Raw genomic sequence first — 144,179 nt, 5'->3', positions numbered from 1 at the left:
ATATATCCTGCTACACTGTTAGATGGGTGCTCTTTTCTCTATGTATGTTACACTTCAATAAAAACTTTTCTTAAAGCTAAAGAATGATACATAATACTTCAAACCTGTTTAATTTTAACTTAAAGCATATAAATGCACATTCATTCACCACTCTTTTGATGTGGAGCCAAGGTTTTTCTTTGAGAACGGGTCTGCTGACTGGAACTTCTTGTCATCTTTCTTACATAAACCACACCCATCATGCATCATCTACAGTTTCCAGCGTCAGCTGCTTTGAAGCAGAGAGAGACCTTAAAGACCCTTGTAAAGCAATCGGAGTGCAGAATCTTGCTAGAATTTTATGATTTCCCCAATTCTTTCATTGTTTCAACCACACCCAACTCCACGGCAATTTTTTTTTCAATTCTCCTAAGTCTTTTCAAACCTTTCGATTCAGCATTCATAGAAACATTTCTCCTTTTGTTTTTCACACTTATTTCATTTTTGTGGCTAATATTGCATTAAGTGACTAACGGGAAAGGCTGCAGGAAAGATTTGGAACCAAGCACAAATGATCCTTGATAAACATACAATTCTAAACGACAGGAGGCATATGTCGGTGTCCTGCAGAGATGCCCACATTTACAGGCACTTTCCATGATGTGGGCATACCTTCACCAATGTGTTTTATAGAGGAAATCCAGAGCTTCAGTTAAATCCCTATGTCTGTCAAGTGGGCAGGTCCCTCATGCCATTACATATGCCCCTAATCTCCCAGCTGCTACCACTGGTCATTTTTGGATCATCTTTCACATGGGCCATTTGGAGACCCCTTAATTTCCACACAGGTACCTTTTTTCCCCCTAAGGTACAAAGCATGCACCTGTCTCCTGCTTAAAACTCTTTAATGTAGAGTCCTTGGTGTATATTGGGTGCTCAGTAAATACATGTTGAGTGAGCAAATGACTAAACACATGGATACATGAGTTTTCAGCTCCTCCAGGACAAAGGTCCAGCCGATTCTGCAAGCCCTGCCTGGTCAGATCCTGCTCCCCTTCCCATCCTTATCTTCCATCTCCTCCAGTGCACCCTGTGCCACAACACCAGCGAGCATCTCATGATTGCCAACCATGGGCTACCGCACACGCTGGTCCTTTGCTGGACGTGCTCTTTTCTGTTGCCTTCCATGAAGGTGCCTGTGTAAGTCTCAGCCATTCCCACCTCCTCAAAACTGTCCCTGATACATCCTGGCAGAGTGCAATACCTCTGAACTCCTGCTTTATAGATCCTGCTACTATCATTCCTTGCACTATGCCTGTCTCTCCCAGAGACAGTGCAACAGAGAGACTTGAGGGCTGTAATTTAGCCTCTTTATTTTGTTTCCTAGTCCCAACGTCTAGCTCAGCCTTGGCACAGAGTTGGTGCCCAACACGGGCAGGAAAGCAGGAGTCTACTGGCCTGAGTTCAAATGCTGGCTCTGCCACTTGATAGCTCTGGAGCCTCGGGCAGATTCCTTCTCTACCACTCAGCTTCCTATAAAATAGGAGCAGTGATGTCTACCTCTCAGTGTTCCTATGAAGACCGAACAAGATCTCCTATGTAAAGAGCCTGGATCACAAAAAATACTCAATAAACAGAACCTAAAAACCCATGGCCATCTCCACTCTCAAGGTCTAGCCACCTGCCCGTCTATGTTCACCCAGATCAAATGGAAGTCTGGATGTGATGAGAACCCCCATATCTGCACAGGCAGGGTGGGGGGCACTCAATAAATACTTGCTGAGCAAATGAATGATGCTCTTCTGCCCCTCATCCCTTCCCTTTGTCCTGCTCTACTCTTTGCCCTTACCATCACTTTACACATCTAGGCTCTAGCTCTGTGAGTAATTTGAAATTAAAATCCCAAAGTTATTTTTCATAAGCAAGAACAGTCACTCTTGGGTCTGCTGGCACAGTATCCTGACAGGGGGCTGGCAACAGCCAGTTCACAGTGAGCCCTGCCAGGGGGCTGTGCACATGCTTCTAAGAATAACTCAGTGTCCAAGAATTCCGCCTGTTCTATCACAAGCTGGGGCCGGCAGGCAGCTGGTTTGCATTAGCGCTGAGAGCGATGCTATTCCACTTTGCTATAGTGAGACTGAGGCACCTCCTTCCCCTCTTCTGCTCCCACTCCAGGCTGCCATTGAGCAGGCCGAGTCTTCATTCAGCAGGCTTGAAAGCACCCGGAAGGGGTCTGCTTAGAGGTAAACTGCAGAGTAGATGAAGTTTGCCTTCTGGGTCCTTTCATCTCACATCTGGGTCATACATCACATTTCCATGTGGGTGTCATCCTGAGTCCTCCAAATCTCCATTCAAATCTCCCCTCACAAGAGCAGCTGATGCCTGGGACCATTCCTGACCCTCTCTTCATTCATTCATTCATTCATTCATTCAATTCATTCATTCATTCATTCATTCATTCATTCGTTCGTTCATTCATCTCTACACTGATGACTGAATAGTAAAGCTAAAGGGGACCTAGGAGCTCACTTAGGGAGGCAGATTGGTCTATAGTGGTTCTCAGGGTAGAAGGGCAGTACCTTCTCCTAGTGGCACTAGGAAATGTCTAAGAGCACTTATTTTGGGGGTGTCACAAAGAGAAAGGGCCCTATTGACATATAGTGGGCAAGCACTAAGGACACAAAATACCCTGAAATTCACAAAACATTCCCACATGCTGAAGAATTGTCCCTCCAAGAACGTCAATAGTGTCCCCCTGGAGAAACACTGCTGGAATGAGCTGTGTCCGCCGACACCCATCCTTTCCACTCCTGCTCCAGAGCATGTCAGTGATGAGCACAGGCTTCCTCATCCTTGGCCTCTCCATGTCTTGTCTTCAAACAATTGAAATAGATTTGTTTTATGGAAAATGACAGAAGACGACAAGGGCCATAGAGTCAAAAAGACCAGGACAAACGTTCTGTTTCTGTCACTCCAGCTGTGGAACCCCGAGCAGAGTGAATGATTCTCAGAGCCCCAAACTCATCTATGTAATGCTTCCCACAGTATCTATGGTGATAAGGTGATTGTGAGAATGGCCATCATTTTGCACAATTCCTAGAGGTGAGAAACACGGCTCAGCATTAAGAACTAATTAAGAGGACTCACACAGAGGACTGGGTGCACCGCAAGCATTTAACATATGTACATATTACATGTCAGGTGGCTTGTACTGTAATAAAAACTCCACGAATGCCTATCCCGTTCTCTCCCACCCTCCTCCCGTAGAAGGCATATGACTCGCTGAAGTCATCTGTGGTTCACTGGATAGGGCTCATAAAAAAGACATAGTTCCTACTTTCATAGAATTTAAAAATTAGAGGTTCTGGTAAGACCTCCAGGTATGTATGTATATATACATACACACATTTATGCATATGACAGTGAGACAGATATAAAATATATTAAACCATAAAGATTTTCAACCTACCCCTTCCGCACCCTACCTCCCACTATCCTAAAAGAAATAATCCTTTGATCATTTGGCCCATTACCAGGTCTTTGTCATGCTGACAGAGGGGGTAGACAGAGGATAGTAGTAGAAGCCATATTGTTCTAAATAAGGCCGGATAAAGCAGGAGAGGCAGGGTGGGGAAGAAGACATGACAGAAGTGAACAAGAAGGGGAGAAAATGAGAAACAGCTTGCTGGAGGAGTGGACTCTGGGGCAAGAGATCCTGTCCTGGTGGTTTGGGGATTATCAAGGTGTTGGGGTTCTTCACTATACGGAGACTATAATCGGAGTAGCCCTAGTGAGAGCCCCTGAGATATGGTTATGATGGGCCAGAACTCTCATAAACTCTTCCAGAAAATTTCTACAGAGGCTTTGCATAGTCACCACGTCCACATTCTTGCTTCCCTTCATCCATGCTTTCAGCTTCACACCATGTCAGCCCAGATCTAAAACCCAGCTCTCTCTTCAATTCCCTCCAAACCCTTCTTGCTCAAAGTTCCAAGAGAGGGGTGACTTCCCTACAGGTGTGGAGGAAGCAGGTTGGTGGAGGAAGCACCAACAATGTCAGGGCGAGCATCAGACACTCCTCTTTTTTAAAGTCCCTTGCTGCCCACCAGAGAGAGGTGCTTCTCACTGCTCAGGGGCCCTGCCGTGACGGAGCTCATGGATTCCTCCCTCTCTTCCCATTCCTTCCCATTACCTCTCTTGTCTTCCCTGCCCCTCCCTCTCAGAAGCAGGAAACAAATGCCTCTCTTTTCTTCTCAGGGCAACCTGAGCCGTCCCTTTGCGTGCCCAAGAGCCCACCAACTCCCCTGCCTTTTGGGATGCCTGTCTCCTTAATGGACAAATCAAGGTGTTTTACTCAAAGTTGTTCCCTTCCTACAAGAATGAAGTCAGATCATAGACATTTCACCTCATTTTTCCTCTCTGCAACTTAAATAACAAATCCAAATTGTTGAGAGACATGAAGTCTTATGGAAATCCAGGGGGCTGGGCTGAGAGGATTTCCTGAATAAGACTGACTTTAAGTAGACATTTGAAGGATAGATGGGATTTGGAGAGAACTGGAGAGAGAATCTAGTGGTATCACAACATAAGTAAAAATGTGGAGGCTGAATTGGCACAGAATATACAAAGGCAGGGGCGGGAGGCGGGGGGGGGGGTGGGGGGGGAGGAACTTGTTCAAGCTGAAGCCAACAATGCATTGGCTGGTAATGAAGGATAAAAATATGAGCACTAAGGTGAAATCATGATTGGAGGACTCTGAGTGTGTCGGGTTAAGAATATGACCAAAATCTGATCTCTCCTTTGGGACAGGCTAATCCATTTTGGGGGATTTTTTTCTTTAGAAAACCATATCAATGACCCTTTTAGATATGCAAAAGTAAAGCAAGAACATCTTGGAGGAAGACAGAATTCAACAGAGTAAATACATCTAATTCAGACAAACGAGCTGAATAGCCTGTTTTGTTAAGCCCAGAGCCTCCCAGAGCTATGTCTCTGTGAACGCTATTGCTTTTGGGGGATGGAAAAGTTTCTTTTCCGTATGGATTTTTATCTACCACACAGCTGAACATTTTTTTATTCTTTCAGAGTTGATGTTTTCTCCTTCATACAGTTGTTTGCAGAAGGATCAGAATTCAAATGGACAAGTTCTGAGAAGGAACTGGCCAGTGGGCCTTCTGTCCCCTTCACAGAGGACAAGCAACAGGGGAAAGATATTGGATTGTCTTTGGTGCAGCTCAACAAAAATCTCACATGAGGTCCATCAAAACAGCCTGATTTTACAGTGCTTACTATAATAACATTGAACTTATAAAACAATTCATCCTAAGAAGAGACTGCGGTATTCATTCATTTTAATATTTGAAGTCTCTTCATAAAAATTACTTTATTAATCTTTTGATAAAAGGATTCCTGTAGTCTACAACTATGATTTTTCCTTAACCATCACCCATGCCCTTTGATTCTGGGAATAGCACTCTAGGTTTCCCTTAAGCCAGCCCTCTTTCCCTCTCAGGCACTTGGTTTAGGTGCAAATGTGGCCCTGCCTCCAAGATACAGGGGGGCAACAGCAGCATTACCACTCAGGGAATGTCATTTATGGACTTGGCAGTCTGTCCTCACCACCCGATCTGAAGTAGAAACTTAATCACTTATATTTGTTTCTCTCTGTTTTAATTTTCTGCACAGCATTTTCTCATTATGTGATGTCTTCTTGTTTACTCATTTTTCTGTGGTGTGTGTGTATTTCCCACTTCTGGAATGAATGCAGGGATACTGTATGTCCTCTCCATACTATTTCCCCAGCAACATAAAATGCTACTAGAACACAGAAAATAATCCATGTTTTTGGTTAAATGGTTTAACAAACAATGAACCAATGAAATGTCTCAGCAATGGAAATGTAACATAAATGGGTCTAAAAGTTAATTCTGGAAATGTTGTTGGCATGACCAAGGAAGAGTCATTCAATTTTGAGGCTATATACCTAGAGCTACCAGAGGCCACTTCAAGGGTTAAGCCTCCCACCCTAAGAATGAAGTCAATACCAAAGAAGATAGAATCAGAGATGTAGAGAAGCAGCTTCCCGATGAAACACGTGAGCACCTGGATCTAGCTTTGCCTGACCTCAGTTAATTCTGGATGTTTCACTACTGGGACTCTCAGCTCTCAGACTACAGGTATGCTTGCTGAGCTCTGCAACAGAGCCAGAATCAGTTCTACAGAGAACCACAGGCCTGCGCTCAGGGTTGTAGTCTCCTTCTAGGAAGGATAGTGTCTGCACTGTATTCTTCCCAAATATTTTTCCTTAAAAGTGGAGAAACATTAGCAGGAAACATTAGCATATCCATTGTTTCCTGGGGGACTGAGGGAACAGCTCAAACCTCATGGAACAAGTACAGACACAACAGACACCATGGCCCTGTGCCCACAACCTATTTCACTTCCCTCCACAGGAAAACTGCCTGAGGAAGGAAACCAGACGTCCCCTTTTATAAAGGGTGCACAGCACTTCTTTAGTATTTCTCTCCTGTGGCCCAGCATGGTATAGAAAGAAAGCACTGAACACGTTGCCCAAGCATCTGGGTCCCAGTTCCTGCTGTGTCTTGCCCTCTAGACCAAGGTCACAGAAACTTTCAATTGTTCCATCAATATTTACCATGCACAGTCCTATGAGACCTATGTTTCTATGATTCTTCTTGTTGAAGACAAGTGACCAAAATTCAGATGAACTAGTTTAAGCCAAAGGATACAAAGAATATTTATGGACTCTGGGAATATTAAGAAAGGTTTCCAGGAAGGCCAAGTTGTATTAAATCCAAGACTAGATTAGTGGAGGGAATGCCCCAGTCATTCCCTAAAACTCTGGAGCATTTCAGAGAATGATGGTTCTCCAGCTTTGGCTTTAAGCATTGAGAGATGAATGAATTCTTCATATGATAGCATGTCTCATTTCCATACACCCTCTCATCTACTTTTTTCTTCTGTGTCCTGGCTCCTTTGTCTCTGGACTGGGAAGGAAGAGGACAGAGGCCTGTTTGGTGTAACATGGCCTAGCAGATATGGTCCTACCTACTCTGGGAAATACAATATTGGAGTCAGATTATTGAGAAAGTTTGTATTCATTCTATTGAAAATGGGTAATTATCTAAGACATAATACTCACTTATTCTACAACATTTATTAAGCACACAGTGTATATAAGATCCTATACTAAGGAAATAAGAATAAATAAGGCACAGTCCCTGATACCAAGAGAATTGCCATCTAATATGGCCCTTGAAAGATGAAGCTAGAAATATCTAGAACAGAACTGTCCAATAGAAATATAATGTGATTCATAAATTTAAATTTAAATTTTCTAGTAGCCACATTACAAAAATAAAAAAAAAACAGGTGGATTTCATTTTAGTAATATACTTTATTTAACACAATACATTCAAAATTATTAGATTTTTTTTATTTTTTTTTAACGTTTATTTATTTTTGAGACAGAGAGAGACAGAGCATGAATGGGGGAGGGTCAGAGAGAGGGAGACACAGAATCTGAAACAGGCTCCAGACTCTGAGCTATCAGCACAGAGCCCGACGCGGGGCTTGAACTCACTGACCGCGAGATCATGACCCGAGCCGAAGTCGGCCGCTTAACTGACTGAGCCACCCAGGCGCCCCTATTAATGAGATATTTTACATTCTTTTTTCTCTTACCAAGGCTTCAAAACCCAATGTGTCTTTTATAGCTCAATTTGGCCTAGCCCCATCTCAAGTGTTCAAAGCCATCTGTGATTAATGGCTGTCATAGTAGACAACACAAATCTCAAAGATATTAATGCGAAAATCATCACAGTTCTTATACTTCCATGGAAGAGAAGTATAGTGAACATCTGTCTTTCTTCTCCATTGCAACTCTTTCCTTGAATGGTACCCTGATATTCCTCTCCAGAGCCACCTGTCTCATACTTAGTCCATTTGCATTATGGATGGCGTTGATGCCATCCCAAATCCAGAGGTGGTGGCTCTTCAGGTCATTGTATGGCTTTAGACATAGAGATTGGTTCAGGGGATGGACACATGACCCAATCAGGGTCATATGAAATGCAGTGATTCTTTGGTTGAGACTTCTGAAAAAGAAACATTCTCTTTTCTACAGGACTTGAATCTGGGAGCATGTGACCTTGGGGTGCCAAAAACCACCATAACGAGCCAAGAATGAAGCCACCATGTTAAAGGTAGAAGATGAAAAGAAATTCAGTTGTCATGGCCTAGAGAATTCCTGAGCTTTTCAGCTACGTGGATCAATAAACTCTTTACACAAGCCAGTTTGAATCTGGAGACTCTAAAAAGAGTCCAGATATAAAAGGGAATTTGTGCTCCCTTCTTCTGGAGGAGGTAGTATAGACTGATTGCATCTAGTTTTTCTCTCCATTCTTGTATCCTCTGAGAACAGAAGTAACTTGACTGGGATACCAGTGAGCCCTTACATCCATTGGGCTACATGTATCAGGAGAGAACATCACTACACTAAAATAGCAAAGCGCTTGTCTCTCATTCTTACTTCTCTCTTGCTGTCTTGTATGACAGAACCAACAAGGGATCTACCCTCTCTATCTTAGCTTCCCCCCCTGAAGCTGAGTGGGTAAGTCAGGTCAGCCTTGGGGGACTGACTGACTGCATTTGACTCTTGCCACTACGGTGGTGCTTGATTCACACCAACGACACATTCACAACTGCATTATACTGCCCCAGTTTCCCCAAGATGATCAGGTGTTAATGGTAAACAATGCCTTTTTATAAAAAGGAGATGAAATACCTTAACAGAAAAACTCCCTATTCTTCTCTGAATCATGCCTCTATGGAAAATTCTCAACAAGTTTAATTAAATTTTTCAATCCCTAAACTTCACCACTTATTCATCAAACATTAAGAGAGCACCTAATATATACAGGAAGGACATGGTAATAGCCACTGGGGATACAAAGATGAATGTGTCACTGAAATCAAGGAGACAATGTCTAATTTATGGAAATGTTTTTAAAATGAAATAATGAATAAGAGAGACAATAATAGGGAAGAAAAATTGATAAATGACACTTTAAAAGGTCAGGAGTAGCAGTTACATTAAATGTAAGTGGACAATACAATCCAATAAAAAGGCAGAATGGATGGGGAGTATTATCTAAATACATGCTATGTAAAAGAGATACGTTTTGAGATTCAAAGACACAAATAGGCTGAAGCAAAATGATGGAAAAAGAAATATACAAACAGTATCCAAAAGAGAGCTGCTGTATTTATACTAATATCAGACAAAATAGATTCAAAAACAAAAATTATTACTAGAGACAAAGAGGAACATTTTATAATAATTAAAGGGACAATCCATCAAGAAGATATAACAATTATAAACAAATGTATACAACAAGAGAGCCCCAAAATACATGAAGTAAAAACAGATAGAATTAAAGGGAGAAATAGACAATCCAATAATAATTGGAGGCTTTAACATCCCCTTATTTCTCTAGTTGATAAGATGCCCACTTCTGATGGATCTATTTCAAGCAGAATATTAACAAAGAAATGGAAGACTTGAACAATACTAAAAACCAACTACACCTAACAAACATCTATTGAACACTTTAACCAATGCAAAATACGTATTTCTCTAAAGTACACATGGAATATTCTCTAGGATAAGCTATAGGCTAACCCATAAAACAAGTCTCAATAGATTTTAAAGTAATGAAATTATGTGAAGTATGATATCTAGTCAGAAGGGATAGAACTTGGAATTCAATAACAGAAATAAATTTAGGAAATTGAAAACAACACATTCCTAGTTAAAAATTGGTTCAAAAAAGAAATTGAAGCGAAGTATAAAGTATAAAAGTATAAAGTTTAAAGTATAAAATACTTTAAGATAAATAAAAACAAAACAAACCCAATGAACCAAAACTTATGGGAAACCGTCAAAACAGTGTCAAGAGGGAAATTTATAGTTGTAAATGACTATGTTAAAAAAAATGAAGGTCACCTGGGTGTCTCAGTGGTTAAGCATCTGACTCTTGATCTTGGTTCAGGTCATGATCTCACAGTTGGTGAGATGGAACCCTGTGTCGGGCCCTGCATTGACAGCGTGGAGCCTATTTGGGATTCTCTATGTCCCTCTCTCTCTACCCCTCCTACACTCTCTCTCTCTCTCTCAAAGAAGATAATTTTTTTAAAAAGGAAAATGAAAGACTTTAAGTCAATAACCTAAACTTACACCTTAAGAAACTAGAAAAGGAATAGCAAACTAAACCCAAAACAAGCAGAAGTAAGGAAATAATAGACTAGAGTGGAAATAAATGTAAAAGAGAATAGAAAACAGTAGAGAGAAAGTGAGGCCAAAAGTTGTTTCTTAGAAAAGATAACAAAAATAACAGACCTTTAACTAGACAAAAACAGGATACTCAAATTATTAAAATCAGAAATGAAAGAGGGGACATCATTATCTACCCTACAGAAATAAAAGGGATTCTCCAGTAATAATATGAACAATTGTTTGCCAACAAATAAGATAATATAAATGAAATTTTAAAAATTCCAAGGAAGACACAACTACGAAATTGATTGGATAACAAATAGAAATTTGAATATACCTATAATGAGAAATTAAATTAATAATCAAAAGTCCCATAGTGAAAAGCCCAGGCCCAGATAGTGTCACAGGTGAATTCTACTAAATACATAGAGAATTAATATCCATCCTTCACAAACTCTTTCAAAGATGAGAAAATACTTCTCAACTCATTTTAGGAGGCCAGTATTACCCTGATACCAAAACCAAATGTTTCACAAGACAGATAACTACAGACATTTCCCATATGAATATAGACACAAAATTCTGAAAAAAATGTTAGTAAATAGAATTTAGCCACATATAAAAAGGATTATGCATCATAACCAAGTTGTTTATCCCAGTTATTCAAGAATAGTTCAATATATGAAATCAGCATATGAAAATCAGTGAAATGCACAATAGTAATTAAGTAAAAGAAAAACACATGAACATCTTAATAAATACAGAAAAAAAAAGCATTTCATAAACTCCAATACCCTTTCATGATAAAATCACTTAACAGACTAGAAATTGAAAGTAACTTTCTCAATCTGATAAAGGGCATATACGAATAGCCCACCGTTAACATCATACTTACTAGTGAAAAAACAATGCTTTCTCCCTAAGATCAGAAGAAAGACAAGGATGTGAACTCACCATTTTTATTCAACACTATGTTTAAGTCTCTTAGTGCAGTTAGGTAAGAAAAAAAAAGCACCTGTCTAGGAAAGAAAGAAGTTATTTCTATTCATAGATTACATGATCTTACATATAAAAAATCCCAAGGAATACACTAAAAAGCTATTAGAACTAATAAATGAGTTTAGCAAGGTTACATGATACACCAGTATACAAAAATAAGTTGTATTTCTATAAATTTGCAAAAAACAGTCCAAAATGAAATTGAGAAAACAATTCCATGTATAACATCCTTAAATACATACATACATACATACATACATACATACATACATACACACACACACACACACACACTTAGGAATAAAATTAACAAAATAAGCACAAACTTGAACATTGGAAACTATAAAACATTATTGGAAGAAATGAAAGAAACTAAATAAGTGGAAGACAAACCATGTTCATAGATTGGAAGACTTACTATTACTAAGATGGTAATACTCTCCAAGTTGATCTACAGGGTCTGTGCAATCCCTATCAAAGTCTCAAATGCCCTTTTTGCAGAAATTAAGAAGCTGATAATAAAATTCATACAAAAATTTAATGGACCAAGAATGGCAAAAACAATCTTGAAAAAAAAAGGACAAAGTTGAAGTATTCACACTTCCTGATCTTAAAACTTCAGATGTACAGTAATCAAGACAGTCTGCTACTGGCATAAAAATCAATATATAGATCAATGGTGTATAATTGAGAGACTAGAGATAAATCCTTAGATTTATAGTCGACTGATTTTCAAGGATGTCAAGAGAATTAAATGGAGAAATAGTCTTTTCAACAAATGGTCTGAGACAACTGCACATCATATGTAAAATAATGATATTAGATGTCTACCTCATGCTATATACATAAGTCAACTGAAAATGGGTGGTAGACCTAAATGTAATGGCTAAAACTATTTTTTAATTTATGAAACTCCTATAAGAAAACATAGCAGTAAATCTTCATGACCTTTAATTAGGCAATGTTTTCTTAAAGATGATACAAAAAGCACAACTGAAAAAAGAAAACATTAAAATTAAAATTAAATATTTTGTGCTTTAAAGGCTACTATCAAGCAAGCAAAAAGACAAGCCATACAATAGGAGAAAAAAATTGCAAACCATATGTCTGAAAAAGGACTTGTATCCAGAATATATTTGTAAAATCACAAATCAATAATAAAAAGACTATTAAATTTAAAAATGAGTAAAGAATTTAAAGAAGCATTTCTTCAACCAAGCTATACAAATGGCCAATAAGCATGTGAAAAGACGCTCAAAATCATTAGTCATCAGGGAAATTCGATCAAAACCATAATGAAATACCACTTCACACCCACTAGGATGGATATAATTTTAAAAAATAGACAATACCCAATAGACAATACTGGCAAAGATGTGGAGACATTGGAACTCTTATATATTGCTTACAGGAATATACAATAGTGCAGCCACTTTAGAAAACAGCTTGGCAGTTCCTCAAAAGTTAAATATTGAGTTATCATATTCCCTAGCAATTCCACTCCTAGATGTATGCCCAAAAGAATTGAAAACATGGCCACATAAAATCTTGTAAATGAATGTTCTTAGAAAATTATCCATAATAGCCAAGAATGGAAACGACCCAAATGTTCATCAACTGATGAATGAATAATCAAAATGTGGTCTATCCATACAATGGAATATTATTTGGTCATTAAAAGGAATGAACTACTGATACATGTTACATCATGCATAAACCTTGAAAACATCATGGCAAGTGAAAGAAGCCAATCACAAAAGACCACATATTGTATGATTCCATTTATATAAAATGTCTGCAATAGGCAAATATATGGAGATAGAAAATACAGTAGTGTTTGCCTGGACCTGCAAGGGGAGGTAGAGGGGATGGAGAATGGGTACAGGGTTTCTATTTTGGTGGATGAAATGTTCCGGAATTAGATAGTGATGATGGATGCACAAGTCTGAATATACAAAAACCACTGAAATTTACACTTTAAAAAGGTGAACATTATGGCATTATATTTTAAACTGTTATTTGGGAAAAAAAAAGACTTTAGGAGGTTAGGGAGGACATACCCCTCCAAAAAAAAAAGACATCAAAAATGTTATCTTAAAGGGGGAAAAAGTTTATTATAATCAAGCAAGGCACACTTAGTAGGAAATTTTTGATGGAAGTTTACAAAGCACTAAAGTTAAATACAGAAATCCCAAAAATTTGTGTATACACGCTCCAGAAGCTTAGAATATAGTTGAGGACACATTTGTAGGAAATAAGAAAATATAGATTATTTAGCACCAGTTCCTATTATATCACACTTTTTTAAACCTATATATTATATGTTCATTCATATCTCACAACATCTTATTTTTGAAAACAAAGAATAAGACACTCAGAAAGTTTGATTGAGTTTCCAAAAGCCATTCAGCTCTGAGATAAAACACCTGGGTGTGAACCAAGGTCTGCTTCAACACATAACCACACGGGTAGGGTCAGGTCTTAGAAGTCTCGGGTGATAAATTCGTAATTTTTCTCTTCCGACCTGCTACACCTATCCTTTTTCTGGGACACCTGGTAGACCACAGCAGAGACCCAGCTGCACTAGTGGGCTGTGTGGTGACCCTCAATAAAGCAGGCCAACCTCTTCCGGAACGTAACATCCCAAACTCTTCCTGACACAGGAATATACTTGGCCCCATCCTTGTACAAATGACTTGTTTCTTCTTAAATACAATCATTTGCTGTTGTATAAGCTACAATCTTTGTGTTTTCAGCAGAGATGTCATGCCTTTGGATACTGATCCCATTTCAGTTGTGAGTCAAGGGATCCTGGTTGGTGTTCAGTACACTAAACAGTAACCAAAATAAATACCCTGGAAGCCAGAATCCTAAGGCTGTCTCCCACTCGGGAGGTTGTGAGGTTTCTGTTGTCAGTGTATGTTTCCCTTTCAAGACAAGGCAAGCTATGTATGTGCTAAGTAGGAATGTTACACGATCCACCACCCCCCCCCACCGACCGGTGCTAAAAGGAAAATACGGGTGGAATATAAGAGAGAAAAATGGCGCCAGAAAGAAAGAAGAGCCAAACTAAATTTGGCATTTCACCTTTCATTTCCCCCCAAATGCTGCCTACCCACAACCCCAACTCAGTGTCAGATGTTTCAAATGTTTTCATTGTTCCTTCCCCAGCCCAGCTCCAAATCCCAGAAAGAAAGGCGGGGGGGGGGGGGGTGGCTTGGGGGGGAGAGGAATCAATGCCGTACAGATGTGTTTATCCCCTCTTGCCTGGATAAAAGACTTCTTTCAAGTACTGTGCATATCTTCCAGGCCGAATCTCTGCACGCTTAGGAACGCCACATGGCAGTCAGGTCAGGGCTGCTCTTTTGCTGTCCTTCTCATGTCAGACCCAAGCTTTTGTTCTCTGATGTGAAGGTTGACAGATGTGTGTTCTCAGGCAGCCAGCACGCTGAAAACACATGGCAGACTGAAGCCCCTGGTCCCCACGGCCAAGGCACGGCCAATGACATGGGTGAAACAACTCTGCAATTGCCCGAGAGGCTCCAGGATTTCACGAGGGTGAAGATAGGGTGAGATGGGGGTCATGCAGGATCAGGACCCACAGTGCCCAGGAGAGCAGAAAGGGAGGAAACTCCAGTGAGTCCCCACTGCTACCTGGGACCTGGGGTGCTATCGTTAGATCTGGTATGTGTTGGAGAAGCTGGATTTTGATATTAAGTTAGAGCAGAGGCTTGTGATACCTTGTTACTCAGCTATTTCCTGCACACACAGGTAAACACACCTCTCCCTTCCTTCCTTCTCTCCCTCCATCCATTCTACTTCTTCTCCATTCCTCCCTTACCTTATCTTCCTCCCTTTCTCCCTTCCTTCCCTCCCTTTCTCCTTTCCTCCCTCCCTCCCTTTCTCCCTTAGCTCGCTCCTTCCTTCCTTCCTTCCTTCCTTCCTTCCTTCCTTCCTTCCTTTTCTATCATCTCTCAAATGCCTTCTTTCCTTTCCTCCCTGTACTCTCCTCCCTCTTACTCTGTTTTCCATTTTTATCTCTGCTTTCCTTCCTCATATGTGTTTTCTGTCTCTACTCCCCCCACCACATCTCTCTCTCTCTCTCTCTCTCTCTCTCTCTCTCTCTCTCTCTCTTTCACACACACACACACACACACACCCCTCACACACAGAGACTGAAACACACTGAAGGCTCCACAGTACTGCCCTTTTGTTAATTCTGGGTCCAGACCCTCTTCCTTTGGCATTTCCCAACATTCTGACTACCGTTTTAGGTGACTGGGGCTGCTCTGGCTGCCTGCTGGAGTTCGGGCCACTTACCTATCTTAGCAACAAATCATTTTACATTTACAGATTAGACAGTTTTTACACATGTATGCTTTCCTCCAGAAGTGTTCATCCTTTTCTCTCAGTGCTGTGGAACCTCATTTCCCCTTGTCACCTCAGCAGGGGGCAGTACAGCTCCTCTGTCCTGCTCTAAGGCCCTCCACCTGAGGGTCTCGGTCAGACAGAAGGCATTTGTGTCACCACTGGCCCTGGTTCTCTCCCCCACTTCATTCTCCCCCACTCTCTGTCCATACTCTGACCCATGCATCCGAATACAGAGGTTGTCAGATGCTACCCCTTGTGCTTAGAATTTTTCATGAAATTGTATTAAGAACCTAAGAGAAATGTAATCCAAATCTGTGATGGCACAGAGAAGGTGTGGTTTGAGGAGGAAATGCATCTGTACTTGAACTCTACAGTAAAGTAGGTGTGTTACTTTAGTGTGACAAAGCCTGCTGGTTGTCCCCTGAGATGCATTCTCTTGTTATTTCTCCACAACAGAACGTCCAAATATTGGCTGCGTATGTAACTACCACAACAAATAGTATAGTCCCCAAGCTCCCTTGCAGCTAGATATGCACATGTGAGGAAGTTTAACCAATGGGATGTAAGTTAATATGGCTTATGTGACCCTCATGTATGGAAATCCTTATGTATGTATGATATGGCTCGCATAGCATCCATGGTGTATACTTAAGTGGAATGTTTGTGCCATTCTATGTCCTTCTCTTCCTTTCTGGAGGCTAAAGTTGTGATAGCTAGAGCTGGAGCAGCCATCTCTGGACTGCAAAGTGGAAGTCTTATTGAGGATGAGAGAGCAACATGCAAAAGGAGCCTTTTTCACTGATGATCAAGGAGCTACTATTTGAGCCCTGGGCTGCTGAGGTTTATAGGAAAACAAACCAAAAAAACAAACAAAACAAACAAACAGTCTCATATCTTATTTAAACTACTGGTTTTTGTTGGTTGTTTGGTTTTTTGTCATTGATTCTTTGGTCTGTCACTCATTTCCCCCAACTCCAAAAGGAGGATAGAGTACATGATCACTAAGTCCATCCCAGGTCCGAAATGCCAATGGTTAGAAGTCATGGGTGCACTTACAGCGCTCAGCATTTGTTAGTTTAACTGCAAATTCAACTCCAGGTGAGAGTGGCTGGCACAGCTTAAAAGCAAGCCAGAGCCCTCATTCCTTTTCCTGCCATCACTCTGTCTACTTAGTGATGATGAGTGCCCACGGTGGCAGGCAAAGGGGACCCGAAACAAAAGTATTTATCACTCTTGAGCCCTCGCCATGTACTGGGCTCCATTTGATCTTCATAATAGACCTGGGAGGCAGGTACTCTTATCACCCCCTTTTGTGGTGGAGGAAACTGAGGCTCATAAAGTTGGTAACAGGCAGGACCCAACCAAGGTGTGTATGACTCCAGAGCAGGTGTCTCCCAAGATGACATCTCAATATGGGGAACCCAGAGAAGAAAACCTACCCAAGTAAGCCAGTGCCCAGGAGTGTGTGGAAGGCAGTCTAGTAAGCACAACATGGCCACTTGATGTAAAGTCAAAGAAAGAACAGTCCATCTCAAATCCTTCTTCCATGATCAAAGCCAGAGACACTGTACGCTATGTCTGTTTATGTGAGCATGATTCAGTTGGTATAGCAGGAGATAACATAGTCCTCTGCACTGAGGGAGTGATCTTTTGAGGACAGGTCAAACCCTGGCCAAGAGGAGATATTGGAGCCAGGAAACATACCCTATCCACCTCCAACAAAGGAGAAACACACCCTGATTGGTTTTTTTGTTTGTTCATTTGTTTTGTTTCTTTGTTTTGTTTTGTTTTGCTTTTTCAGAGAAAGGCACACTTGCCTTTTTCTCCTCTTGAAATCAACTGAACCCCAACCCCAAGCCTGGCAGAAAGACATAAAGCATAGTCTCGCCCTCAAGGAGGACACAATACTATGTGCTCGCCATTGTAGTTGAGGCATTCATGGATCCTCTCTAGAAAAGGTTTGTTATCCTCATTCTACAGATCAGGAAGCTGAGGCCTAGAGAGATAGAATGAATTTCAGAAACCTCATGATGGAGCCAGGATTTGGATCCTGGTCCAAAGACTCTAAAGCCCTAAACTCCATGCTGAACATCAACCTCCTAAATGAGATCACGGTCCTAATCTCAAAGCCAATGCTTCCTTCTAAGAAGCCAGGCCCATTTTTAAAAAGGCAATAATTTATTCTAGCTCTTGATCATAGATATCATTCCAGAATCACCAATGGCTGAAAGGTACCTTAGAGAATATCTAGAACGAGAGTGTCCCTCTAAGGGTGAAGGATTTGAGTCCTATAGGATGGCATCCTTACCAAGGGTCTCACAACTATCTATGGCACAACCACCATCAAATAAGGTCCTGAACCCTGTACTACACCAACCTCCTATTTCTCTTTTGAGAGAAGTTTACAAACACTAGTGGTTCAGCCTGTGAGCTCTGGAATCAGATAGTCTCGGGTTCGAATCTTAGCCATGCAACATCTAAGCCACGTGACATTACACAGTTTCTATAACCTCCTGATGTCTTACTTTCTTCACGTACACTTGGAGATAATAGTTCCTGTCAGGATGAGCAAAGAAGGTGATGCAGTGCAGCATCACTGTGGTGTCTGTGGCACCCAGTGACTCTCTGGCAAACACCACTGTCTAATTATCATCCAAGCACACTCACCCCTCAATAGACATGTCGTAAAGGTGGGGGACCAGAGCGTCAGGGAAGAGGGATAAAATTAAAGCTGCATGGAGAACACAAGCATTTCCCTCATCTCGAGCTGACAGTGATAAATAGAACCTGGAGATCGTATCGTGTCTCCGAGAAAGAATTCTAAACAAGAAGACACAAAGCACAGAGCGTTGGCATCTCCCACCTCTGGGATCACTTTCTTATCTGCTCACGCATCATTTAGCATGTGCCTTCACACACCAGCCAGAAGGTTTCAGTCTTCTCCCATAAGTGAGAAATTCCTCATTCCACAAGTGTTAGGATTTCCAGGGATTAGTGGGAAAGGCAGTTAAACATCTGTATCCCTCAGAATGGAGAGGCGCCCAGGCGCCCTCTCTCTTCTCACTGGCCTCACCCTCTGCACACTCCCCCTTCCCTGAGCCTTCTCTAGCAGTTGGTTGCTATACTAGGACACTGTTTAAACCCCAGGGTTTAACAACAACAACAAACCCCAAGGCAGCAGGGATGGGTGGTCGTGGGTGTCTTACCCAAACTTGAGGACAAATCCTAAGCATCCAACCTTTTATAGATTTCACATTGCTTGCCATACATATATAAGCCAGCCAGGGGCTTCTCTTTGGAAAGACAAGTTAGAACCAGCCCCATTTGGCCTCACTCTGTAACATCGGCTGCCCCCCTTTACAGAGTGGAGGAATGGGAACACAAGGCAGTGAGACGAACACAAGTGTCACAGGCAGAGAGGCCCTTGCTCCCACCTTGAGAAGGTGGCCTGCAGGTCACCAACAGGACTTCTGATCTACCAAGCAGCCAGGAAGCTTTTCTCTGAAGGAAGCTGAGTTGTATCACTAACGAACTTTTCCTTTTCAAAATAGCTGCTAGAAAGATGTGTCCAATTTGTGGCCCTGGAAACACACAGGAGGAGGAAATTACAAGGAGGTCATTGTGCAAGCCTTTCAGCCTTTCCGCTGGCTCCACTTTGGGCTACATTCTTGTTTTGTTTTGGTTTGCGTTTACTAATTCTTAAATCAATGCCATTTTATGTCATTTAAATATACTCATAAACCTATAAAATCAAAGTGAAAATAAATAAATAGGACAACACAATTCTGCAGGATGGTTTTACAATTATCAATAAATGGGGTGCCTGGGTGGCTCAGTCAGTTAAGCAGCTGGCTTTTGATTTCAGCTCAGGTCATGACTTCACCGTAGTGAGATGGAGACTTGTATCAGACTCCATGCTGAGCATGCTTAAGATTCTCTCTCTCCCTCGCCCTCTAACCTCCCCTTTCTCAAAAAATAAAAAGTAAATAAAAATACATAAATATATAGAATTATAAATAATATATGTGAGTTTCCAATACTATCACTGAATAGATGCTAACCAAATAGTCATTGTTATTATTCCTGTGACCTTTCACACACATTGTCAGGTTTGTTCCACGCATTCACAGGCTTGAGGCCAGATTGAACATAAAGAAATAGAGACCCAAAGATGTTCAACAAGGAAGCTGTTTCCCCAAGCACATTCTCTCAAACTTGCAGCTTTCCAATAATCTTTCAAATAATTTATGGACATAACTGACTGTAATTAAAGGCATAGCTAGTAACAACAAATGATTATTGAGAGTATGATTCTTTTTTAAGTGATACAGTGTGAAAACAAGACCATGAAATCCACACCAAAAGTAGAGAAAGGTTGCAGTTTCGCACTAATCAGCGTTGCCACTGCACCACCAACCACCAACCCCAATCATTACCAACATCACCACTGGTCCCACCATCACCCCCTCAAGTATCACCATCCCCACAATCACCTCCACAATCACCCCCATCAACTCCCACTGTCACCATGATGACTTCCACCATCATCACCATCACCACCATCGCTTCCCACCATCACCATCATCACCTCCACCATCACCTCCATCACTGTACCACTACCATCACCACCATCAGTTCCCACCATCACCACCACCGCCATCACCTCATCACCAGTATCACCACCACCTCCATCACCACTCTGGCCTGGCTCCACACCCACACTTACACACATGATATTAAAGCCTAGCTATGCCTTTAAATACAGCCAAAATAAAAAGAGGACTTTTGGTAAAGCAGAGGCAGATCCAGGAGCTATTTTAGCCTAACATCAGCATAAGTGATATAAATGCCTGGCAAATGTTCTATCCACAAGTCTAAGGGCAGAAGAGAGAGGTTTAAGAAAAAGAAGTTTTTATCTTCTAGACCTCATGAGAAGGAAAGTCACCTCAGCAGGTGAGATAAAGGGGTCTATGCCCATAGAGGGGAAAGTCAGAGGCTGAGTTTAAAAAAGGCAGAGTCCCTTCTATAGCTTCCGGTGCCACGTGTGCTCTGTAAGTGCTGGAAGATGGGACTTGAACATAAAATAAAGGACCCTTTTGTGCATTATCCTGGGCTCTCTGAGTGTGCTTGGCTGACTAACAGTAAGAGAATTTAATAATAAACTCTGCCAGATCCAGCCTCCATCAGTAGGGTTGTGGAACTGGGGTTATACTGGGGGTCTGCCTGGGGAAGGCGTTCTTTTGATCTTGTAAGTGGAACATTTTCCAGAAAGGCAGACCTTCACACTGCCAAGACGGACATCCTCTAACTGCATTGCCTGACATTTAATATCCAAGGGCTTCAACTCTGAGTCCCTGTTTGTATGCTAATTCATGAAAGGACAGTGAAGAGAGATAAAAACCACATCCCATCACACTAATGATTAATCTCAACTAGCTTCAGCTCATGGGTTCACAACACACCAGGCGAACCCAGAAGAGCACAGAGTACAGGTCATTTTCATTGTACAGCAAGCTCTGTCACGATGGGCTGCAAGATCTTGAGTGAGCAATTTCATCTCTCAGATTCCTGAGAATGAGGGAATCATCTGGAGAATGAGGGACTTGGCCTAAACCATTGGGAAAACCTTTCCCAGCTTTATGCTTCTTACTGAATCCTTCCTATCATACAGTTTCTGTCTCCCTGTCCTGATCATGGTCAACTTATTTGGGCAAGTTACTTAATCATTCTTGACTTAGTTTTCTCATTTCAGGCCAGCATCACGTACTGAATACATACATACATACATACATACATACATACATACATCAAGCACTGGAGATACAAAAGTTGATGTGGCAGATTGCCACATCCCAATTTGTCCCCTCTCCATGTCATCATGCCTTTTACCATGTGACTTCGTGCTTCTTTCTGCTTGTGAGGTAGAGTGGATTTATCTGCCTCTCCAATTTGGGTTTGACCATGTGATTTTCTCTGGCCAGTAGAATACAGCAGACATGATGGGGTGTTAGCTCCAAACATGGGCCCTACAGGGCCTTATGTTTTTCTGTTTAGCCTCTAGCAACTCTGCCTTTGCTGTGAGAAGAGCATCCCAAGGCTAGTCTAGTCTACTGGTCCAAAGACACATGGAACAGAGCAAAGCTATCTCACCAAGCCTAGCCTCTATGAGCAGCCTGTAGACAACACTCAGCTGTGTGCACTAAGTAAGCACTTATTATAGGTCATTGAGGCTTGTTTAAAAAAAATGAAGACAATTTAGGTGATAAAACAAACTTTAACATTTCATGAAGTTGTCACTCTCCATTCTCAAGGGTCCACAGAAATGCAAGACAGGGGGGAAATGGCAACTTTTTATAGAAAATGAACAAGGGGATAGAAAATTTAAAATGAGGGGTACCTGGGTGGCTCAATCAGTTGAGCATCCGAGTTTGGCTCAGGTCATGATCCTGCAGTTCCAGAGTTCGAGCCCCGCATCAGGCTCTGCGCTGACAGCTCAGAGCCTGGAGCCTGCTTCAGATTCTGTGTCTCCCTCTCTCTCTACCCCTCCCCCACTTGTGTTCTCTCTCTCTCTCTCTCTCTCTCTCTCTCTCTCTCTCTAAAATAAACATTAAAAATTTTTAAAAAAAAAATAAAAATGAACAAATAGTTGAGTCATGTGGCAATCAGGAATTGGTCACCTGGATGATGTGACATCTGGGCAAATGGAACCCTTACAGGAACGTGAAATTTTAACATTAGGTTTGGCTTTGCTGACATTTTTCAGAATCAGTGATGACTAAGGAAAAGTCATAGTTAGGTTAATCAAACCAGCTGTATGGTTGTTTGTTATGCAGCATGATTGTGGCAGTAACTAACTGATCCAGTGAATAAAGTCTAGCCACTTGAGTTCACTGAGCTCACGCTGGAGAAAATGACATTAGTAGACACATAGATGCAATCCAGTATAAAACATGTAAGGCAAAATTTGCTGATAGGGATTCTTCTGAGTTCTCTAAGCACATAGAAGGATCTGTATCTAAATAAGGCTTTCCCATAGGCAAGAGAGAGAAGAAATTGTATCCTACTCTGTTCTGTATCCCTAGTGCTAAGCAGAGGGCCTGGAACACATTGGGCACTTGATGATTATTCTATACTCACCACCATGCCTCACATCTGTTCTGGGTCTTCCTCTTTATTTCAGAAGACCAGCTCCTGCGGACTGCTTCCCTGGGGTTTTATAGCTGGCTGGGTTAGAGCCATAGTGATCAGGGAGTGAGAAGAGAGAGACCCCGGGGTGTTTCTTCTCCACTTCTACCTTATTTTGTTTATTTTGGCTGGTTGGTTGGTTTCGTTTTTATTTTAGAGGAGGTGCAGAGGGGGAGAGAGACAGAGAGACAGAGAGACAGAGAAACTCAAGCAGGCTCTATGCTCAGTGCAGAACCCAACATGGGACTCAATCCCACAACCCTGGGATCATAACCTGAGCCAAAATCAAGACATGGACACTCAACTGACTGAGCCACTCAGGTGCCAACCCCCACCCTATTTTGAAACCACAGACCTCCCAAAGGTGCTTCATTTGAGCCATCAGAGTACAATGTAATTCTGTTTCCTTCCCCCTCCCTACCTGGTGGAGTGCTCAAATACATTTGTTGAATGGCTCATCAGCTAACGTTTAACAAGCACCTACTATAATCCAGACATTTTTCTCAGCACTGTCGACACAATAGTGAGCTAGGCAGATGAAATCCTGCTCTTCTGGGAGGACAGACTATAACACAGTAACATAACACAGATATGAATATGTGATGTGAAGGAAACAAACAAGTGAGAGTTGAGGGATTAGAGAATTGCAGGGGCTCCGGGTTAGGTGGGAAACCAGGGAAGGCTGCTCCGAAGTGGTGGTATTTGACGAGGGGCCAGAATAAAGCAAGGGTGAGAGTAGGAAAAGAGCTGGAGAAGCTTATTCCTGGAAGAAGGAAGAACAGGCACAAAAGTGGAAAGCTGAGGATCCAAAGAAGAGCAGAGCCCGGCGTGGCCAACACGAGTGACTGGTGGAGCGTGTACAGATGACATCAGAGGCCTCGTGGGGGACTAGCCCTGCTCAGGGGATCGTGGTAAGGACTTTGGGTTTTATCGTAAGACTGACTTCACATCTCAACAGAATACTATTAGAGAAAAGTTATTCTGACACTTATTAAGATGATAAGGAAGACTTTATTCACGACTGTTGCTGGAGGGGGAAAAAGAGTGCAACTCCGAACACAACAGAGCTGAGTGGGGATTTATAGCCTATGAGCATTGTGAGGGGATCAGTGGATGGAAATCCCTAAGAGAAGGCATCAAGGGCATGGATTCTTGCTCAGGTGGCCTACCAGGATTCTCACTGAAGGCAGGCTGAGAGGGGCCTGGCTAGAGCTTGGTCAAGGAGAGAGGCTTTATCCATCCCATGGGCTGCCATGTAGAGAGTCCAATGTAGGTGCAGGAGAGGAAGTGGGGAGCCAGCTAGGAGACTCACAGGCAATGAGGAGCCCCCACCAGGAGATGACAGTGGCACATGAAGGCCGTGCATGAAGAAACCAATGGGTATTTGAACTGGGTCTTGAAGGACAAGTCGGAATGAGCCAGACTGGGAAAGAAGACATTCCAGGTAGAAGGAACAGAACGAGCAAAGGCATGAGCAAAGGTACAAGAGGGGGCCTGAAGGAATAACACGGTGGCCCTGTGGTCGGATGGGAGACTGCCTGTGTGGATGCACAGAACTCAAATAACCTAGATACTTGAGGGAAACTTGACCGGCCCTTCCAGCCATATAGTCTTACTGTCCACAGTTGTGCTGGCTTCGCTCAGCATTTCCAGACTGGGCACAGGGCTTCCTGCACTTTCACCTTCAAAAGTCTTTGATTCTATTTAGCTTGTCAGAGGGAGGGGCCCTGCTTCTCCAAGAGGTCTTGCTGATGGTGCCAAGTCCTGTCCAGGACACCGTGCGACTCCCTCTCTCCTGCAGTACCTCCACAGTGTCCAGGTAGGCCCCTCAACTGGGACAGGAGGAAGGCGTGGCAGAGAGGTAATGCAGAATATCCCACAGAAACACTAGCTCTTGTCTGGGCAAACAGCCAGCCGCCCGGTGAGTTTCTTTCATCAGGGGAAGGACAGACCCTACAGCCAGACAACGTGAGCTCAACTCCCAGGTCAGCTATTTACTAGCTGTGTGACCCTGAGCAAGTGACTTAACCTCTCTATGCCTTGGTTTCTCATCAATCATCAGAGACAAAAACTGTACCTACTTCACAGGACTATACAGATTTACTGACTTACCGTTGGCTAAGTGCTCAGGCCCATGCCTGGTACTCTTCCCTGAGCTGTGTGCTCTTCTCATTTTAAATCACTCAGGAAACGTACTGAGCTCCTACTTCATGCAGACACTCTGTTGGGGCCAGCGGGTTTAGGGGTGAGCAGACCCAGTCCCTGCCCTTGGGAGGCATACAAAGTGGGAAAGAGGCAGCTGCCAGCCTGTGGATAAGAGCACAAGGGCCTTTAGGGGCTCATGGAAGAACCTGCTTGTAAGCTGAGCTCAAGAAGGCAAGGTCTGGGTAAAATATAAACCGGATAATGTTACTCTGCTCCTTTATGCTCTTTAGTGGCTCCCAATTGCCCTCAGATTTATCCAAACTTCCTAAACTGGTTTATAATCCTCTCAGACGGGGCCTGCCCTCTCCTGGGCCTTCTCTTCTGTCATAGCCCTCCCTCCCCAAGCCCTGCACCTCCTCATGGCACTTCTCTTACCTTCTAGAAAAAGTCCTGCTTGGTGTCACTTCCAGGTTTGTGCACCTGTGTTCCCCTCCCCCCCCCCCCCAGTCTGAGGTCACATCTAGAATATCACTACCTCTGGGAAACTAGCCCCCTGCCTTTCAGGTCTCAGCAGTTATCTTTAGGACCTATGCTTCCCTCCTTGTGGTATTTCTCATACTATTCTGTTTAATTCCTTATTTCCTCCCACTAACCTTGACCATAGGGCCCAGGTGTGGCTCATTCACTCCTGTAACTTGCTGTGTGCGTGTCCTGGAGAGACGCACAGTACATACTGGTTGAAATGAATTCTGTGGGTCTGAACTCCCACTGGGAATAGTCACTGCTGTAGACCCTGGTTCTCAGCATGATCTAGCCTGCTCCTTAAATAGACCAACTCTTTGTTTTCCTTCTTAAATATTTTCCAAATAGTATAACTCAAAATAAAGCTTGATGGGGGTGGCTTTCTACATGGAAAGAGACAATATCTTCTTAGTGGAATCCACAGAGCATCCATAGCACGAGCCAGAGGCCCGTGTCCTCTGCATAAGCTCCCTCTAAGATGTGGCTGCCCTTTTTAACGATAGAAAAAAAAAAAAAAAACAGAATCTCGAGGGGGCTAGTAACTGCCCAGTCTCGGTGCAAGTGAGCAGGATGCAAGCTCTGCTCGGTGCAGAGCAGGATGCAAACCCAAGCCCAAACAGTAAGTAAGCTTCCCACTTTCACACCTCCGTCTTAGGGCAAACGGCCATGCCCACAAGATACGCGTGTGCCTGAGGGAAAAAAAGCCTCAGTGAGGTTATATGCTTTTTGTCTGACCCTTTAAAACAATTTTGAGACAGGGGCACCTGGGTGGCTCAGCATCCAGCTGAGCATCCAGCTTCGGCTCAGGTCATGATCTTGTGGTTTCATGGGCTCAAGCCCTGCGTTGGGCTCTGTGCTGACAGCTCAGAGTCTGGAGCCTGCTTGGGATTCTGTGTCTCCCTCTCTCTCTGCCCCTCCCCCCACCCTCGCACTCTGTCGCATGCTCTCTCTCAAAAATGAATGAATATTAAAAAGAATTTTTTTAAAAAACAATGTTGAGACTACTTCCCTGGATAGTTTCTTTAGAGAAGGGGGAAAAGGCACAAGAGCAAAGAGGCTCTGAAAGTCAAATTTCTGCCATTCCTGCTTTGGGCTTTGTGTAAATCCCTGGAGACCCGCAGCAGATCCCATGCATTCCAGTGAGTGTGTAATGAAAACAGCCTGGGCTAGATGTGGGTCTGCAAGAGTGCGGGACTCTCTCGAAAGTCAAGAGTTATGTTATTTCTCTGCCCCTCACAGAAAGTCAAATCAGGCCGCCTCCGAAAAAAGTGAGGGGCCACCGTGGGGGGCGCCTTTCCTTTGGGCCAGATTCCCATCCCACCAAACTCCAAGTGAGATGCCCCTGGGAATCGTTCATTGTTTGGAATTTAAACATCTCATACTTTTCCTAGACGTGGAGAAAGTGTTTTTTAGGTATGCCAAGAATTAACCAGCAAGGGCATCCATTTAATTGTATTTGAAACAGAAGCTAATGTTGTTAGCACACCGACCACGTTCACGGATAGCAGGAGGGGAAGAAGGCAGCGGTGGGGGGTGGGGAGGTGGTAATAAAAATATGGGAGAAGAGAACCGGCTTTGAACAGACCTGGGACAAAAGTGCTAAAATGGCCATTGTTACGCTGTGTTAGTCTTTTCATTTGCAGGCAAAGAAACCTAACTTTGTCGACATTCGTTGTGTTGTTGGGACATCTTTGATCTCCCAAATCAGCAAGAATCCCAAAGGGAAGCTAGCAGTGTTTTTGATTATCTTTAAAGTCTAAAATTCCTTAGGTGAAATTCAGTATGAAACGCATCCATGCAACGGGAAGGTGAGTGACTGTGTCAACATCTGGAGCTTATTAAGTCACAGCTATTTTCACTAGGCAGTGAACTGGAGAAACCAAATTCCTTGATAAAGCTCGAAATTTCCAGGAACTGCTTGTAAAAGGCATTTCTTCTGTCTGGTTATTTTGCATAACACACAGCACTGCGAGTTCCTGCGCAGCCAGGCCGTGGGGATAAAAGGCATTATCTGTTTGTCGAATTGTCTCTAAAGCTTTAATGCTCTGGTTCACTGTTTGGCTTTGACCTCTGTAGAACATTGTGCAATTTACAACGCCTTTCCACATACCTCCTGCCTTTTGATCTGCACAGCAGCCCCGAGAGGGAGCCAATGCACATGCCGTCTTCTTTTTACAGTGGGAGAAATTGAGGCCGAGAGAGATCCTGTAGGATCTTTCTCGGGCCAAGTTGATAAGACAGTGCTTCAGTGTCAGGCAATGAGCAGGTGAATCATCTGGAGATTTGGGCCAAATGAAGATACTGATCCCATAGGTCTGAGATGGAGCTCAGATCCTGCATTTCCAGCAGCTCCTGGATGATGCTAACACAATTGGTCCACAGACCCTACTTTACGTAGCAAGGAGATCAGAGATAGATTTGGGACTCAAGATGGAGTCTTGGGGCTCCAGGTCCAAGATTATTGTATAGAATTATGTTGCTTCCTTAGGGTTTCAATGTGTAAGTCCCAGAGTCTGACTCTGTGGGCTCAAATCCTACTGCTGGCCCTTGGTTAGCCTTGCTAGCCTTTTTAAATCACTCTTTACATCAATTTTATCACCTGCAAATTGGGAATTAAATGTTACCAACACTTGCAGAGTCATTTTTGAGAATTAAAGGCTGTAATGCATTAAAGCAATTAGAATAGCACCTACAACTAAGCAGGAACATAGTAAACGCTAGATATTTTTATTACCTTATTGATCGGGTTGCAGGCAAGCTGCAAGTGGAAAGAGTCCCTCTCTGAGCCTCAGCTTGCTAATCTACAACACGGATCAATAAACATTAACTCTGAGAGCAGTTGTGAGGAACAAAAGAAATAATGAATATAAATGAGCTATGGCACAAATAAGAAAAGAAGTTGTTGAGCTCGCTCCAGTCCTTACAGCCAGGGGAGCTCCGATGCTACCCACAGGGCAGCATGAGACTCACCAAAATTGCTAGTAACTGTACGTGGCCTGTTGCCGGCAAAGACGTGCAGTTCTTTGAAGTGCCTTGTACACCTTTGCAACCACCATGCTTAGCATAACGCCTTGTGTAGAACAGGTGCCCAATAGAAGAGTTTTGTTTAACTGATTTAAAATAGTTACCCACTCCCCCAAATCTACAGTTGGGTCTGAGGGAGGAGCTTTCTTTCAGTCAGTCCTTTTGGCAACAAATACTGCTTTAAGGCTTTCCTCTTAAAGCTAAATCAAGTCCTTTGGATTCTTTCATAGCAAACTCCCAGCCTAATCTCAGATTCTCCAGACACAAATGGGAAGGGGGCCTTCCTGCTGCCCGTTAGAAAAGCCACTCTCTCTCTTTTCCTTCATCAGCACTTTGATATTACCTCACGGGAAGGAAAGAACCTGCTGACTGTGTGTTTTCTCCAAGGCAAAAAGTCTCAAAAAGCAAAAAGGATAGGAAGAATGATTACCAACCAAGTGGAAACAGAGTCACCATCAAAATTCTATAACCAGCAGGATTCCTCAGCAGATTAGTCCTTTATAAAATGAGGAGAATCACTAAATCAAGATGTGGATATTTGCAACCTAGCCTCTGATGCATTGCAGATCTGACATTCTGACATATATTTAGGACTTGGCATAAAACGAGAGAGCCTGGTTCTCTATCAGTATTAATCATTTGCCATATTGGTAGGGTTGAGTTCAGTTCATTCTTGCATCCAATCACTTGACAATTATTAATTGACCACTGTGCTGGATGAATAAGACAGATTTGTTGCCTGAATTCGCAGCACTTACAGTCTGTGTGTGATAGAAACACATAATTAGGCAATTATATAGTATAAATACAATGTAGGGAAGGGCAGACTGCTGCACAGTCTGATGAACCAGTGTAGTATAATAGTAGTAAACTAGCACATATTTAATGAAATAATATCAAATTATATAGACCAAAAATTGATGGAACTACTGGGAAAAATTGACAAACGCACCATAACAATGAAAATTGATCAAGCAAACAAAAAGGTAAAAAATGCAGATCTTGAAAAACTCAATGATAAACTTGATGTAAGCACATATTTAGGGACCTGTTTCCCATAATTAGAAAATGTGTGTCTCAAACACAGAACATTTATATTTAAACTGCCATGCATACTTGTATGTATGTTAAAGAATAAGTCTCAGCAAATTTCAAAGTGTTGTATAGAATATATAAATGACAGAAAAAAAATTCTCTAATTGCAGTGCAGTTAAGTTAGCCATCAATAACAAAGAGATAATTTTTGAAACTGGGAATTTTTAAATAAACTTATAAATTACTCATGGGAAGAAGAGGAAGCAAACTGAAGTTTAAAAATACATAGAATGCAATCATAAAGATAATACTACATATCAAAACCTATGGGGTGCAGTGAAAGCAATACTTCAAAGGAAACTTACACTCATAAACATTTGTATTAGGAAATAATAAAGGTTTAAAATTAATGAGGTGGGCAACCAATTGAAAAAGTGATAAAGAGAACAGAAGAATAACGCTAACATAGTGTAAGACAAAAACGCAATGGAAAGGATATAGAAAGTTGAAAGTTTGGGGTTTTTTGTTTTTGAAAAGACTACACATATAAACCAGTAGTGAGAGTAATCAAAGAAAAAAGAACATACAAATTAGATTACAAATAGAAGGAAATGCATAGCATTACCACAGATATTAAAAATGATAAGATACAACATTAATAAATTGAACTTTAAATTTGATTTAAATTTAATGTTAATAAATTTGAAAGTGTATATTAAAACATATCAATTCCTAGGAAAGAGTAAGTGACCAAAACTGACTTGAAGAGAAATAGAAACCCTATATAATCTTACAACCACTTAAGAAATTTAATCAGCAATATAAATCCTTCTGAAAACAAACACCAGGCCCAGACAATTTTACAGGTGCATTTTACAAACTTTCAAGGAACAGACCATTTCTTATCTTCAAATGTTTTTTCCAGGGAACAGAAAAAGAAATAACATTCTACAACTCATTTTATAAGGTTAATATAACACTGACACCAAAACCAGACAAGGAGAGTTTAAGAAAGAAAAAATATACCCCAATCTCACTCATGAACACAGATGTGAAATTTCCAAACCAAATGGTAACAAATGGATTCCAGAAATGTATTTTTATTAAAGTACCACTTTGTGACCAGGCTGGTCAACCCAAAGAAATGCAAGGGTAGTTTACCATGAGAAACTTTATAAGTGTAAGTCAACACATTAATAGACTAAAAGAGAAAAACCAGGTCCTTAACCTGATTTCCCCTAGAAACAAAGGCTAAGGTGTAAGCACTTTCTGAGGACTGAGATCCAAGGAGCAGGAGTGAAGAAGAGTCAGAAGAGAAGGAAAACTAACAACAAAAAGATGAGCTATCAGGCCACCGCATGGGTGACTTAATCCCCCTGGACTGTCTGAATTGTCATGTAAAATGCATTCCAGTATTGTCCACACAGCAGCAGGACAATTCTTTTGTCTCAGCGAATACATTTTGGTGAGTGCCAAGTGGTTTCCATACTGGCTCCCACCATGGCATCAACAAAAAGGGTAGAAACATGCAGTAAGGAAGATGGGGGAACAGGATGGAAGTTTTTTGTGTGTCTCATGTCCATGAAATACAGCCAGACCAACACTAAACCATCCTGCACACCTAGAAAACTGATCTGAGGATTAACACAACAGTCTGTACAACCTGAACCACAGATTTCAGCAGGTACACGGCATGGAGAGGTGAACTTGGGAGAGAGAAGCCGTGGGAAGGGAGTGCTTTTGCAGGTGGAGAGAGGACAGAGACGGGGGTGGGGGGGGAGAAAACGGGAAAAGCACCCCTCCCAAAAAGCAGCAGGAGAGAAAGTGGAAAATCGGAAACAGCCACAGGGACTAAACTAAAAAGGGAGAAAGGAGAGGGTTCAAATTCCATTAAGACTGTGAACAAGGGGAGCGCGAAGGCTGCAACTCCGCAGCTCCATACCTGGCGGTGCTCTGCTGGGAAGGGCGAATCCCCAGGAGCAGAGTGGGGTCCGGGAGGTTCTCGGGCCACGTGGGGAAAAGCGGTTCCACTGCTGGAAGGACATTTGGTAGAGATTGTTGAAGCCACCTGGTGCCAGCAGACCCCGGAGAATGGCCACATTCGCTGGTGCTGGAACAAGGTCGTTAAGGGTGAAGCCTGGTGTTGTGATTTAACATAATCCCTGAAAAGCTGCTGCGACATTATCTTGCGAAATTTTTCTGGGGTGGGCTGGCACCTGGCTGCAGTCTCGGGGCACCGGCAGCAGCAGGGTCCAGCAAGCATTCCTGGGTGCAGCTGAAATTCGGCCATTGCCCATTCAGCCATTGCTTGGTGAGACCCTCTCGCAGAGGGGCGGACCGGTCAAAGCCGCAGTCCTTCGGAAGTAAGGGGCCGGGGGAAACAGCCGCATCTGAGACAAAACTCGGGAGAGAGGTACTGCCTGGGGCTTGGTCACAGACAGTGAAGAAGTGGGAAGTGGATGAAAGCTGAAGACAGAGAACGGTTGCGCCATTGCCAATCCCGGAAAACAGACTGGGTAACTGAGTGGCGCATGCGCATACGCACCTATGAGCCCCTCAACAATCCACCCCGGTAGGCTAGCAGCGCCATCTAGTGGAGAGCGGAGCCGTTACACTGAGCCCCGCCCAACCGGGCCAACTTCGCTCTTCAAGAACACAAGTCTCACCACGCACTTAATTTATGGACTATAAAGAGCTACATAGACTGACTTCTAGGGGAAAATGAAATAATTTCAGTCCTACTTCAATCTGTTAGCAGGTTCATCTATTCAATCTTCTTTCTTTTCCTTTTTTTCCTTTTTCTCTTTTACACTTCTTTTTCTTGAATACAGAAAGAGAAAAAATTCATTTTTATTTTCAATTTTTATTAAAAATATTTTTTGATAGTTTTTATTATTATATTTTTTACTTTTGTGTAAATTTTTTCAAATTCTCTTTTACTTCATTATATTTTAGTCTAATTCAGGGTACTTGCTTTTTCAAATCTTCAAACAATTTCCTTTTTCTTTTTCTTTTTTCTTTTTTTCAATTTCTTTTCTTTATCTTCAATGCAAAAAGAGAAAAACCTTCATTTTTACTTTCAATTTCTATTAAAAATGTTTTTCTTTATTTTTTACTATTTTTTTTGCTTTTAGGTAACTTTTTACAAATTCTATTTTACTTCCATCATTTTATTTTAGTCTACTACAGTGTATTCACTTTGTCAAATTTTCAAACGATTTCCTCTTTTTCTCTTTTTTCTTTTTTTCGTTTTTTTCTTTTTCTTGAATACAGACAGAGAAAAAAATTCATTTTTATTTTTAATTTTTATTACAAATATTGTCTTTAATTTTTTTCTACTCTATTTGTTACTGTTGTGTAAATTTTTTCAAGTTCTATTTTACTCCCATCATCTCATTTTAGGCTACTTCAGTGTATTCATTTTTTCAGATTCTCAAACAATTTCACTTTTTCCCCCCTTTTTTTCCTCTAATCTGTCAAACCACTTTCAACACCCAGACCAAAACACACCTAGGATCTAGCATCATTTATTCGATTTGTGTGTGTGTGTGTGTGTGTGTGTGTGTGTCTATGTGTTTAATTTTTTAATTTTAATATTTTGTTTAATTTTAATATTTTTTAATTTCAATTGTTCTACTTCATTAATTCTTTTACTCCCTTCAAAATGACGAAACGAAGGAATTCACCCCAAAAGAAAGAGCACGAAGAAACGACAGCCAGGGATTTAAACAACACAGATACAATCAAGATGTCTGAACCAGAATTTAGAATCACGATAATAAGAATACTAGCTGCAGTCAAAAATAGATTAGAATCCCTTTCTGCAGAGATAAAAGAAGGAAAAAATAGAATGAAATTAAAAATGGTATAACTGAGCTGAAATCATGGGTGGATACCCTGCTGGCAAGGACGGATGAGGCAGAACAGAGAATCAGCGATATAGAGGACAAACTTATAGAGAATAATGAAGCAGAAAAGAAGAGGGAGATTAAGGCAAAAGAGCACAATTTAAGAATTAGAGAAATCAGTGACTCATTAAAAAGGAACAAAATCAGAATCATAGGGCTCCCAGAAGACAAAGAGAGAGAAATAGGGGTAGAAGGGTTATGTGAGCAAAATCATAGCAGAAAACTTTCCTAACCTGGGGAAAGACACAGACATCAAAATCCAGGAAGCACAGAGGACCCCCATTAGATTCAACAGAAACCAACCATCAACAAGGCATAACATAGTCAAATTCACAAAATACTCAGGCAGAGAGAGAATCATGAAAGCAGAAAGGGAGAAAAAGTCCCTAACCTACCAGGGAAGACACATCAGGTTTGCAGCAGACCTGTCCACAGAAACTTGGCAGGCCAGAACGGAGTGGCGGGATTTATTCAGGGTGCTGAATCAGAAAAATAGGCAGCCAAGAATTCTTTATCCAGCAAGGCTGTCATTCAAAATAGGAGACATAAAAAGTTTCCCAGACAAACACAAATTAAAGGAGTTTGTGACCACTAAACCAGCCCTGCAAGAAATTTTAAGGGGGCTCTCTGAGGGGAGAACCTATGAAAAGAAAAAAAAAGCATATATACATGAATCCCAAAAGCAACAAAGATTAGAAAGGACCAGAGAACACCACCAGAAACTCTAACTCTACAAGCATCATAATGACAATAAATTCATATCTCTCAGTACTCATTGTAAACGTCAATAGACTCAATGCTCCAATCAAAAGACATAGGGTAACAGAATGGATAAGAAAACAAGATCCATCTAGATGCTGTTTACAAGAAACCCACTTTAGATCTGAAGACACCTTCAGATTGAAAATAAGGGGATGGAGAACCATCTATCATGCGAATCCTCAACAAAAGAAAGCCACAGTAGCCGTACTTACATCAGACAATCTACACTTCAAAATGAAGACTGTATCAAGAGATGCAGAAGGGCATTATATCATAATCAAGGGATCAAGGGATCTATCCACCAAGAAGACCTAACAATTGTAAACATTTATGTGCCAAATGTGGCAGCACCCAAATATATAAATCCATTATTCACAAACATAAAGAAACCCATCGATAGTAATACCATAAGAGTAGGAGACTTCAACGCCCCACTCACAGCAATGGACAGATCATCTAAGCAAAAAATCAACAGGGAAACAATGGCTTTGAATGACACACTGGACCACATGGACTTAACAGATATATTCAGAACATTTCATCTTAAAGCAGCAGAATATACATTCTTCTCCAGTGCACATGGAACGTTCTCCAGAATAGACCATATACTGGGACACAAATCAGCCCTCAACAAGCACAAAAAGATCGAGATCATACCGTGCATATTTTCAGACCACAATGCTATGAAACTCGAAATCAACCACGAGAAAATTATTTGGAAAGGTAACAAATACTTGGAGACTGAAGAACATCCTACTAAGGAATGAATGGGCTCACCAAGCAGTTAAAGAGGCAATTCAAAAGTATGTGGAAGTCAATGAAAATGATAACACCGCAACCCAAAACCTCTGGGATGCAGCAAAGGCAGTCATAAGAGGAAAGTATATGGCAATCCAGGCCTTCCCAAAAAGGAAGAAAGATCTCAGATACACAATCTAACCTTACGCCTTAAGGAGCTGGAAAAAGAACAGCAAATAAAACCCAAAACCAGAAGAAGACAAGGAATAATAAAGATTAGAGCACAAATTAATGCTATCAAAACAAACAGCAAACAAGCAAACAAAAACAGTAGAACAGATCAATGAAACCAGAAGCTGGTTTGATCAAAAAGAAAAAGGAAAGGACCCAAATGAATAAAATCAGGAATGAAAGAGGAGAGATCACAACCAACACAGCAGAAGTAAAAACAATAATAAGAGAATATTATGAGCAATTATATGCCAATAAAACGGGAAATCTGGAAGAAATGGAAAAATTCCTAGAAACATATACACCACCAAAACTGAAACAGGAAGAAATAGAAAACTTGAACAGACCCATAAACAGTAAGGAAATCAAATTAGTAATCAAAAATCTCCCAAAAAACAAGAGTCCAGGGCCAGATGGCTTTCCACGGGAATTCTACCAAACATTTAAGGAAGAGTTAACACCTGTTCTCTTGAAGGTGATCCAAAAACAGAAATGGAAGGGAAACTTCCAAGCTCCTTCTATGAAGGCAGCATTACCTTGATTTCAAAACCAGACAGAGACCCCACTAAAAAGCAGAACTATAGACCGATTCTCCTGATGAACACGGATGCAAAAATCCTCAACAACATATTAGCCAACCAGATCCAACAATACATTAAAAAAATATATTCACCAAGACCAAGTGGGATTTATACCTGAGATGCAGGGCTGGTTCAATATCTGCAAAACAATTGACATGATTCATCACATCAATAAAAGAAAGGACAAGAACCATATGATCCTCTCAATAGATGCACAGAGAGCATTTGACAAAATACAGCATCCTTTCTTCATAAAAACCCTCAAGAAAGTAGGGATAGAAGGAGCATACCTCGAGATCCTAAAAGCCATATATGAGCGACCCAATGCTAATATCATCCTCAATGGGGAAAAACTGAGAGCTTTCCCCCTAAGGTCAGGAACAAGACAGGGATGTCCACTCTCACCACTGTAATCAACATAGTATTGGAAGTCTTAGCGTCAGCCATCGGAAAACACAAAGAAATAAAAGGCATCCAAATCAGCCAGGAGGAGGTCAAACTTTCACTCTCCACAGATGACATGATACTCTATATGGAAAACCCAAAAGATTCCACCAAAAAACTGCTAGAATTGATTCATGAATTCAGTAAAGTTGCAGTATATAAAATCAATGCACAGAAATCGGTTGCATTCCTATACCCTAACAATGAAGCGACAGAAAGAGAAATCAAGGAATCAATCCCATTTACAGTTGTACAAAAAACCATAAAATACCTAGGAATAAATACCTAGGAGGTAAAAGAATCTATACACTGAAAACTATAGAAAGCTTATGAAAGAAATTGAAGACACAAAAAAATGGAAAAAGATTCCATGCTCATGGATTAGAAGAACAAATATAGTTAAAATGTCAATACTACCCAAAGCAATCTACATATTCAATGCAATCCCTATCAAAATAACACCAGCATTCTTCACAGAGCTAGAACAAATAATCCTAAAATTTGTAAGGAACCAGAAAAGACCCCGAATAGCCAAAGCAATCTTGAAAAAGAAAGCCAAAGCAGGAGGCATCACAATCCCAGACTTCAAGCTATACTACAAAGCTGTAATCATCAAGACAGTATGGTACTGGCACAAAAACAGACACTCAGATCAATGGAACAGAATAGAGAACCCAGAAATGGACCCACAAACGTATGGCCAACTAATCTTTGACAAAGCAGGAAAGAATACCCAATGGAATAAAGACAGTCTCTTCCGCAAGTGGTGCTGGGAAAACTGGACAGCGACATGCAGAAGAATGAACCTGGACCACTTTCTTACACCAGACACAAAAATAAACTCAAAATGGATGAAAGACCTCAATGTAAGGCAGGAAACCATCAGAATTCTTGAGGAGAAAGCAGGCAGAAATTTCTTTGATCTTGGCCGCAGCAACTTCTTACTCAACACATCTCCAGAGGCAAGGGAAACAAAAGTAAAAATGAACAACTGGGACCTCATCAAAAAAAAAAAGTTTCTGCACAACGAGGGAAACAATACGCAAAAGTAAAAGGCAACCAACAGAATGGGAGAAGATATTTGCAAATGACATATCAGATAAAGGGTTAGTACCCAAAATCTATAATGAATTTATGAAACTCAATATCCAAAAAACAAATAATCCAGTGAAGAAATGGGCAAAAGACACGAATAGACACTTCTCCAAAGAACACATCCAGGTAGCCAAGCAACACATAAAAAAATGCTCAACATCACTCATCATCAGGGAAATACAAATCAAAACCACATTGAGATACCACCTCACACCTGTCAGAATGGCTAACGTTAACAACTCAGGCAACAAGAGATGTTGGCGAGGATGCAGAGAAAGAGGATCTCTTTTGCATTGTTGGTGGCAATGCAAGCTGGTGCAGCCACTCTGGAAAACAGTATGGAGGTTCCTCAAAAAACTAAGAATAGAACTACCCTACGACCCAGCAATTGCACTACTAGGCATTTATCCAAGGAATACAGGTGTGCTGTTTTGAAGGGACACATGCACCCCCATGTTATAGCAGCACTATCAACAAGAGTCAAAGTATGGAAAGAGCCCAAATGTCCATCAATGGATGAATGGATAAAGAAGAAGTGGTATATATATACAATGGAGTATTACTCGGCAATCAAAAGAATGAAATCTTGCCATTTGCAACTATGTGGATGGAACTAGAGGGTATTATGCTAAGCCAAATTAGTCAGAGAAAGACAAAAATCATATGACTTCACACATATGAGGACTTTAAGAGACAAAACAGATGAACATAAGGGAAGGGAAACAAAAATAATATAAAAACAGGGTGGAGGGGACAAAACATAAGAGACTCTTAAATATGGAGAACAAACTGAGTATTGCTGGAGGGGTTGTGGGAGGGGAGATGGGCTAAATGGGAAAGGGGCATTAAGGAATCTACTCCTTAAATCATTTTTTCACTATACGCTAACTAACTTGGATATAAATTTTAAAAAGTAAAAAATAAAATTACAAAAAAAGAAAGAAACATGCAGTAGGACCTGAAGTTAGGTGCTGCCAGGGTGCACCTGCAAAAGGCTGGTCAGAGCTCACACAAATGAGTCACTGCAGCAGTGGCTAGAATAAGAGAAAGTTAAGGCTGAGAGAATCTGGCACAAGAAGTGTCCAAAGCACCATATAATCTTTTCGGTACAAACAGAAAAAGGCTTGGTGTGCCTGGGTGGCTCAGTCGGTTAAGCATCTGACTTCAGCTCAGGTCATGATCTCGCGGTTCGTGAGTTCAATCTGCACGTTGGGCTCAGTGCTGACAGCTCGGAGCCTGGAGCCTGCTTCGGATTCTGTGACTCCCTCTCTCTCTCTGCCCCTCCCCCACTCACACTCCATGTCTCTTTCAAAATAAATAAAACATTTAAAAAAAATTTTTTTAAGGCTTGATAAAATTTAGTAACTGTTCATAATTTTTAAAAAAAAATTTAATCCTCTTAGGAAACCAGGATAAACTTTCATAATCTCATCTACTAACTCATTAAACCTGCAAAAGCATCATTTTTAGTATGAAATATTAGAATCATTCCCTTTAGAACAGGAAAAAGACAAAGGTATCACCATCGCTCTTCCACACTGAACTAGAAAACATGGTGTAGTAAGACAAGAAAAATAAACAAAAGGCACAAATATTCAAAAGAAAAAACAAGGGGCGCCTGGGTGGCTCAGTCGGTTGGGTGTCCCACTTTGGCTCAAGTCATGATCTCGAGGTTTGTGGGTTCCAGCCCCGCGTCGGGCTCTGTGGTGACAGGTCAGAGCCTGGAGCCTGCTTCGGATTCTGTGTCTCCCTCTCTCTCTGCCCCTCCCCCACTCATGTCCTGTCTGTCTCTCTAAAACAAATAAATGTTTAAAACAATTTTAAAAACAAAAAAAACAAAACTATATTAGTAGATGTCTGTGATTGTCTATGCAGAAGATTCAAGTGAATCTTCAGACAGATCATTATAAATAATAAGAATGCAAAGTTATTAATCTTATATTTCAATTTGTAAAAGCTGTTTGCATTTCTGCACACCAGCCACAGTTTATTTCAGTTTTTTAAATTTTTTTAATGTTTATTTATTTTTGAGAGAGAGAGAGAGAGAGAGAGAGAGAGGAGAGAGCACGAGTGGGGGTGGGGCAGAGAGAAAGGGAGACACAGAATCCAAAACAGGCTCCAGGCTCTGAGCTGTCAGCACAGAGCCCTATGCGGGGCTTGAACTCACAAACCGTGAGATCATGCCTTGAGCCAAAGTCAGATGCTTAATCGACTGAGCCACCAAATAGTTTAAATGTAACAGCAACAAATAGTTTAAAATGTAAATGTAAAGGTATGATTTACATTTGCAGATGAAATTATATAATATTGGGGATTTTCTTAGAAATAATCCTGAGGTGGGAAAAGTAGGTAAGGTTGTAGATGAAACAAGACTGATCATGTATTCATAATTGCTGAAGCTGAGAGATGAGTACATCGCTTTTATTTTACTGTTTTATCTAGCAAGCAGTACAAATGAACTGTAAAACAAATTATAGCTGCCCACATCATCTTGTATGACTCTTAGGAACATTGCTGAGTAGAAAAATCAAATACTACGTATAGTCTGACACCACTCGGAGTAGAGACAGCAATATGCCTCGCCTGTTAACCTACTGAAATTTTGAAACTTGTATATTACTGTGGCATAGATTAGTCTAACTTAATTAATACTGTACTTAAAAATAAGTTACTTATTCATATAACCATGTGCATATATGTAATAGTACACATGCAAACATTTTTATGAATGAATGAGACATAAGGAAGTAAAGATAGCAAGCACAGACCTCTTTAGAGAAGTGTTATAGAAATAACAGGGACCAGAGAAACAAATCACCAGAGCCCATCAGGTCTTGAAATGGAATGTTGACAGACATAGGGTGAGGACAGAGACAAAGGGTGAAGGAGAACTCGGGAAAGAACAGAAGTGAAGGAGGAAGATCCCTGAAAGGGGGTGGGGCATCGCAGAGGGGAAGCCATCTTTCACAGGAACTGGGACACCTTTCAGCACACCTACTATATACTGGGCACTGTGCTAGGAAATTTACATTCGAATCGTTCCTCTGGCCTCAGACTACCCTGGCCGGGGAAGATGGAGCTGCTGTAGGGAGCGAGCTGTCTGTGCCCCTGGATAGCACAATGGTGTGTCTGCACCCAGTGTGGTGACCCCCACGCTGGACCTTTTTTCTTTTTCTCTTTCTTTTTTTTTTTTTTTTAAGTAGACTTCATGTCCAGCATGGAGCCCACTGCAGGGCTTGAACTCACAACGCTGAGATCATGACCTGAGCTGAGATCAAGAGTTAGACGCTTAACTCACTGAGCCACCCAGGTGCCCCTAGACTTTTATGTTTCCTACTTTCAGGCTCAAGCTCTGTGCAATTATTTCTTTGCCTACAGGACACCTTTGAGGATGAACTGGCACAGGCCCAGCCAGGAGGCAGCCCACTGATGACGGCAGTTTCTCCTCCGTGCCTCCCCACTTACCCATCCAGGAATCTGGCTACCTCCTGGCTGGGTTCCGAGCACACAGGTCCCATTAATCCTCTTGGCATTAGCCAATAACTGAGGCATTAGCTGCTGACTAGGGTGTTAGCAGATAACCACGGTGTTCTCAGATAAGAATTAAGGTATCACGTAGGAGGAAGCATGGAGAGAGGCAGTACTGGGGAGACAGGGAAAGGGGAGAAGGCAGTGGTAGCTGGAAGCAACTTTGGTTGAAGTTCTGATTCTTTCCCCGAATAATGTAATGAAGAATAAGCCACTTGTTTCTTCTTTGGTAATGAAGCTCCTACCTGGTGATATAAGAAAAGGATGTAACATACCAAATATCCCTTCCCTTTTTCTATGCCTCCCCCTAACAGAGCTACTTGGAAAAGACTCAAGAAGAAGTCATAAAAAACAACAAAGAAGCCACCCTGTGGGCCCTGAGCAGGCCATTTAAGAACCACTGTCTACCCGCACCTGCAAAGTCTCCCTTTTCTGCCTCCACCCGGCTCCCCCTGACAGAGAGGAAGGCCAGGAGGGAGACACTGACATGAAAACATCTTCTCAAAGTTCTCTGAGTTCTCTGTACACAAGGTGCCCAGACCCAGACAGGCCCAGAGCCTCAATTTCTCTAGAGTGAATTGTGGTCCTAACCATCTGGCTACCGTTTCTCAGCCATTGGTTAGATGGCAGGCATTGGGCCGTCCTTGATGAGCACTTTTTCACTCTGCTCCCCCAGCAGCCTCTAGAAGCTAAGTGTCATTGCTAACCCCATAAAAATAAATAACAAAAATAAGAAAGCTGAGGCTCGGACAGCTTGGATGAAGTGATGAAGCCACCGGCTGAGCCTCAATGACGCAGGAGACTGAGACCCCCCCCACAGTCTCCGTAGGCTCCCGGGGCCCTCCCAGGAGGGGCTGGCCAGCACCTAGGAGAGCTGAAAGGGCCTCTTTTTTGAGGGGATGTGGTGGCTCCACTTACTGCTCCCATCCTCTTTCTCCCGTGCAAACCATGAAAACCAAGGACATCAGCCGATCTGGGTGCAGGAGATGGTGGAGGAGACAGGGCCACGGAGGGTCATCGAGGCAGCATGCTGCACACAGCTCACACACACACATTGCCCCAGCTTCTCCTCTCCTGTGAAATGGGGTCACAGAGGGAAAGCATTCACCTCAGAGAACCTCATATCCGTGGAACGTGGAGAGTTGTGTTATCATCAGCCCAGCACCGCCTGGGACCCGACCTGGCTGCTTAGCTGCTCTGAGTAGGGCTGTGTCTCTGAACATGACCCCCCCCTTAAGGCGTATCCCCAGTTCTCAGGGGACACTTTAAATCCCAGGTTCAAGGGTGGTTGTTCAGGCTTGTTTCTAATGAGCTTCCTATCTGAGAAAGGGAAAACAAAGGCTATCTAATAAACACAGCTGATTCTCAAGGCCTGAACTATCCCAAACTCTTAAGAGAGGAAAGCCAATTGTGTGTGAGGGTGGACAGCCTCACCCAGGGCAGGATAATTGCAGGAAGCCCTCAGAAGGAATGTGGCATCTGCTGCCACAAAGCTGGGCTCCTGGCACCCCGACCCCCTCCCTCGCCCTGACACTGGCGTTGGTTTGGCCTCTGGAAACATGCTGCCCCAGAACGGGATGGAACAGTTAGTGGTGACACAATCCACACATCCTCCCTGCATTCCAGACACTGCTCAAGAGGGTGTGCGTGTGGCACATGTCTACAAGAAACACCTGACTTATTGAGAAATCTCTACTGCTCAAGCCAAGAAATGTCACCAAGGATCTGGACCACCAGCCCAGCTTTGCCTTCTGCGTGGGTCTCCGGGAAGACCATGTCCCCACTCAGAGAGTCGGCTCCTGCTCAGCAGGCTCCATAAAGCCATGGCCAACAGCATCATTTTTATGTGTTAGCATTTACTGAGTGTTTATTGTGTGCCACGCATGGTACGAAGCATTTCCCTGCATCGTCCTAACTGATACTCATGCCGACCCAATCCACCAGGAAGCGTCTGCACCCCTGTTTTACAGACAAGGCAACCACGACTAGAGAACTGAAAACTTCACCACAACTGAGTCTTAACCACTGGGTTTACTCGCCTCCCCAAAGACTCTTTGAGGGCCCTTCAAGAGAGAGCTCTAGATGCATGGGAAAGACGAAGTTTTGGAGGCTCCTGTCTTTCTGAACTGAGCAGAAAGCATGCACATATTAAATGGAAGTGCAAACTTTACAAGCAGCTCGTATGCCTTTCGTTAAAGATTGCTGCGTGTGTGCCCTTCCTCCTCGGTGGGCCGCAAGCTCCTTAAGGGCAGGAACTGTGTGTGATATATTTGTGCATCTCCCACACCCGGCAGAGTGCCCGGCATCTAGCAGGTGATCTGGGAATGGGTTTCTGGAAGGGCTGTGGGGTTGAGGATAATGACAATTCTGTCTCCGGCGCCCACTCCATCCTTCCAGCCTGACTCCTGCTGTTCTCCTTCAAGCACCCCTACTCCAGCCAAGCTGACTTTACCTCCCAGCCCCTAAGACATGTCAGTGTTCCACCCTTCTGTGCCTTTGCTCATGATGTGGTCTCCCCCCTGGGATGCTGTCGTCTGTGAGCCTGTCTCAAATGCCACTTCCGCAGCAAAGCCCCTCTCTCAGCTGGAAATAATCTCCCCTCTCAACGAACTGCCTCCGTTCCTGCCAGCTCCTTCCCTGCCTCCTCCTCCTTCATCTCTGAGGCTTAATGTGATGCTGAAGTAAGATAATGTTCTAGAAAGCTCTTTGCAAACCAGGAGGCACTAACCAAACATGAGGGCTTATGAAGGTTCGTATCTCATCAGCTGAGGAACAAGATTATCGACATGAGGTTCAACATTGCCCAGGATAGGACTCCATGCAGGCAAGTCACAGGGAGCCTTTGCTGAAAGCCAGGCCACTGACTTCTCTCCCTCTTCCTTGGAGCCATGTCTATGGCCTTCCAAATCAGGCTGAGCTAGCTTTCAGCAAGCCAAAGTAAATCTTACTAGGAAGAGAAAACCACAGGAAAGGAAAAATTGGAAGTATCTACTGAACACCTCTGAAGATGGATTTTCATATACCAGGATGATTCTCAGATCTAGCACATCCAGTGTCCCCTTTTTGTGACAAGTATTTTGTGACTTCCCCTTTTGTGTCCTACAGTGAAATTCATAGGTAATGGACATGGCAGTGACTGGCTAACTGCCCGCCAAACCTGCCCCCTCCTCCATCTGGGTGTACTAAGCTGATTTCCCAGCCTGCCTTGGCGAGGTCTTGCCATATGAGTGAGGTTTAGCCAATGGACTGGGAGTGCCACTTCCAGGGGGTGCCTCTTAGCAAAACCCAGGTCTTCCAGATGACCTGAGAAGCCATGGTTTCAAGATGACAGAATCTGATGGTGCAGAGGCCAGCTGCCAAAGGATGCAGCACAAGGACTCAGCACAAGGGAGAAATCAGCTTCTATTGTTTAGGTCATTTATTTCTTACAGCCACCAGCATTGTCCTAACTAATACAATATGGCACAGTTCCATATATCCATGGCTCCCCATCCTGAATAGGTGTAACATTTTAGTGCCAATAAAGAGGAGTTGGGTAGAAATCCGGCCCAGGATGAAGAGATGTGGGTTCTCGTCTGGGTTCTGCCGCCAACTAGCCGAGTGATATGAGTCAAGTTCACTGCCCTCTCTGGGCTTCAGTTTCTAGGACTATAAAATAAAGCGTTGAAGAGATTATCTTTAAGATCCCATCCGGCTCTCGTATTCTAGCTCTGCCTGCCTCCACTGTCTGCCCAGCATGGAACACAGTGCCCGAGACACACAGATGCTCAAAAACCACTTCTTGAATGAGAGAAAAAATTCTTTACTCGATGCAACTCATGACGATACACTTTATCCACTAACAATTGGATAAAGCCATAGCAACAAGCCAGATGAACTATCAGACTCTCCCTTTTTCTGAAACAGGGAGCATCGATAGTATCCTTCCAGAACCTTACACCACTCCTCCTCTCTGCCTCTCCCTACACAGCACTTTCCCCTCCCACCAGTACCTACCTCTCCCACCACCGAGACCCAGGTCCCTGGACCACCTGAAAATTTCTGTTTCTCTACCCTTTCCCATTCTGTCCCCACACCCTCCAGCCGGTCTCTTGAGCCACCAATTGCTATGAGTCCCCAGCAACACTGTGTCATGCCTCACTCCAAGTACTAAAATGCTAAGTATTTATTTTAAGATGGAAGAAAATTAGAGCTCGCAATTAGCACATTTTTCCAATCCATTGCCTAAACCACTGCTGTGTAGTGGAGCCAAGAACAAGTGCTAGTAAAGTTAACACAGTTTATTAAACAGGAAAAGCCATCCAGAGCTGAGCTCATACAGCAGCCACATGTAAGGTCCACCTCCTTCCTGGGACAGCTCCACCCATCAGCCTTTAATGAGGAATAGCACTCGCCTCCAAAAGCCAAACTACATATATCACAAACAGACAGGAGGAAAGAGAGCTGGATTTCTAATCCGACTCTAAGATCTATGAGCTGTGTCACCTCGAGTTGGTCAGACAACCTCTCTCTCAGTGTCCCAACCATAAAATAAAGGAAACCTATCCGATAAGCCTCACAGGACTGTTATAATCACACACACACACACACACACACACACACCAAGATCAAATGTGCTAACATGTGTAAAAGTATTTTCTAAGTCAGAAAAGCTCTATTCTTTTAGAAATAAACGCCTGCTGTACTAGTCTGTTTCAAGGAACAGAAGAGACATATATGTTAAAATACATGGAAACCATAACAGGTATATAACTTAAGATGTTATTGTTATCGTACTATATTTTAAGTTCATATCTTCCTACAAGTGGTATGGATTTTAGCCCAATCTTGTATACCCCTGAATCTCAAACTGTGAGTCAGTTGCTATTTCAGGAATTCTGCCAACAATGGAACCATATTTCAATTATTTAATAAATGCAAATATTTCAAAAGTTTTTTCAAAGGACAAATAGGACATAGTCACTTCCTCGGGAGCTCAGCGTCCAGCTGCAGATGTTGGCATTAAACAGAGCTGAAGTGCTGTGCGCCACCAACAGCATCTATATAGATGGTGCCGCACAAGGTGCTCAGTGGAGGGGAGGTGTCTGATGATTCTCATGAATTTCTCTCATCAAGCCCTTGGTGCAGGACAGTTTTGGCCAAGGAGAAGGGGCCCTTTCTCTAGTTGGAACAAAAGTGATGCTGGTTTGTACATCAGCCTTCTACGCACAGCTAATGTGAGTCAGCCCTCGAAAGTCACTCCTGCTGAGCTAATAAATCAAGTCTCTGAATCCACAAAACTGAAGGCCAGACAGTAGAATGTGGCACATTGACAAAGGTAAATGCCTCTCCGTGAAGCCTGTGAGTGAAGATACAGCTGCCTTTCCTGGCAAGAGCCTTCCACTGCCAAGCTCCTTGTATTTAAACTAGTACAGGGATACCTAGGCTGTCTTACAGGTTGACTACCAGCAGAATAGAATTATCAATGTTCTTTGCTGAAATACATCTAAATTACAAAAAGTAAGTAGCTTGCAAGTCCCAACATTTATCCTTTAAGAGGACATTTTGTGTTCTTCAAATATATTGGTGTTTCTTATAAATTATTTAAGAAAAAAAAATGGTCCCACTATCAAAATGAAAAACTTTGGAAACCTTTGCTCTAGAGTAAGTCATCTCATTTCATTTCAGATCATCTCCCACCAGCACCATGATGGCAGCAGCTCAGGGAGAACTGTATTTTTATTTGTCTGAACACTGTGGGGGTCCAAGCAACCTGACCATGGGGCCTCTTTCTTCCTTTCTAACCAAGCATAACACAGAAAGAGCATTTCCTCACATGGTGAAAGAGGCACTGCTGGGCCTCGGATTGTACAAGTTAATAACTTATCATGTTACTATTTCATGGATGTTGGCAGAAGATGTGAGACTCCTGGGTCAGAGATGAAGAACATTATTGCTCACAGCACAGCAAGCAGCATGGGTAGCAGCACGTTTGCATCAGATGCCGGCCCCCCAAAGTCCACGTGGCAATGGAATCAGGCCCAGAGGGATGCTTGGCACAGAGTGGGTCTGTACTGCAGCTGAGGGGCACAGAGTTTAGGGAATCTACTACTTTTATAGCAAGCAGTAAGCTTGCCTACTCTTTGTCCTAGAGTGAGTTATTACTTCATCCATCAAGGATACTCACTACAAACACAAGTCTGAGATTTGGCTAGGTAAGGAGAAGTCAGGGGCTTGCATTCTTGGTACACCCACCAAGACATGTAGGAGTGTCATGATTTCTAGACTTTGTTTGTTTGTTTGTGTTGCCTCAAGAAACAGCACAGCATTTAGAAAATATCTTAAGGGCAGCTCTTAAAATTAAAAAGTCAGTTTCTCCTGGATGTCACCCCTGATCCTCCCAATTTGATTTGGATCTGCTTTCTCAGAGAATAGAACACTTTATCTCCTGACTGAGCTATACTAGTCAATTTATTTACCCCTCCATGGCACCCTCTACCCACTACACAGTCAGCAGCATGAATGTAAGGGCCATGCCTTCAAATCTATTGTGATTCAGAACACCTAACATGGTATCTGGTACCAGCACGATACTCTGTGCCTAATAATTGTCTGTTGAAAGAATTAGTGGTTTAGAGTATCTTATTTGAACAGGGGCTCCTGAGCCTTGGCAAACCCTACTCCTTCAGTTATATCAGAGTTTAGCAAACCACCATCACAGGTACCCCTATACAGTTCTGTAATGCAGAGTTGGAAAAGACTCATATATATGTGGAAAGCACTTGAAGGCTTTTTAATTCTTCCTCAAAAATCACCCCACTAACTGAATGCACACCACTGGCCAGTGCACACCATCTGCTCTGCTGGTCTCTGCTGATTGTGCCAGATTAAAAAGGTGACTGGAAACAGGGAGGCATGTTGGGTAGACAGGAAAATCAGCTACTCAATCCTTATCTCCAACAATGGTCATTTCCAACAGACCTGGGAGTTTTAGGAAAGCGTATTTAGAGAATATTTTAAATGCATGATTTAAGAGATCATCTGGTAAATTTTCCAAGAAAAAAAAGATTGTGGGCTGAAGTAAAGGACCTCATTTCCAGGAGAGTTCCTTTCCATACAACTTTGTCATTTCAATCTTGAGATCCTATGTTATCAAACACCCCCAACATCATGTTCCAGAGAAAGAGGATTGTTTGAAGCTGGCTTTCTCGGCCTTCCACAGTCATTCATTGGCCCAAGACTTTACCCATGGCCCTTTTCCCTCCCAGCAATATCTGTCCCCCTAATCTCACCAGGAAATCCAGGCCAGCTGCTGATTTCAAGCTTCTTGATCTCCCTGCAATAATGAGTATCCCAGCATGCCCTACAGACCCACTTTGCCAGCTCCCAGACTGCAATGCCAAGTGGAGTAATAAATAGTTGCCATGTGTTGCTGCCCCAACACCCTCAAAAAGGAAGAGCAAACACAATGGCTTATCAACAATACTCACGTGCCCTCACTTGAGATTTCTCATTCCCAGGCCAGGCTCCCAGGTACACACAATACCCACTCCTGTCAATGGAGGTGACGTTAGATGAATGGTTTCTCAGGCCAAGCCCTTAATTGTTTTTTCATATCAGTATTATATTTTTATAATTCTGATGAATCTAGGGTCAACTTATTACGATAGGAGGGGATTTACTAGCTAGAGTAAAAAGCATGGATTTATAATAAAAAGTCTATTGGTTTAAATCTCTTTTTACATTCCTACTAGTTGGGAGACATTGGCCAAGATGCCTTCCTGTTTCTGAGATTCAGCTTTATCACTGTACAGGGGAACCAACAAATATATACCATTGGCCTATGTGGACATTAAAATGAATAACTCATGAAGCATGCTTAATAAATGTTTGTTCCTTTCTCTAATGCTCTGTGTCTGTATGAGGGTCAGAAGTACCAGGGCCCAGACAGTTTTCCAAAACCTAAAAAAAATAACAAAGCTGAATTAAGAATATGAAGAGGTGGGGTGCCTGGGTGGCTTGGTCAGTTAAGTGTCCGACTTCGGCTCAGGTCATGATCTCACAGTTCATGGGTTCATGCTCTGCTTCAAGATCTTTGCTGACAGCTCAGAGCCTGGAGCCTGCTTCAGATTCTATGTCTCCCTCACTCATGCTCTGTCCTTCTCTTTCTCTCTGTCAAAAACAAACATTAAAAAATTAAAAAAAAAAAAAAGAATGTGAAGAGGTAACCCATAGAATGGGAGAAAATATTTGCAAATCATGATAAAGGACTAGTTCCAGAATACATTAAGTACTCTTACAACTCAGCAATAAAAAGACAACCCAATTTTATGACTACAGCTTTGTAATATAGCTTAAAATCTGGAATCATGATGCCTCCAGTTTTTGTTTTTCTTTTTCAGTATTGCTTTGGCTATTTGGGGTCTTTTGTGATTCCATACAAATTTTAGGATTGTTTGTTCTACCTGAGTAAAAAATGCTGGTGGTATTTTGATAGGGATTGCATTAAATGTGTAGATTGCTTTGGGTAGTATAGACTACCGACCCATGAGTATGGAATGTTTTTTCACTTCTTTGTATCGTCTTCAATTTCTCTCACAAGTGTTCCATAGTTTTCTGAGTACAAATATTTTATCTCTTTAATTAGGTTTATTCCTAAGTATCTTATTGCTTTTGGTGCAATTGCAAATGGGATCAATTCCTTGATTTTTTTTCTGCTGCTTTGTTAGTGGTTTATAGAAATGCAACAGATTTTATGGGGCCCCTGGGTGGCGCAGTCGGTTGAGCGTCCGACTTCAGCCAGGTCACGATCTCGTGGTCCGGGAGTTCGAGCCCCGCGTCAGGCTCTGGGCTGATTGCTCAGAGCCTGGAGCCTGTTTCCAATTCTGTGTCTCCCTCTCTCTCTGCCCCTCCCCCATTCATGCTCTGTCTCTCTCTGGCCCAAAAATAAATAAACGTTGAAAAAAAATTAAAAAAAAAAAAGAAATGCAACAGATTTCTGCACATTGATTTTATATCCTGAGACTTTACTGAATTCATGTATTAGTTCTAGCAATTTTTGATGGAGTCTTTTGGGTTTTCTACAGAGTATCATGTTGTCTGCAAATAGTGATAGTTTGACTTCTTTCTTGCTGATTTAGATGCTTTTTATTTCTTTTTGTCGTCTGATTACTGAGGCTAAGACTTTCAGTACTGTTAAGTAGTAATGGTGAGAGTGGACATCCTTGTCTTGTCCCTGACCATAGGGGAAAGGCTCTCAGTTTTTCCCCATTTAGGATGATAATAGCTATGGCTCTTTTGTATGTGGTCTTTATGGTGATGAAGTATGTTCCATCTATCCCTACTTTGTTGAGGATTTTTATCAAGAATTGATGCTGTATTTTGCCAAATGTATGGTACTGACACAAAAACAGATGCAGATCAATGGAACAGAATAGAAACCCCAGAAATGGACCCACAACTATATGGTCAACTAATCTTTGACAAAGCAGGAAAGAATATCCAATGGGAAAAAGTCAGGCTCTTCAACAAATGGTGTTGGGAAAATTGGATGGCAACATGCAAAAGAAACTGGACCACTCTCTTACACTGTGCACAAAAATAAATTCAAAATGGATGAAAGACCTAAACATAAGACAGGAAGCCATCAAAATCCTAGAGGAGAAAACAGGCAACAACTTCTTTGACCTTGGCTGCAGCAACTTCTTACCTGACATGTCTCTGGAGGTAAGGCAAACAAAAGCAAACATAAACTATGGGGACTTAATCAAAATAAAAAGCTCTGCACAGCAAAGGAAGCAATCAACAAAACTAAAAGCCTACAGAAAGGAAGAAGATATTTGCAAATGACATATCTGATAAAGGGTTAGTATCCAAAATCTATAAAGAATTTATCAAACTCAACACCCAAAACCAAATAACCCAGTTATGAAATGGGAAGAAGACATGAATAGACACTTTTCCAAAGAAGACATCCAGGTGACTAACAGACACATCGCTCATCATCAGGGAAATATAAATCAAAACCATGATGAGATACCACCTCATGGCTAAAGCTAACAACACAAGAAACAACAGATGTTGGTGAGGATGCAGAGAAAGGGGAACCCTCTTGCACTGTTGGTGGGAATGCAAACTGGTGCAGCCACCCTGGAGAACAGTATGGAGGTTCCTCAAAAAACTGAAAATAAAACTATCCTATGACCCATCAATTGCATATTAGGTAATTACCCAAAGGATACAAGAATACAGATTTTTGTTTACAGCAGCATTATCAACAATAGCCAAACTATGGAGAGAACCCAAATGTCCACAATCAATGATAGATAAAGAAGATGTGATATATGTATCTATATATAGATATAGGTATATAGATAGATAGATGATATAGATAGATAGATAGATAGATAGATAGATAGATATAGATGCACACACACATACAATAATGGAATATAACTCAGCTATCAAAAAGAATAAAATCTTGCCATTTTCAATGACATAGATGGAGCTAGGATGTATTATGCTAAGTGAATTAAGTCAGTCAAAGAAAGACAAATACCATACGATTTCACTCATGTGGAAATTAAGAAACAAAACAGATGAACATACGGAAACAGGGAAGAGGAGAGAGGGAAACAAATCACAAGAGACTCTCTTAACAATAGAGAACAAACTGAGGGTTGATGGAGGGAGGTGGGTGGGAGATCGGCTAGATGGGTGATGGGTATTAGGAGGTCACTTGTGATGAGCACTGGGTGTTGTATGTAAGTGATCAATCACTGAATTCTACTCCTGACACCAATATTGCACTGTATGTTAACTAACTAAAATTTAACTAAAAATAAAAAGACAATCCAATTTTTTCAAAAGGCAAAGGATCTGAATACACATTTCTCCAGGGAAGATATGCAAATAGCCAATAAGCATATGAAAAGATGCCCAACACCATTACTTATCATGGAAATGCAAATCAAAACCACAAGACACCACGTTACAATCACTAGGGTGGCTACGATCAAAGACAGATTGGTGAGAATATGGAGAAACCGGAACCTTCATTTGTGGCTTGGCACAAACAGCTTGGCAATTCCTCGCAACGACTGAGCAATTTCACTCCAGGTACCTACCTACCCAAGAGAAATAAAAACACATGTTCAATCACAAATGCGTTCACAAATGGTCAGAGCAGCGCTATTCACAACAGCCAAAAAACAGAAACCATCCAAAGGCCCAATGGATGAATGAGTACATCAATGTGGTCTATCCATACAATTAAATATTATTCAGCCATAAAAAGGAATGAAGGACTGATTCGTGCTACAACATGGATGAACTTTGCAAAAATTATGCTAAGTGAAAGAAGACAATCACAGAAGAACACCTACTATATGATTCCAATTGATATGAAATGCCCATGGCTGGCAAAGCTACAGAAATGGAAAGTAGATTCGTGGTTGTGTAGGGCTTCAGGGGAAGAGAGGGAGAGAGGGAGGGGGACTGCTCATAGGGATAGTATTTCTCTGGGAGTTTATATAAATACTCTAAAACGAACAGCAGCGATAGATGCACGGTTCTGTGAATATACTAAAAATTGCTGAAATGTACATTTTAAACAGATGAATTTTGTAGATCAATTATATCCCAACAAAGCTGGGGGTTTTATTATGTTTATTTTTTTTAAAGACAGAGAGAGCGTGCGAGCAGGGGAAAGGCAGAGAGAGGGTGACACAGAATCCAAAGCAAGATCCAGGCTCTGAGCTGTTAGCACAGAGCCCGACGCGGGGCTGGAACCCCTGAAACTGTAAGATCACGACCTGAGCCAAAGTCAGATGCTTAACCGACTGAGCCACCCAGGTGCCTCCCCCCAAGTAAAGCTGTTTTTTTTTTTTTTTAAAAAAAGGACTCACCCAATGGGACCAAAACCTGGTTCTCCCTGCAGAGAGACCAGACCCACTGTCTAGAGAAACATTGCCATTCCTGAAAGGTGGGAAAGTAACCTTAGCCCCCTCTGATTTGGACCCCAGGCAGCAACCATATCTAGGACCCAACTCACGTTTGCAAAGAAGAAAGGGGTGTACATCCTGATGGAAGGTGAGAAAGGAGAATGCGTTGTTCAGGGTCGGCTCATGTGGGTTCTCTGCACATGCTCCTGGGCCGTGCGCAGCCAGGGTGAAAGCAGCAAGCTCTCACTCTGTGGGATGTGCAATCACCTCGGTGGCTGCAGGGAAACGTGATTGTACCCTAACAATAATTTTTTATTCTGCCATTATGAAGGTATATTGCCATGTCAGGAGGAATGAAGTAATGTTATTTAAAAGTTTGTTAGATTGATTAAACCTTTCAAATGTTTGAGGACCTCCATTTGCGCTCTTGCCCCTGTTCCTGAAACAATTAGGGCAGACCTGTCTACTGCACACATTAGTAGCTGAGCTGGGACTATAATGGGGGATGAACCCCACTTGCAAGCCACCTCCCTAAATCAAGTCGCCATGTTCTTCTTGTACCTCGATGTTAGAATAATCTCCAAACTGGTCTTTCTACTTCCCCCTTCTGCCGCCCTGGCCCCGCCACAGTCACCTAAAAAGATGACTATGGTCACCTTGACCTGAAAAGGTGATCACCTGGGGGCACCTGGATGGCTCAGTCGGTTGAGCTTCCGACTTCAGCTCAAGTCATGATCTCACAGTTCCTGAGTTCAAGCCCCACGTCGGGCTCTGTGCTGGCAATGTGGAACCTGCTTTGGATTCTCTGTCTCCCTCTCTCTCTCTCTCTCTGCCCACCCCCCGCTTGAGTTCTCTCAAAAATAAATAAATAAACATTAAAAAAAAAAAAGGTGATCACCTAAAGTGATCCTTTTAAAACATGAGTCAGATACAACCCCTCTACTCAAAGCCCCAAAATGGTTAAAAGCCAGTGTCCTCACAACAGTGTGAGGAGGTGCCCTCCCCTGACCTCCTTTTCCACACACTCCTGCTCACTCACTCACTCACTCACCAACTCCACACATGCCTCTCTTTTTCTTTTTTTTTTTTAATGTTTATTTGTTTTTGAGAGAGAGACAGAGAGACAGTGCGAGCAGAGTTGGGGCAGAGAAAGAGAATCCAAAGTAGGCTCCAGGCTCTGGGGCTTGAACCCACGGACCGAGAGATCATGACCTGAGCCGAAGTCAGGTGCCACATGTGCCTCTCCGATAGTCCTCAAACTCCCCCAGGCAGGCTCCTCCTCAGAGCCTTGGTACTCACTGTTTCCTCTACCTTTAACGTTTTTCCCCCAGATGCGACAGAGCACACTCCCTCCATGGTTTCAAGCCCTTGGGTAAATATCTTCTTAGTGGGAACTGCCCTGACCACCTATTTAGGATCAAACTCTAGTAATTACCCTTCCTCCTTTCCCATTTTACTTCTCTTCCTACTGCTTACCATCATCTATCACACTATATAATTTACAGATTTATTTCATTATCTGTCTCACCTTTAAAAAGCAGGGAAGTTCCATAAAGTCTGATCCATTCACAGCTGTATCCAAAGCACCTCGTAGGTATTTGAGAAGTCCCCAATGAATGGGTGAATGAATTAATGGATGAGTAGTGCTTTGCCTCAAAAGTAGCAGCTTCAACTTTTAAGGGCTGGGCAGAGATTAAAAAACCAGTCAGATCAAGAAGACCTTTTTCCAGGGTGAACAAACTGGGAGAGCTGATATCCTGGAAGGCAGGTGGGTGGGAGGACCCAGCAATGTCAAATGCCACCAGAAGCAGAGCAAGATAAACTGAACAGTGAAGCTGAATAGAAGGATGAGTACAAGGATCTGGCTTGAAGACTTCCCCATGAAAACCTACTGCAGAAATATTAAGCGCCATTTTGGTTGTCGTGACTATTAGCCACATTATTACTAAGTTCTCGGGTGAGATCTGAGCAATCTTACAGTAACAGTGGTGAAGAGTAGTGTTATCTGATGTAACTTTTTGCATCTTTCTATAAACAGCTGTAGAATGCCCAACTTCATGGTGATTCTAGGAAGCAAGCTCAGGTCATAGGACGCACATCTTATTATGGCACTGTATACATATTTATTCGTTACCATCGCTGCTTAAGTATGACTGGGAACATTGCAGAACACTGTTAGACATTTTGTCTCTTTTGTGTTCCTGTCAGCACAGTGTCAGGATTTAGGAAAGGATTGATCTGGAGTCAGAAAGTACCTGAGTTGAAAAATCATCAATCAATGATTGAAAACAATCCTGTGTGTCAGTCACCACTCCAGCTGCTTTCTGCTTTCACATGATAAATAAGGTAGTCTTCAGAACAAGCTAGTGAGGAAATATTATTATTCCAATATATGGCAAGAGCTCAGGCCATGAAGTCACACAGCCTGGGTTTTCATTGCTACTTACCAGTCATGTGTCCTCGGACATCCTTTTTAACCTCTCTGGGTCCTGTAATAACAGCATCTATCTTGTGGGAATAAAATGAGGATTAAAACAAAAGGATATGTATAAAGTTCTCAACGTAGTAAGTAGCAAGCTCTCAGAAAGTATTTTGTTACGACAATTAGTGACAATTGAACCTGAAAGAGCCTGGCTAAGTAATTTGCCCCAAGTATCCTAGCTAGTAAATGAGAGAGTCTAGATTTGAACCCACCTCTTCCATGACCTAAATAATTCTTTCCCCAACTCATCATAGTCACCTCACCATATTTTCCAGTTGTGGGGGTGGGCATCCCTTGTTGAATATGAAAGTTACATAGCAAGCTGGGAGGGTCTTCTGCTCACGGTGATGTCAGGTCAGGCTTCAGTCCTCTGGGACCTCTACTGGACTAGCCCATCCAAAAGGGCTCACCTGCATATCTGGTGCCTGTACAGGGATAATGGGTTGCTGGGCTTACCAAAGATGCTGGGACAGCCACAAAATACAGCACCAAGTCACCAACTGCTGACTCTTCAGGAAAAGTCCTGCTGTACAGAACACATACACATTCCCACCACCACCCGTGTCTCTGCTTTATGATAATACCTAAGGTGTCAACTCCTTGAAATCAAAAACTATTGTGCACTGGTCAATCCTGGCCCCCCAGAATTGCGACTAGGATGTGGCATACGCTTAATAAATATTTGTGGATAAAGGCAGGGAAGGGGGAGATGGAAGAAGGGGAGAGTAGAAGGGAGAGGGAGAGAGGGAATGAGGAAAGTCTTCCCAGGAATGTATGTTGGTATTTTAAAAAAATAGAAGGATATGTTTCTTTCCACTATGAGCCCTGCCTCTTGCGGGTCCATGTTCCACTTTTCAAACAAGGAGACCATCTCCTTCCTAACGTACCCCCAGAGAAAAGGACAGTGTCTCCCATGTGACGCATAGAAACCACCCTCTACCCCGCCACCATCACTATTTTCCAGCTTGTCAGTCAAAGCCAATGAGCACCAGAGCCTGGCCAATCACTGTACAGCTTGACATTGCCCATCCCCATGGGACCCTCCCCGCAGCGGACTCAGGGTAAATTGCATCAGAACCTCAGGTAGAACCTGGCATCTGTATTTCTTAGAGCTCGTCAGTTGATTCCAATGCACAGCCAAGAAGCTGCAACTGAGAATGACAGCCACTTGTCTGGAGGATGGACAACTCTTGATTCACACACACACACACACACACACACACACTTCAAAATCTAGCTCTTAGAGCCCACAGAGGTGTGTAGTCCCACTTCATCTGAACTCCTCTTAACATGCCTTAGCTACCCACCTTCTTCTCCACATTTTAATTTTCATTCGGTTTGTACTTGTCATCTCTTCTGATCGTAAATTCCCGGAGGATAGGATTTTTCTTCCTCCACCCCGTGAGCACCTAAGAGCACCTGGCGTGTACTGACGCTCGGCCAGCTGCTGACTGCGCGAGCAAGCAGCAGGCCTGAAGGCAGGCAGGCATTTGGAGTGGAGGAGCTGGTCTCACAGAAAATCCTACAAGGATTTTCCTACACATCTTTGGCTTTTCTTCTCTGATTCTTCCCTTTTCCTCTGCTCTGGCACTGGACATTCCTACCCATTTCCTGGCTCTCCGGCAAAGTGGGGAGATCCTGGCCCAGAACCCAATTTCTCAGCATTGGGCTGTGTCAACCCTGCTGAGAGGCTGCTGCTTTAAATAAATGCATCTGGGCATTTCAGACTTGCAGTGCAGACCCACCTCGATCCTTGTTACAGCTTCAGATCATTTGAAGCGGCTCAAGAGGGAATGTGAAGGCCCAGACTCCCACAGAGAGGCAGCTAATAAGCTAAAGGGAAAGGAGAATGTCTAACTGAATGGGGGGCAACAGGGATCCTGGCCAAAATTCCCCATCGAAGACACAAAAATCAATTTTGAATGGATTTGGACAGACAGTCCTGCCAGGACATTCCAGTGGCGTCTAAACACCAGCGGTGGACGAGGAGAATGTGTGTTGTTCTGTAGGATCGCCTGGGCTGCCAGGGAACTTGATACCTCTAGCTTGGCCCTCTGTCCCCAGCCTCTGACACCCCTCCCCCTTCCAAAGACCCTCTGGCTGCCTGAGTCACTATAATATATCGCATTCCCCCCCCCCCCCACCCCAAGGAGTAAGTCTACTGCTAGCCTCAGGATAAGCGGTTTCTTGCACTTTTGCTTCCTATTAGGCAGAGAAAATGAGTGGAGATGCCACAATTAGGCCCAGAGCCAGTAAACCAGGTAAAGCTTTTGGACTCAAAACCAAATCCACATGAAACCTAAGAAAAGAGCTTCTTCCTCCCTCCCCAGTTTCCACGTCTTGTTAGGCAGCCGAAGAACTGTGCCTACTCCCACCCTCCTGCGTGAACCACAGAAGTGTCACTATGCAAGGAAAGGCAAATGTGTTTGCTCTATGATGCAAACTCCAGAAGATTGATAGTGCCTGAGGGGAAGCAGCCTTCCCTGAGGCTCAGTGGAAAATTACAATTGATTAGTGATGTCTGCTACGTGCCTGAAAATTACAGTTGATTAGTCATGTCTGCCATGTACCCGGAAAGGAGACTGTAGAGTGTTCACCGTGTTTTTGTCAACCTCCAGGGCGAGATCCAGGCTCCCCGCTAGTAGGAACGGAATTCCCACACGATGGTGACACTGGCACTGCTGTAGTAGGTAGTGTAGCTTGGGTGGGAAGTTGAAGCACAGCTGGTTCTCTTCCATGGGATGGGCTCTTCCTCTCTTTCCTTCATAACTGAGGAAATGAGATAACCCCCTTAGTTGGGGGCATCCTGCATTTCTGAGGACAAAGGAGGGGGAGGTGGAAGACAAGACATGGGTGGCTCTGGGAACATGAGCAAAGGGAATTCTCCAGACTCACATCCCAGCTTCCCGGTCAGAAAGAAGCCAGGGAAGAACAAGGGCTCAGGCTCTAGGGAGAGGTAACTTGCATTGCCATGCTTTCCTCCCACCCCTCCACCCCCCACTACAGACCTGGAGTACAACCTACAAGCTGGGGAAAGCCTTATTAAAGAAGAGTCCAACCAAAAAAAAATTTTTTTTTCCAAAGCCACAGTGAACCATGAATTGGACCTGAATGTAAAAAACAGCTTCTGTTTTCTTTGTTGGTTGGCCTGTTCTTTGCTTTTTCAAACAAAAACAATAACAAGAAGGCTGAACTGCAGTAACTTTGATGCTATCTGATGGCATTTGGCCCTGCTCCTACAACCTCCCTGCTTGTCTATGTCTGAGTAAAAACAAAATGCAAGTATGTTATCTGGGGTGGGAAGAAAGGCATGCATTCTCATTATCACATTAACAGATTAGACTCCAAGAGCAGGCCCCGAAGAAACACGGACAGGATGTGCACATTTCTACAGGGAGGGAAGAAGGTCAGAAAAGGCCAGACAAGGGGAGCCTGGATGGCTCAGTTGGTTAAGCATCTGACTCTTGATTTCAGCTCAGGTCATGATCTCACCATTCATGGGTTCAAGCCCCGCATCAGGCTCTGCACCGACAGTACAGAGCTTGCTTGGGATTCTCTTTTTCCCTCTCTCTCTGCCCTTCCCCTGCTTGAGTGCTCTCTCTGTCTCTCAAAATAAATAAACATTAAAAAATATATTTAAAATTTTTTTTAAAAAGAAAGAAAGAAAATGCCTGATGAGAGGAAAGAGTCTGGTGCCTCGGTGTGGTGTTCTGAAAACAGGGGTCAATGAGGTGACAACTGACAGTAGGTTAGATGAGGAAGGGGCATACCTGGCCAAGAGATCTGAAAGAAGCCCAGATGAGACAGTCAGGTGGCACTTATGTCTCCATTTTATTGAGAAACAGCTCCAGATTCCCAATTTCTCAGCATGTTTCTGCCACGTCCCCATGTAACCTATTGCTGTTGAAAATAACCACTACTGGGGTGGCCTGTTAAAAAGATGTTAACTTGCTGCCTCTTCATCAGAGATACAATAGCTTTCTTTATTGAAAAAATACATACACACACACAGCAGGGGAATTTGACCCACTGAGACCCCACAGAAAGACCTCTTTGGACAGTTAGAGTTTCAACTCGAGGTCTCTGGGCTTCAACAGACTCCTGGAGACTCCTGGGAGCTTTGCTGAGACCTTTCTTAAGGTTTGGCAAGATTCAGTTTTCCTTCCATCAGGTATTTCCTACCTTACAAAAGGAAAAATTCTTAGCTTCTGTATTTAGAAATTTAATACCAATAAAAACAGGGCCGTTTATACATGAAAGACGGAAAACCATCCTCAGGAGGCACCTCAGCTTTGGTCAGTCAGTCAGCAGGGTGTGCTGACCGCATGGCTTTCTCTCTGCACCACACTGAGCAAGGCACAGACAGAGGAGCTGAAGGCTTGGCCCCCGAGGGCAACAAGCAAATTCCCTTCATTCAACAGAAAAGAGCTGACTCCTTTCTATAAGCAAGGCATTGTGCTTTGGAAAAAGAAGCTCTATTAGACAAGGGCCCTATTTTCTGAAATATATACAAATAACTCTAGGAAATGGAAAAATGTGGTAGGAGTTATAAGACAGATTTAGAGAAAGTGCTCAGGACCATGAGTTAAGAGGGGAACAAGCTTCCAGCTGACATAACCCAAAAAGACCCTGTGGAGAAGATGGCAGTTGAGTTAGGGATGGAAGGATTGGCTCCTCAGAGTGGGTTTCTCTCAGAAATGAGGGAGGGAGGTGAGGTGGTGAAAAACATGAGTGCTAGAACCAGGATGCCTGGGTTTAAGCACAGTCTCCACCGCCACCCCATCAACAAGCGTACTTATGTTTCTGAGCCTCAGTTTTTCTCATCTGTGAATTGGGGCCAATAATATTTACCTCTTAGGGATAAATGAAAGGATTAAATGGGGGAATTAATGAAAAATTCTTGGCATAGAAAGTGCTCAAGAAATGTTACCCCATAATTAGTTTTTCAAAAGATGGTGATCATGAGAACTGTAAAAGATGGCTGACAGATGTAAAGTCTTGCTTGACAGGGGAAGAAAGCCTGGGTCACAGGTATACAATCAGAAGTTTTGATCTGCTCCCAAAAGTACCATGCTGAACGAGATAACTTAGAAGGAACACTTCCCAGAACCCAAGTCACAGGGAGTAAAGCCATTATCAAGGCAAGGAGAGCCTCTCATGGGGGAACAAGAAGGTCCTTTGGCCCAAATATCACTATCAAAAAGGCCTCAAGTTTACACTTTTGATATTACTTCCAACTGAGTTATGCACAGAAACACAGAGAGCCATTGGCATAGAATGTGAACTTATGTAAACATTTAATTCCACCAACATGTGGGAATCTCTTTCTTTTTAATAAACCAGGTGTCTCAAAAATACGGAAGTGGCCCAGGCTCCTCTTGACCTTTGAGAGGTTATAAGGCAACTTTAGGTAGCCTGAGGTCTCTAATCAAGTCCAGTCACTGATGGGGAGTCAAGTGAACAGCAGTCATGCAGTGTCTGACCTAAAGCAGCCATGCTCTTAAGCCTCGTTATCATATGTGGACTTGTAGAAATGAGACCACTAGGCTTACCTGCTCTAACAATAGCATGAGCAAGAGCATAGAAGCAAGGAGCCAGGTACGTGCAAGGGAAAGAAAGTCATGAAGGCTGGTCAAGTATGGAGCCCATGAAAAGAAAAAGAAACCCCAGGGTTCAGAATCCAAGTGGGAATCAGATAATGGAGGAGAGAAAGACTAAAAATTCATGCCAGCTTTTATTGGTGTTCACCAATTTACACAGTTACCAGTGGAATCAAACTGAGTCATTTATCAGTTCCTCACTTGTCACCATTAATTCTGGAAAAGCATTCTTCACTTCCATCATCTCAACCGTCTTAAAAAGTTCTGTCATCACTTCATGTGCCCCTTCCTCATCCTAGGAACTGCCCTGGATGTTCCTTCCCATCTCCTAGATGTATTATTTGCTCAGATATCAAGGAATGAAATGCCCAAGGAGTGAAATCTGCCCATGGCCATTAAGCCATTCATTGCAGAGGCATTGCCTGGTTTGACTTCTTGGTCTTTTTAAAATTTACCAAATACTTTTCTGTCTATGTAATCTATTTGATGAGGGTCAAGTTTTAGAGATCAAGGTATAAAGACCAAAAATTCAGACACATGTTTAGGCAAAGTACTTTTATTACAAAAGGCAGTCTAAGAGGTGTAACTTGGACTGCAATAGAGAATATTCTAGGATATTTCAATGGCTTGTGAAACCATGAGGCAGAATGTTGAAATAGGATTCTTCCAGAAAACCTGGGATGAAAAGTATGAAAGAGATGGTGAGTTGCCTTCCAAATGCCCATTCTCCCCTCAGAGGCAGGAAAGAGGAGATTGCAATTGTTAGTTGACCCATCCTCCTGTATGACCTCAGTCCAAGAAGTGTTGGTCAAAGTGTTATATGAGATTTTCATACTTTAACCCTCCAATTGTGGCCCAGTAGGTCCCAGTTCCAACTGCTGAAGCCTCCCTCTCCTTCAGGCTCCCTTGACAAATCGTCTCCACATCTCATGAGGGCCATGCTGGAATCCCACCCCGGGCAGATCTGACCCTAGGTTTCTCTCAGCACTGCCTGGCTGGCTGGACCAGCCTACTCTTGGACCACCTCTACCCAAGGGCAAAGCAGAACAAGGGAGCCCAAGTGGAGAGGAGACCTCTGAAGTCATAGTCAGATGATCTATAATGGCCAGGGCTATGACTGTCTAATGACAGAAATTCAGCAAACAGAACAGCCTATAGTATATAAGACTATAGTATATTGGAAGTAGTTACTTCCAATAAAGGGAGGCAGGGGAACAGGATGCCCATAGAGATGGCTGTCAGCTGTTGTCAGTGTTCTATTCTCCATGCTTGTAGTCTTATTTAAAATAAATTACTACCTGGGGCACCTGGGTGGCTCAGTTGGTTAAGCATTTGACTTCAGCTCAGGTCATGATCTCACAATTTGAGTTCAAGTCCCACATCAGGCTCTGAGCTGACAGCTCAGAACCTGGAGCCTGCTTCAGATCCTGTGTCTCCCTCTCTCTCTCTCTTCCCCTTCCCCCTCCTCTCAAAACTAAAAAACATTTTAAAAATTAAAATAAATTACTACCTTAATAAAAAGAGGGAACTTGCACATGGGCCAACCATGAAGGTGTGTCATGACCAAGAATTAGAATGAATCTAGTTTGCACTCCTAGGTCAGCTATACCTCTATTTCCAGAAGGCAAAAATTACTACTCAGTGAATGAATTCCCACAAGGAAAATTGCTCTTAAGTTATGACTGGAAAGGATCACAAGAAGGAGAGGGTTCCCTGCAGGGCTGACACGTTCCTTTTCTTCATCTGGTGCTGGTTACTTGGATAGGTTCACTTTATGAAAAGTCCATGAACTATACACTCATGATATACTTGTATGTGTGTATTATCTTTTTCAAAGAATAGAAAAGGCATTTTTTTAATTGCTCTCCCTATACTAAGATCCAGTGGATCCATAAGTGTATTTAAGAGCAACACTCCAGAGGAGCCAAGATGGCGGAATAGCATGGAAGCTTTTTGTGTGTCTCGCGTCCATGAATTACAGCCAGACCAACACTAAACCATCCTGCACACCTAGAAAACTGATCGAAGGATTAACACAACAGTCTGCACAACCTGAACCACAGAATTCAACAGGTACATGGCACAGAAAGGTGAACTTGGGGAGTGAGAAGCCGCAGAGGATAGGGAACCACTTTTGCGGGCAGAGAGAGGATGGAGACTGGGGGGGGGGGGGGGGTACACAGGAAAAGCACCCCTCCCCAAAAGCAGCAGGAGAGAAAGTGAAAATTGGAAACAGCTGCAGGGACTAAACTAAAAAGAGAGAAAGGAGAGGGTTTAAACTCCATTAAGACTGTAAACAAGGGGAGCGCAGGGGCTGCAACTCCACAGCTTGATACCTGGCAGTGCTCTGGTGGGAAGGGCGAATCCCCAGAAACAGAGTGGAGTCTGGGAGGTTCTCGGGCCACATGGGGAAAAGCGGTTCCACTACTGGAAGGACATTTGGTAGAGACTGTTGAAGCCACCTGGTCCCAGCAGACCCAAGAAAACGGCCACATTCACTGATGCCGGAACAAGGTCGTTAAGGGTGAAGCCTGGTGCCAGATGTGTGTTGTGATTTTCCACAATCCCTGAAAAGCTGCTGCTACATTATCTCGTGAACTTTTTCTGGGGTGGGCTGGCACCCAGCTGCAGTCTCAGGGCACCGGCAGCAGCAGGGTCCAGCAAGCATTCCTGGGTGCAGCCGATATTCAGCAATGGCTCATTCAGCCATTATTCAGTGAGACCCTCCTGCAGAGGGGCGGAATGGGTCAAAGTCGCAGTCCTTCAGAAGTAAGGGGCCAGGAAAAACAGCCGCATCTGAGACAAAACTCGGGAGAGAGGTACTGCCTGGGGCATGGTCATGGAGAGTGAAAAAGCGGGGAGTGGATAAAAGCCGAAGACAGAGGACAGTTGTGCGATTGCTGATCCAGGACAACAGACTGGGTACCTGGGTGGCGCCATTTCACCACTCCCGCGCATGCGCATACGCACCTACGAGCGCCGCAGCAATCCACCCCAGTAGGCTAGCAGCACCATCTAGTGGAGAGCAGAGCTGGTACACTGAGCCCCGCCCAATTGGGCCAACTTCGCTCTTCAAGAACACAAGTATCACCACCAGCTTAGCTTAAGGACTATAAAGCGCTACATAGACTGACTTCTAGAGGAAAACAAAGTAATTTCATTCCTACTTCAATCTGTTAGCAGGTCCGTCTATTTAATTTTCTTTTTTTCTTTTATTTTCCTTTTTCTCTTTTACGCTTTTATTTTCTTGGATACAGAAAGAGAAAAAAATCATTTTTATTTTCAATTTTTAACAAAAATGTTTTTCTTTGATTTTTATTACTATATTTTTTACTTTTGTGTAAATTTTTTCAAATTCTATTTTACTTCCATCATTTTATTTTAGTATACATCAATGTATTCACCTTTTCAAATTTTCAAACACTTTCTTCTCTTTTTCTTTTTTTCTTTTCATTTCTTCTCTTTTTCTTGAATACAGTAAGAGGAAAACTTAATTTTTACTTTCAGTTTCTATTAAAATTATTTTTAATTTTTTAATGTATTTTTTGCTTTTATGTAAATTTCTTCAAATTCTATTTTACTTCCATAATTTTATTTTAGTCTACTAGAGTATATTCGCTTTTTCAAATTTTCAAACGATTTCCTTTTTTTCTTTTTTCTTTTTTTCTTTCCTTATCTTTTCTCTTTTTCATTTCTTTTCTTTTTTCTTGAATACAGAAAGAGAAAAATTCTTTTTTAATTTTAATTTTTATTAAAAATATTTTTATTTTTTCTACTATATTCTTTACTTTTGCGTATATTTTTTCAAATTATATTTTAACCCCATCATCTCATTTAGTCTCCATCAGTGTATTCATTTTTTCAAATTCTCAAACGATTTCCTTTTTTTTCTTCTTACCGCCCCCCTTTTTTTCCTCTAATTTCTCAAACCACTTTCAACACCCAGACCAAAACACACCTAGAATCTAGCATTATTTATTCAATTTGTGTGTGTTTAATTTTTAATTTTAATATTTTGTTTAATTTTAATATTTTTTAATTTCAATTGTTCTACTTCATTAATTCTTTTACTCCCTTCAAAATGACGAAACGAAGGAATTCACCCCAAAAGAAAGAGCACGAAGAAACGACAGCCAGGGATTTAAACAACACAGATACAATCAAGATGTCTGAACCAGAATTTAGAATCACGATAATAAGAATACTAGCTGCAGTCAAAAATAGATTAGAATCCCTTTCTGCAGAGATAAAAGAAGGAAAAAATAGAATGAAATTAAAAATGGTATAACTGAGCTGAAATCATGGGTGGATACCCTGCTGGCAAGGACGGATGAGGCAGAACAGAGAATCAGCGATATAGAGGACAAACTTATAGAGAATAATGAAGCAGAAAAGAAGAGGGAGATTAAGGCAAAAGAGCACAATTTAAGAATTAGAGAAATCAGTGACTCATTAAAAAGGAACAAAATCAGAATCATAGGGCTCCCAGAAGACAAAGAGAGAGAAATAGGGGTAGAAGGGTTATGTGAGCAAAATCATAGCAGAAAACTTTCCTAACCTGGGGAAAGACACAGACATCAAAATCCAGGAAGCACAGAGGACCCCCATTAGATTCAACAGAAACCAACCATCAACAAGGCATAACATAGTCAAATTCACAAAATACTCAGGCAGAGAGAGAATCATGAAAGCAGAAAGGGAGAAAAAGTCCCTAACCTACCAGGGAAGACACATCAGGTTTGCAGCAGACCTGTCCACAGAAACTTGGCAGGCCAGAACGGAGTGGCGGGATTTATTCAGGGTGCTGAATCAGAAAAATAGGCAGCCAAGAATTCTTTATCCAGCAAGGCTGTCATTCAAAATAGGAGACATAAAAAGTTTCCCAGACAAACACAAATTAAAGGAGTTTGTGACCACTAAACCAGCCCTGCAAGAAATTTTAAGGGGGGCTCTCTGAGGGGAGAACCTATGAAAAGAAAAAAAAAGCATATATACATGAATCCCAAAAGCAACAAAGATTAGAAAGGACCAGAGAACACCACCAGAAACTCTAACTCTACAAGCATCATAATGACAATAAATTCATATCTCTCAGTACTCATTGTAAACGTCAATAGACTCAATGCTCCAATCAAAAGACATAGGGTAACAGAATGGATAAGAAAACAAGATCCATCTAGATGCTGTTTACAAGAAACCCACTTTAGATCTGAAGACACCTTCAGATTGAAAATAAGGGGATGGAGAACCATCTATCATGCGAATCCTCAACAAAAGAAAGCCACAGTAGCCGTACTTACATCAGACAATCTACACTTCAAAATGAAGACTGTATCAAGAGATGCAGAAGGGCATTATATCATAATCAAGGGATCAAGGGATCTATCCACCAAGAAGACCTAACAATTGTAAACATTTATGTGCCAAATGTGGCAGCACCCAAATATATAAATCCATTATTCACAAACATAAAGAAACCCATCGATAGTAATACCATAAGAGTAGGAGACTTCAACGCCCCACTCACAGCAATGGACAGATCATCTAAGCAAAAAATCAACAGGGAAACAATGGCTTTGAATGACACACTGGACCACATGGACTTAACAGATATATTCAGAACATTTCATCTTAAAGCAGCAGAATATACATTCTTCTCCAGTGCACATGGAACGTTCTCCAGAATAGACCATATACTGGGACACAAATCAGCCCTCAACAAGCACAAAAAGATCGAGATCATACCGTGCATATTTTCAGACCACAATGCTATGAAACTCGAAATCAACCACGAGAAAATTATTTGGAAAGGTAACAAATACTTGGAGACTGAAGAACATCCTACTAAGGAATGAATGGGCTCACCAAGCAGTTAAAGAGGCAATTCAAAAGTATGTGGAAGTCAATGAAAATGATAACACCGCAACCCAAAACCTCTGGGATGCAGCAAAGGCAGTCATAAGAGGAAAGTATATGGCAATCCAGGCCTTCCCAAAAAGGAAGAAAGATCTCAGATACACAATCTAACCTTACGCCTTAAGGAGCTGGAAAAAGAACAGCAAATAAAACCCAAAACCAGAAGAAGACAAGGAATAATAAAGATTAGAGCACAAATTAATGCTATCAAAACAAACAGCAAACAAGCAAACAAAAACAGTAGAACAGATCAATGAAACCAGAAGCTGGTTTGATCAAAAAGAAAAAGGAAAGGACCCAAATGAATAAAATCAGGAATGAAAGAGGAGAGATCACAACCAACACAGCAGAAGTAAAAACAATAATAAGAGAATATTATGAGCAATTATATGCCAATAAAACGGGAAATCTGGAAGAAATGGAAAAATTCCTAGAAACATATACACCACCAAAACTGAAACAGGAAGAAATAGAAAACTTGAACAGACCCATAAACAGTAAGGAAATCAAATTAGTAATCAAAAATCTCCCAAAAAACAAGAGTCCAGGGCCAGATGGCTTTCCACGGGAATTCTACCAAACATTTAAGGAAGAGTTAACACCTGTTCTCTTGAAGGTGATCCAAAAACAGAAATGGAAGGGAAACTTCCAAGCTCCTTCTATGAAGGCAGCATTACCTTGATTTCAAAACCAGACAGAGACCCCACTAAAAAGCAGAACTATAGACCGATTCTCCTGATGAACACGGATGCAAAAATCCTCAACAACATATTAGCCAACCAGATCCAACAATACATTAAAAAAATATATTCACCAAGACCAAGTGGGATTTATACCTGAGATGCAGGGCTGGTTCAATATCTGCAAAACAATTGACATGATTCATCACATCAATAAAAGAAAGGACAAGAACCATATGATCCTCTCAATAGATGCACAGAGAGCATTTGACAAAATACAGCATCCTTTCTTCATAAAAACCCTCAAGAAAGTAGGGATAGAAGGAGCATACCTCGAGATCCTAAAAGCCATATATGAGCGACCCAATGCTAATATCATCCTCAATGGGGAAAAACTGAGAGCTTTCCCCCTAAGGTCAGGAACAAGACAGGGATGTCCACTCTCACCACTGTAATCAACATAGTATTGGAAGTCTTAGCGTCAGCCATCGGAAAACACAAAGAAATAAAAGGCATCCAAATCAGCCAGGAGGAGGTCAAACTTTCACTCTCCACAGATGACATGATACTCTATATGGAAAACCCAAAAGATTCCACCAAAAAACTGCTAGAATTGATTCATGAATTCAGTAAAGTTGCAGTATATAAAATCAATGCACAGAAATCGGTTGCATTCCTATACCCTAACAATGAAGCGACAGAAAGAGAAATCAAGGAATCAATCCCATTTACAGTTGTACAAAAAACCATAAAATACCTAGGAATAAATACCTAGGAGGTAAAAGAATCTATACACTGAAAACTATAGAAAGCTTATGAAAGAAATTGAAGACACAAAAAAATGGAAAAAGATTCCATGCTCATGGATTAGAAGAACAAATATAGTTAAAATGTCAATACTACCCAAAGCAATCTACATATTCAATGCAATCCCTATCAAAATAACACCAGCATTCTTCACAGAGCTAGAACAAATAATCCTAAAATTTGTAAGGAACCAGAAAAGACCCCGAATAGCCAAAGCGATCTTGAAAAAGAAAGCCAAAGCAGGAGGCATCACAATCCCAGACTTCAAGCTATACTACAAAGCTGTAATCATCAAGACAGTATGGTACTGGCACAAAAACAGACACTCAGATCAATGGAACAGAATAGAGAACTTAGAAATGGACCCACAAACGTATGGCCAACTAATCTTTGACAAAGCAGGAAAGAATACCCAATGGAATAAAGACAGTCTCCTCCGCAAGTGCTGCTGGGAAAATTGGACAGCAACATGCAGAAGAATGAACCTGGACCACTTTCTTACACCAGACACAAAAATAAACTCAAAATGGATGAAAGACCTCAATGTAAGGCAGGAAACCATCAGAATCCTCGAGGAGAAAACAGGCAAAAACTTCTTTGATCTTGGCCGCAGCAACTTCTTACTCAACACGTCTCTGGAGGCAAGGAAAACAAAAGTAAAAATGAACTACCGGGACCTCATCAAAATAAAAAGCTTCTGCATGGTGAAGGAAACAATCAGCAAAACTAAAAGACAACCTACAGAATGAGGGAAGATATTTGCAAACGACACATCAGATAAAGGGTTAGTATCCAAAATCTATAAAGAACTTATCAAACTCAACACCCAAAAAACAAATAATCCAGTGAAGAAATGGGCAAAAGACATGAACAGACACTTCTCCAAAGAACACATCCAGATGGCCAACCGACACATAAAAAAATGTTCAACATCACTCATCATCAGGGAAATACAAATCAAAACCACATTGAGATACCACCTCACACCTGTCAGAATGGCTAACGTTAACAACTCAGGCAACAAGAGATGTTGGCGAGGATGCAGAGAAAGAGGATCTCTTTTGCATTGTTGGTGGCAATGCAAGCTGGTGCAGCCACTCTGGAAAACAGTATGGAGGTTCCTCAAAAAACTAAGAATAGAACTACCCTACGACCCAGCAATTGCACTACTAGGCATTTATCCAAGGAATACAGGTGTGCTGTTTTGAAGGGACACATGCACCCCCATGTTATAGCAGCACTATCAACAAGAGTCAAAGTATGGAAAGAGCCCAAATGTCCATCAATGGATGAATGGATAAAGAAGAAGTGGTATATATATACAATGGAGTATTACTCGGCAATCAAAAGAATGAAATCTTGCCATTTGCAACTATGTGGATGGAACTAGAGGGTATTATGCTAAGCCAAATTAGTCAGAGAAAGACAAAAATCATATGACTTCACTCATATGAGGACTTTAAGAAACAAAACAGATGAACATAAGGGAAGGGAAAAGTAATATAAAAACAGGAAGAGGGACAAAACAGAAGAGACTCATAAGGATGGGCTAAATGGGTAAGGGGCACTAAGGAATCTACTCCCGAAATCACTGTTGTACTATATGCTAATTTGGATGTAAATTTAAAAAAATATAAATTAAAATTTAAAAAAAAGAGCAACACCCCAGAACAAGACTGGAAATACATTCCACAATACTGCCTTTTGGTAAATTCTGTAAGGAAATAGGCTAGAAACCTGTGCCAAGCTGAGTCATGTTGAAGCCCAAGGCAAAAGGAAAAATCAGTCATACTTATCTTGACTTTCTCAAATTAAATTAAAATTGTATTTTGTTCATCATATAGTTTTATACCTTCATTTTTATTTCTTTTTAAAAGTTGCATTAAAATGTTTTTTTTTTTATCTTGATTACTGAGCTTCTTGGCAGCAATTTAAATTTTGTACATCCTAGCCCCGGCCCTGGCGATAACTAGAAACAGCTCGTTGTTGACTCTAGTTCATCAAAAACCCAAATTCTATCTTCCCCATGAACATAAAGGACAGCTCTGATAATGACAGTTCCTTAATAATAACATCAGCCTGTCCACTGATGTAAGGTCTTTATGGTACTTCCATATCATTTCATTTATCCTCATAGTAAGCTTGGTGAAAACATCAGTAAGACCTCATTTTTTGTAGGGAGAGCATGAGACTTTGTCTTGGTGGGAAACTAACCTTTCCAAGATTATTTTGGACAGGGATGGCATATAACTAATCTTTCTAGAACTCCCAGTGTCTAGGACAACTTCTTATAATTCAAGAGTCAGACTCCGTGCCTCCAAATCCTGGATCCACCATTTCCTGGATGGCTGTGTGACCTTGAGCAAATTACCGAATTTTCCTAAGCTTCATTTTGTCATCTGCAAAGTACAGATAAGAATAATCGATTTGTTGTGAGGATGAAATAAATTTATCTGTGTAATGTTCTTAGCAATGTGTTTGGCCCAGAGTAGGTGCTTAATAAATGTTAACTATTACTGCATGTAGTACAGACTTGAAATCATCACATCACAGAAAGGACCAACTGTCATGATAAACTTTCAGTGGGGAACATCTTTCAGCTGCCATCAAATCACCCTGAGAAGGGAGCTTTCATCAGAATCTATTATCAGAAAAGTTATCTGAATCCTGGAAATAGACAAAAGAGATTTCTGAGTTTTCTTTTGATGCCATTCTGGTCTTGACTTTCTGTTTCCTGAGCTATTTTATAACTCTGTAAGGGCACAGGTTGGCTTGTAGAATTTTGACTGATAGAGATACAAGTAATTTTAATCCAGGGAAGCAGATACTCCATAGATTGCAGTGCATGGCCCTACTGAACTTGAACCCAGCAATGTGTGTGTGTGTGTGTGTGTGTGTGTGTGTGTGTGTGTGTATATATATATGATTGCATGTATGTATATATCCCCAGCTTCTCAAATTATAATCATAATTATATATAATATATATTCATATGTAGTAGATACAGTATAATTAAATATAATTGTATATAATGTGTGTATGTATACATATATATTATATGTTTATATATTTATTATATTTATTATTTATATATTTATATAAATAATATATTTATATATTTATTATATGTTATATAATATATATATTTATATGTTTTTATATATTTATTTATATATTTATTATATTTATTATATATTTATTTATATATTTATATGTTTATTATATATTTATTATATTTATTTATTATATGTTTATTATATTTATTTATGTTTATTATTTATATATATTTATTTATATATTTATTTATATATTTATTATATGTTACATAACATAATTATATGCAGCATATTATATATTATATAATAATTATAATTATATAACACATTATAACATATAATTATGTTATAGTTATATCATAAAATTATATGTAATATATACATATGTACATCTATAACTATATATGTATATTATACACATATATATTTTATACATACACACATATGTATATATCCCTGGCTTTTCAAATGCTCTTTGGACAGGTTTCAACATAGTACTGGTTCTTTAATTAATGAGTTGAATAAAATCTTTGACATGTATGCCTTTTGTATTTGCATGAGTCTTTTTTGTTGTTTTCAGAGTCATGCTTTTTTAACCTTTTGAAAATTATATTTTAACACCATGCACAGAGACAAGGCTTTCTCTGGGGACCCAAATGAGGCCCTTAAGGAAGCCACGTGATTCCTGGCTGAACAGAAACATCCCAGCAACACCTTTCAAATTTGAGTTGGCCACTGAGCAGCGCTGAACCTGGCCCCCTGCCTCAGGCACAGACAGTGTGGGAGTGTTAGGACTTCATGCCCCAGCTCCACTGAGTAGCTTTCCTCCCCTGCTTCGAAATGAGGTTCCAGGTCAGAGCAGAGGCTGTACCAGCCCCCTAGAGCTCACCAACTATTTGGCAAAGTGCAGAGATAACATTCTGTGCAAATTTCCTCACATTGTTCTGCCTGCCTCTAAATGCTCCCAGATGGTTTACTCTAGAGATAAGTATCGGGAGAAGGGTGGAGAACTTGGGTCTCCCCCTCCACATGTCCCAGTCATTCCCACTTTTACCTCCCAGTCACTCAAGATGAATGTGACCTTGTCTCACCTTCTCATTCTGCTACTTTCTGGCAAATCTGGAATTAGTCTTTTACCTCCTTCAGAGTCCAAATGAAAATGCCTCCTACCGGGGTCAGAATAAAACTTTAGTGTTGCCCAGTGGGGCTTGTGGTAATGGTCAGCTGTCTCTGAGTACTGCCTTTGTGGGGTCCAGTGGGGGGTGTTATAGGGGGAGCCACATTCCAGTATCCTCTTCCCTCAGCCCAGCCCTCAATCTGCTTCCAACCAGGACCTCTTAGTTTCCTTCCTTTATTCCCACCCTTTCCCCAAGCCCCTTCCAAATTGCAAGAGAAAACTTTGGATCAAGCCAAGGAGAGAAAAGGAGCCATCTTACCTTAGCTTTAATTTAAAAAAATCATTCCTTCAACAGATATAAATTGATTTTTTCATATTTGTCAGATACTATGCCAGGGGACGGGGTCACAATAGACTCCAGCAATTTTAGGAGTTTACATCCAAGTGGGAAGGGAGGGAGACAGTAAGTCACTAAATAAATGAGTGCATATATAATATCATTATGGATTATCATGAGTGCTATGAACTAAATACAGGGTGGTAGAGTATCTCCTCCAGATATGGTTGTTAGGGAAGAGTCCTCCAAGAAAGAGATACTTAAGCTCAGATATAGAGGATGAGGGAAAAGCCAGGCTGGGGAAAGTGTGTAGGGAGGAGACTAGAGTGGCCAGCAACCACAATGTCATGGTGTGTGAAAGACAGCCCCCAAGATGGCCCCAAGTGAGTCTCACCTCCTGATACTCACACCCTTATGTATCTCCCTCTCGCGCTGAATAGGACTGGTCTATGTAACCAATAAAATGTTGCAAAAGTTAAGGAATGGGACTTTCAAGCCTACGTCACAAAGGACATAGCAGATTCTGTTGTGCTGTCTTGGATCACTCAAGCAGCACTACGGAGTGATCCACATGGCAAGGAACTAAGGCCTCCTGCAAAAAGCAAAGTGAATGAGCCACCTTGGAAGCAGGTCCTCCAGTTAAGCCTCCAGATCAATACAGCCTCACGAGAGACACCCTGAACCGGAACCACCCAGCTAAGTCATTTCTCAGCTCCTGACCCACAGACACTGTGTGAGGCATTAAATGTTGATGGCTATCATTTATGTGAGCCCTGGGTAATTTGGTAGGAGAAGGTCAATGTCCCACTCAAGTACCCAGGCACAGCACAGACTCAACCTTCCTATACTTTTTGTAATATTCGGGCCCTCGGTGGATGGGATGGTGCCCACCCACATTGGGGAGAGCCAGCTACTTCACTCAAGTCAACACCAATTCAAATGCTGATCGCTTTTGTAAACACCCTCATAGAAACATCCAGAAATCATGTCTACCAGATGACTTTGTATACTGCAGCCCAGTCAAGTTGACACATAAACTTCACTATCACAAAGACAACACCTAGGTTTTCAGTTAAAGTAACTGGGTGGAAGGCGGTGCCATTCACTGAGATGGAGAAAACACAGAGAAATAGGTTTGGAGGTAACAGAATCAAAAGAGAAAGAGTAGCTCATCTCCCAGTTTTTATTACATTTGGGAGCCTTTGGTACAACATGGGTATAATCATACAGACATGACATTAGATTCACCTTATCAACCCAGTTTTATTCAGTAGCCCTCTTTCAGCTCCTTGGATCTTGGCACTGTGCAAGATCCACCTGTCCTTTGCTCACCTTGCATGCAGCTGGGTGCCACAGTCCAAAGTTACCACGGGGCCATTTTTGCAATTGTATGGTTAGCACCCATTTCACCGAATTCTCCTCTCAGAATCCCGGTGGTCTGCTCATTAATAAAGGACACAATCTTATGCCTTTAAGCCCAGTGATATCAACCTCTCCAGAGAGCATAGCACTTGCTTCGGCAGCACATAGGAGAAAATTGGAATGAATCAGAGAAGATTCTCATGGCTCTCTGCACAAGGATGACACACAACCTCTCCAGAAAGTGTAGTATGATTCTTGGTTTCAATGGGTTTCTCTCATCCCTACTGCCCTGAGTTTCTTTATTTGTTTGTGCTAAAGGCTGAATTGTTTAAAAATTTGCTATCATAGCTGTAAGCCAAAAGCCAAGTCTTAATTGTGCTCTGTGTAATGGATTAATGAGAGCAAGTAAACAGCCATATTATATAGAGTAATTGATGAAGGGCAATGCTTTGTAAGGCTACATTAACACATGAAGTAATTTCATACATTTTAATGGGATTTGGTGGTTGTTCTTATTTGTTTGTTTCTGTCATGTTTTTTAGCAGAATGGAGGTCAATCTGAGGGCTTGCAATGAAAAAATTTCTTTCTCACTAAAAGTTATAGTGCGTTTCAACTTCAGATGATGTGCCCTGTTCTGAGGGATTTTCGGAGTAGAATTGCTCTTATCAAGTGGAGAACTATGTTGGCTGTCAAACAGTCTCAGGAAGGGTGGCCCCCAGGGTCAAGTCCTAGGGTCTGTCCCACCCCTCCTGGCAATTCTCAAACCACCTGCTCCCCCCACATCATATTGAAGATGTCAGGCTAGATCTCAAAACATCAAGCCTCATGACAGCTGTGCCTTGTTAGCCATGACTCTAACTCTGTCCCCAGACTATAAGTTCCCAGGAGTTTAGTGGCAGCAAGTGGGGCTTATTACAATGGATTTTACCAAGCACTCTGCCCAGTGTCAGTAAATGCTGGCTGCTATCACTCAAAAGAAAGACAGGAAAAGTTACATATTATCAAGGCAAATGTAGATATGGATGCCACACCTATTTATGAATGGAAAAAAGACCAAAGGAGGTACAACAAAACATTGGCAAAGGTTACCACTGTGAAATAGGATGGCACTTCATTTTTTTATTTTTTGCCTTTCAATATTTTCTATAATAAATGTTTCTTCATTCAACAAATACTTTTTGCATGATTACTACATATTAGGCATTGTGCTAGGCACTGGGGGATATAAAGATGGAACAGACACAGTCCCAGCTGCAGAGTCAATATCCAGTGTGGGGGACAGATAAGGACAAAGGTGAGAGACAATGCACAGCTTCAAGGTCATCATCAACATCATATACATCCCAGACCTGAATATTTAGCTGAGTTTTCCTGCAGATGAACATACAGAGTTTTGAAAAAAGGATGTCTTTATGGGGCACCTGGGTGGCTCAGTCAGTTAAGTGCCAGACTCTGGTTCAGGTCATGATCTCAGTTCATGAGTTCAAGCCCCGCATCGTGCTCTATGCTGACAGCTCAAAGCCTGGAGCCTGCTTCAGATTCTGTGTCTCCCTCTCTCTCTGCCCCTCCCTTGCTCTCCACCCCTCTCCCATTCACACTGTGTTGTTCTCTCAAAAATAAATAAACATTAAAAAATTTTTTAAAAAAAGAAAAAAGGATGTCTTTTTAAAATTCACATAAAACCATCAAATAGGGGCTGCAGGGTGGTGCACCTGGCTGGCTCAGTCGGTAGAGCATGCAACTCTTGATCTCAGAGTTGTGAGTTTGAGCCTCACATTGGGTGTAGAGATTACTTAAAAAATCTTTTTAAAAAAAACATCAAATGGGGGAGGGGTATCCATGAACAATTGTAATGCAATATACAAGTAGTGACAGAAACACGAAAGATATCATGTAAGCAGGTCTGAAGGTGAGGTCTTTGGGAATGGGAGAAGCTTTCCATAGGAGGTAACATTTCCATCAAACCTGAAAGACAAGAATTGCTGTTATATTTATAGCCAGGATTTTAAAAAGTGCTTAAAAATTAGTATTGGCTGTTATTGGATGAATGGCTATTAAACATTGAATGTGAATGAATGAGTGAATGAGTGAATGAAAAAATAAATGTAAGATTTTTAAAAATCAGAAAGATCAAATGACTGGCCCACTTACCACCAATGTGAGGAAAAATCACAAGTGGAAAAACAATTGCCCGACTTTCAGCCCCGAGTTGTTCCTTCAAGCCCTTGCTACTCAAAGTGTGGTCCACAGGCTAGTGACATCAGCCATCACCCAGAACTTGTTAGAAATTCAGAACCTCAGGCCCCATCCCAAGCCCACCAAATCAGAATAAGCATTTTAACCAGAACACAGATGATTTGTGTGCACACTGAAGCTTATGAAGGCTAGGCTTGTGATTCACAGTCTAAGCTACACGTTAGAATCACCTGGGAGCTTATACAAATCTAATTGCCCAGGATGGCTTGGTGGTTACAAGCACAAGTCCTAGGCCTCATTTCTGGGTTCTCTGGTTGATTAACTGTGTTACCTTAGGGCAGATCCATTACTTTTGGTGCCTTGGTTTCTTCATCTATGTGGTAGGCAGCTACTGACCTGGTTCCCAAAGGTTCCTGTCTCCTGGTATTCTGTAATCCCCTCCCCTGGAGTGTGGGCTAGGGCTTCATGACTTGTTTCTATGCACAGAATACAGCAAGAGCAATAGGACATCATCACCAAGTTTAGGTAACAAAAGCCTATGACTCCCATCTTTCTCAGTCTCTGACTCTTCTCATGCACTCACTTTGGTGAAGCAAGTTGCCATATTGTGAGCTTTCCTATGAAGAGCCCCACATGGCAAAGAACTGGGTTTCTCCATAGGAAAGTTCACAATATGGCAACTTGCTTCATGGCAAGGAACTCTGGTCAACAGCCAACAAGGAACCGGGGCCCTGAGTCTACTCTGCCAACAGCCACATGACGTAGCTTGGAAGTAAGTTCTTCTCTAGTCAAGCCTCAAGGTCACTGCAGCCTGGCCAACACCTTGATCACAGACTTACAAGAGACACTGAGCCCAAAGACCAGCTAAGCCACACCTGGCTGCTTGATCCACAAAAACTGTGAGAAAATAAATGTTTGTTGTATTAAGCCACTAAATTTTGGCTGCACAATTAATTAGATAACTAAGATAACCCATAAAGTGGTAATGACATTAGCATTCATTGATAGAGTTATTGCAAGGTTAAATAATTCGCATGAAGTGCTTAGAACAGGGCCTGGCATATAATAAATATCATATATGTTTTGCTATTAGATATTATTAGAAACCAGTGATGCCCTTGGTACCCTTGGTACCTACTGAAGAATGTAAATCCTTTGGGCATCCTTTTTGATCCCCAAAGGCCCTCATTGTTCCAGTTTCTCAAGTGTGCTGTAGACTGGAAGGCCACTCGTTGTAGGAGACACCCCCACATGTCTACCGTGAGATGAGAACATTCTACATCAACTGTGTTACTCATTGCGTCTGTGATTTTAGTCATGCCTAAGCTCACTTCCTCTTAGCCCTGCCCAGGGTTTGTTGATTTCAGCCAAACAATATCATTTGTTTCAGCCAAACTATACCATATCAATTCTTCAGTTTAACTAAATTTAGTTTCTGTCATTTGCTGTCAAGAGTCCTAACTTATGCACAGGGATTAAGGGAGATGTGCTAGAAAAGATCCAACTGAGATCTGGAGAGTAAGGCACATGTAAATGTGTGTAGGAGAGAGAGGGTTGGAAGACGGTGTAAGGCCAAAGGAACAACTTGCACAATAGCTCGGATTTCTCGAGATGAGAGAAAGTAAGACACGTCTGAGGGCCAGAAACAAAGCAATGTGGCTGGAGTGCAGTGCAGGGAGCAGAAAGTACATGACACGTGAGAGGGACCAAAGTATGCCCCTTGCACACCAGGTAGGAGTTGGGATTCAATTTGAGGGCACAGGCGCAACGCCGACGGGTTTTAAGTTAGAGGCTGACAAACCACAGCTCTGAGTCAAATCTGCCTTCTGCCCATTTTGGTAAACACGTCTTTATTGGAACATAGCCAGAGCCACTCACGTACACAGAGGGCTCCTTTTACGATGCAAATGCAGAGCTGAGCAGTTGTAACGGAGACAGCATAGCCTGTGAAGACTAAGGCATTGACCATCTGACTCTTTACAGAAGAAGTTGCCAGTCTCTGTTTTAAGCAAATGGGTTCTATGCTCACACCTGCTCTACACAGATTCTGGATGCAGATTGAGAATGTGCTGACACAGGGGCAGAGAGGCGGCCACCTTTCCCTTCCTTATACCCCATCTGGGGCCAACACTCAGCTGTCCTTACGTAAGAGATATTAGGGGGAGAGGGAGGAGCGGGGCTGATGGTTTGGGTGGTCCATGGACAAGTAAATCAGATTCTACAGGAGTTGGCTATATTTTCAATAAATATTTTGGAGAATAAGAGAGACCAAAGAGAAATACGTTATTTTCCTTCTGTTGTTAACACATCAGACAATATGGTGGCAAGTTAAATACAAAAAAAAACCCTGGAGTTAGGGGCATGTGGGTGGCTCAGTCAGTTAAGCATCTGACTCTTGATCTTGGCTCAGATCATGATCTCACAGTTGGTGGGTTCCAGCCCCACCTTGGGCTCTGCACTGACAGTGCAGAGCCTGCTTGGGATTCTCTCTCTCCCACTCTCTGTCCCTCCCCGACTCAAGCTTATTCTCTCTCACAAAATAAACATACTTAAAATCTAGAGTCGGTTAGTAGTTTAAAACAAAACAAAAACCAAAATGCCATCCCCCAGGCCTGACGTCTACTTGTGCAATGACCCTCTCCTCACCGACAGTCTCTGCAGCAGTACAAATCTGGGGGCGGTGTTCTTCTGCCATCAAAGGAAGGAAAGTCACAAAGAGGTGAAAAAGACTCTGCTGGTCCCAAAAGCACCATTGCTCGGGTCCTTCTTGGGTTTACTTAGGAGTAGTGCTTGCTAAGAAAACAATTATTATTCTCTAACTTTGGTTAGGAGTGGGGAGGGCGAGATAGAAAATGTGAAGCCAAGGGGAGTTGTTTCTTCAGGACAGCTGGCAGAGACCCAAAGTACAAAGTTGTCTACAAACTCTCGAATCAGTGTGAGACTTGCAAGAGAACTATGTGCTGGCAACGTGGGCTGGCCCGCCTTGCCAGAGCAGAATTGAAACCATACCTCTACCTCTTGCAGACATCACCCAGTGGAAGGATGTTCTTATAAATCCCAGCCTGGAGGCCATCTCATCTACAGCCCCCTCCCTGTTCCCCTTCTCTTTCACTCCTCAAACCAGAAGAACTTAATAAAAACAGAAGGAACACATCTCTCCAGAGCTTCTCTGAACTGAAAGAAGTAGGGAAATAAAAATACACAGAGGATGAATATGACCCCTCTGGTCACTTCTGATTGGCTTCCAGGGGTCTCCACCATCGTGGCCCATTTGATCTGAGCCACACCGTGTGATGTGAAGCCCATGGGTGTGAGGGTTGGGGGGTCACAGTGCCTGCAGCATCACGAGACCTCAGAACCAGCTGCCTTTACCTGAACCACTCTCCTCTGTTCCTAGCATGGAATCCCATGTTGATCTATGAAAATCTGACCTCAGTCTGGAGAAACTCTCAACTTAGCCCAGAGAGAATACAAATAATTACACCCTGGATTACTATACTTGCACTGAAAACCCACAATGCATCACAACTATAGAAGTGGAGAAAGGATTCTTCTGCTCTGGGACAGACCCCACTGTTTCCACTGGGAGGTCCTGAACTTGGCTTGGCATCCAAGGTTCTCCATAATTTGACATGATTCTCTCAACTTCTTCCCTGTCACTCCCTACACAAACACTGCCAAACAGATTTTGTCCTTCATGCATGCCTATGGAGACCCCAGCTCCCATCTTTGCTCCTTAACCCTCATCGGGTCCCTCCACATCCAGGAAGAAGCTTCAGTAAAAAGCAGGAAGCACCAATATACCTGTAAAGAGATAGTGTTCCCCCACAAAGCTAGACCCAGTTTTCCATCCACCCAGTAACCAGGAATTTCATTTGGTAAATACAGGGGGGTATTTTTTGCCAAAGCATTTTTGCTTCATGTACTATCTCAAAAGAAACATGATGTTAAGTCTTATTAAGAGTTCAATGATATTGCTAGAAATTGGTGGAGAGATAGAGAGAGAGAGAGAGAGAGAGAGAGAGAACAGAGACAGAGAGAGAGGGAGAAAGAGAATCCCAAGCAGACTCCATGCCCAGAGTGGAGACTGACACACAGCTTGATCTCATAACCCTGAGATCATGACCTGAGCTGAGATCAAGAGTTGGACACTCAATTGACTGAGCCACCCAGGCACTCCCCTATATATTTTGAAATGCATCTTCTTGCTGGTAAAATCGTTCTACAACAAAGGCACTAAAAGAAGGGGGTTGTTTCAAAAATGTCACTGCAAGCAAGATTCAGGGCTATACTGTAGTGCACTCCAAAGTTGAAGGATAAAGTTGACTTACTACATAAAAATTAAATCTTAGGAAGATTCAGGTGATGAGCTATTTGGAACGTCTCTACCAAAAAGAAAAACAAAGAGTACAGAAAATTTCTGTATGAACGTATATGTGTTTGTCTGACTAAACTTGCTATAAAGTTAACATTCTATTTAGTGTTCTGGTTAAAGTTCAAGCAAACAAAAACAACCTAGAACAAATGTATAACATTAGCTCTTAAAAGATTAGCAACATCAAAGGCCAATAATGAATATTACGTTAAGCCCAGTACCTAGCACTTCCTTGGTGACCATTTGTAGGCATTGTTCCCTCCCTCCTTCTTGAAATGCACTCTTCTGCCTTCTGCCTCCTGGTGTTCCTTCTACTCCTCTGGCCCCTTCCTTTTATTCTACTTTGTAGGCTCATCCGTTTCTACCCACCCATTATATAATGGAGATCTTTAAGCCTCTGCTTTGGACCCTCTTTTCTTCTTCCTGTGTAATTCTCCCTTGAAGCGATGGCATGCGTGCTCCAAGGTATGAATAACATCTCTCTAAATTGATAGCACTTATAGTGGATTGAAGAGGAGTCCAAAGAGATATGTCCAATCCTAACCAGTATCTATGAATGTAACCTTATTTGGAAATAGACTCTTGGCAAATGTAATCAAGTTAAAGATTTCAAGATGAGATCATCTTGTATTTAGTTTGGATCCTAAATCCAGTGATAGGTGACCTTATAAGTGACAGAGAAGGAGAAGATACAGAGACATCCGGAGGGGAAAGCCATTTGAAGACAGAGATTGTAGTTACGCAGCCCTAAGCCAAGGATCACCAGCAGTCACCAGAAGCTAGAAGAGAGCCATGGAATAGATTCTGCCTCGGAGCCTCCAGAGGGAGCCAACTCTGCCGACCCCTTGACTCTGGACTTCTGGCCTCCAGAACTATGAGCGAATACGTTTCTGTTGTTTAAGCAGCCAAGTGTGTAGTAATTTGTTACAGCAGGCCTAAAAACTAATATAGCGCCCAAATGTGCGGTTTAGCTCTCTGGCCTTGCCCTGAGTTCCAGACAAATACCTGTAACTGCCAATTTTACGTCTCAGAGGAACCTGAACTCATCATGTCCCTGATGTAATCCAACATCTTATCTACCTGTATTAGTCAGGGCTCTCCAGAGAAATAGAACCAACAGGATATACAGTTGATCCTTGAACAACATGGGTTTGAACTGCACGGGTCCACTTATACGTGGATTTTTCTTTTACAAATACCTACTGTATTGTAAATGAATTTTCTCTTCCTTATGATTTTCTTAATAACATCTGCTTTTCTCTAGCTTACTTTATTGTAAGAATTCAGTATATCTATAACATACAAAATATGTGTTAATTGACAGTTTATGTTATCTGTAAGGCTTCCAGTCAACAGTAAGCTATCAGTAGTTAAGTTTTTGAGAGTCAAAAGTTATACATGGATTTTTGACTGCATGAGAGGTCAGCGCCCCTGACTCCTAAGTTTTTCAAGGGTCAACCATATATAGATATATATGAGGAGGTTTATTATAGGAATTGGCTCCCATGGTTATGGAGGCCAAGAAGTTCTACAATCTGCTGTCTCAAGCTAGAGAACTAGGAAAGCTGGTGAAATAATTCAGTCTGAGTCCAAAGGCCTAAGAACTGGAGTTGTGGGGGAGGACAATGGGTAAACTGGTATAAGTGCCCAAGGCTGAAGGCCTGAGAACCAGAAGCTTCAAAGCTCAAGGTCAGGAGAAGATGAACAACCCACCCAGTTCAAGAAGAGAGAGAGAGGAATTGCCCTTCCCTTGCCTCTTTAATCCATTCAGGCCCCAAACAGCTCTCACCCCCCTTGGGGAAAACAGATCTCTTTACTCAGTTTACTGAATCAAATGCTAATCTCTTTCAGAAACACCTTCACAGACGCACTTAGAAATAATTCTTTACCAGCTATCTGGGCATCCCTCAGCCCAGTCAAGTTGGCACACAAAATTAACCATTGCAACCCCTTGTCAACGTAACCCCTATATTCATCTCCTTAAACCATTTTTAAGCTCCAAACAAAGACATTAACAAAGTCATAATTCTGCCTAACATGATGCAAATATCCTGCGTACAGCCAAAAATGCACTAACCCCTTCCCCAAAAGAGAAGGTAAATCCCTGAGTGACATTTACTGCTTTTTTGTTGTTGTTGTTGTTGGTACCCTATAAACTTAAAATAGTATGGCATAAGTTAACACTTAAATACTATGATATAAAGTCAGTATATCTTAAGTTACATGATAAGGGAACAAGAAGGGAAAGAGATCAAAGACATTTACTTAATATATGTATATGGACACAAAATAAGGAGGAAATATTCATGACAATTGCAGTCCTCGTATTTATAACTATCTTCTTCTACTATCCATACTATATCCCCTTTGTTTTCAGCAAGTACCTCAGCTAGTTGTGGTTCTTTACCTGGCTGGATGACCCAAACCTTTACTCTTGGAGAATCTGGGCCACTACTAGGTCTGCCTGGATTGGGTTGTAGTTTTCCATGGACCTTAATCATGGGACACAGTGATACCAAGAGATCCCTTAAGGGATTTCCTATAATCCAAACATACTCTTCCTTAGCTTCACTGTGGAATAGTAATCCAATCTTCCCTTGGTAGTTGGGATCAATCACCAAGTCAGCACATAATTCTCTTCCTGGCCTGTAGATTCAGAGGCACTAGGAGTCCAGAGCAGCCAAGTGGCAATTATAACTTCCAGTTCAATGGAATCATTGTTGTGTCTCCCTGTGGAAGCATTCCTCTCTCTGGAACTAAGTCCTCTAAGCCAGCAGAGCATAAAGTCATAGGAAAAAGGAAGACAAAATTTGGCTGATTTTAGCCCTCCTGCAGGAGATCAGGCTCTCCCTCAAGGCAAACCTACAGGCTCTCAGGGAATTCAAATCCCTGAGATCATCCTTTCTTATCACTACTTTGACAGCAACATTAGGAGCAACCAACCAACAGCATTATATTCCTTAGTTTCCCGGAAATGTTTGAAAGTATCATATACAAAGGCCTCACCGACTACTAATACCATCACTTTTGGAGGTGGGGATTTCAACATATGAATTTGGGTAGGGGGGAACACATATCAGGCAAGCCATAGCACCACCACAACTTAGTCTCCTTTTGTGGCCCCAACTCAGTAGACAGTGCCAATATCAATCCAGTTCCATAAGCCAGATACCAATGACCCTGCCCTCTATCTTCTCCCCCTAATCAATCTCCAAACCCAGGCAATTTTATACCTTATTTATCTATTTTATACACCCATTTATGGCTGCTTTTACTGCCATCACTTCAGTTCAGTGAGCCATCAGCTCTCACCTGGACCACTGAAGCAGCCTCCCAACACATCTCCCTGCTTCAAGTACTGCCCGCTACAATTCGTTCTCAGCCCACCAGCTAGAGTAATCTTCTCAAAAAATAAATCAACTCACATCACGGTCTTGCTAAAACCTCTCAAAGTCTGCATATGGCCCAATTCTCACCTCAGCCTATAAGGTCCTCCACTGCCCGGCCCCCAACTACTTTTCCAGCCATATCTCATACTATTTTCTCTTAGCTCCCTGAGCTTCAGCCATAGTAGCAATTTTCTTTCCAGAAACTTCTGTATGCAGCAGTTAAGAGATTGTGTAGTGAACTCCCTGAATTCAAATCCCAGTTTGGCCTGTTCTAGTGGTGTGGCTTAGAGCAACTTACCTAATCTTTCTGTGTGTGTGGTGAGACAGGAGGGGAAGTTCAGGGGGTGGTGCATTTCTTCATCTGAATATGGTGATAACACAATTCGGAATTTACAAAACTGCTATAAATATGAAGTGAGCAAACTCACTTAAGTCATTTGCATAGCATCAGGTACATTCTAAAATATGAACATTATCTTCTGAAACTTTGCTCTCTCCCACTTTAAGGAATTTACTACATCCACTAATTTCTGCACTCTTGGTTCATTCCCCTTCACCCTTCAAACATTGCCTCCCGTTTCTACAAGAAGCCTTCCTCAACCACCAAACCAGTGTGCAGTGGTCTGTTGGAGAACTGCATGGCCCCGTGTTCTCATCCCTACACTTTACTGCCGTCAGTCTTGACTTTACCACTCATGACCCCTACCTTACCAAAGCAATTCCTTATTCAATGCCGAAATCACGCAAACCTGGAAGTTTTTCTCATAAAATTTTTTATGACCGTCCATTTTTTTGATGGTATGATAAATACATTGAGAAAAATCTGCGAAGTGAATGACAACAGAGTGATCCATCCCTCTGACAACAGAGTGGATGGCTGGTAGCCTCCACCATGATGTTGCACCACAGATGATGTCATAGCAGCTCGCTGTTTACCACAAAAACAGATGGTGTGTGTCACAATGTACAGATCAGAAATACCTCTCTGAAGTATTTCTCTGCAACAATCTCTTAATGGACCACCTGTGACTTACTAATGGTCAAGAGACAGTAGAGACATACTAAGTGAGAGAGAAATTTGAAAATACAAGGCAAATGCAAATATGGGATATGAATAGATTGTATACAAGAGCTTTAAACACCCATCATCTCCATCAAGTTCTCCAGAGACTCCCATCAGCAGATTTTCCTCCAAATTATACTCTCAGCAGATGTGTAATGACCAAGGACCCTGACGATAAAATAACAATAATGTTAGACTCTCCCAGCCAGCAATGACTATTTTTATTTCTGTAACCCCAACATCTAGTTTAGAGTCAGTAAATAGAGTAAATGTTCAATAAGTGTTTATTGGTAGAATGACTGGATATTTTAGATACCAGTTAACATAGCTGTTCCACAGTCAGAGCCCACGAGAAGTATTGCCACTTGACAAGCATTTTAACCTGAGGACATCAGTCAACATGTAATAATATTCCTGTGTTGGTGTTTTGGGCTCCCAGTAGCCAAATTCCCTGACTTTCCTCTAGGATGTCTCTCCTACTCCACTCTCACTCTTTGTGCTCCCCTGGAATATGGAGGTGGGTGTCCACTGGTGGCTACAACACTGGACATGTGACCCCAACCTAGCCAATCAAAACGTCACACCCTCTTAGGCATGCTCATTGGTTCAGAGATGGGCGTATGACCCAAGCTGTGGCAATCGGTCCAATCAGTGATCATCCTGACACTTTGGTTTGAACAACCAAGAAAGAACTACTGAGAGCTGGACTCTTTTCCATTGGTTTTGGGGAAGTGAAGTTGTAAGACAGGAATGGTCTGAGGCCATCAGAAGGAAGGGTTTCTGACAGTTGAAGTGAACCCAGAGGAAGAAGAACCAAAAGAAGGAGAAAGACCAGGTTTTGGTAACATTTTTGGACCCCTAGATCTATCTAACTGTACCTGAACTCACCTTGCACCAGGACTTTTGCCATGTGACCCAATAGTGTATTTGGGGTTTTTTGGTGTTGAAGTGGTTCTTTTTTGGTGGGGGGGGGGGGTTGTTTGCTTGTTGGGGGGTGAGGGTTTTCTTGTTTTTTTGTTTTTTGTTTTTTGCTTAAAGTAGCTTGAATTGGGTTTTCTGTCACTTATAGCAAAGAGGGCCATGACTAAAACTCTTTCTTCTGAACACATGCTTGGAAGCTGAGAACTCCAATTTTCATACATTATTCTGAGTAATGAATGATGCACACCATAGCAGGAGTTTACAAGTTTACAAAGTTCACAAACAAGTTAACAAAGGTGACATGTGAAAATCCAGACAACTTTACAACCCAAGGTTCTAGTGATGTCTGCAAAAGTTTCCAAGGACTCAAACAGTTAAATGTATCTGAAATTCTAACATCCTTGGAGTGAACTCACATTTACTGGAATTAGAATGCATTCAGTTGCCCCTGTTTCCATTGTAACACCAAATTAGTGCTTATTAATTGGCCCCTATTTATTTTCACTCACTTGCTACCATTAGATATTTGTCCTGGCATCCTAGTCAGGAAGACGTTAGCTAGGCCTAATTGCTCAGACTGTATTTAACGGACAGCCTGTGCTATCAGATAGCTCTAGAAAGAAAACAACAGAAGGCTTAACATGCAACTCTAGGAATGCCAGGTATGTAGTCATAAAATCGAATAATTTCAGAGCAAGGAGAGCCTCAGATGAGCCGCTAATCATCTCCATGGCCTGAAACAGTAAGTACCCCCAAAGCCAACTAATGAAAGGCTAAACTCATTTCAAACTGCTAACAGGCATTTTTGAAGAGATAAAAATCATGACTCTCACACATATATAAAATGAACCCATGTCAAAGATTCTATGTTATTCATCATTTAATGAGGGAAGCCTAAGTTCTTACGCTGGTTCAAAGGAGAAGTCAAAGAGCAGACACATATGTAGGCAATCAGAAGTGCTGACTACATTTCAGAAATGCTGAAATGCATTTGCTAATAGATGCAGTGGTGGCTTCCTCTGCCAAACATTCATTTGCGCTGAATGTGGACAAGAATCATTGACATTACTATGAGGTTTTTTTCAACTCACAGAGTTATGAAATAGCTCAAAGACAATGAAAGGTGCAGACCACTATAAAATTAAGGGACTCAAGTTCGAGAACTGGATAGTGCCCAGCATCTCATAGGATACTCAGGAATCCCTCTCTCTCTCTCTCTCCACCATTCAAAGATTTGTGCAAGATTTCCTCTCTGCATATGACGTTTTCACTAACCAAATATCTATTGCACATGTTATTTGAGCATTTTTGTGGTTTTTGAAAAACTTCACTGAGCCTTAGTTTCCTCAGTAGAAAAGAGGAAACTGTAATATTCGATTTTGTAGGGTGTGGTAAAGATGAAACGCAATAATGTCTGGGAAATGTCCTAGAACCTCACTAGATACCTGGCACCTAGTAGGTTAGGGAAGAATTTGTGCTTTAGTAGAGCACTGTGCATTGTCTACAGCACATCCTTCCGGGTCATCTGATTCTGATTCTATGAGGGCTCTGCAGCTTTCATTGCCTTTGAGTTCTTTTTTTTTTTTTTAATGGCTCTGTAAATTGTACATAACTGATAGCAATGCAAGTAATTTTTGTCTATAGACATGCAAATAAATTCTGTCTGGTGGAGGGATAACCAGCCCTTCCCTTTAAAAAGACAGTTTTGCGGTCATTTGCAAATTCATTTCATTATTTCTAATCTGTAAAAGTGTCTGCATTTTGACTTCGCCTTTAAAGCAATTGTAACATCCATCAAAAGCTGCCTCCCCATATTTCACCGACACACACAACCTCTTGATAAGGCAAAGTTGAGTTTATTGCTTGCTGCAGTAAAGGAGAATACCACCTGGCAAATCTGTGGCAGTGTCTCTGGGGAAGGAGGGGAAAAGTCAGCATTTATTAAGAATTGGAGTTTTATGTAAAGAAGCTTTTCAAAGCACGGGTTTGATTAGTATTGGGTAAAGATTGTGGTACAAAAGTCCAGGATTGGTGGGCACAGAAAGGTGAGGACCTCAAGGCAAAAGATTCAAAGATTCTCCAGGAAGCTCTGGGAATGGACAATCACACTATTTGGCTGGGCAGCAAACTCCTGGAAGAATTACCTCCAAATTACCTAATGATCTGACTTCTTTATTTATTTCCAAGATTTTCTGTAGTAACATGAAAGATCTAAGAGAAGTCTGCAGAGATCTAAGTATGATATTCTTCCTCTAAAACAGAAGATATCCCTCCTCGAGGTAGCTTTGTTTTGAACAACCACGTGTCCACTTTCATAATCCTCTTGGGTGAGATCTATGATGTAGGGGAAACAAACCCTTTTTTTCTACTCTCTCAGGTTTAGCATCTGGGGTCTGCTCATTAAACTGACAAAAGACAAATTAAGAAGAGAAAAAGCATACAAATGTGATTTGATGTTAATATGTCTATTTTTCCATGCATGGAGGTCTTCATAGAAAAGAAATGAAGACCTCAAAAAAGTGGTTAGACCTGGGAGCTTATATATCCTCTTAACAAAAGGTGATAGATTATGGAGAAGTGACAGAACAAAGGGAAGGGGGTTTGGGCTCTAGAGAGTGGTAAGTTGTGAAAATGTAACTAAGAAATGCATGGTAAATAAGACTTCCTTCGTAAGGTATGCAGATAAGAGTCAGTCTCCTCTTCTTGGCATGGAAGAAGGAACACTTCCACAAATGAAAATTTGTGTCCCCTTCACAACGAGAAATATATGCACTGCTTTTAGGCAGAATGAGAAAGGGCAGAGAGTTCTTCCTGTGTCTGCTATTTCTCAATTGCCTTCAGCTCAAAATTATTCTTGTGCCAAAGTGGCATATTTTGGGGTAGCATATTCCGAACCCTTTAAGTGGCATTAGTGGCATTGTCTAAATTGTCCGCAGTTCTGTCAACCACAGCATGCAGGATTTCCCCCAACTTTCCAAGCTTCTTATGAAGCATGAAGTGAAGAGGCCTAAGGCAAGTCAAATTCAGAATTCCCCTGGAGTAGAGAGAGATCTACTGATCTCTTTCTCCTAAAGGACAAGCCAATGGGCCAATAAATAAATAAGCCTTTATATTGTAAGTAAAAGCAATAAACAGTAAAACAAGGAAAGAAAATTGAGCAAATTTTGTTAGGATTTTAACATATCTTAAAGCTTTTCAGACTCATTTGCACAGATTATATCCTTTTTCCCTTAACAAAATCACACCTCATTATCTTGCATACAGATGTGGACCTCTCTGCCAAGAGTGCTGCAGTAAAGACACATCAGGTATATTTAATTACAACTTTTAATCAAAGAAATTTCTATTTCACAGAGAAAACTGGTGAGAGCAGAAAGAGGACTGTGGATAATTGCTGATAACCCCAAATCAGCATTTTAGCAGACCAGAAGAGCCCATGAATACACACAACACAACTTTCTACAGCCACACATATCCCTTATACAACTTCTCAACATGGCAAAAATGAGCACATTAATGAACAGGCCCAAAGATAGTATATAAAAATAAGAAGCAAAAGTATATAAATTTGAAATTATGCTTAGTAATCAGTTTCACTGTTCTTTCTTACTTAGATATATGATCTAGGATACAAAAATGCTAATTCAAAGGGGCACATGCACCCCAATGTTTATAGAAGCACTATCAACAATAGCTAAAGTATGGAAAGAGCCTAAATGTCTATCAGATAATTAATGGATAAAGAAGATGTGGCATATATATGCAATGGAATATTATTCAGCAATCAAAAAGAGTGAAATCTTGCCATTTGCAACAACATGGATGGAACTAGAGTATATTATGCTAAGCAAAGTAAGTCAGTCAGAGAAAGACAAATATCGTATGATTTCACTCATATGCAGAATTTTAGAAAAAAAACAGATGAACATAGAGGAAGGGAAGCAAAAATAAGATAAAAACAGAGAGGGAGACAAACAATAAGAGTTTCTAAATACAGAGAACTGAGGGTTCTTGGCGCAGTGTTGGGTGGGGGCATGGGCTAAATGGGTGATGGGCATTAAGGAAGGCATTTGTTGGGATGAGCACTGGGTGTTATATGTAAGTGACGAATCACTGACTTCTATTCCTGAAATCATTATTACACTATATGGTAAATAACTTGGATTTAAATTTAAAAGAAATAAGGAAAGAAAGAAAGAAAGAAAGAAAGAAAGAAGAAAGAAATGATCTAGCCATTCAATGAATACCCATTAATTAACTCAATTTAATATCAGTACTAAAGTTCTTGAAAATGAATCTTCCAGCTGATGTATTACAAACTATAATCTCTGTTGAAATTAAATTTTCAGAATAAATCAACACAAATTTTTATTTTTCATAACTATAAGCATTAGTAGAAATAATGCTAGTTTATTTGATTAGTACAGTAAACCCTGTATAAATTTAAGAACATACCCAAGTAGAATAAAATCATAAACTCCTATTATGTTTACCATGGTAAATCAGGGAAGACAATTATTTGTATTAAGCCAAAAATAATAAACTCATTTCATTTCCAAAAGCTGACTTAATATATTTGAACTTGGCCTCTTAAACCACTTTTGAGTTAAATTTCCATAAGACTACTCTGTTTAACATTTTGAAAGTTATCAGTTCGATTTCCTTAATTTCTGGGATTTTTTTAATATTCCATTGATACAGCGCTTATTTGATGTAAAGCAATCAGAAGAACTCATTTAATCTTTAGAGAAATTTCTGTTCAGCAGATCCTTCTGAGCCCCTCATCAGTCAGCCATCTCATCTGTTACATATTTTCTCTGTTTTCTTACCAGAGACATGGCAATTCTTTTCCCAGAGTTGTTTCTGTTTACAATATCTATAACTATCTTTATCAAGAGACTCCTTCCATTGGAGCTGAATGACTGAGATGGGAACATCTAGATATTTTATCTGTAAGGCTATAAATTTATTTCAGTTTCTACTTTGTTTTCATTCTAAACTATTTTCAAAGTCCTCCACAAGTGTTGGAGTTCTGGCAGTAGGGTTATTTCCTTTCTAGTCCATGCTTATGTATTTGCTACTCAATTTCTGGCTTAATACCAATTTATAAAAAATGAGGAAGGAGTGGGGGATCACATCTGCTTCTAGATTTTCTGCTGAATACTGCCTAAAGGTGGAACAGGCCTATCCCTGGGTTCTCCACAATCCTCATCCTTTCTCTACTTGAGACTAGATTAGCATCTGATCCACTTTCATAGGGAAGATTTGTGGGATAGACTCCAAAAGACCTTATCCAGCACGTAGAGTTTTTCTGAACCTCTCTGATTCCCTATGAAATTCAGGGTCCTTTAAATCATTATTGAGAGCTTCCAATCCTGCTTTCTCCATCCATTTCTCAGCATCTGAGACTCCCACTAACACTCATTGATATAGATAGACCAGTGAGTCCTGCATTACATATTCATAAACTTATTCTAAGTTCTTCTGCAAATTTCTCCTATCCTGACTGGGCTCTCAGCTCAGACTTGAGACCAGGGCTTGAAATCAACAGAAAGGGATTTTGCCTGTTCTGGGGAGGCTTAACTTCAAGAGACCATTGAAGTTTAAGAGGTTGTGGTAGACCAGTGGGGAAGAGGAGCAAATCAGAGGGAGGCCAGAAGCTGAGAGAGATGTCAGAGTATAGAACTGGGGAAGGTTCACACTGTGATTCAAGAGGATCTGAAAGAGAGACAGCTTTCAGTTTTTCTTTTGCTTTGGCCAAAAGAAAGGAAGGAAGAGATTTTTGAATCTGAATGTCTTGGAATGCTTCTTGATGCCAGTTGACAAATGGGGGCAGTTGGAAGTTTGCTCCTCATTTGAACTAAACTTCTCAGTCCCCAGGACCAGCTTCAGGAAAGAGCTTAACTTCAGGGCCTGCACCCATCCTCTTCCTGATGGGTTTCCTCTTACTGATGCACAACAAAAAATGACAAGAACAGAGAGACAGACAGATTTCCACCAAAAAAAATATATGTGCTTTTTCAAATGTTGACACCTAAGGACGGTTTCTTAATCCTAGGAGAAGAAATAAACTCAGCATCTCAGAGTTGAATGAAAGAGATAAAAGTTTCTAACCAATGCGAGGTCTATGTGCCTACCCCGTCATCACAGTCAGAAAGTCTCCAAACAGAAGGCTCAAAGGACCTCAGAGGGACATTCTGTTTCCCATTCCAGGGCATTGGCCATGACGGTGAGATCTTGGTCCCAACCGGATCTCAGTGAGACCTCCAAATCTGTCGAAAGCTGTCTCCCCATATATCACCAACACAACTTCTTGATATGTCAAAGTTGAGCTTGCAATTACTGCATTAAGAGGGACTGCCATGTCACAAAGCTTAGCAGTGTCGTGGAGAAGAAAATGTGATGTCAGAATTTATTGAGATTTGAAAGTTTGATTTAAGACAGATCTTTCAAAGTGTTGGTTAGGACTGAGTAAGGATCATGAAACAACAGTCCAGGATTGGTAGAAGCAGCAAGATGAGAATTTAAATGCAAGGAATTCAAAGAATCTTAGGATGGTTTTTTAAGGAAGTTCGTGCAATGAATCAAACCATTTGCTTGGGCAACAGACTCCTGAGGGACTAGATCATGCTAATGAAGGCAGGAAAATAACACAAAGTCATGTTAATGCAGACAGTGACCTGTGGCTTTGGTTTTCAGTGTCCAATGTAATTATAAGGGTAGAAGGTCTCAGTTCTCCCATTTGCTTCTGTCACTCTTATTAATTTGTGAGTTAAATAAAATCTTTTTCATGCATTATTTCATATCTACATGAGAGTCATGATTTTACCTTCTTTGAAAATCATCTTTAACAGTAGATACTCACCAATGGCAGTTGGAATTCTCATTATTTATATGCAACTCAAAGGAATGAGTGGACACAAATCACTGTGTACATTGCAGGGACAGGTCTAATCAGTGCTCCCATCATGTGATGTGTTCTTATCCTTTATCAACCTCTCAAACTGGCTGGGTATTAAAAACTTCGTTTTGTTCCACATTCCACATCTCTTTTGGCTTCCAAGTAAAATATTACATCCTCAGTCTGTCATATCTCTATAGCAAGGGTTCTTAACTGTTTTTGTGCCATGGATTCCTTCAACAACTGGTAAGGTCTATGGGTCTCTTCTCAAAATCCTGTTTTTAAATGTTTGGAAAAAAATAATAACTTTGGATAATTTCTTTAAAACAATTGTATTGAAACGTCTTCAAAAAGATTGTATTTAAAATTTTGCAATGGAGTAATGTAAGTGCATCTTTAGTAACCCATTAAATAACCCATTAGATAAACCATTAGATCTACTACAATCCAGTAGTATATCCGGTAATTATTTTAATATAAAGCATATAGGATATTCTGAGATATCTGCAAAACCGTGATGTGATATAAAAATACCTGAGGTTCTTGAAAATATAACTATGCTTTGTTGTCTATATTCCTAATTAAAAGATGCACTAAATTTCAGTGAGAGGTGAGTGATAATCAAGATGCATTTTTTCTTCCCAGTCATGTTCACAGACCTCGTGAATTCTATCCACAGACTTTTATAAGTCCCAAACTCCAGCTGGGAACACTTGTTCAATAGTCATAGACGCCCAGGGGAAATTTCGACAGGATTTTTAAAAATCAGTTTAATGTTAGTCAAATAGAAAGCAGTTGCAAAGTAGTAAATACAATGTAACATCACTGCTGTAAGAAAACAAAAATACAGTGTGCCATGTGTTTGCACCAGGAAGGGAAAGATGTGAGAAATACATACCAACTGGTCACCTGGCTGGTCGGGCAAAAATGAGAGAAGACAGTTGACATTTTCTTGTTATGGTTCAACATTGTTCAATGGTTTACAATATGTGTATATCCTTTTGTACTTATTGTGGACTAAAAACTGTGTCCCCCCAAATTCATATGTTGAACCCCTAAACCCCAATGTGACTCTATTTGGAGATAGGGCCTTTAGGGAGATAATTAAGGTGAAATTAGGTTATAAAGGTGAGCACCTAATCCAACAGGACTGCTGTCCTTAAAAGAAGAGGAAGAAGCCCCATAGATATCTCGCTCTCGCTCTCTCCCTTTTTCTCTCTCTCTCTCTGCCCAAAGAAGGAGCCATGTTAGGACACAACAAGAAAATGGTCCATCAAGCCAGGGAAATAGGTCTCACCAGACACCAACCCTGTTGGCTCTTCCAACTTGGACTTCCAGCCTCCAGAACGGTAAGAAACGAAATTTCTGTTGTTTAAGCCACCAGCCTACGGTATTTTGTTATAGCAGCCTGAGAAAACCTATACAGTAGTTTTGGGGAAGGGGGGCCTAATTTTTTAAATAGCTTATTTGAAATCCAAATCCAGAGTACTGATTTGCAATGAAAACAGTCGTGCCCTGGGGCGCCTGGGTGGCTTGGTCACTTACGCATCTGGCTCATGGTTTTCAGCTCAGGTCATGATCTCACTGTTCGTGAGTTCAAGCCTCACATTGGGCTCTGTGCTGACAGCTCAGAGCCTGCTTGGGGTTCTCTCTCTCTCACTCTCTGCCCCTCCCCTACTCACATTCTCTCCCATCTCTTTCTCTCTCAAAATAAGTAAACAAACATTAAAAACAAAACAAAGCAAAAAAAAAAAAAAACAGTTATGCCCCGTGGTCAGGAGAGCTCCGGGATCATAAGAGGAAGCTCTCAAAAGCTAGTCTTAGAAGAGCCATTGCCGCCTAACACCCCAACCCCATACCTCATGTCAAAATCAGAATCTTACAAAGCTGTGTGACACCCCCCAACAACTGAGGTTCCCAGCAGGCTTCTGATGTATTTTCCAGCTCATCTTCCATCAAGAGCTCATGAGCCTTACTGACGGCATCCTAGTCATTTCAAAAACAGTAGCTTATTTTTCCCACCAAAGAGAAAAGTGCAAAAACTATTCCCAGCAAAGGGAAGAGTTGGGGGGGGAGAGTGGGGGGAGAGAGATTTGGCAAAGAATTTCAAAAAGCCAAGAATCTATTGTGTGGTATCATCTAATCTTTTTGGGTGGTCTTCCCCTCCCCACCAAACTCCTGGCTTTCTGGTCCTAAATACTCCTGGCTTAAGATATCTTGAAGATCACCAGAAACAGAGCCCTGTAGATCATGCATGAAGCCTTATCTTTGCTGGTTATGCTTTTATTTCAGAGGTCACCCATCCACAGCACTCTAAGAGGCTCCTGGCATTAATGAATCCCTTGCTGAATTTACAGTAGCAGCTCTTAGCCCACACATTAGTGCCACTTAGACAGAGATCAGATTTCCTTTTTAAGCAAAAGCTTCAACAGCTCACAGATCAGCCAGCTGAACTCGCTCTCTTTCTCTCTTACAATATGAACAGTGGGGGGTGGGGGTCCTTATGGGGCAAAAAATAAAAGCCAAATTCCACCACAACACTTTTTGCATTTTAAATCTTCCCTAAGCTCATCTGCAAAATCATTTCTGTTTGCTTTATGAAGAAATGGAAGGTCATTGCTCTAGGTTAAACAGAGAATGCTTCTTGGGATAGTTGCAAAAGTGTTCGATCAGTTATTTGCCATGAAATTGTCACTTTACTAGCGAAGAGATCTGAAGAGTCCGTTCCTCTGAACATCAGTTTTTCATCTATAAAAAGAGAATGAAAGTACATGGTCTGGCCACCTCCCAGGATTGTTATAAGGATCAAATGAGATCATAATCTATGTGAAAGTACTGTTGGTGCCGGTGATGTTATTTAACACTCAGCTGGACTATTTTGTTGGTAAGTGCAGTAACAGTTTTAATACATTGGGGTAATTTGGAGAATTATGTCAAGTTAGTAATGGTTGAATATGAACTCAAAACACCTAACTGCATTTCTAATAAGACTAGAATTGGGATTCTTTAAAAACCAGATCTTTGTGGTGGTGAATGGACACAATCATGTAGCTGGAGAAATGAACCCAGTCAGATTTTCTTTCCATAAAGAGAGGATTGGAAAATAGCCCCTAAGAAGATAAGTGGGCCCAAAGTTTCCTGGATCTTTGTGCAATTCAGGGATAGACATATTTCATATTCCCAGTAAGCTGGAGGGGGCATGATTTGAAAGCAAGTTGAGGGAGGTGGACAGGAATGCCATCTTGAGAGAGATGTTTTGCAATCGTGTGTTTTGACTATACTATTGTTGAGAATCCACATTGGTCCTTGGGAAGGGTGTGTGTGTGTGTGTGTGTGTGTGTGTGTGTGTGTGTTTGGATCTGTATATAGTGTTTGGAGGCAGAAGGAGGTCCCAACAATTAGTAGCTGGCCAGTCAGCGGGAGGAAAGACTCAAGGCTACAACTCACTTCCAACAATACTTCCCTTCAGGTGCCCAGGGTTCATCAAGGACTTCACCATGAGGCTTAGAGTATTCAGACTCAGCCAACCCTACAACCCCACTGTTACCCAGACTGTACCAAAAACACAATAGCAAAGGACAACTGTGGATTGACCACAGCAGCAACACTTCAGGCCAATTTATCTCAATAAGTCAGACTTAGGAAATGACTCAGTTGGAGAGGACAGATCAATGCCATGGGTAGAAAGAGGTTTTCTGAAAGTCGAACAGAGAGCACACAGCAGAGGAAGAAGGTACTCACAGAGAGGCCCTGACCTGGGACAAAGGATTGATGTTAGGAAATAGGGATGCCCACAAGAGATCAACAGCATGTAAAGAGTTTGAACTCCCTGGGGGACTTTTCCTTAGGACAGGAACATTAAAATCAGCACATAATTTCAAGAATTTTCTTCTTAGTTTCCCTCAGTCCTGCACTGCAGTCTGATGCTCAGATAGAGCTTTGAATGGTCAGGCTTCTATAAAATAAAGCAGAAGACAGGGATAGGATACATGGCCTGCCCACTTTCGCCCTTCAGCTGCCATTGCAAGAACACAGCAGCATCCTCGCTAGGGCTCTGGACCCTGTTGCTCAGGCAGGGACCAGCATGACTGGAATCAGCAGAAGAATACAGTTACTAGTAGACAATTCCAGAGCAGATAAGGGACAGCCTAGCCCAATTTCACCCTCCCTTCTTTCCCCAAAACCTTAACGGAGATGATCCTTTCAGGCAGAGAGAAAACTAAAACTTGGTTTTCAAGTTATTTGGAAAATATTTAAGAAGTTAAACACCTTTGGTGTTAAATTCTTCAGTTTCTTCATGAAAGGTTATCTACACAGTCATAGGGTAAAAGGACTGTGTGAACTGCAACTCAGTTAGACTCCAAGCCTGAGTCCTGAGACAGGTGCATCTCTCCCTTGCTAATGCACATGCATGCATGCACACACACATGTACACACAAACACACACCAGACAGCAGATCCAGGATCTATATTTTCTGTCTTTAGCTTTATGCCTGGAGAGCTCAACTGAGGGACTCATTGCAAGGATCCTCACCTTTTGCGAGGTCAAATGCTCAGTTTATCAGGCTGTGTGATTTAATAACTAAACTCCCTGAAATGGGTTTGCTGGAAGCAGTTGGTATTTAGCTTGGGAACTGGGTTAGGGTTACACCTATGTATTGGGTAGGTGGTGTTGGTAGGTAAGTTGCTAGCATCCATATCCATGACACGCATACAATTATATTTGTTGACAATGTTGTTAATGCTGGAGACCTTGATCACAATAGTTCTGATCTCGAGTTTAACCCCAAGATATATACATAGGATAAGCCAGAAGCCCACCAGCATCACCAGGCAGCCAGAATATGGGTCTGGGGAAGCCTCCATGCACCAATTCTTAGGACTACACAGACAAACTAATTTGAAATTTGGCTTTAATATTTGGAAACTGAATACTTTCAATATAATTTATTGCTTAACTAAATTAAGCCAAATGGTTTTAAACCACTCTGTGCATAGAGGTACAGCATTTTATCCCCACTTAGAGGACAATGATAATTTGGTAATTTCTAACTTGAGCCAAGGAATTCACCAGGTAAATATGGATCATAATGTTGATAAAGCCAATGGTCACAAAATGGTGGCACCGAATGGGTATTTTTACAATGGATGAACAAATCTCTGAGACTCCCAGTAGCAAAAGGAAACAAATGCCTTTGTTGGGCCAGAAGGAAATGATTTTGTAATTTCCTGTAATTATTGCCCTAGTGTAGACTTGAGTAGGCCTCTTTCTTCCCATCCAAGTGGACTCTTCTTTCAGCCCTTACATTCTCCAGCCCTCATCACCAGATTCAATTTTATTCCATTTTTTACTGAGGTTATGCTGAGTATGGTATTCATACCTGAGGCTACAAGGATAATGATGATACTAATAAATGTCATCTTATCATATTCATTTTACAGATGAGGAGACTGAAATTCAGGGAGGCGACCTCAGCTGCAGCAAAGAAATAAACGGCAGAAGTGGGATTTACAGAAGGGCCGTGTGACGCTCAGAGTCCATGGTCATGCCAGCGCTGCGACACAGTCCTAGCCCTGGAGGATGAGCAGTCCTCTTCTCGATCTACACAAGACATTACTACAGCGTCTTCATGCACCCCAAGCCATGAACACCACCACCCCCAAAGTTAGGTCTGTCCTGTGCCATAACTTTGCCCTGCCTCCTCTTCTCTGCCTTATTCTCTTGGACAGCAGGAGGGCTGGCCCCAACCCCAATCTGAGCTTGCTTGATCCTAGCCGGCTTCCTGCCAAGAGCTCAGCCCCCTGCTCCCCCAGAGCTCGGGTCTCTCCTGCCTGACTTGGAGGCAGCATGGAGCAGTACAGAAGGGCTTATACACAGGCTCTCTTCTATGTGGCCCAGTTTCCTTATCTATGAAATGGAGGTAATACTATCTCCTCCTAAGGTTGAATGAAATCATCTATGTCAAGTGCTCAGCACAGGGCATGTCTCCTGAGGTGGGGGAGGGGGAAGCTCCCATCTGCCTGTATCCCTCAAGACTGCACTTAGACCACCCTCCCTGCAGAGCCTTGGAGAGTCACTTGGATTTGTAAGCTCCTTGGATGCTGTACACTGCCAGGTCCAGGGTCACGTCTGAAACCAAGCCAGTTTCTTCAGTCCACATCCTATCATCCAAGGGGGCAGGGTTCTACTTTTCCTCCTGACAACCTTGGCTGAGATCCCAGCATGCCCACTCCTGTTGCCACACTTCAGCACAGGACCACTCAACAGAATTTTCTGGGGTGATGGAACTGTTCTAGATCTGTGCTGCCCAAAATGGAAGCCAGTGGCCACGAGTGGCTATTGAGAAGTTGAAATGTGGTAAGTATGACTAAGGAATAGAAATTTATAACCATTTTTTCATTGTTTCTTTATTTATTTTGACAGAGAGAGAGCATGAGCAGGGGTGGGGCAGAGAGAGAAGGAGAGAGAAAATCCCAAGCAGGCTCCCTACCATCAGTGCAGAGCTCAACGCAGGGCTAGAACGCATGAACCATGAGATCATGACCTGAGCTGAAACCAAGAATTGGACGCTTAGCTGACTGAGCCACCCAGGCACCCATAACTATTTTTAATTAATTTTAATTTAAATCGCCACATGTGGCTGTGGCTAATGACTATCATATTGGACGGTGCAGGTGTAATGCACGTACAACCAGGTGCTCTCCCTGTGTCTCTGCTGCCAGACAGCACTTCACCTCACGTAGCGTTGCTTAGCCACTCACGGTCAAGTCCAGCCCCACAAGTAACTCACCACACACCCACTGGTTCCTATAGATGAGCCTGTATTTGCGTCGAGTGCATCTGCCTCTGCCCGGAGAAACCCACCTCCCAGGTACAACCCTTTCAGGGGTCACTGGAAGGTGAAGAGGAAACAGACAAGCAACCCAGCAGTGGGACTGCAGCAGCCAGAGCTGGGAAGGGGTGTATATAATTACATATCCCAGAGCCGGAGAGGATTAGAAGTGCTACAGAAGTGAATGTCAGGCAACATGATATTCCACAGGTGTGAAAGTAGCATTTCTATAGGGTTGGCCAACACTCTCTAAATCAAAAATATCTGCTGCCGAAGGAAAAAAAATAATAAAGGTGAAGTGAATCATAAACTAGAATAAAATGGGATAGGAAAGATCATATAGGGTAGTCAAGCCCGTAGACCATACCTACAAACCTGACTGCCCATACACTGCCCTAAAAGTTAGATCCATTATCAAAGAAACATGTGATTTAAGTCAAAAAGACACTGGAAAGAAGCAAAATAGATTTTACAGGTGAGGAAACTGAGGCTTCAAAAGTTTATTTACTCAAGTTCAGGCAGTTTATAAGACTTTAAACCAAATAATGATACCAGGGAGCTGTGTATCACTTCATCTTCAGTGACCCGGGATTCACAAGAGGGGTGAGCAAGCACATAGCAGAAGAGGTTGTTTTAATGACCCAGACATCAAGCAAACACGGAAAGGAACAAAAATCAAAGCAGTTTCAGTACCTACCTAATGCATGTATGGGATCCAAGAGCAGAAATGGGAATGGGGATCTGATTTAAGGATCAAGAAGATGGGTTGAGTTTTGATGTGTTAACTGTATGCTGCAGTGAGATAACCAAGTGAAAATGATCAAAAGTCAACTGGAGGGAGGCCTGGGTGGCTCAGTCACTTAAGGATCCCAGTCTTGATTTGATCTCACCGTTTATGAGTTCAAGCCCCACATCAGGCTCTGTGCTGATGATACCCAGCTTGCTTGGGATCGTCTCTCTCTTTCTCTCTCTCTCGGCCCCTCCCCTGCCCATACGTGTGTGCTCTCTCTCTCTCAAAGTAAATAAATAAATTTTTATAAAAAGTCAACTAGAGATACAGGATTAAAACTGTGGAGAGTTTAAGGCTGGGGATAAAAATATAAATTGGGCGACTGTTGCAAAGTGAACAAAATCTCAAAAGAATAGAACATTAAGAGAAAGCAGCAATACCCAAAGTATCACCAGACAGAAGACATGGACAGAATACAGACATTAATTGTACAGCAGGTGTCACTTCGCCAGGAGTTGCGCCAGTCATCATTACACCTAACCACCCACACAACAAACTTGTTGGAGAAGAGATATGAGCGCAAACATTTGTCGTTTGCCTCCCAACATCTATTTTCTCTTTCTCTAACAACACCCAACAGCTCCACTATGGGGTGCGCTCCTCCCACGTTCAGTCGAAGGCATCCAGGGCAGCTCCGTTTCCGCAAGTGTGGATCATGTGATCTAGCCTAAGCCAATCAGCGCCTCTCACTCCCTTACGCTTAGTGATTGGTTCAGTCACAGGTGCAAGACCCAATCAGCTTCAGGGAGACCCAGTGAGGCTGCGGGGAATGCTGGGACAGAGGCGGACAGGCTTTCCTTGGGACGACAAAGCGGAGGTGTGTAAGGTATGGACCACCTACAGGCAGCTCGCTACCACCTGAAGTCTGAGGATGGAGTCAAAACTGGAGAATCAAAAGGGGGCAAAAGAAATCGGGTCCTGGGATGGCCTTTTAGTCACTAATAGAAATATGCCTAAAAGGGGAATCTGCAGCCTTTCCACTTACTGTGAGCCACTAAATTCTGTTTGGGATGAATTCCCTCACCTTTGCAACAGAAGGATTCCGGCCTGATGCAGAAATGATCCCTGTTTTCTAGCTGAGGTAAACAAGGCTCCAAAAGATCAGCTAAGTTGTACAAGTTTACAGGTTTATTAATAACCAACCCAAGATCCGGAGTCACTTCTTCACTTCAGCTTGCTAAAAGGAGCTGCTGGGGGAACACAAACTGGGTTTGTAACTGACTACAACGTGACAAACGTGAAAAGACAAAGACACACCAGAAAGACAGGCATGAAGCAAAAGAGTGGAGAACACTGGAAATGGCTCAAGATTCAGTGTAACAAGATTCAGTGATTTACATACATTAACTCATCTCATGGTCACAACCACCCGTGATTTAGGTACAATTCATAGTCCCATTTACCCTGGAGAAACCAGATCGTAAGAGGTTAAGTGACTTGCCAAATTCACATAAATTTTGTGAGGTAGAATTAAGATTCGAATGCAGTATGTGGCACTTGACCACCAGGCTTTACTTCCACTCAAGTCCATCCGTGTTTGACTTAGAACCTACCTGTCTTATGTGGGCTATAATAAAAAACGTGTTAGAGACAGGAATGTAAGTAGGTATGGCCTTTGGAGGCAACTCAGCAGTATCTGTCAAAATTTTAAACACTCGCCCCTTGTAATCTGGCAATTCCATTTTTTGGCATCCATCCTAGCGGAGAACTTGCAGATATGGACGACAAGACACACACAGAACACTCGAGCAGCACTGCTTTTGAAAGAGGGAAACTGAAAAGAGTCTAAATGTCCATCGACACTAGACTTCTTAAAATAATTCTGGCATATCCACGCAATGGATTACCGTCAAGTCATTATAAAGAACAAGGTCAATTTCTACGTGTGGTATGGGAAATTCTCTAAGGTACAGGGTTACGCAAAAAAGGGCAAATTGCAGAATGCTACGTACAGAATGAGGCAGGTATTTAAACATTTAGGTTTCAAACAACATAAAACAAAACAGTACTTTTGTACATGAAGCAAGGCTCCGTGGCAATTAGCTGTGGGGATTTCTGGGTTTAATGATGGTTAATGATGGTCCCAAGAGACTCCTAAGAGGCCAGGTAGTAGATGTTACAATTAGTCACCAGGAGCAAAGAGAGTCACTGGCATGCTTGGAGCATAGGAAAATGCCCCCCTGTATCCAAGATGCTAGAGATACTAGAAGAATGTCCTGCAAGATATCATGGAGGCAAATCAAGAAGGACTTCTGGAGATGTGGCATGGAATACGACATAATGATAACCCCCACCCTGGCCTTTTCTCCTGACTATTCAAAAGGTTGTCCTCATCCTACAGAGAGCTGCCCCAATAGTCATTTAAAGTCACCCAGCCAGTTAGGAACTGAGGTGGCCCCAGACACCGGATGGATGTCCTGGGTTAAGTCCAGAGATGTTCCATTCTCAATGTGGTCAACTCTGGATCGTTGATCTTTCAGTTGCTTTCCAAGTGTTTTCAAAGAGTGTCTTGATCTCCAGGCACAAACTGTACAAACAAACTAGGGACAGGTCACCAGACTCCAGAGCTCCCCCAAGACAGGCCCAAAGAGAGCACATGTGTTGTTCTGCATGCTCACCTAAAGTTCTTCATGGGCTTTTTATTTAAATTCTGGGTCTTTTTCTCCATTCTGTCTCATTGCACCTGCCCACCTATAAATATACGTATTTTTTTAATTCTGCCCTTTCTCCCATGCCATCGCATCACGCTCATACATTCTGTCATTTGGTCAGTCTGCTGCGCTTTGTATACCTTGCTTTTGCCTGCCCTAAACTTGAATGGCCCAAGGACGTTAGCCCGGAGGAGAGCCTGATTACTGCGGGGATGCTGCCCTCTGCAGGCCACTGCCATGCATGGCCCTTTAAGAGGGAAGCCTGACCAGAATTCAGGCAGGTAACAACAGCTACTATGTTTTGACTCTTTTACATGGATTATGTCATTTAATTCTCACAACAGCCCCATGAGATTAAGAACTACTATGCCTTCTGTTTATCAGAGGAGAATACTGAATTCCAAAGAACGGTAACTTGTCCAAGACCACACAGCTAACAAGCAGCAGAAATGAGATTCGAACCCAAGTGCCCTGTGCCCGGGATCTGTCCTGCTCGCCCCTATTTTATACTGACTCCAAAAAAGGGATGTTAACTCACTTTTTAAGGAAGTGAACCATGGCAGCCATCTTATATCCATTACCTCATTTAATCTAGCTGTCAGCCAGCGGTAACTGAAGTAATCCAAAAAACCTCATTTAGTTACCTGTGGTCATGTGACCAGTCAGTCGGATCTTTCTGGATCCAAAGCACTGGCTTCTCAGTGCCATGCATGCAGGTGGGCTGTTCCCCTTTCCCTTCAGGAGACCGTTGCCGGAGGGCACAGGTGCCCGACAGCCTTCGGCTGCTACATCTTCAGGATCGGGCAGCATTTGCACAGAGGCTACAACTCTCTCCCGGGAGGGTGAAGGCAGTCAGGTGTGGGGACCAGCAATGCACGAAAGTGCAAGGCCCTGTTGGGTGAGAACAAGAGAATCAGAGAAAGGAAGCCAGTGAGAGGAATGTGTGGAGACAGGAGAGGCACCTCCAATATCTCAGGCATTGGGCAGCCTGAGAGGGAGTTTATAGCCACACTGGGAAACAAGGCACATAGCACAGGCACAAGCCACATAACATCCGTGACACTGCGAAAAGGGAGAGAGAGCCACAGTGTGGCTACCAGAGCTCCAAAATCACTTGCCAGGGGAAGGAGAAGCAGATTCCGTTACACAAGAGAGAGAAGGGAGGGTGACGCAGACAGAGGCAGCCAAAGGCCGGGAGGCAGGCACAGTCACACCAGACAGCTCTTTAGATTTGTACCACGCTTTCCAACAGACATTCACAGACATCTGCCTGACCCCCATGCCCTGAGGTGGGACTGGAAAGATGGCGACTGGCCCCAGCCCACCCCTTCCCTGCCAGCCTGGGTGGGGCCAATGTGGGCCGTGCAGCTGGGATGGAATTTAAGAGTAACACATTCCGAGACACTGGTGTTCCTACTTGGGAGCTATGGGGAAGGGCTGTTTCATGCTGAGCCCACGGTCAGCATTTTTTTGCACCTCCCTGCCCAGCTCCACATTCCTGACGATGCCACGTACAAACGCCCAGAATCACTTCACGCCCTGTGTGGCGGGCCCCGGTAACTCGCTCCCTAGGGAACAAATTTTGCACTTGGGATGTATTCACGTGCTGGGTAAATGAAAAAAATAAGCCAGTGAAGAAGTAAATGAAAAGCATCACTACTTCTAGTCGATCAGTTAAGTTATAGGCAGACGCTGTGCTCCAGTGTCCTGGGTTTCTAAGAGGGACACAGTACAAAGTAAAGGAATAAAAAGCCCCTCATGTATTAGCTGTGTGGCCACGGTCAGGACACACAACAAAGTAGGGCTAATAATGTCTACCTCACAAGCCTTCAGGACTAACATAGAAACCCTGTCTGTGTTTCAAGCATGCCAGCCTGCCCTACAGACTTTGAATTTGCCAAGCTCCGTGATCACGTGAACACATTCTTTAAAATAAATCTCTTAGTGTATAATACACTCATTCTGTTGCTTCTGTTTCTCTGGAGAACCCTGTCTGATACACAGGGCAATTGTGAGCATTTCAGGTATGAGGGAGAGGAGTGGCAGGTCTCAGATAAAGCTGTAAAGCCTAGAAGACCATGCTCACACACAGGTGCCCTTGGGAGGTAAGCTGGGGCTGGAATGAGCCCCATTTTGCAGATGAGGAAACTGGCACTTGTGAGCAGTCTGTCCCAATCTCACGTCTTATGAATGGTAGAGCAGAAACCTCGAGTTAGGTCCACTCTGTCCTTCCAGAGTGTGCCTTCGAGCCTCACTCGAAGTCACTTTCGTGTTAGAGAGTCAGCCTTGAAAACATCCCACATATCTGCCCTTTTCGTTCCTTCCCACCAAGGCCACTCGTGCTCCTGCCCTCTGTCCTTCTGATCTGTGGGCTGGGCACCGAAAACAGATTTTGAGAACAACTGAGTTCCGGTAGGATGAAAGAAACTCTAGGTGATTTTTTTTTTTTTTTTTTACCAAGATCTTGGACTCCTTGGATACTTTCAAATTCCTTTGCTCCAACAATTCTCGCTTGTATTATCTCAGCCACCAAAATCACCCATCTACATGTTCAAGACACTAGGTGAGCGTGACAAAGCATTTCTAAACGAGGGCCATATCTCACTCCCTAGGGAGCGTTTAGGATTTGTAGGGGCATTTTTGGCTATCATGTTGGGGAGAACTTTGCTGCTGGAAATTGCTAGGTGAGGCAAAGAATAGTTCTTTACAATAAAACCATCCCCATCCCATACGACTTCTAAATGTCCTACTGGAAAGGCATGTAGATGAAAAGCCTTTTTATAATTTTCTGATTATAATTTTGTTTCACATATACACACCAAGGCACTGTTTGCACATTTTTAATATACATTCAGTATATATTGTACACAAAGAATGTAACAAGTCAAATGCAGGTGGCAGTGGTTTTCACTTGTTCATTGTTTTTGGAAAACCACTAACCGCAATGCACTCCAGGAATGGCACGGGCTGCATTACACCTGTACACTGGTCTGCATTTATGGCAGACGGGCACTCATGCAGATGTGCAATTGCTGTGTTGTGTCTCTATGCACCCCAGCCCAGCGAGGACACGCTGAAACACTAATGCTATTTAAGTACATCTTTCTTTCCTCTTTTTGTCCTTCATAAAACAGTTATGCCGGTGGGAATGTAAAATGGTGCATCCGCTATGGAAAACAGTATGGCGGCACCTGGGTGTCTAGGTCGGTTGGGCGTTTGACTCTTGATCTCGGCTCAGGTCATGATCTCACAGTTCATGAATTCAAGCCCCACGTCAGGCTCTGCGCTGACAGTGTGGAGCCTGCTTGGGATTCTGTCTCTCCTTCTCTCTGCCCCTCCCCTGCTCGCTTTCTGTCTCTCTTTCTCTCTCTCTCTCTCTCTCAAAAAATGAATGAATAAACTTAAAAAAAAAAAAAACAGTATGGAGGTTCCTCAGAAAATCAAAAATAGAATTACCAATTCCACTCTGGGTATATACCCAAAAGAGTTGCAAGTGGGGACCCAAACAGATATTTGTACATCCAAGTTCATAGCAGCGTTATTCACAATAGCTAAAAAGTGGAACCACCCAAGTGTCCATCAACAGATGAATGGATAAACAAAACATGGTATATACATTCACTGGAATATTATTTAGCCTTAAAAAGGAAGGAAATTTTGACACCTGCTACATGATAGATGAACCTTGAAGACTTATGCTAAGAGAAATAAGCCAGTCCCAAAAGGACAAATACTGTATGATGTCACTTGTGTATGGGACCTAGTAGTCAAATTCACAAAGCAGGTACAAAGGGACAAAGTAGAATGGTGAGTTCCCGGGGCTGGGCAAGAAAGGAGTGGGGAGTTAGTGTTATTAATGAGTGCAGAGTTTCAGTTTGGGGACATGGAAAAGTTCTAGAAATGGACAGTGGCTGGCGGTGGTTGCACCACAATGTACTTAATGTCACTGAACTGTATTTTAAAACGGTTAAAACAGTAAATTTTATGTTATGTATATTTTACTACAATTTTTTAAAAAAGAGTTATGTGTTTTACTGGTTTTTATGTGTGTATCAGCAGGATAGTAAAGAGGGCATTTCCAAATATTTGTTTTTAAAAGGAAACATTACATGGAGAACAAGGTGTCTAGAGTTTTATGCTCTTAGTGTTTTACAGCACATTTTATTTTGTCTGGAGACTTTCTGGCACCCTTTGAAATATGTGGAGACACCTAGGCATCACTAATGAAGGGCTGGGGGTGGTGAGGGCACAGAATGGAAGACCCTGAGGGACTAAGAAAATATATATTTGAGGTTGTGGGAATCGGGACCGAGGGAAGAGCTACCCAGGGTCAATTTAACTTGGATCTGAGCTAGCACATCTGGGACTACAAACATTTTATATTTATGGAGCTTCTCACACTTTATGATGCAAAAGTACTCTGCATGCATAGTCTGTTACGCCGAGCGGAAGGAGAACAAATTGGGAGTCAGATCTGACTTGGCCCCTAAAAAACTATCTGTGAGATTCGGCGCAAGTGTCTCAACCTCTTTGCACATGCTATTTGCCCCAGCCCATAATACACCGATAATATTTACCCACCTTATTAGGAGTACCTCCTATTTACCAGATACCTACGATGGGCCAGGCATTTGGCAGACATTCAATTGTTTTATCATTAATCATTTCATTTTCCCAGCTGCCCTGTGAGATAGGCAACATCTCCATCATACAAAGTAGGACAACAAAGCATATGCCATGGGTCTCCAAGCCATCTCTTGGCTCATTAGAAGGCATCTACATGGCTTCTTGTATGTCTCTGGCTGCTTGAGTCTTCTCTATCTACAAACAGGCAGCCTGGAAGGGAGGTAGAGCCCGAGGAGTGACTCTCGGGCACTGAAGGATGTGAGTTGGAGGATAAACACCCCAGCACCCGCCCTCTGCAGTAGAACAATCCAAGGATGTGTATCCTACACACGCTCCCAGAATCCCCTGTGGGACCAAGACCCCCCTATGGGCTTTCCTCCCTTCCCTGCGTCACCCCTCATTCTCCTATATTGTTTCCTGGAATCAGTTCCCAAATAAAGTACTTGAACTCAAACACTTGTCTCAGGATCTGTTTTGGGGGGGTGGGGGAACCCACCATAAAAGAGCAGCCAAGACCCAAAGAGTTTGGTCACCTGCCTGTAATGTCACAGTTAGAAAGCTCAGTCAAGCCGCCTTTGACAACCCACCCCTGAACCCAGCTTCCCTCTGCCTTTGGAAGGTTGGAAATAATGCAGATGAAAAGGGTAGCACGCTACAAAGTAAATGATCACAGTGCTTAATTTGACCATCACGATAGTCCTGTAAGATGGATAAACAGGTTCATTTAATGCCTACTTAATAGGAAACTGAAGCTCAGAGCCCAGCACAAAATGACTGGCGAATAAGTGACAAATGACAAGATAATTCTCTGCTCCTCCAGGTCCATTCTCCATGTTTCTCTGCCTGTCTCTGCACCTAGAAGACACCACTACTGGACTTCATCACTCAGGCCCCTCATGCTGTGGCTTTGGTTGCAGTCAGTCAATGGAAGGCATGGGAAGGAAGACAGAAAAGTGGTATTAGGCCCCTACTCTCTCTCTCTCTCTCTCTCTGGTGGATCTACTGTTAGCAGTGGCTGCATTCTTCCAGCTAAGCCATGGCCCCTATCCAAGAAAAGAAAGAAAGAAAGAAAGAAAGAAAGAAAGAAAGAAAGAAAGAAAGAAAGAAAGAAAGAAAAGGGGAGGAAGGGAAGGGAAGGGGAGAGAGGGAGGGAGGGAGTAAAAGAGAGAAAAGGAAGGGAAGGAGGAAAGAAGGGAGGAGGGAGGAAACACTTGGTTTGTCTAGGTTTTATTAGAAATCTAAAATCCTGGGAAATAGGGGTGGATATGATCTAAGTTTGCAAGACCCCAGACCACTTTCCAAGCTTCAGTCTTCCCTGACCCTGTCCCATGGCTTCCACTCTCACCAGGCAGGGACGGCCCAGACTCTTGCCTTGCTTTTCAGTGTGTGCTGTGGCTTCTGGCTCTAGCGTCCCAGGGTGTTTCTCATTCCCTACCCACACCTCCATAAATCTATACATAACCCCTTCCTTATACTTTCTTCAATTAATCCCTTCAGGATGCCATTCTCTTTCTTGCTGGGACTCTTGCTGACTGAAGAGCTTAGCAACCAATACAAGGGAGAGAAAATAAAAGACTTAGGAGCAAATATCATTTTCCACTGTGCAAAGCCCTCTGCATTCACGATCCTCGCAATAATGTGATAAGGTGAGGATAATTCTGTTTCCCATTTCACAGACAAACAAACTGAGGCTCAGTACGGTACCTGGACCAACACACAGGTCAGTTAGAATCAACAGTTCATGTTCTATCCTCTTTGCCACAAAGACCACACTGTTCTCCAGCCTGACTCGCCATTACTGGAAATAACTATTGGGGCCTGAGCCCTCCAACTTTGCCCTGGGCACATCAGGAAACCCAGAACACCCTGACTGTGGCCAGGGTGTCAGGGTGTAGCATCTTTGTGGCGAAGGAGCATTCCATGAATGGAAACTGCCAGCCTTTCCTTCTGTGAGGAGAGGCAGGATTTCATGTGAACGTGTGATGCCTGGCAGGGAGCCAAGAATAAGAGCAGGAAACGGGAGCCCAAGGGAGATAACTGCCATGAACATGGAGGGGAGGGGGCAGGATAAACAGAGGACTTTCAATTTAGCAAAGCATTCGAGAGCCCGCTGGATTAAGGACAGCCCTCAGGGAGAGCCAGGGATATTAGGACAAGGGGGAGACAGCCGTGGCAGGCGGGGAGACTAAGTGCTGGTGGAGCGATTAAAGGGCGGAGCAAATGAGTAGGAAACCACAGAATCATACAAAACCCAAAAGCAGGCATCTGGAATGTTCAAAGAAAGAAAGAAAGAAAGAAAGAAATTATAAGGCAAAACATAGGCGACCAGAGTTTATGCTTAGTAGCTGAAAGTATTTGAAACAACATTTTGGAATGAGAAACATATGAAATAAAAGGCAGCTGTCATTTGACTTAGCAGCTTGAGAAATGTGACTTGTCCCCAGGGGGATTTGGAGGAAGGAATAGTCAGAAAGAACAAGTTCAGAATTCTAAATGAAGATGAGGAGCTGAATGGGCCCAGAAGGGCTTTCCCCCATGTTTAACAGTTATGAACAAAATCAGAAATACCAGATTTCATAAGGCCCATTAGAATATACAAATTGTATTCTCCCTGCTCTACGCCCATCTACACCCATTATAAATAAATTCCAGCTATTTGGTACCCACACTCCAGGAACTTCACATCTATTACCCCAGATTCTCCCAACAACCCTGCAAGTACTATTACTATTATTGTCCCATTCTACAGGTTAGGAAAGTGAGGCAGAAAGTTTGCATAACTTACCCAAGGTCCCACACACAGCTGGCAAAAGGCCAAGTAAGGGAATAAACCCAAATCGCTCTTTCTCCAGGCAAATTCTACTACCCCGTGGAGAATCCCAAACAGAGGCTTTCTAGATGGTCCGATCCTGTTTTCAGAAGGGGAAGGGGAGCAAAGAAGAGGGGCTCAACATACATCGGAAGTGATGGAATTTGAGTGGAGTTCTACGGCGCCTGGGAAGAGAAATCTTTAAGATGACTCTATCCAGATCCTCCATTTTAATGTCAGAGGACCCTTCCAATCTTGAGGCTTGGGCAGCAAGGTAGCACATTTTTCTAGCACAGTAGCATATATTGCTACCATTTGTGTACTCATTTGCTCACTCAACAAACATCTTTCAAGGGCCAAGAACTGTGTACTATGAAAATATTTTTCCAATAAGCAACCGGAAGGTGCTTGATTTGCATTTCCTTTTGATTTGACCTTTCTTGTTCATTTTAGTGCATTTCCATTTAATTCACTGAATCAGGTCCTCAAATGCTCCTTCAAAACCTCAGTGCAACTAATAATCAGCATACAGCTACCTTTAGAACATTTATGATCAAATAACAGTCCTTGGCTTTTTCCAGTTGTAATTGTGTTTTCTGTTCAGTAACACGGGAAGGTCTGGAAGCATGTATTTTCTTTAGCAAATATGAATAGTGAAGGCCTCTTAGATTCCTGTTTCTGAGCTGAGGAGAGTAATTGAAAGGCTGCTTTGTAAAGGCTCTGAAAAAGCATGAGTTCGACTTAAGTTTTATTAGAAATCTAGAAACCTGGGCAGGGGCAGTGGGGAGGCAAGGAAGAGAATAAAACCATATACGTTTGCCAAATCCTAAAACATTATCCCCCATTTGGTCAGACCAAGCGCCAGGTTCATGCTGGTCTACTCATCAATAAACTTTTGCTGTGTAACAAATGACCCGAAAACATAGTGGCTGAAAATAATAAATACATCATTTCCCACAATCCTGATCCTGTGTCTGCTGGGTGGTTGTATGGGCCTCTTTGGCCAGGCCTGCCTTGTCTAGGATGCCACCCACATTCATATGTCTGGGACTCACCTATGCTGAATGGGGCCTGTCTCCTCTCAGGGGACAGCTGGGCCTCATCACATACATATGAAGGGTTCTCAATAGCAAGGGAGGGCCAGTCCCAAAAGACAAGCACTTTTCAAGACTCTTCTTTCACTCTACTGTCCCGTTGCCCAAAGCCAAGTCAAATCCAAGGGGTGCAAAAATAGACTCTACTTCTTCTTTCTTTTTTTTTTAACCTTTTATTTATCTTTGAGACAGGGAGAGACAGAGCATGAACAGGGGAGGGTCAGAGAGAGAGAGACACAGAATCTGAAACAGGCTCCAGGCTCCAAGCTGTCAGCACAGAGCCCGACACGGGGCCAAACTCACAGACCGCGAGATCATGACCTGAGCCAAAGTCGGCTGCTTAACCGACTGAGCCACCCAGGCGCCCCTAGACTCTACTTCTTAATGGGTGGGTCTACAAAATATTGCCACCATTTTTTTTTCTTATTCCCTCGGATGCTGGGAGCTTTGCAGGCTGAGGACCCTCAACTGTCAGCCTTCCCCAGAAATTGTTCATTTTTCCCCAAAGAAAGCCACCTCTCTCAAGGACATTCCCCTTTCTTCCCAGAAGCAGTCTGCAGTGGTAACTGGTCAATACAGAGACATAACAGCGTAGCTCCTTGCCCAAAGATGAGACGAGTCTGAGGAGTCAGGTCAGCCTCGGAGCTCCCCAACAGTTTGGCTTTTGTTCAACCCAAATTGCAACCTAACTCCATTTTCTGCCCAATCCTGCTTCCCTCCCCTTCCACCACAGGTGTCCGTCCTGAGCACACTCCCCAGTAGACCTATTGCCATCTAATCTCTGTCCCAGCAGCTGCAAAGAGGGAAATCTAGGGTTGTGTCACCTGCTGGCTGACAGGTGATGAGAACCCTCTTTCTGTTGACATGAGCAGTGTGTTTCGCCCCTGACACAAGTTGGCAGTAGAACTAGTAAAATTGCCACGGGTGGTGATCCTGGTGGAGGAAAAGGCACTAATGGGTGCCACTTAACAGGCTTTTGAAAAATACGGAGGAAACTGTCATTATAAAGTTAATGGAAGTGAAGGACTATTGCTGGAGAACAATGCATGCTTTGAAAGAAGACAACGAATGTCTGAGAGTAAGTAAAAGTCAACTAAAATCTATGCACAAAAGCACAAGGACCTCTTTAGCACCATAGAAAAAAATGCTCATCTACTGCAGCCAAAGATTGGAACCCAAAACCGGAAGGAGTTTGGGCTCCTAATGCCTCTGTGAAGCAGAGCCACGATGTCAGCTTAGACTTTTTCCATGAGAAAAGAAATAAATGTCTACCTAATTTAACGTATCATTATTTGGGTTCTATTTCATGTCTAGTCCAAGTCATACCCTGCTTAGACTGAATGTCTGTGTTTCCCCAAATTCACATATTAAACCCTAATCCCCAGTGTGATGGTGTCAGAAGGTGGGACTTTGGAGGGGTGCTTAGCTACTAAGGATGGGACCCTCAGGAATGGAAGCAGTGTCTTTATAAAAGAGAGCCAAAGAGCTCCCCCACTCCTTCCATCATGCAGGGACACAGGGAAGGTGGCAGTCTGGAACCCAGAAGAGGGCCCTCACCAGAGCTCAACCATGACCTTGATCTTGGTCAGCCAGGTTCCAGAACTATCAAAAATACATTTCTGCTGTTGACAAGCCACCCAGTTTATGGTATTTTGTTAGAGAAGCCCAAACGGACTAAGTCATACTCTAACCATCAGAACTGAGCTTACTTCAAATCAACCGAAAAGGAACAGAACTGGGACTTCCAGTATGGCAGGGATGTGGCACCAGCAACCTCAGCCTCCATGTGCACACCCAATTGCACCCACAGGCAGGGCTGACCGGAAAGCTCTATAGAAGCTGCACAAAGTCTTCTGTACCCCAAATGTCTAAAAGGTTTACAAATGGAAAGTCTCTCTCTGCTCCTTACTAAAACACTTGCCTTAGCCACACCTGTTTAAGAAATGTGCCAGATGACGTGTTTATTCAGCTTACTACATACAGCCAATCTTCCAGGTGACATCTGCACTTTTACAAAAGCCTTCTGTGTTACCTTGGGCAAAGTTTGCCAGGAGGAGGTCCAGGACCCCACCAGCCATTGGCTGGTGGAGAAAGGAAGGCAGTGGGTGGCATTTCCAAGGTGCTGATTTAGCACACTCCTTTTTTCTTTGGATGACAAGCCATTTGAGAAGTAGAAAGGAGAGTCTGATAAGGACCAATGTTATCGGCTTTCTGGCTGCTGTAGCTGGATTAGAGACTGGCAGAGGCATGCAGCCAAAAGCAATACTTTACTCCTTCCCTCCTGAATTCAGTTTACACACCCAGTCTCAGGTATAACTGTGAATTTCCTTGCACCCCCCTGCCTCAACACCACCAGATGCAGGCAACCCCTCCCAGATGCCAGACCTGTCCTGAGCTGCTCACTCAAGGAGAAGGCAGGTGCAAACAGAACACACACACATTTTGGACAAAGCCCACCTCTGAGAAAGAGAGTTCAGGAAGGGCTATATTGTATATGTTCACTTTCCCTGGTCTCAGTCTCACCAGTGAGATATGTCCCTTCTCCCCCTGGGGGAAGGATTAGTAAAAAAAAAAAAAAAAATGGAGATCTGGGACATAGATGTATCAAAAGAGACAGAAATAGAGCTCCCTTCTCTGCCAGAAGTTAGGGATGGGTGAAGCAGGTATTCAAGAAACCCAGTCATAGTACTGGTCCTGGATGGGGAGATTAAGATAACATTCACATCTACCATTTGTTGACCACTCACTATGTGCCAGACATTGTGCTAAACAAACAAATAGCCTGAAAAACTTGGGCTCAACCTGGGCTCCTGTCAACATGCCAAGGAGATAGAGGATGTTAAATGGACCCAGGAGCCAATTCGAAGAGGCTTCCTCTGCCCAAAGATGGAACTGTTTGAGCATAAATAAATACAATAACTGAAATGGATTGAAACCTATATTTAATCTGTGAGTTTCAGTGATACTTCTCAGAAAACCCTAATTGCTCACTGTTGGAGGATGCCAACGAACAAACTCCATGTTCATAAAGCTGGTAAATAAAGAAAAAGTATCAAGCATTTATTCTAATTTTTCTATATGGACTATGCCACTGGGGAACCAAATAGTAGATGAGGCAAAAACTCTTTTTTAAAAAAGTATCCCACCTAATAAGTGAAGAAGGGATTATAGGATTCAAAACCTCATCATTTTGCAAGCCCTGAAATTATATAAACTTCCTCATGAAGCCTCAACAGCTGCTACAGCCACAAAAAAAAGACAACCAGACATATACCTCTGGTAGAAGAACACAACACTACCTATGAAGAAGTCTTGACAAGAGAGATCAAATCTAACATGATCAAGACATTTTATCCAAAAACTGATTCCTAATATCCCATTAGGGAGGCCCAACTGGGAAACTCAACAGGACAAACAAACCAATTTCTTTAAGAAATAAGTTCCAGGGAGAAGAAATAAAGATGGAGACAAAATTCTAGAGATTTCATCAACAAATCACAATATGTGGACTTTATTTGGATTCTGACACAAACGAACAGTTAATGAAAAAAACCTGTAAAACATTTATGAGACAAATTGAAACATAAACATTGGCTGTATTATTTGATGATATTAAGGAATCATTGTCAACATATTTAGGTGTGATAGTAGGATTGTGATTGTGTAAACTATTTGTTAACTGTGTTAAGTGTTTTTTAAAAAACAAACAGTTCTAATATTTTAGACATGGACACTGAAATATTTACAGATGTAAGGATATGATCTGGAATTTGCTTCGGAATAATATCGGGGGAGATTAAGTAGAAGTATAGACAAAACCAGCTTGGCCATAACTTGATCATCGTTGAAGCCAGGTGATGGTATCTGAAGATTTATTATATGAATCTGAGTATTTTTGCGAATGTTTATAAATTTCCACAATAAAAGTTAAAAGAAAAATATTGAAAGGGAACTGATTTGGTGGGTGGGTAAGCTGTGGCAAGAAAGAGTTTGTGCTTCACAGCCTTATATTTGGATTGGGGCAGGACCTCAGCTAGTGGTTGGAACTCCAGAAAGTGGGAAGGAAGCACTAGGTAAATGGTCAGGCTCACTGAGGGGCTCTAACAACATTAAAACTGGAGTACAGCCCCAAGCACCAGGCAGGAACATCATCAGAAAGACCTAGAGAGAGGTGGGGGGAGATCAGCATGGTAGACACATAGACACTTGCTGCTTATGGCTGCCAGACTAATTTCCAGACCCCACCCGCTGGCAGACACAGGGCACTCAATGTACTGCCAACACTGTGTAGATTGATTCCAGAACTGGGCGGGACTGAGCTTGCCAGCAAAGGTCCCCCATGCCTACAGTTGAACTTGGCAGGAAAAAGGCAGACGGTAGTACCTGCTGTGCCTCAACCCACTGAGACAATTTTAGGATTGAATGGGGAAGTACATAACAGAAAGGTTTGGTTGCCTACTTTCTCTTTCTGGGAAAAGTTCTCAGCCTCTATGTGGTTGAGACCGCCATGTTGGAACCACATGACCCCACCCCTCTGGCCACAGCTGACTGTTCCAAGAATGCACACCTAACCCAAAGGGGAAAAAATTCATGGACTGAGTTTAGTCCACCACATTCCTACTCAAGTATTGGAACAAGTAAACTAAGAAACCAAGATTAATAACTGCGAACCACACCATCACACAATAGAGGCATCGAACTTATAAGGTCATTGCAATGGACTGAATTTTTCTGTCCCCTGAAAACTCATGCTCAAACCAAATCCCCAACATGACAGTGTTTAAAGTTCAGCCTTTAGGACATAATTAGGTCATTCATGAAGGCGGAGCCCTCATGAATGGAATTTGAGCCTTTAAAAGAGACCCCAGAGAGTTCCCTCACCTCTTTCTGCCATGTGAGGGCACAAAGAGGAGTTGACAGTCTGCAGCCTGGAAGGGAGTCCTCACCAGAACCTGACCGTGCCGGCACTGTGATCACGGACTTCTAGCCTCCAGAAACTTCTGTTGTTTATAAGCTTCTCTGTCTGTGGTATTCTATTAAAGCAGCCTGAACAGATTCAGACAGTATGTATGTAGGTTTGCCTCCAGTTTACCTGTGTGACTTTGGTGTCCTTGAACCCCTGTCCTCCTATCGATAATGTGGGAGTAATAAAGGTAACTATTTCAATGTGCATTTCACAAGGATAGAGTGCAAATGTTTATAAAAATACTTCTATAGTAAAAGTTCAATAACTATGAGCTATCATGAATATTACTAGCAGGGTTAATACCCTTGGCTATGACCATGCTTGGCCACATGAGAGCGAAGGAAGCCAGTCACAAGAGACAACAATTCTAGCGCAGGTTGAACACTTCCCAGCACCAGGCACTGTGCACTCTGCTTGACAAGTAGCAACCGACTAAAACCTCACGACAACCCCTGAGTCTGGCAGGACTTCACCAATGAGGAAACTGAGGCATAAACGATTTGCCAAAGGTTTAGGAAGTGGCAACAGCAGGAATGAAGATTAGCATTGTGCTTCAGAGCCTATATCCTTCACCATTCTGTGACTACTTCATTAGGCAGGTAAGCAAACTGAGGCCCAGGGAAGATCCTGCAGCTCCAAGAAATTGGGTAGGGGGACATGGGGAAGGGGCCCAAAAGCCAGAGAGTGTGACTTGTGACCCTGATGTCCAACTCCAGGCCCTGGGAGGCCCAAGTGAAATAACCTGGTGAAGTCCTTGAATGATCCCCCTTCATCTGAGTGAAGTTTTCTGTTCTGAGTTCTGACTAAAACAACTAGAATTCTGATGAGCTTCAGTCACCCACATTAGATCCAGTGCACCAAACCTCTGCCTAAGGGCTCTGGTGCCAGGAAAAACATCATGACATGGGTATTACAGCTCAAATGTCTGGTTATTCTAGTGGAAGCTCATCCCATCTAGTGGAAGCCCCATCTAACTGCTGCTTCTATATGGCAAATCCCCATTAACCAGAATAAACCCTCCATTCCCCTGCACAAAGAAGGCCTTGTCCGAGAGAATGGTCAGCACGTGACCAGAACAAGATGTAGTGTGGATAATTCTCTTTTGAGAAAACATCCCTTCAGGCACAAGTCACAAAATAAACAGAGACAGGGCAAAACCACTAACAAGAGAGAAATTGGAAAGCCAAAATGTTAAGGACAGAGCAAAAAGAGCTTTTTAAATGAGACCAGACTAAAAAATAAAGACCTTCTCCTTCCCCTTGCCTGTTTTTCCACCCATCACCTCCAGCCCTCAATTTTTTTTTTCAAAAGCCATTTAAAAAAAACTATAAATTTTTCCATCTGAGACAAAAGTTGTTAAATGGAAAGAGAAAATGGAGCAAAGAATACCAATTGTCAACTCTCTGAAGCTAACTGGTAGACCTTAACCATCTCCAGTTTTATCCTGAGAAACCCGCAGCCCTACACCCATACCCAAGAGTCAACAACTAGGAAACTATATAATGGCACATAGAACTTGAAAAGCCAACATGGGTTTAAAAAGATAAAAGAGGATGATCCTCTTTAAATAAGGCAACAGCTAAGTGTAGCAAAGGCATTCCATTTGAGTTTACAGAGAGAAGCACCATAACTCCAAAATCAGGTAGCTCTGGGACCACATCTTGGCCCTGCCAGTCAGCAGCTAATGACCTTGAGCAAGTTACTTAGCTTTTCTGTGCTTCAGTTTCTTCATCTATATAATGAGAGTGATTAAAAATAGCACCTACCTCAGAGGATTGCTGTGAAGATTCATGCACAGTGGCAAACTGGACACACTCCATAGGTGTTCACTATCATTTTTATCATGTAATTATCTAATTATTTTGTGATTATTATGACATGATTATAAAAGTAAGGAAAACCAAAGTTGTATCAAGAGCTTAAGCAGCATATGTGACTGTGGGTTCTATGGGAACCTTCAAAACAAAATGGAAGCACACACACAGCTAACACACCTCTAGAGGATGGAGCGCATCAGGCCTCCTTTATACGGACTTCCCTGAAGAAAAGTAGTATTTGTGGAATGACCCGTGTTGTTGTTGTCAATGGAGCCATGCTTGCAGTGATTGGTGTCTATGTTCTTCAAAGTGGAAAAGCAATGCTTGGTGTTGGGTGGCCTGCTAAAACAGGAGCCCCAGAAACCCTTGGTGGAGGGTTGAGCCAACAGGTAGCCTCTGTTCCATAACTCTCAACTTTCCAGAAGGGCTCCTGGCATAGCAGGAGTGGCCTCCTAGTGTTGTGGTTAAACAAATCAGCAGTGGAATCCCACCGGCCTGGGGTCAATTCTCTCTAATGCACTGGCTAGATGCACAGCCTTAGACATATCGCTTCACATGTCAGAGCCTGAGCTGCTCCATCTACATCATGGCAGTAGGGAACCTCACTGCATAGGTTTGTGGAGAATTCGATGAGATAATATACCACTTGGCATGGGGCCTGACCCAGAATAGCCACCACATAAAGGGTGGCTCTTATTTTCATTGGAAGACACAAGAGCATTCTAGCACAGGAAACTATCAAGCTCATCACAGCCCAAGAAATAAGAACATCAAAAGCAGAGATTTCAAGATGAGTTGGAGATTAGAACCTGCACTGTCCTCACAAAAAACATCCAGATGTTGAGGCTAAGGTGGACCGAAATGCTGATCGTAAAGAACATAATATTCCCAATCATCAAAAGTGAACAACTTAGGCAAACATTTCTAGGTGTTCATTAGAACTCAACACGGTACTGCTGAAATTCCAGGAGGAAGGACACAAGTTCATCAGAGTGTCCACTAGTCTGCCAAATGCCTTTTCCAACAGCCTAACTCTCAACCACACATCTTCAGTTGAAAGAACTCCATTTAAAAAACCATCTGAGAAGGCCCTGGCCAAGAAAGGAAAGTCACTTTCCATGGATCAACAAAGAAGAATCTCCTCTCTGCAGCCAAAGCCTCCCACTACTCCTTTCACCAATTAGTGAAAATACAACCTTGGTCTCAAAGCCAAAATTAACGGCTTCACTTCATGTGACTTTCACCGATGATTGAGCAAAACCAACACCTGAGTCCCCTTCAGGTGTACTCCCCAGGGATGGGCTCCAAGACTACATTTAATACTGCAAATTAAAGTCCTGATACTGCATCTTGGAAAAATGAGCCAGTATTAAAGAAGGATCTTTCCATACTGAATCTTCCTCTGAAACAGAGAATGGCAAAAACAAGACAAAGGCTCAATATATGCACAGCCTAGGAGCCATGGAGAGGACTCGGTTACACAGAAGCACACCTGAGAGCCATTTGAAGGAGAAAGGGGAAAGAATTCAAGAATTCAAACAAGGAAACAGGACAGTATATTCATAGCCATTGCAGATAACCCCCAAAATTTAGCAGCTTAAAAGAGTATCAAATACTTATTATCTCAATCAGTTCCTATGGGTCCAGAACTCTGGAGCACCCAAGCTAGCTAATTCTAACTTACCTGAGCCTATCGCTCTTTGCCCCAGGCTATAGCCATCTCATCCCCCAACCACCCCAGCCCCAACATATAGTTCAAAACAGGGGTCTATCTCCCAAGAGCAGAACTTGGTTGCCTCTATGTTTGGTTGGTTAGTTGCTATTGGTTTGTTTGGGGTTTCATTTTGTATTTCTTATATTCCATGCTTTCCTCTATAATTTGTCCAGAATTGATTGAAGCTTGGTTTTCACAAGAAGAGACTGAAGCCTGTGCTAATTCACCATCTTGGAAGGATCTGGAGATCTCTTATAAAACTTTATATATACAATAGAGACCCTATTGCCTGAATGATTCCAGAGACTGTCAATCAGAAAAGATGGTTAGGGGCGCCTGGGTGGCTCAGTCAGTTAAGTGTCCAACTTCTGCTCAGGTCATGGTCTCGCGGTGCGTGAGTTCGAGCCCCGCCTTGGGCTCTGTGCTGACAGTCTGGGGCCTGTTTCGGATTCTGTGTGTCTCTCTCTCTCTGACCCTCCCCCGTTCATGCTCTGTCTGTCTCTGTCTCAAAAATAAATAAACGTTAAAAAATTAAAAAAAAAAGATGGTTAAAGTAGGGAGTCATTTTTTTAAAATGATGCATACATACCTTGAGTATTTTAACTTAAAAAACAAAAAACACACAAAAATTCCTGAGACAATCTGCTATTGCTACTCAAAGGAAAACAGTTCATTTCTTTTTATTGTTAAAAAAGGAGAAGGAAAGAAAACTAACCCAATGTTGCCATGGTTGAGCCAAGGGTTTTTCCTTGAATATTGATCTGCTGGTCAAAGTTCCATTTTTTCTTTCTGGCAAAAATCATAGCCATTTAACATTATCTAAACTATCCTATTTCTGTTTCTTTAAAATGGAATAAGAAGTCAAAGATGCTTGTAAGAAATCTGATTGCAGAATTTTAAAGTTTTTCTATACCACAACTATTTTAATGCAGTTATTTTTAAGCATCTCATTACTCTTTTTTTTTTGAAACATTCATCCTCATTTTCATAAAAACAACCCCTCACCTGCAGTCCTGTTTCATCACTTTTTAACATTTGTGAAAATATTTATTGGTAATCAAGTGCATTAAGTATAATCAGCTGGATAGGTTTGGAAACAAACATTATTCCCTCTTGGTAAAAATACAATGACGGGAGAAAAAGAATCTCATTCTATAAAGGAGGCAATAGCCATGATTATTTAGTGTACCTGCAGGGCTAACTAGAGAAAAAAAGAGTGCAGATATAGACACATCATCCAGCCCTTCTGGAAAAACTGTTAAATGGACATCAGGTAGGAGAAGGTCTACATTACCTCTACTAAGATATGATTTGGTAATCAGCTAATAAGATATCTCAACTCAAGACAGCCACTCCTCCAATTTAAATACTTGTCTCCAACAATTCAAGTACTTTGGGGGGAAATGATATATTAGGTGACTGTCTTCCAGAAACAACTTAAGTCAACCATCAGAGTCTACCCATGCATGAGTATTGAAAGCCAACTTCTCCTTCACAATGATGCCAGTCTAGTCTTTCCCCTCCAGTCCTACAGGTTCTCATCAACTGGTGCAAGATTCTCACCCTGGTTACTCAAATAACACAACATTGCTGCTAAGCTACACTGGGCACATTGCTTCCCTGCCTAAAGCAGGCATCACACAGGAAGCCTGGAAAGCAGGTTTCCCTCCTGAGAGGCAAAGTGATAAGAACACAGGTCCCGACACAGGCCACATGGCTTGCTAGATGTGCAATCTTCAGCAAAATACTTAACCTCTCTGAGCTTTAATTTGTCCATATTGAATGAGGATTCATTTATTCAGAAAATGTTTTTGAAGTGCCTGCTACATGTCAGGCATTGTGTTAGGTCTGGGCATCCATAATTAATGGGCAGAGGTCCTGACATTGTTAAGTTGACATTCCCATGGGGGAGACACAGAATTCCAAACTGAGGTATGTGCTCTGAGGAAAAATTACAGAGCATTATACGAGGATATGGGAGAGACTAATTTAGCCTGGAGAGGTCATGGATAATAATCATCTTTACCTCATAGATTCTTCTGAGGAATAAATGAGATTGGGAGCCTGAATAGTGCCTGGCACGTGGCCAGAGCTCTGTAAATGGTCATTACTTCTGTTATTCAGCACAGTCAGATGTCAGCCTTGGGGGGGTTGACAAGTGTACAAATGCCACGTTTCCTGCTCAACATGCCATTCCTGCCTGCATTTCTGTGGCTCATTCTACCTCAGAGCTAACTGGCAGTGGGAAACCAAGTCTTCTTGGAGAAAGAGCAAATGGAAGGGACAGCAAAAAGGTCTCCTGGCATTTAAATGGAGCCAAAAAGGTTTCAGAAATATCTCGCTATTGCTAATGAGAGGAAGCCAGTTCCTTTCTCTTTATTGTTTTAAAAAAGAAAAGAAAACTAGTAGTGAATGAATGAACATGACTGTCCTTAACCAAAGAACTCTTGGTGAGAAGGGTTCTTTGAGCAACTTGGGTAAGAAATAATACAAATAGTAGGATCTCAATCATCTCCATTTAGCCTTTCAAGAGTTATTCTGGCCATTTTCCCTGAGGGATCCATCCCTGCCTTGGGTTCCAATGAATCCATGCATTCTCCTGAATGGCACCTCTTCCCTGGCTTCACAGCCCAGCAGAGGGCCAACACAGTCTGGTTAATCAAGAATGAATGAATGAATGAATGAATGAATAAGACTAACTTTTCCTTCTCCGTGATATTTTTCCTAATCTTTCTTCCATTCAACCTGGAGAAGTATATTCGAATCTCAAAATGTCAAGGCTAGTGAGCTGTGAGAGCTCGTCCAACACAGTCATTTTCAAATAAGTGTTGACACAGGACACTTTTGTCAGATGAAACTTTTACCCAAAACCCTACTGCAGAAAATGAGGAAACAGAGCAGTATTTTCCATGTAATGAATTCAAGTTATTTGTCAATGATTTTGATTGAGGTTCTCTGACGGATCCAACAAGTTATACTGTGGAATTCTGCATAATACAGATAGTTCCGTCCTATGCTAGCTTCAGCATCTAATTTTTTTCTTTGTATTTTTGTTGTTGTTGTTGTTGTTGTTGTTGTTGTTGTTAGTGCTGCACAGGTGCCAGATCCTGATTCCCACAATCAGGCAATTACAATTTGTCAGTAATCTTTATGTGGTAAATGAGAAAAACTCCATTCAACTTAGATCAAAGGGGATAAAAGTGGAGGGGAGCATTTCTTTCAGCTCACATAAGGAAGAGTCAAGGGCTTTAGGTGATTCAGCCGTGAGAGTCTCTTCACCTCTCAGCCCTGCTCTGCCTCGGGTAGACTTTATCATCAGAGAACTCTCTGAGCTGGAGGGAAACATGGTCCCAGTAGCTCTAGGTTTACACTATAGTTAAAGCTCATGATCCTAGAAGAAAACAGAATGTTTTTCCCCCTAAAGTTCTGGAGAAAATTCAAGGACAGGCCCTGATCAGGCAGTCTTGGGTCACACGCCCTTTTCAGAAGGAATAACTACAGGTCAGGGAAACGGGGAACTCTTATTGGCCAGGTTAGGGCCATGTTGACATGTTGGTGGTGAGCTAGGATCTGAGGTCAGCCCCTCCCATGCATGAAGAATGGGTTTCCCACAGGGAAGAGGGTTTCTGTTAGCAGAACAAGAAGTGAAAGGGAAATGTGCTAGGTAGACAAAACCCATAGCTACCAGAGCTCACTTAACATGCATGAATAGTTGCATACATAAGAGTTTTGATAGCTCACCTTCCTATCTCAGTGTAATGGAACAGACTCAGAGCTTGAGGGATAGCAGGAGTTTTTGGTCTGACAATGAATCACTAACAGTTATTCAGATTCCTTAATCACGAAGTGTTACCTTAGGAGGGATTTGATGAACACTATCTTCAGCCAATTTAAATCTTTCTTGTTTTGCAAAACCAGAATACTTTTCAAATATATCTTGAAACATTCAACAACATTTTTAATAATTAGAAATCTCAGTTCCTGTTGTGGAGGCTATTCACAAGATACTTCAAAACTACCTATTTTGTACTGAATGTTCAGTACAAATGTAACCTTTCTGTTGCTTTAATGAGCCTTTAGCTGTTGCTGGAGGCACAGCCATATTGTGAGCCCTACATTGCCATATTGAAGCCATTCTGCTTAGTAAAGTCAGAACTGTAACAAAAACTTAAATATGGAAATGATCTATGACATTATATAGTCACACTCAGCATGTTCTATGTTCTGCTGTTCTACCCAGCTGATCTATTAAGCTAAGACTACGCCTCACCCAATCTGTACTTGACAATGGCCTACACATGTGTTATAAGAATGTATTCACTCGCACAATTTTAGACAAGTAGATGAGTGCTGGCTTAAATTGTTTCTAAATATTAGTGTAACATCCCAGCCCTGCAAATCAGTGAGACTTCCACAAGAATTTTAAATATATGCAGAGCTCTGGTCCACAGTCTGCATAAACCATACAATATACGTTAAAAAGCACAATGGTGGTGGTTTTCATTTGCTACATTGTGATATATAATACATTCTGGTGTATGTTGTCTACAGTCCTTTTTAATCAACTTTATTCAGGAACAATCAGCATGCAATAAAATGAACCCATTTCAAGAGTATATTTCAATGAGTTTTCTAAACAATTAAAATTAATTTTTAAAATGATATTCTAGGGATGCCTGGACGGCTCCCTTGGTTAGGCGTCTGACTCTTGATCTCAGCTCAGGTCATGATCTCACAGTTTATGGAATCGAGCCCCACATCGGGCTCTGCACTGACAGTATGGAGGCTGCCTGGGATTCTCTCTCTCTCCCTTTCTCTCTGTCCCTCCCCTGCTCTCTCTCTCTCTCTCTCCCTCTCTCTCTCTCAAAATAAATAAACAAACTTAAAAAAAATAAAATAAAATGATATTCTAGATTATAATCTTCAGCATTTACATTGGATCTAATCGTTCCCATCTTAAAAATACCCTCCCAGGGAGATGGTTTTTGAAGCTGTCCCTGAATTCACAGCTGAGAGAACACGGCAACCCAGAAAACCAGGAGTGGAGATTGATCCTGCGAGAGAAAGGGGTTCATCATGGTGGATGACCTGAAGCGATTCCTGTAGAAAAAATTACCAAGTATTGAAGGGCTCCATGCTATCATTGTGTCAGATAGAGATGGAGAGCCTATTATTAAAGTGGCCAATGATAATACTCCAGAACATGCCTTGAGACCTGGTTTCTTATCTACTTTTGCCCTGGCAACAGACCAAGGAAGCAAACTTGGACTTTCAAAAAATAAAAGTATTATTATCTGTTACTCTAACACCTACCAGGTGGTTCAATTCAATCATTTGCCTTTGGTGGTGAGTTTCACAGCCAGCAGCAACACCAATACAGGACTCATCGTCAGCCTAGAAAAGGAACTTGCTCCATTAGTCAAAGAATTGAGACACATTGTGGAAGTTTCTTAATCTGGCAGTGGTTTTGACGTACACCTTATTTTCATTATAACAGACACAATATCAATCCAACAATCTTTAGACACAGCAATGCTTGTATCCATATACTCAAGAAAGGGCTACTTCCCCACCTTCCACTAAAGAAAGAGCTCATAGATATAATTTCTGGACAGATTGTTATCTTTTCTTGTGTAGGGTCTTTTCTTAATTTAATGAGATCTGGGGATACCACAGAAATGGTTCAGTACATCACAGCTCCCATGGAGTTAGTCCAGTCACCAGATATGCATGAGTTTCTATTCAGAGGGTCAGAATCAAAATGGTACTTAGATCCACTTGAGCCGTTAAGTGCTCCCCATTATATAAAATGCCCAGGCCTGCAGAATTTTTTATTGTGGATAATAATGAAGACGTATTTTTCTTTATATTGTTTTATTTCTTTGCATTGAGTGTGAGGAAGGTAAAATGGCTTTTGTAAAAGTAATAAAATCAGTACAACCACTACCTTTTCTATATGTATATTATTTTGCAATATAGATGAATATTGCTAATTGATTTGATTCTTCTCAGAGAGTGCTGCTCTTTAATGAAAATGAAAATGATAGCTAGTGCTTTTTTCTCCACTCTGCTTTCTATAACCAATCAGTGTTTTAATGTTTGTGTGTTCTTTATAAAATTTAAAAGTGATTCATTATTGAATTCTGCTTCCAATGTTGGTGTGTATGCAAACATGATAGTATGGCCAATTTTTTTCATACATGAGTAGAACTAAAATAGTATTTTTTTAACTTAAAAAAATATATATCCTCCCAGGGATTAACAAGACCAGGTACTTTTTAAATATTATAAAGCTATAATAATTAAACAGTTGGGTACTAGAGTATTATATTGGATATTCGTTTGCTAGGGCTGCCGTAACAACATACCACGAACTGGGAAAAATGTATTGTCTCCAGTCCTGGAGACTATTAGTCTAAAATCAAAGCGTGGGCAGGGTCATGCTCCTTTGAACACTGTTGGGAAAAGGATCCTTCCTTGCCTTTACCTGACTTCTGGTGATTTGCAGGCAATCTTTGTCCCCCCGGCTTAGAAATGCATCATTCCAGTCCTCCTTTATCATACAGCTATCTTCCCGCACATTTGTGTGCAGATATCTTCGTGCACATTTGTCCTGTGTCCAAATGTCTCCTTTTAAATGGACACCAGTTATATTGGATTAGGGGCCCCTCATGACCGAATTTTAATTTGATGTCCTCTGTAAAGACCCTATCTTCTTTTTTTTTAAGTTATTTATTTATTTTTAAGACAGAGAGAGAGAGAGAGAGAGGGAGAGAGAGAGAATCCCAAGCAGGCTCCGCACTGTCAGCACAGAGCCCGACTCGGGGCGCAAACTCGCAAACTGTGAAATCATGACCCGAGCCAAAATCAAGAATTGGACGCTTAACCGATTGAGCCACCCAGGAGCCCAAGACCCTATTTTCAAATAAAGTCACATTCTGAGTACTGGCGGTAAGGACTTTAACGTGTCTCTTTCGTGGGACACAATTCAACCCGTAACAAGCATGAATAGCAAATGGAGTAGAATTTTACCAGAAACTGACCCAAACACACACTGAAAATTTATCACATTCTACTGTGATAAATGTGGCAGTTCAAACCCGCTGAGAAAAGATAGATTACTCTATACTTGATGTTTGAATAACCAGGTAACCGTCTATTATGTCAACAGCTAAGTTGTATCAATACTTCACACCTGGCACCTGATCGCTTCCCAGTTCCCAGTTCTAGTCTGCAGGGAGGTCCTGCTGCCCCTCCGTTCTAGGGAATAGTTCAATAGCCTTCCAAAGAAATTCACCTTTTTGCAAGGACTGGTTTGAGTTGGTTTATGTAGCATGCAATCATTTCAGAGGTTGATGGCGTCCCAGTTGGGCACTCCTTTACACAAGGAGAAGTTTATACGTTCTTCATTAAAAAAAAAAAAAAAAATCTTTTAATTCCTGTCTGTCATCCTGACTCCTTCCCAATTCCATCTGGTGTCTTGCCTCTACCCGGAAGTAGACTATTTGAAGTCAATTGGTTCCTTCTGCATCTTCCATCATTCTGGGCCGCCAAGAAGAAGTGATCAGTCAAAGCAAAAGCTGTCCTTTGAGGGCCACTAGGAAGTCTGCAAAGCCAGCTAAGATCGCAGCTATTTTAAAACCCAGACATCTAAGTATTTGGCTAGGATCCAGAGTTTCCTGCCTCCCTGCAATCTCCTTCCAGAGGAGAATCAAACTGTGAGGAGGAGGGAAACCACCTTAATTGGACCTCTAATTCCCAAAACTATTGGACTCCTTACTACAGAGAGAGGGTTCCTTGGAAGCTGGCTTATTAAAATATTTTTTTCTGAAACTTGGTGAGATGGAGGGCAGCGCTAAAACCAGACCAAACTTAGTTGGTTAGAGACTCTTTCTCTTCCAGGATTCCTCTTACAGCTTTTTTCAAATAGTAACAATAACACCTAACTATTGGGCACTTATGCGCCTTGCATGTATATGAAAAGACTCCCGTGATTACATTATAGGATTCTCACAACAGCCCAATAAGGTAGGTTCTATTATTATTTCCATTTTACAAGTGGGGGAAACTGAGGCTCGGGGAGGTTAAGCAAATTGCCCGAGACCACACATTTAGGAAGTGACTGAGCTCGAATCTGAACCCAGGACTTGTCTGACTTCAGAGTCTCTGCTCTTAACCACCACTCTGGGAATCCTAAACTAAAATGTCAACAGGCATCAGGGAGGCACAGAAAGGAGTAGTGCAGACCAGGGGGGAAAAGTGGGGTGTGAGGAGCAGAATGGTGAGGTAGAAAACCTGCACCCCATCTGGAGAGGATGCCCGATTGCAGCAACAGCCAGTCAGAGCCTTCAGGGAATGTGGGCCAGTGTGGCCACAGTTTCCAGTTTCAAAGAGAAGCTTGTAATCTTGGACTTTATACTAAATGTCCCAACTTTTAAATGCTGGGCACTGATTCAAACACTTTTTGAAATACATTGTGCAGGCCGAAAAACTGGCATCTGCAGTCCCCCATTAGGCCGGAACTTTGATTCTGCACTATTGTGTTTCCCGTGGGAGGAACTTTAGCCAGACCACCCCCAACCTCCCGCCCATTTCCTCTGATTGGTGAGCTTTGGCACAGGAAGTGGGCATGCCCAGGAATCTCCATCCTGGGAGCCAGCGTGGCTTCCGGGAGTGCACTGCCTGTGCCCCTCAGGCTGGGTGGGAAAGCCCAACTATTCAAGGATGGGGCGCCCACAAACCCACTTCCTTGAGAACAGAAAACCAAGTTCTCCAAACTGCTTTATCAGAGCTTGAGCTTCCTGTGACTGCAATACCAAAGTGCCACCAAATGGGTAGTTTAAAACGACAGATACCCTCTCACAAATCCGGAGGCTGGAAATCCAAAATCAAGGGGTCAGCAGGACCGTACTTCCTCCTAAGGTTTTTGGGAAGAATCTTTCCTTACCTCTTCCAGCTTCTGGTGCCTCCCCACCATCCTTGGCGTTCCCCGGCTTGCAACTCATCATTCCAGTGTCCCCCTCTTCTTCACTTGCCCTACTCCTTGTGCGTCTCTGTGTCTGTTTTCTCTTTTTATAAGAACACCAGTCATGTTGGATGAGGGCCCACTTCATCCAGTATGGCCTCATCCTAACTAATTACATCTGCAAAGATGCTTTTTCCAAATAAGGTCACATTCTGAGTGGACATGAATTTGGGGGACGGCAGGGAGGAAAGGAACACTCTTCAACACAACAGAATAGGTTCTTTTTTAAAAAGAGTTACGTGTTAATCTCCACCTGATTCTGGCATCTGTCTCCAAAAAGGTTCCATTTGAGAGAGAAAACAAGGGCTACTGTTTCTTTTTATTCTCCCCCCAGAAGTTTTTTGTTTTTTGTTTTTTAATTTAAATCCAAGTTAGTTAACATATAGTGTAGGGTTGGTTTCAGGAGTAGAACCCAGTGATTCATCCCAACAAGTGCCCTCTTTAATGCTCATTGCCCACTTAGCCCATCACCCCCACCCATGACCTCTCCAGCAAATCAAATATTGTTTCTTTATCTCAAACTCCAACAGCCATAGTCAACATTCATGGATGTTAGCAGTGTGCAACCTTTTTTTTTTAGAGAGAGAGAGAGAGAGAGAGAGAGAGAGACCATGCATGCACAGCAGGGAGAGGGGCAAAGAGAGGGAGACAGAGGATCCAAAGCAGGATCTCCACTGACAGCAGCGAGCCCGATGTGGGGCTCGAACTCACAAACCGCGAGATTATGAGATGAGCCAAAGTTGGACACCCAATCAACTGAGCCACCCAGGTGCCCTGTCCATGAGCAATCTTTAAACTGCACCATAATTAGGTGCATTTCTCCCTCCATTCTTTTTTTCTCTTCTTCCCTGCCATTTCCTCTTATCATTTCTCTATCTTTGTGCTCCTTAACCACTCTTGTGTTGGTTAGGTCTCTGACAGATGTTGCCGTGCTGTAGTGGAAAGGCTTTAGGGTTGTACAAACCTGGATTTCCATCCCACCCTGCCACCTACCAGCCCTTAGGACCTGACTCTTTATGAGTGTTCAGTAAATATGTGGACTGAATCTGCTGTTAGATGAGAGGCCTTGAGATGGGTGCATTGCTCTCCTGTATCTCGGTTTCCTCATCAGAAATGTGGAAGTAATAATAAACATCACAGGTGGAACACCCCTATGCTTGATGAAAGAGACAAGTCATCATGAAATAACAGTTCCATAAGGGCAAGACCAAGGAAGCAGGAATGTCACTTGGTGAATGGTTCTAGAAATAAAGAGAACCCACAATAGCGTTACCATAATAAATGGGGCAGCCCTGAAGACCTTTCAGGCTAGGCACAACACCAGGAGCTACTCCTGTAGCAGGCTCATGCTATCTCTTGCCCTCTCCCTCTCCTCTCTCTCTCTCTTCCCCCTCTCCTTTTCCATTGCCTGAGTGCCTGTTTCGCAGCACCCTCTACACTCCCACACACAGGCCCTAGCCTCCTGCTTTTCCGGCCATGAAGTTTCTAGGTGCTATTGTCTTGAGCACTTGGAGCACTCCTGAGAAACACTTTGACTCTTCACCAAAGCCGCTGACGTAGGAATTGGTTGGTATGTGTTGCTCCCAAATGAAGTTGTGTATTATATTTTAAAGTGATCCTTCTCCATTAAGGCATAAGCAAGAAGAAAATGGATGTAATTGCAACATCAGAGCCTGAGAGAAGAGCAAAGCAACAGTGTGAGGGAGAACCTGGGGAAGCTTCCACAGGAGGAGCACCGTGTCTGTAGAGACCCATCATGATGATGAATGCCACATAAACCCATAAACACAGCTTCCAGGGAAGGCGGGAAGGTGGGGTGGGGGACAATATGCGTCTAGGCCTTTGTGAGGGTAGGGAAGCCTTCCCAGAAGAGGTGATAATGGACACTGAAGGCCACCTCAGGGTAACGCAGATGAAGGAGTAGTGATGAGGTGAGCCAAGCATCTCAGGCAACGGGAGAAGCTGGTTTGAGAACTTGGTGACAAGGAAACCCATGACGGGCAGCACAGGCAGGGTCTGGGGTGTCCAGCCACAATCAACACCAGTGTCTGTGCTGAGCAGCAGGAGCATGGTGAGATCTTCACTGGGGCAGCCCCTGTGAGACGGTGTGGGTGTTCCCTCTGGCCAAAATGGCCTCCAAGCCCGACACTCTCTGCCTTCCTTCTCCTCCCAGAGTCGTGCGCTCTTAACATCCTCTAGTAAATGCACTTGCTGCTAAAATTAGTAAAGCTAATTCTGTTTCCACAGGAGTCCTGCCTGTTACAGTGATTAGTATCAGGATGGTCCCAGGCAGCAGACACTCAAGGACGCGGGACTCAAGAATGGATTCTCTGGCCTGGTTCGGTCTGAAGTCAAGAGAAAATAGCTGAAATTGGAGGATGGGACTCTGGCAGCACAGGGCATTTCATGGGTAAATCCAGCAATTAAATTATGACCTGTTATCTCTTAAAACAAAATGTCCTTGTAAAGTAAAGCTGGGGGAGGCGGGGCACATGGCCACGGTCTTGAACAGCGTAATGGACCATGAATTGAAGGACTATGGATGAGAGAATGGATCCTGGTCTCCACTTCATTCCTACCTACCTAAAAGGATTAAGCATTCTCACAGCAATTAAGAAAAAAAATAAATAAAAAGGATTACACAGCCACCATTTGTAAGTGCCTAGTGCCTTCCAGTAGGGTAAGCAGCTCAATCACTGGCACCTCATTGATGGGTTGGCCTAAAGGAAAGTTCCAGAAGACAGAGTGTAGGCACCTCTGAAGAGTTTCCTATAAAGGGGAATGGCGAAGCAGCACCAGCTGGAGGCGTGGTTCTCAAGCCTGCTGCAGTTCGGAACCCTTGAGATCAATTGAACTCTACTTAACCTCCTGATATTCCTTCCATGTGGGAGGCGTCCACTAGTGTGACACTCCCAGCCTTTCTCTAGCCTCCTCACTCTCCTGGTTGCTGAGGAAGATGAGACACCTCGGATTGGAAAAACTGGGGAGCAGGCAGTGGTGTGCTGGTAAATGTTTAACAACTGGCTCTGTGGGGCCGAAGCCCTGGTGTGTCGCATTTGACGATCCCCATGGTGTAAAGATTCCCATCTCACCTTGGCCGGTTCCAAGCCACCAGCATGAAGTCAGGAAGAGAGGTACACAAGCCCAGCCGGCCAACTCCGGCACACCGTGAGAGCAGGAACACCGACCCTTGTGCCCCTTTCTTGTTGGGATGTGACTGCCCACCGGAAATCTACCTTCTGGTCCCCTCTCCACGCTGGAGGCTCTGCAGGGGCCTGCGTGAGTGGAGGCCCCTCGTGGCCCGGCACTGCCTGTGGCCGGGTGAGTGAGCATCTCTAATTCTAGGTGGGGTTCAGAATTAAGAAAACTACGAGCGCCGAGATACAAGCCACAATCCCTAAAGTCAGCTTTGTCACTAACAGGGGTGACAGCTTACTCTTCCTCACCCTTTGCCTAGAAGGCTTACCGTGCTGCGTTATGACAACCTCTACAACTTTGATAAGTCCGTGGCTTCAAGGATTAAATGAGATAGTACGTGGAAGGATCTAACACAGGCCTGACCCACAGAGTAAGTGCTCAGTAGAGGTTTGCTGGCCTTTCATCACACTCTTGCATGAAAGGACGCACTGTTCTTTTTCAAGTTGTGGAGGAGAAATTAAGCAGCAGTTCCCTATCTTTTCCAGTTGACATTTCGTGGTGTAGCACCCCTGAACAAGCTGGCGATCCTACGCGTTTGGGCATTGCTCTCAAGACACTATGGAAACACAAATGGTATCTGGAACTTAGGTTCCGAAACGCTCAGGTAAATGAAATGAGCAAGGATGAAATTGTAGTCTGTGCTGGGGAGAATGCTGGATGGCAACGACCTGCCCCCTACTGCACGCAGTGTGCACGTTCACAGCATCATCGGCGAAGACTGGTGCTCTCAGGTAAAAGGCACCGTGGGACAGCTGCCGGTGCCACCCGCACACCACTAATCTTGGCACTGAAATTGGCACCACGCCCATCTTTCCATGGAACACCCTGTGTCCTGGCCATTCCCTGGCGCCCATCATCTAATACTTCCTCAGCTTTCCATGCCCTGTTTTGTGTTTTAGATACATTTTCTTTTTTTTAGATCTAGTGCTCGATTTTTTTTAGATCGATTTCCAAACTGGACTCCCTCCCACCCCCAATAATCTGCCCCCATCAATATTGGACTTGATTGTTCAAATTTAATTCATTAGAAGTTCAATAATTTTGCACGATTAACCCTCTGATCAAGAATCAAATTTCTTAACAGACCTTGAGAATTCAAACTGTTCACACTATTGAATCACTTGACACAATACCTGTTTTTTTCTTTCTGAAATGCCATGGAAAAAAATCTATGAGAAAATCCATATATGATCTGTATTCCCAACTTTACCTGGTTCTTTTATTTCTTTTGGAGCCACAAGCATGATGTCAAAAGGTAGAAGTGAGAGAGAGGCTGGTGCTTAGAACAGTGTAGAACTCTGTAGAACACACAGAGGCTCGGTATGTGTTTTTTTGAGTAGATGAAGAAGTGGACACCCTAAGGAGCTACGTGATAGCTTTGGGCACCCTCTCTTTCCTCTCATCCCCACTCCCCTGGGGAAATATGTGTGGATCCACTTACTTCCAGACAACTGCAAACTAGTAAATACTAAATCTGCCCCTTTCTTCCTATTTCCCTTCTCCAGTGATTCTTCTGTGCAGTCAAGAGTGAAACAGGGGCACCTGGGTGGCTCAGTTGGTTAAACATCCTACTTTGGCTCAGGTCATGATCTCATGGTTTGTGGATTCGAGCCCCACATCGGGCTCTGTGCTGACAGCTCACAGCCTGGAGCCTGCTTCGGATTCTGTGTCTCCCTCTCTTTCTGTCCCTCCCCCGCTCATGCTGCCTCTCTCAAAAATGAATAAACATTAAAAAGTGTTTTTAAAGTTGTTAAAAAAAAAAGAATGAAATAGACTGATTTCATATCAGAAATGGAGAAATGAGAAGGAATTATGTCTTGGCTTAAGAAAAATATCTGGAGGGGCACCTGGGTGGCTCAGTCAGTTAAGCCTCCGACTTGGGCTCAGGTCAAGATCTCACAGTTTGTGAGTTTGAGCTCCATGTCGGGCTCTGGGCTGACAGTGCAGAGCCTGGAGCCTGCTTCTGATTCTGTGTCTCCTGCTCTCTCTGCCCCTCCCCCACTCATGCTCCACCTCTCAGTCTCTCAAAAATAAATAAATGTTAAAAAAAAGTTTTAAAAAGAAAAATGTCTAGAAAAATATGTATAAATAACATAGCTTGCCATGTGATATAGTATATGTTTCATTACGCAAGTAACTGCCATGCATTATGAGAGCAACCCAAATGCAAATAAGGGTCCGTGTGGTCCACAGCAGTGTCCTTGTCACACACAGAATCTTGTGATACTAATGATGATGTGACTGAGCTCTTACTCCACCTTCAACACTCTTATAATCACTTTACATGTATTAACTACTTTAATTTTCACATCTCTCTGAGAGGTAGGAACTATTTCTCTCTGGGCTCTTGGTTTCCTTGTTTGTAAAGTGGAAATAACATTTGTTCCTGTGGATGGAGCTAGAGTGTCTTATGCTAAGGGAAATAAGTCAGAGAAAGACAAATACCACATGATTTCACTCATATGTGGAATTAACAAAACAGATGAACACAGGGAAAGGGGTGGGGGAGACAGGGAGAGAGGAAAACCACAAGAGATTCTTACCTATAGAGAACAAACTGAGGGTTGCTGGAGGGGAGATGGGCAGGAGGATGGTCTAGATGGGTGATAGGTATTAGGAAGGGCACTTGTTATGATTAGCACTGGGTGTTTGCATGTAAGTGATGAATCACTAAATTCCACTCCCGAAACCAATTTTACCAAATGTTAACTAACTAGAATTTAAATAAAATTTGAAATAAAATATGGTTCCTATTTACTATGATTGTTGCAGAAATTCAATGAGTTATGCCTGGCACATTGTAAGCACTCAGTACATATTAGTTTTTAATGACTTACCATTGTCACTGGCTCCATTTTATAAAGTAGGAAACTGAGACACAGAGAAGTTAAGTAAATTACCCAAGCTACACAGCTAATAGGTGGCAAAGCCAGGATATAAACTCCCTGCTGTTATGAAGAAACTGCTGTATTCTGGAATCCATGAATATATTAAGGAAAGATACCGGTTACTTCCGCCGGCAATAGAGAATAAAACTGCTATTATAAGATAGTTCCACTAGGGGGCAGTAGACGCGTGCATTACACAGACATGACGCTAGCCCAAGGGATTTTGTGGGGTTTTTTAAGGCCTTAAACATTGAAAGTGTTATCACAGATATTTATGCCGATTGTTAAGGAAGAAACTGATTCAAATTATTTCCCTATTAAAGCGTAGAATACTTCTGTGAGGATTAAAAATAATATGTCTGGTAAACTGTCAAGCAAATGAAAGGACTCCTTCCATCAACATTCAATAAACCATTGTTACTCACTCTGATGAGCCTGGCACTGCCCTGCTGCTGGGGGTCAGCGTGTCCCAGGCATGACGTTCACTGACCAAGGAGAGACAAGGACCGGCCACGCCACTGTACCACTCTCCACCCACCCCTGTCTTGAGTGAAAAGAGCATGGCAGTGGTCCAGACACATGATAGCAGTGGTTTGGTCGGCAGTGGTGGCCCAGAGAAGGCAGTCCATGGGCTCAGCATATATTTGGGGCAACTGGACAAAACTGAACTTGGAAAACACTGTGGTAGGTGCTGTGTTGGAGCCCAAATGCCAACAGGAACGCAGGAGAGGGAGTGGCTAGTTTTGCCTGGTGATGACATTGGAATTCAGTATTAAGATCAAAAAGAGCTTGCAAGTCAGACGGAGGGAAATGGAGAAGCATTCCAAGAAGAAGAAATACTGTGAATAAAGGTTGCAGAGCATGGAGGGTGCTTGTGCCTTTAGAAGGTGCTCAGCAAGCCCTGTGGGATGAGCTGGAGGGAAAGGAGGAGAGATATCCATCCCGCTGCCCCCAACTCAGAATATTACACACCCAAGACAGGTGGAAGAATAATATTCTACCTTGAAAAATAAAGTTTATGTATTTCTGATCACAAAAGTCTCACACACATTTTTGGGAAATGTATTAAGAATGTATATTTCATCACTCACAAAAAAGCAGGATTTCTTTATTGTCTCACTTACAGACATATTATTATATTTATGCAGGTGTCCCTTGCCTTTTGAAAGCTTACGTTATGCCACTTCATTTTTACAGAAGATCTACATTAGTACCTGTTTTTGCTAACCAAAAGAAACCCAAAGAAAATGTTTCCTCTTAGGAAAAGAGGCAGAGAACCACCTGGGTGGTCAGTCAGTTAAGCGTCCGACCTTAGTTCAGGTCATTATCTCACAGTTCATGAGTTCTAGCCCTGAGTTGGGCTCTGCACTGACAACATGGAGCCTGCTTTGGATTCTGTATCTCTCTGTCTCTCTGCCCCTACCCTGCTCACACTCTCTCTCTCAAAAATAAATAAACATTTTTTTAAAAAGGGGAGAAAGGGGCGCCTGGGTGGCGCAGTCGGTTAAGCGTCCGACTTCAGCCAGGTCACGATCTCGCGGTCCGTGAGTTCGAGCCCCGCGTCAGGCTCTGGGCTGATGGCTCGGAGCCTGAAGCCTGTTTCCGATGCTGTGTCTCCCTCTCTCTCTGGCCCTCCCCCGTTCATGCTCTGTCTCTCTCTGTCCCAAAAATAAATAAACGTTGAAAAAAAAAAAAGAGATTTAAAAAAGGGAGAAAGAACGGAGAGGGTTTAAATTCCATTAAGACTCTATAAACAGGGGGAATGCAGACTCTGAAACTCTGCAGCTCTATACCTGGTGGTGCTCTGGTGGGAAGGGTGAATCCCCAGGAGCAGAGTGGAGTCCGGGGTTCTTTGGGCCACACAGGAGAGGCAGTTCCCCTGCTGGGAGGACATGGGGTAGAGGCTGTGTGCCCCCCCCCTGCTTGACAGGCAAAGGCTCCAGTGGACCTGGGAGAACAGGCACATTCGCTGGTGCCGGAACAAGGTTGCTGGGGTGAAGCCTGGTGTCAGATGCGCTTTGTGATTTTCCATAATCCCTGAAATGCTGCCGTTACACAATCGTGTGATCTTTCTCTGGGGCGGGCTGGCACCCAGCCACAGTCTCTGAGCATTGGCAGCAGCACAGTCCCAAGAACGTTCCTGGGTGCAGCCAGCACCCAACCATTGCTCGGTAAGACCGTCTCCCAGAGGATCTGAGTGGGTCAGAGCCGCAGCCCCTCAGAAGTAAGGGGCCAGGAAACACAGACACATCTGAGACAAAACTCAGGAGGGAGGTGCCGTCTGACAGCATGGTCACAGACAGTGTAAAAGAGGGGAGTGGACGGAAGCCGAAGACAAAGGACTGGTGTGCGGTTGCTGAGCAGGGAGAACAGAGTTCCGATACTAGAGACTGGGCAGCTGGGTGGCACCATTTTCACTGCTCCCGCACATGAGCATACGCACCTACCAGCGCCGCAACAATCCACACCAGTAGTCTAGCAGCGCCATCTAGTGGAGAGCGGAGCTGTTAATCTGACCCCTGCCCAACTGGGCCAACCTCGCTCTTCAGGAACACAAGTCTCTCCGCCTGCTTAGTTTATGGACCATAAAGCACTTCATAGTTTGACTTCTAGGGGAAAACCAAGTAATTTCAATCGTATTTCTGTCTGTTTGCTGGTCCATCTATTCAATTTTCTTTTTTTTCTCTTTTTCGTTTCTTTTCTTTTTCTTGAATACAGAAAGAAAAAATTTATTTTTATTTTCAATTTTTATTAAAAATATTTTTCTTTAATTTTTTCTACTATATTTTTTACTTTTGTGTAAATTTTTTCAAATTCTATTTTACTTCCATCATTTCATTTTATTCTATTTCACTGTATTCATTTTTTCAAATTTTCAAACTATTTCTTTTTTTTTCTTTCCTTTTTTTTCTCTAATCTGTCAAGCCCCTTTCAACACCCAGACCAAAACACACCTAGGATCTAGCATCATTTATTTGATTTGTGTGTGTGTGTTGTTGTTTTTAATTTCTTAATTTTATTTTAATTTTTTTTATTTTTAAAATAAAGGCAACTGACCAAATGGGAGAAGATATTTGCAAATGACACATCAGATAAAGGGTTAGTATCCAAAATGTATAAAGAACTTAATCAAACTCAACACCCAAAAAACGAATAATCCAGTTAAGAAATGGGCAAAAGACATGAATAGACACTTCTCCAAAGAAGACATCCAGATGGCCAACTGACACATGAAATAATGCTCAACATCACTCATCATCAGGGAAATACAAATCAAAACCACAATGAAATACCATCTCACACCACTTAGCATGACTAAAATTAACAGCTCAGGCAATGACAGAGGTTGGTGAGGATGTGGAGAAAGAGGATCTCTTTGGCACTGCTGGTGGGAATGAAAACTGGTGCAGCCATTCTGGAAAACAGTATGGAGGTTCCTCAAAAAATTAAAAATAGAACTACCCTATGACCCAGCAATTGCACTACTAGATATTTATCCAAGGAATACAGGTATCTTGTTTTAAAGGGACACATACACCCCAATGTTTATAGCAACACTATCAACAACAGCCAAAGTATGGAAAGAGCCCAAATGTCCATCAATGGATGAATGGATAAAGAAGATGTGGTGTGTGTGTGTGTACACACACAATGGAGTATTACTCGGCAATCAAAAAGAATGAAATCTTGACATTTGCAACTACGTGGATGGAACTGGAGGGTATTATGCTAAATGAAATTAGTCAATCAGAGAAAGATAAATATCATAGGACTTCACTCATATGAGGGCTTTAAGACACAGAACAGATGAACACAAGAGAAGGGAAGCAAAAATAATATAAAAACATGGAGGGGGACAAAACTTAAGAGAGTCTTAAATATGGAGAACAAACAGAGGGTTCCTGGAGGGGTTGTGGAGGGGGACGGGCTAACTGGGTAAGGGGCACTAAGGAATCCACCCCTAAAATCACTGTTGCACTATATGCTAACTAACTTGGATGTAAATTTTAAAAATAAGAAAATTTAAAAAAAAAGAACAAAGATTTGGACTTGTTAAATCTGAGATATGGTTTAAGACATCCAAATGGAGATAGAGACCAGACAATTGCATAGAGAACTCAAGTTTCAAGAGAGGTCGAGACTGAGGACAAACACTTAAGAATTGACAGTGCATACATGAAAAAATTCCCAATATCACTCATCATCCGGGAAATACAAATCAAAACCACATTGAGATATCACCTCAAACCTGTCAGAATGGCTAACATTAATAACTCAGGCAACAACAGATGTTGGCAAGGATGCAGAGAAAGAGGATCTCCTTTGCACTGCTGGTGGGAATGCAAACTGGTGCAGCCACTCTGGAAAACAGTACGGAGGTTCCTCAAAAAACTAAAAATAGAACTACCCTATGACCCAGCAATTGCACTACTAGGTATTTATCTAAGGGATACAAGGGTGCTGTTTCAAAGGGACACATGCACCCCCATGTTTATAGCAGCACTATCAACAATAGCCAAAGTATGGAAAGAGCCCAAATGTCCATCGATGGATGAATGGATAAAGAAGATGAGGTATATATATATGATGGAGTATTACTTGGCAATCAAAAAGAATGAAATCTTGCCATTTGCAACTACGTGGATGGAACTAGAGAGTATTATGCTAAGCGAAATTAGAGAAAGACAAATAGCATATAACTTCATTTATACGAGGACTTTAAGACACAGAACAGATGGACACAAGGGAAGGGAAACAAAAATGATATAAAAACATGGAGGGGGACAAAACATGAGAGACTCTTAAATAAAAAACAGGGTTGCTGGAGGGGTTGTGGGAGGAGGGATGAGCTAAATGGGTAAGAGGCTTAAGGAATCCACTTCTGAAATCATTGTTGCACCATACACTAACTAACTTGGATGTAAATTGTAAAAAAATAAATAAATAAATAAATAAATAAATAAATAAATAAATAAAATAAATTATAGAAAAAGAGACAGAAAGAAAAAATAAAAATAAATAATAAAAAAAAGAACTGGCAGTGCATAGAATAAATAGAAAAGAAGAACAGTCCAAAGACCAAGCTGGTGGACACACCTAGGTATAGAGGTTTGGATCATCAGAGGGAATCAGCAAAGGATACTGAGAATCAGCAGCTAGAGAGGCGGGAAGACAATCGAGAGAACCTGGTGACCCGGAGGCCAAGTGCAGAAGTGTTTCAGGGAGGCTGGAAACATCAAGAGCAAGATGAAGACCAAAAACTGACCATGCGATTTAGCAACAAGGAAGTCATTAGTGACCCTGAGAACAACGGTTGTAGTGGAAAGAGGAGTGAAAACCTGAATGGAGTAGGTTCAAGAAGAGGAAGAGAGAAATTGGTGACAGTGAGTATAGACCAGTAAATATTGTAAGGAGGTTTGCTGCAAAGGAAGGAAAGAAAGGGGTATTAGGTCAATAGAGAGGGTTTTTTTAAGGTAGGAGAAATAAAAGCACATTTTTATGATGATGGAAATTATACTGTAAAGGGTGGGGAATTGATTTGGGAATTGTTGGAGAACTGGAGAGACTTATAGGAGCAAAGCCCCTCGTTGGGTCAAAGAGGACAGGATGCAACGCTCTCCAGTTGCAGTATTTGGAGTTTGCAAGGAAAGGAAAAATGGGATACCCAAGGTTGGGGGAGCTTGATTGTTCCTGTTTTTATTTCTGTTTGGTAAAATAGGAAGCAATGGTGTCAGCTTAGAGTGAGGATGGGAGGGGATGTGGTAGATGTTTGAGAAGTGAGAAAATATGACATAGCCATCTAAGAGAATGGAAGTATGAATGCACTAAGAAAATAGAAGGTAATGGCCAGGCAGCACCGTGGACCCACTGGAAGTCTCTGTTAGCTGACTATTTCTATGCAGTTCTATTCAGCTGCACATGTGCAGGCAGGGGAATGGCTCCATCCAGGGTCATAGTTAGTCAAGTGATTGCAGCAGAAAACAGGAGCAAGTGAGTTGATGATGTGTGCAATGGAGTGATGATATTGATTGACCTTGGTGTTTGAACTGGGTAAGGAGGGACATGAGGGCACAAGACGGATCAGCAGTGAAAGCAGCAATGAGTGGTCCCACTGGGGTTGAAAGACTGTTGGAGTCAGGAGATGGAAAGAGAGGGGATAGTGAGCGACAGTGTGGAATGTTAGAAAGTGTCACTGTAAAAAGTTAGTTATGTAAATAACAAGAGCTGGGGCGCCTGGGTGGCTCAGTGGGTTAAGCGGTCGACTAGACTTGGGCTCAGGTCATGATCTCACAATCATGCGCTGACAGCGCACAGCCTGCTTGGGATTCTCTCTCCCTCTCTCTGTCTCTCTCTCTCAAAATAAACATTTAAAAAATGTGTAAAAAACAAGAGCTGGAGCATGCAGTGGGAGTGAGTGTCAGAGGCTGGGTAGAGAACAAGTTAATTGGGGAAGATAAGGTCAAGGAGTTTTGAGGCCAGGGAATTGAAAGGTTCCCACTCATGGATGTTGAAAGCAAAGAGTAATAATACTGGAGTCACATGACCAAGAGGGGCCCTCCTAATAGAGCAGCAGATGCAGGGATGAGCAGTGTCTGAAAAGTGAAAACTGTGATTTTTCTTTGCAACATTTGACTTTAATGAGGTTGAACTTTTCCCACAATGATTCACTGGCCATTTGTATCCCTTTTATGAATTGCCTTTTTGGTTCCTTTGTCCATAATTCTCTTAGGCCGTTCATCTAAGAGCACTTTGCAAAGCACTTTAACCTTCTATCACAAATGTTGTTTGTTTCTTCCGTTATTTGCTTTTTAAATGTTTCCAGGCTTGTTTTTTTTTTTCTTACATAGGCTTTCATTTTTTACATAGTCCAATCTAACAATACTTTTCTTTATGGATTCAGCATTATGTGTCATTCACATAAATCTCTTTTCCGATCCAGGTCAGATAAATAGTCAACAATATTTTCCTTTTCTATGGTTTTATCATTTATATTATGCTCACATCCACTCAAATACATTGATAGGTTATTTGGTAACTCTTGCCATTTGTCTACCCAATCAGTAAATTATTTTCAGCACCATTTAAAAAAGATAAATTTTTTAAAAAAGACAAATCATCCTTTACATTCTAATTTATGACATCATCATATGCAAAAATAGATATTTATATATTTTCTCTTCTGTTCCATCAATCTATCTATTCCTGTACCAGCCCTATTGTGGCTATTGTGGCTTTATTAGTGCTCCGAGATCTGGGGAGAGATGTTCCTGTTCTACTCATCACTTTCCCAGTTTACATGTTTTTATGACTGTAACTCCTCTAAAGCTGCAAGCAATTATAGAAAGACAGTAACTTGTCCGTAGAAGACACAACTTCCGTTGAGCATTCCCTCTCAATATACCACCCTCGTGTAGAGAATTAGGAAATCCAGAGCTACAGATGCCATTCATTAGCTCCAAACAGAACCAAATCAGTCAAAAATATACCTAGGCCAATAATTATAATAGACCTAAAGAGGGTTGTTTTTTTTTAACAGACCACTTGCCTAAAATAAAATCAGTATCTCCTGACTCTCTTCTCTGTTCCCACTGGCTTTGTTTCTATGGGAATCTGTGCTTTTGAGGGTATGGTTGTCTTAACCATTTACCACTGTGTGGCCCTTCTAATATGGTACTCCATTCAATGCTTTCTGCGTGTGATCTCCAGGACGCCAAACTTTCCCAGATTTCCCCTCTCTCTCTCCCTCCCTCTCTCTCTCTCTCTACTCCTTTTCACTCTCCTTTGCTGGTCCTTCCCCATCTTCCAAGACCCAAACACTGAGTGACCAGGACTCAGCCTTTCAATCTCTCCTCCATCTATTCACTCTGCTGGCAATCCCATCACCCTGTGGCTATAAATTCCATCTGTACACAGTATGTATGTGTCTGCCATCTTACCTTCCTTTCCTATGTACCCACTTTGAAACTGAAGAGTCATCTCAAAGCTAATGTGCCCAATCACCTGATTATCCCTCAAGCCTGCTCCTCCCACGATCTTCCCCATATCAGCAAATGGCAACTCCATTTTCCTAGTTGCTCAGCCAATATCCTTGGAGCACTCCTTAATTCTTCTTTTACTCTTATATCCCACATCTGATGCAGCAGCAAATTCTATCTGCTCTACCTTCAAAATACATCTAGAATCTGACTACTTCCAATGCTATCACCCTCTTCCAAACTACCTTCTTCTCTCTCCTAGATTACTTCAACCACCTCCCAACTGATGTCCCTGCTTCCCTCCTCACCACACACACTACATCAACCTGTAATCCAGTTAAAACTTGAACCATCTCTATTCCAAACCATCCAGGAGCTTCCCACCTCATAGAATGAAGTGTCTACACACAGAAAAGCAAAAATAGACAAATGGAATTCCATCAAACTAAAAAGCTTCTGCACAGCAGACGATCAACATTGTGAAGAGAGAACCTACAGAATGGGAAAAAAAAAATATTTGCAAGCCATATACCTGATAGATGGTTAATATCTAAAATATATAAGGAACTCAAACAACTCACTAGCAAATAACCCCCCAATTTTAAAATGGGCAGAAAATCCAAACAGAAATTTCTCAAAAGAAGACATACAAATAGCCAACAGATATCTGAACAGATAAATGAAAAGATGCTCAATATCATCAAAGAATTGTAAATCAAAAACACAATGAAATACCACCTCACACCTATTAGAATGGCTATTATCAGAAAAACAACAGATAACGAGTGTTGGTGAGGATGTGGAGAAAAGAAAGCATTTTTACA

The 144,179-nt window shown here is 42.3% G+C and overlaps 2 long non-coding RNA genes, 1 other non-coding gene and 1 pseudogene across 5 annotated transcripts; 3 read left to right on the top strand and 1 right to left on the bottom strand.

Annotated features, from left to right (window-relative positions):
* Positions 1–44,888: 44,888 nt before the first annotated feature.
* LOC106971922 (uncharacterized) lies at positions 44,889–104,847 on the bottom strand. 2 transcript variants are annotated; one of them, XR_008300452.1, is made up of 4 exons: positions 104,480–104,847; positions 103,887–104,133; positions 55,511–55,672; positions 44,889–53,040 (listed from the first exon to the last, which is right to left on the bottom strand). It is a non-coding gene; the product is annotated as an uncharacterized LOC106971922 (long non-coding RNA). The 2 variants fall into 2 exon arrangements; XR_008300451.1 differs by having other exon boundaries at positions 44,889–55,672.
* Positions 74,272–74,378, top strand: LOC113602903 (U6 spliceosomal RNA). Its single transcript, XR_003424433.1, has one exon. It is a non-coding gene; the product is annotated as a U6 spliceosomal RNA (small nuclear RNA).
* On the top strand, positions 86,685–103,811 carry LOC106971894 (uncharacterized). 2 transcript variants are annotated; one of them, XR_008300450.1, is made up of 5 exons: positions 86,685–86,809; positions 94,205–94,317; positions 95,672–95,852; positions 98,411–98,638; positions 99,393–103,811. It is a non-coding gene; the product is annotated as an uncharacterized LOC106971894 (long non-coding RNA). The 2 variants fall into 2 exon arrangements; XR_001429759.3 differs by having other exon boundaries at positions 98,411–103,811.
* Positions 104,848–125,344: 20,497 nt separating the features above from the next.
* LOC106971893 (ragulator complex protein LAMTOR3-like) lies at positions 125,345–125,854 on the top strand (annotated as a pseudogene).
* Positions 125,855–144,179: the final 18,325 nt, after the last annotated feature.

Source organism: Acinonyx jubatus, chromosome B4 (assembly GCF_027475565.1).
Source record: "Acinonyx jubatus isolate Ajub_Pintada_27869175 chromosome B4, VMU_Ajub_asm_v1.0, whole genome shotgun sequence".
Lineage (NCBI taxonomy): Eukaryota > Metazoa > Chordata > Mammalia > Carnivora > Felidae > Acinonyx > Acinonyx jubatus.
This window is presented reverse-complemented; position numbering and strand designations above follow the sequence as displayed.